General features: G+C 47.3%; 4 protein-coding genes, 2 non-coding genes and 1 pseudogene across 6 annotated transcripts; 4 read left to right on the forward strand and 3 right to left on the reverse strand.

Moving 5' to 3' along the window:
* Positions 1-8,408: 8,408 nt before the first annotated feature.
* LOC126019563 (U2 spliceosomal RNA) lies at positions 8,409-8,591 on the forward strand. The gene has a single exon (XR_007499213.1). It is a non-coding gene; the product is annotated as a U2 spliceosomal RNA (small nuclear RNA).
* Positions 8,592-24,854: 16,263 nt separating this feature from the next.
* LOC126017864 (phospholipase A and acyltransferase 3-like) lies at positions 24,855-54,145 on the forward strand. The gene is made up of 4 exons (XM_049779926.1): positions 24,855-24,923; positions 35,407-35,509; positions 43,453-43,721; positions 53,886-54,145. Exons 1-4 carry the CDS (start codon positions 24,909-24,911, stop codon positions 53,985-53,987), a joined length of 489 nt encoding a protein of 162 aa, XP_049635883.1. The 5' UTR covers positions 24,855-24,908; the 3' UTR covers positions 53,988-54,145.
* Positions 35,632-38,153, reverse strand: LOC126017544 (prohibitin-2-like). Its single transcript, XM_049779481.1, has 2 exons — positions 37,254-38,153; positions 35,632-35,652 (listed from the first exon to the last, which is right to left on the reverse strand). Exons 1-2 carry the CDS (start codon positions 38,151-38,153, stop codon positions 35,632-35,634), a joined length of 921 nt encoding a protein of 306 aa, XP_049635438.1.
* Positions 36,450-36,511, forward strand: LOC126019205 (U7 small nuclear RNA). The gene has a single exon (XR_007498949.1). It is a non-coding gene; the product is annotated as a U7 small nuclear RNA (small nuclear RNA).
* Positions 45,406-45,572, reverse strand: LOC126019581 (uncharacterized; annotated as a pseudogene).
* A 9,517-nt stretch (positions 54,146-63,662) lies between the features above and the next one.
* LOC126017904 (40S ribosomal protein S27-like) lies at positions 63,663-64,005 on the forward strand. The gene has a single exon (XM_049779967.1). It carries the CDS (start codon positions 63,676-63,678, stop codon positions 63,925-63,927), a length of 252 nt encoding a protein of 83 aa, XP_049635924.1. The 5' UTR covers positions 63,663-63,675; the 3' UTR covers positions 63,928-64,005.
* A 4,979-nt stretch (positions 64,006-68,984) lies between these two features.
* Positions 68,985-115,006, reverse strand: ATL3 (atlastin GTPase 3). Its single transcript, XM_049779987.1, has 13 exons — positions 114,832-115,006; positions 90,500-90,714; positions 90,025-90,168; positions 88,727-88,831; positions 87,202-87,252; positions 83,129-83,185; positions 81,242-81,334; positions 80,067-80,205; positions 77,397-77,524; positions 75,893-75,949; positions 73,238-73,309; positions 71,349-71,780; positions 68,985-69,730 (listed from the first exon to the last, which is right to left on the reverse strand). Exons 1-13 carry the CDS (start codon positions 114,878-114,880, stop codon positions 69,644-69,646), a joined length of 1,629 nt encoding a protein of 542 aa, XP_049635944.1. The 5' UTR covers positions 114,881-115,006; the 3' UTR covers positions 68,985-69,643.
* Positions 115,007-121,896: the final 6,890 nt, after the last annotated feature.

Below are 121,896 nucleotides of genomic sequence, written 5' to 3' on the forward strand. Positions count from 1 at the left end.
TTCTGGTGGATAAAAACAAGAGTCTGTGGAAGGCCAGGGCTTTTTTGGCTGGAACTGAAGCTGAGTCTTTGGACTTCAGTCTTGTGCACCGAATAAAGCTAATATTTCCATGAGCCTGACTGTCTGCGAGCTGTTTACCCACCATTTCACCTCAGAACCGTCGGCTAGACAGGGTAGCAGACGCGTGCTCCGAGCTGGAAGAGAAAGGCCTCATCCTCCATCCCACCATCAGTCAACCTCTTCAGGGGCTGACTTGCTACAACCTTGTATTCATACCTCAGAATCACCATGGTCAGCAGCTCCTTCTGTACCACTCCTCGAGTATCCTTAGCCAATGCAAAGTGGACCACATTTATTCCCGTGGGGACACAAGAGAAGACGCTGTAGTTAACTCTGGACTGCTCCAAAGACTCAAACTAACTCCAAGGAAGTCCTCCCATAGCCCTTCTCTCCGTGGGAAGGATGCAGCACATAAAGAACATCATCCTGCCAACCCTGGGGATTTCATGAATGAAAGGTTGGAGTCCCAGGATCTGTTTCTTCTTCTTGACTATCTTTGCTTCTGTTTGCATTAGTTTGGTTTGGAAGTTGCAATGGCGGTGCTCAGGTTTCCTCCTCACTCTCCGCTCTGTGATCACATAGTTCTTGGGACTGTGTGGGATGCCAGTGATCAAACCCATGCTTGCTGTGAGAAAGCAAATGTCCTCCCACTGTGCAATCACTCCAAACCCTTATGTTTCTTCCTTTGGTGCTGCCTGGTTCTGAGTAGAATTTGGGTTTCCCACATGGGCCAGGCCCTCCTCACTGACCTAGAGTCCCACTGACTCCTCACGCCTATGCAAAGGGCCCCTGAGGCAGATGTTGGTGGAACAGTCTAAAGAGATCATATGGCTGGGGCCCGAACAGATAGCATGGAGGTAAGGCATTTGCCTTGCATGCAGAAGGATGGCAATTCATATACTAGGATCCGATATGGTCCCCTGAGCCTGCCAGGAGTGATTTCTGAGCGGAGAGCCAGGAGTAACCTCTGAGCACTGCCAGATGTGATCCAAAAAACAAAAAAAGAAAGAAAAGATGGCATAAGGCACTGGACACAGAGTCAAAGAGACAGTCTCCAGCTCCTGGTCCTGACACATCCCCACTAGCTTGTGTCCCTGTCACTATGCTGCATCTTCCTGAGCCCCCCTGAAAAATTACATCAAGGCATTATTCTTTTTTTGTTTTTGTTTTGTTTTTTTGTTTTTTGGGGGCCACACCCGGCGTTGCTCAGGGGTTACTCCTGGCTGTCTGCTCAGAAATAGCTCCTGGCAGGCACTGGGGACCATATGGGACACCGGGATTCGAACCAACCACCTTTGGTCCTGGATCAGCTGCTTGCAAGGCAAACACCGCTGTGCTATCTCTCCGGGCCCAAGGCATTATTCTTTTGCACGATTCTATTGCAGAGCACCCTGCTCTTCTCTCTTCCTCCTTATCTCAGATCCCTTGATCTCTAAGATTGTTCCTTTTCTGCCCATTACTCTTTCCTGCTCTTTCCTTAAGCCCCCAATTCTCTCCCTCTATTTCCTCCACCAAGTAACCCAGACAGGCCTCCCCATCTTTCCCACACCTGCTACCATTAAATTGCACATGTTCCCTCATCTCAGTAGAGGGCCACCTGGCCCACCTCTAGAGAGGTCCTTGGCCACAGAAGGACCATTGAATAAAATCACCACACACCCACCTTCCTCTCCTCCCATTTATCCCAAAGAAATGTCAGCCTATGTCTCCAAAACCTAAACAACTCTGTTTAGATGGGGACTATTACTAGGGCTGACCACAGCCAATGGTGCTCAGGGCTTACTTCTGGCTCTGTGCTCAGGAATCACACCTGGTGGGGCTGTGTGCGGGGGCCAGTTAGAGTGCCGTGGATAGAATGTGTGTCTGCCACTCTGAAGGCAAGAACCCATATGCTTTGTTACCTCTTCACTCCATATACAGGCATATTTATTGTGGCTGTAATGACTGTCCAAAACAAAACAAAAAAGAACCTTATAGCTGGATAAGATGAATAGAGTCAAGTATCATCTGAGACTGACCAGCCAAGTTGGCACGTAGGAAACAGGAGTAGCACGCACATGACCCAGGCACCATCTGGTCCCCAGAATGGTGGGGTGCAGCCCTGAAGTCCATGGCAAAACCAACACCTGGGTGCAGCCCCAGGTTAATCCCAGCACCAAAGTGCTCAGGGTCCCAACAAGTGGGTTTTGGCAAGGAACAGTTTAAAGGAGACCACAGTAAGTGTCTGTCCGGGCCTCCCTCTCGCTGCACTGGGAAAAGCACCCTCCCTTCTGGGTGCCAACAGCAGCAGGCAATGCCTGGGATGGCCTTGGCAAGAGCTGAACCAACCCCTCTCCTCCAGCACCATGGCATGGGAAGAGATCCTCGATAGGGATTCCCTGGAAGGTGGGTCTGGGTCATGTGGCCTGGGGCACCCCATCATGTGACCCTGTGCGGCTGTTTTCCTATTCAGCCTCTTGTGCCTTGGCTCCCGCATCTTACAGGTCATTCTTGGGGCATGTGTGTTTAAGAAGCAGGTCTCGGGGACCTTCACCCCCCATAGATACACAGAAGGACTCCACGTGGACTGATGGTCCCATTATGAATGAACGTCCTGCTGTCAGGCTCAGCAGCCTTGGCTGCCCTCCACAGCCTTCTCTCTCCTTCCTCCCCAGGGTTATCCCTGGCCGCCTACTCTGGGTCCCCATTCCTGCAGGAGGTGAGGAGGGACAGGGGAGCTTCCAGTTTCCAGCAATTAGGATGCAAAAACCTCTTGGGGAGTCGGAAGCTTCAGCAGGCAACATGGGGACGACATGGCTCCATGCGCTTTTTGCTCTTTATGAAGCAGATTAATCCTCTTATATAGTGACAACTTTGCCCACTGGTTTTTTTTATTTGATTGTTTGTTTGCTCTTTCCCCTTTGAGACCTGTTTTATAAGCAATACTGGTAGAAGAGTATCTCTCTGTAGAATTCATGTTTGAACCAAGTTATATGATGAATGTGGAAACTGATCCCTTGGCCCCCAGATACACCAACAATATCTTGTGGCATTGTTTCTCTTTTGCATAGGCACATTAAAATGGGAAAATAATACATATGCAAATAAGTTCTTATCTGTTGCAATACTGCCCTTGATGGGGTTGACTGATGGAACTTATCATCAGAGCCCCAGGCTCCAAAATTAGGACCTGGAGAGATAGGGGTCTGGAAGGCAAACACAGAAGCAGGAAATAATTCATACAGGGTGGGATGCTTCTAAAGATAAAGATAATAGTTAATAATATCTTGCATAGGTGCAGCAAAAGTTGGAAAATATAAAAAAAAGGTTTTGCCTAAAATCAGGGTATCCCTACCCACAAAGCATTCTGCCTTAAGATCATCTACAGGGTAGAGATAGCATGGAGGTCAGGTCTTTCATGCAGAAGGTCATTGGTCATTGGGAAATGAGCTCAGGAGTGGCACTGCACACAGAAGCATTAACTGTGAAGTAGGGACCCCTTTTCCAGAAAGGTAAGGGTCTAGCAGCAGTGCAATTTGAAATGTTTTGAGATTTGTTCTCTCTAAACCGAATTTTCTGTGGGAATGAGAAAAGAGGATTGGAGCCAGAGGTGAGTACCAGCCTGCCTTTAGGCTGACAGGCACTTCTGAGGCTTTTGGGATATTTTTGGCCACACCCAGTGGTCCTCATTGCTTACCCTCAACTCTGTGCTCAGAATTACTCTTGGTAGGGTTGGGGGAGATAATCTAGGATGCTGGGATCAAATCTGGGTTGGCAGTTTGCAGGTCAAGCATTTGGCCTACTGTGTTATCTCTCTGATTGCCTGGCCCAACTGTTTTTGGGCCACACCTGGTGGTGCTCAGTGCTGACTGCTCAGGTATCACTCCTGATTATGCTTGGAGTGGGGTGGGGGGTGTCGAACTTGGCTTAGCCACATGCAGGACAAGTGTCCCCCAGCTGTGCTATCAGCCCTGCTTCTGTTTATCACTTGTATTTTTGGTTTTTTGTTTTGGGTTTTTGTTGTTGTTTTTTGGTTTTTGGTTTTTGGTTTTTGGTTTTTTTTTTTTGGTTTTTGGCGCTCGGGGGTTACTTCTGGCAGTGTCAGGGAACCCGATAGGATGCTGGGAATAGAACCCAGGTCCATCCCAGGTTGCCACATGCAAGGCACATGCCCAACCACTGTTTATCACTTGAAAGCTTCCTCTTGGTATAAACTGAGTGAGGCTTCTAAAGAAGCAGGGAACTCTGTGTGTATACCCTAGATTTGAAGAATTTTTGGGTTCAGCTATTTGGTGTAAACCCCCCTGTTCTCTGTGCAGTTGTGATGGTCCAGAGATTCCTGTCTTTTCGTACTTGGGCTCCAAGCTCCATAGTGAAGGTATTTATCAGTGAAGATCTAGATAACAAGGACATGTGTTAGGGAGAACAAAAGAGAGACAGTGGGAAACTGTGCGAAGCTGTAATGCTTTTGGAGGATGACGGGGAAAGCGTCATGGCGAAGGGACGGTTTGAGCCAAGAACTTAAGCACTGTGGGAACTTGTGGGCAAGAGTGGCAGAGGCGGGAAGACAAGATGCCAAGGCTGCAGGGTGCCCAGCAATGGGCGGCCAGGAAAGCCAGTGTGGCCAGATCGCACTGTCTGGACTGGACGGGCTTTGGGGCTGGAGCAGAGTCGGAGCTGATCCATCTCCCCTTAGTTATAACGACGGCCACCGCGAGTCTCTGGTCTCTGCTGTGCCCACATGAGTTTGCAAAGAGACCTCCAGAAACTCAGTTTGCAGGCTTCCCCCTGGAGGGGCCACAGTCTCGGTTGGCTCGTGAGCTGGATGAAGGCTGTGAGAGACAAGTCGCCAAAATTAACTTGGGGTGACGCTTGGCAGGCTTTCAGGATGGGGAAGCGTGGCTCTCTCCCCAGGAAGATTCTGCTCGAGTCAGTGAAAGTCTGCTAAAGAGTAGCTGTGGTCACTTGTCCTTTGGCCTAATGAACCAACCGTCTCTCTTCTTTTTTCAAGCTCTTCACAGAATATGGTCGACTGGCAATGGATGACATTTCCCAGCAGCCTTTCCAGGTAGAAGAAGTGAAATTCATGTTTTTATATTTTAGTTTTAAGCCATCAGTGGACTATACTGCTTGGGCCAAGTCTATTTAGCTGGCTTTTCTCCCTTCCCTCCTCACCCCTTTCCCCCTTCCTCCTCCCCGTCCCATCTCTCCTCCTTTTCCCAAACCCCCTGCTGCTCTCCCCCCCCACCCCCATATTCCCTAGCTAGCAGAGCTCAGGGGGACCATGCAATGCCAGAGATGGAACTCAGGGCCCACATATGCTCCAGCGTTTGAAACCATCTTCCTGGCTCCCTGTGGCCTGTTTTCATCTGACTAGTGACTCAGATTTTTATTTCTAAATGATTGAATCAAATAAACCAAAATACAGGCCAAGAGGTGTAATAGCTCATGATGTAAATGAGCTGAAATGATGCCCCATCGAGGGAGTTTCATGGGAAGGCAGCCCCCCACCCCCAACAGCTGCGCTGCTGCCTGTTTCAGCATTTGCTCTCTGGCCTTTTATGGAAAAAGGCTTTAGCTAACTGTCTCATGTGGATGAGAATGCACCGTAACCTTGGCAAGGGTAGAGGAAAGTAAAGTTTATTGCCATTTAATTTCTTTTTTAATGAAAGATATTTTTAGTTTGAGTTATAACCAGTAGTGGTCAGGGTTTATTCCTAGCCCCATGCTCAGGCAGAGCTTAGGGACCAGATGGGATGCTGGGGATCGAACCCTGGGAGGGTGTGTGCAAGGCAGTCCCTTGCCTCCTGCCCTTTGCTCTGACCTGTCTTTTCCTTTATAACAGTAACAGTACCTATGGTGCATGGTTCAGTGGTAAAACGCATGTCAAATGTTTTAGACCTGGTAACTGTCCCAGACACTCCAGAACCCACACCAGATCTTAGGCTACCTACAGCTATGCTGTATTGTTTTCTCCTTTTCCCTTGTCTGAAGACCTACTTTTAGGACAAAACTTTGAAGTTAACAAGTTCTCAATCTCTTTTGGTTCCCAGTAGGCCATGGAACAAAAAGAACAGATAGATAAATTGACTTTATATTGAACTTTTCTTGGAGTTGCTGTTATTTGGTGGGGGCACACCTCGTGATACTCAGAGGTTTTTCCTGGCTCTGCACTTAGTAATTACTCCTGGCAGTTCTTGGGGGAACCATATGGGGTACTGGGGATTGATCTCAGGTTAGCTGTGAGCAGGCCAGTACTCTACCCACTGGACTATTGCTCTGGCCTCATATTAGCTTATTCTTATCCTTGTTGTATTTATGAAATTTCCAAGACATTATATAATGTTTTTTGGGGGGCAAACTTGACTGTGCTCAGGGGTTACTCCTGGCTCTGCACTCAGAAATCGTTCCTGACAGGTTTGGGGGACCATATGGGATCCTGGGAATCTAACCCAGGTCCTTCCCGGGTCAGCAGCATGGAAGGTAAATGCCCTACCCGCTGTGCTATCGCGCCAGCCCCAGTATTATAGAGTAGACACATGGTTTCAGCCCACTTCCTTGTCCCCTTTCAGGGAACTGGCATTATGCAAAGTAGCACTTTAGTTATTTTGGAAAATGCATTCATGTAACTCTGTTATGTTCTCTTGTTCCCCTCAAAAGACACTGATGTTTTTGGTTCGAGATTGGAGTTTTTCCTTATGAATACAACTACGGACTACAGGGAGGGATGGCATTTTTGGAGAAATGTCTACAGGCAAGTAGGAATATGACCTGAGGAACTCCCCAAATAGAGGAATACATTTTTAAATTTATCGTTATCTGTGTAAGTGGATAATAGAAATGTAATATGTTCAATACAGTGTTATCTGTTTTCACTTTAGTATTATTCTGGGTAAGATGAAAGAATCTGAGTTCGGAGCCCGGAGAGATAGCACAGCAGTGTTTGCCTTGCAAGCAGCCTATCCAGGACCTAAGGTGGTTGGTTCGAATCCCGGTGTCCCATATGGTCCCCCGTGCCTGCCAGGAGCTATTTCTGAGCAGACAGCCAGGAGTAACCCCTGAGCATCGCTGAGTGTGGCCCAAAAATCAAAAAAACAAAACAAAACAAAACAAAAATATGTGTGGTGTGTGTGTGTGTGTGTGTGTGTGTGTGTGTGTGTGTGTGTCACACCCAGCGGCGCTCAGGAGCTACTCCTGGCTCTACTAGGCTCAGAAATTGCTCCTGGCAGGCTCGGGGACCATATGGGATGCCGGCATTCGAACCACCATCCTTCTGCATGTGAGGCAAACACCCTGCCTCCATGCTATCTCTCCAGCCCCATGAGTTCTTTTTATTTTGGCTTGTGGAACACACCAGCAGTGCTCAAGACTTAGTACTGACTGTGCTCCCAGGGATCACTCCTGGTGGGCTTGGGGGGCCAATATGCAGTGCCTGAACAGAACCGGGATTGGCCACATGCGAAGAGAACACCCTACCTGCAGTACTATCTTTTTTTTTTGGGGGGGGGGGGGGCCACACCCGGCGGTGCTCAGGGGTTACTCCTGGCTGTCTACTCAGAAATAGCTCCTGGCAGGCACGGGGGACCATATGGGACAATGGGATTCAAACCAACCACCTTAGTCCTGGATCGGCTGATTGCAAGGCAAACATCACTGAGCTATCTTCTCCAGGCCCACTCTCTTAATACTCTGTGGTGTGTGTGTGTGTGTGTGTGTGTGTGTGTGTGTGTGTGTGTGTGCGCGCGCGCGCGCGTGTGTGTGCCACATAAGGTGGTGCTCAAGGGTTATTCTAGCTCTGTGCTTAAAAATCGCTCCTGGCAGGCTTGGGGGACCATTTGGTATCCCAGGGATCACACCTGGGCCTATCCCGGTTTTTCTTGTGCAAGGCAAATGCCCTATCGCTGTGCTATTGCTTTAGCCCCAGAACTTGAATTCTTTCATTGGCTCCTAGAGAACAGCTCTGGGTAAAAGCTCAGGGTTTGATTGTCATTCCCAATCCCTATTTTAGACCAGGTTTTCTGTGTGACTCATGCATGTCCATGTTCCGAACTTCATTTCTGTGGTTCCTTATCAATATTATTTATTTTGGGCTGGAAATAAATAGACTTAGCCTGTTCTCCAAATCTGAGACAGAAGATTCCTTTGTCAGTGGCTGCTGAGCTTCTCCTTCATGCTCACACTTTCCCTTGCCCACCCAAAGACAATGCAAACCTCCAAAACTCTTTAGTGCCTGTTCCTGAACCACTGGAGGAGCCAGGTCCTGGCCAGACGGGCTTAAGCATTAACTGCTTGTCAGGTTCTGAGTTCTCTCACTAGAATTGAGGCCAAACTTAAGCCACTTATCCCTTAGCATTAGGAGGTCTTTAACTATCACTTCTCAGCCTTTTGGCTAAGATCAAGTGTAGGAGGTCTTTAACCTTTGTCCAATGTCGGTGGACGCTATTTGAGAAAACAAAAGCCCTTTGGCAACTTTCTGCTCTTCCTTCCTTGGCAGGTCAAAGAGCATCAACACCAAGAAATTCAGAGCTAGTGTTTCTCCAGTGTCACCTGCTTCCTGCTGCCACATCCAGGCCTGCAGGTGGCCACCAGCCCCGACTTCGATGGGAAGCTGAAAGGTGTGTTACAGGCGCTGTCGTTGTGGGGTTTGGGCCATTCCCAGCAGCAAGCAACCAAGGGCTCTTCATGACTGCTCAGGAGCGAACCTGGTGTTGCCACTCCAACTGGGTTGGCTGCATGTCAGGGAGTGTCTTACCCCTGTGCTCTCTCTCCAGCCCTGATGAGGTTTCTTTAGGTCTTTTTGTTCTCCCATGTAGTGCTCAAGAAAGTACTCAGAAAGGTGTGCAGGCCCCACTGCGATCCCTGGCTCATCAGTCCAGCACTTTGGCGCAAAAGCCCAAAGCGGTGGTGGTGCTCAAGCCCAGTGGTGCTCAGGGGACCCGGGCATTGGTGACCTGTAGGGTTGGATCTAGTGGCATTGGAGACCTCCAGGACTGCACCTGAGGAATGTTTAGGGTACCCCTAAGTTCTGGGAATCCCACCTGTGCTGGACGCTTGCTAGGTGTGCACCCTCCCTGCTGTACTCTGTCCCCAGGTAATTATTATAGTATAAACATGCCTTGACCTCTGCAGTTAGTGACCAGGAAATGTCAATTATAAATCCAATATATATATATTTGTTAAACCACGGTGCTCAGGGCATACTCTTAGTTCTGTGTTCAAGGCTAATTCCTGGCAGTGCTCAGGGGGCCATATGTGGTGCCAGGGATCAAACTCTGGTCTGCTGAGTGCAAGGCGCCGTACTTTCTTAGAAGGGCCCACTCTGACCATCAGAGTTAGTTTTTTCATTTGGAATGGGGCCATATCCATTAGTAATCTAAGATTAGGCCATTGGCTTTTAAGAGTTGGAAGTTTTAATGGAGCTGCAGTAATAGTACTAGCTGGGATGGCCTTTGCCTTGCACATGGCCAACCTGGGTTCAATTCCCTGCATCCCATATGGTCTTCCAAGCACCGCCAGGAATCATTTTCTAATGCAGAGTCAGGAGTAACCCCTGAGCATAGCTGGGTGGTGCTTCCCCTCCCCCCAAAATAATGAAAATGCTAAATAGAGGCTAGAGAGAGTTAAAGGGCTGGAGTAGGGACCTGACATTCACGGGGACCTGGGTTTGATTCCTGCACTGAATAACCCCTAGCCCTGTTCAGGGGTGACCTCCTGCACCATGGGCGAGTTAGAGACAAAAGTAGTGAGTAAAGGAGGATGAAGTATTGGTCAGCTACCCCCAAGCAGAAGTGCATCCAGAGGAGCTGGAGTGATAGATAAGCAGTAGAACGTTTGCCTTGCACGCTAACAACCTGGCATGAACCTGGGTTCGATTCCCAGCATCCATGTGGTCCCCTGAGCCTGCCAGGAGTGATTTCTGAGCTCAGAGCCAAGAGTAACCACTGAGTGTCACTGGGTATGACCCAACCCACCCCCCATCAAAAAATAAAGGAAAAAGAAGAGTGCCTTGAAAGGTCACACAATGGACAGCATGGCTGTTGGTTTGGTCTCATTTGCAGTTCCAGGAAAAACCAAACGCTGGGTCATGTTTTGCTGTCAGGTAGTTTCATAGTAGCTTCGATGTTTCTGGCTGATGGTAGCTTAGAGAAATCAGAGCCAACTCTCTTGGTTCCATTGTCTGATTATTGTTCCTTATTTACTGAGGCCTCGAGTCGTTTAACAGGTTCAGTCCTGGCGTCTCACAATTTACACGTGCCTAAACTACATATGTTTATTTATGAGTTTGCTGGAGATTCTCAACTTCCCAGGGAAGGGAAAACAATTGCTGCCATTCTGAGAGGCCCAGCTGTGTTTGCCACTGTCTCAAGATGCCCAGCATGCCAGCACAGTGTGCCACAGGCTGTGCAGCGTTTAAATAATGTTGGGTGGTTTCTCCCAGTTCTAGAGGCTGGAAGTTGCAAAATGTTCAGGGGAGGGAGAAGAGGTCTCTGTCCTACTCTTGAGTCATATCATGTATATCCATTTCCCCAGAGAAGCCGTGTCTGCTCCTTTGAGGATGGGGTCCCCCGTGACCTGGGATCATTCTAGCCTCCTTCCAGGGTCTAGTGTGTAGTTCAGTTAAGGAGTTAATTTTGAAAACTGCCCCTGGTTTGTTCCCCAGAACTGCATTAAGTGCGCTTTGATCACTGCCAAGAAAGGGTAGTGGGCCCTTCACAAGGCCCATGGTATCCCAGCATGAAAGCCAGTGCAAGGAGATGGTGTGTATTCGGATTCCGGACTAGAAAGATTTGCAGGAGGAAAGACATCAGTGAAGATGCTCAGGGCTGAGATCCCTGTCCTGCACCGGGAGCCCCCCTGAAGACACAGGCTGGGACCCCTCATGAGTAGATGGCACCTTGTCCTCCCTGGACTCACTGTTTTTATGTTCATTGTCTCGTGAACAGATGTTTCCAGCGACTTCAAAGAGCAATTGCAGATGCTGATACTATTCATATTGAACCCGGCCAACATCATAGAAAAGGAGATCAATGGCTCCAAAGTCACCTGCAGGGGCCTCTTAGAGTATTTCAAGGTAAATATTCTTTGCTGCTGTTGGAATCTCTGAGGTCGGAGAAAATGATCCCGGTTCTAAGTTTCACAAGCCGACATGAATGCAGCCGTGTGGAATGTGCCCCCCCAACCACTGAGAGCTACCCCAGCAACGAGCTGGATGTGGTCCTTGAACACTGCTGGTTGAAGCCCACAAATGGGCTCCAGAAGAAGAGTAGAAGTTTTAGGGGAGAGGTAAGAAGTGGTTTTTTTCTCCCCAGACTTCAATGCTCTTCCCCGAGTAGGCCAGTAGGGGGCAGTGTTGGCTCAGAACCGAAAGGCTGTTTCTTGTGTTTGTTTTTATTTGTCTTTTTTTCTATTTTGCACACTCATAGGCGTTGTTCAATGCCTAAAGAAAACTGCCTCCTGGAGGAAGATGGTGTGGACAGACAGAAAGTGGTGGACAGACAGAAAGGTGGTTAGGCAGTGCCATGAGTAGAAAGGAGCAGGCACCTAAGTGTGTTTTGGCCAACACAAGGAGTGAAACTCTTTCTGCCCAGGGGCATCTGAGGCCAGTGTGCATGGGGCTGGCGATCTAGCTGCTCGGCTTGTGCTGCTTGAGAATGTTCTAAGTTTATTAGAAAGCGCTAGCATGCACCCCTGTGTGCTGTGGTTTTGCTAATTTCCTGGGTACGGATCTAGATCAGAGCTTCCCAAATTTCTTTTATTTGACCTAACACCAACTTGTCAGAAAGAGAACAATCATTCAGTGTCGTCCACTCTCCCCAAATTTTTTTCTTGTTGTTGTTTTTTGGATTATTCCTGGCTCTGTGCTCAGAAACCACTCCTGGCAGGCGGGGGGGGGGGGGGGGGGGGGGGGGGACCATAGGGGATGCTGGGATTTGAACCACCAACTTTCTGCATGCAAGGCAAACGCCTTACTTCCTTGCTATCTCTCAGGCCCCTTTGTTTCTTCTTCTTTTTTTTTCCTCACCCTCCCCAAATTCTACCTTCTTTAGTTGAGCAAATAGTAAGTGACCCTTCCCTTTAAAAAATAAATCAAGATGGGGCTAGAGAGATAGCATGGAAGTAAGGTGTTCGCCTTTCGTGCAGAAGGACGGTGGTTCGAATCCCTACATCCCATATGGTCCTCTGAGCCTTCCAGGAGCAATTTCTGAGCGTAGATCCAGGAGTAACAACCGCTGAGCGCTGCCTGGTATGACCCAAAAAATAAATCAAGCTAATTGGTAGACTATTTTTTCAGGATAAACAGTAAGACAACTAATTAAGGTCACACTTAAAAAAAGAAATACAGAGGACTGAGAGATAGCACAGCGGTAGGGCGCTTGCCTGCAAGCAGCCGATCCAAGATGGATGGTGGTTCCAATCCCGGCATCCCATATGGTACCCCGTGCCTGCCCGGAACAGTTTCTGAGCACAGAGTCAGGAGTAACCCCTGAGCGTTGCCAGGTGTGACCCAAAAACCAAAAACAGAAAAAAGAAAAGAAAATGTAGGGGCCAGAGTGATAGTCAAGCCAGGAGGGTCGACTTGCATGTATGATCCTCTCAACCACTGCTGGTAGTTAGTAGTCCCTGCGTGCAGAGCCAGACATAAATCCTGAGCATTGCCAAGTGTGGCCCCAAAAACTAAAACCTCCAGCCACACAAGGGGCGTCCAGAGGTGAGAGGCTGGTACTCACAGTGGGAAGCGCAGATCTCAGTCTTGGGAAGTTGAAGGTTTCTAGATTTAATCTGGTGGAACAAAGCAGAGTGACATTTTTCTGTCTTTATTTAAAGGCATATATTAAAATTTTCCAAGGAGAAGACCTGCCACACCTCAAGTACCTCAAGGTAAGCAGCTCCCTGACATCCTGAGAGCTTTCCCCTGAAAGTAGAGGCCGAGCCCTTCTTGTTTCATCACGCTTCTCTAGCACCCACTTCCTTGGACCTCATCCCTGGGGTACAATTAAAAGTGTGGCCATGCCTCTCTGGGCCTGGCCCCGCTCCCCAGCATGGTGCTGGGATCCCTGTTTTTATTAGATGCACATATGACAAGCCCAGTGGTGTTAAGACACTTTCCTGTTTCCTCTTTTCTTTATTTATTTTTTAATTTGTTTTGGGGCCACACCCAACGGTGCTCAGAGCTTTCTCCTGGCTCTGCACTCACAGATAATCCCTGGCAGCGCTCAAGGGACCATATGGGATACTGGGGACCAAAATTGCTGTTAGTCATTCTTTTTTTTTTTGGGGGGGTAACACCTGGCAGCATTCAGGGGTCACTCCTCGCTCTATGCTCAGAAATCACTCCTGGCAGGCACGGAGACCATATGGGATGCCAGGATTCGAACCATGTCCTTCTGGACGCAAGGCAGACGCCTTATCTCCAGGCTATCTCTCTGGCCCTGTTAGTCATTCTTACATCTTTATATGTTGTCCCAGTGCCTTAAAAACTGCCCTAATGCCCTCTCTCAGAAAAAGATGGAGACATTTTCCAATTCAGACTAATGCATTTCTCACAGAAAATTTATATTTAATGATATTAATTTAATATTTATTTAGTGATATTAATTTAATTATATTCTCCATTTTGTGAGTAATAAGCTCCATGGAAAATCAAGACCCTTGAAAGATAATAACGTTTTCTGTCCTTTATCCTTTCAATGGGTGGCAACCTCGTCATCTAAAATCTTCCCAGAAAGCCATGGAATAGATGTGATGTACAGACCAGGGGTGCAGACCGTTAGATGCTGAGGGCGAAGTCATTTGGGCTGGAATTTGGTGGCTAACTAAGTGGGGGTGAGGACTTGTCCCTTCCACTCCCCACAATAACAAGCAGAGGTTCAACTGAAGCCTGTATGTCTCTTCCCCAAACCCCCCTAAACCACTGTGTTTTTGGTTTCTTTGTATTTTTCCTTTGTGCTATGCCAGTGAAGGAGATAAAATTGATTTCAGAGGGACTTTTTCTTGCTGTTGTGCTATATATATATATATATATATATATATATATATATATATATATATATATTGTGTGTGTATTTTGGGGGGCATACCTGGCAGTGCTCAGAGGTTACTCTTGGCTCTGTGCTCAGAAGTTGCCCCTGGCAGGCTCTGGGGACCATGTGGCATGCCGAGAATTGAATCTGGGTCTGTCCCAGGTCTTCTGCATGCAAGGCAAATGCCCTACTGCTGTGCTATCACTCCAGCCCCTATATTTTGTGTTTTGTTTTGGGGCTGCATCTGGTGATGCTCAGGGCTAACTCCTGGCTCTACATCAGGAATTAACTCTTGGTGATGCTTGTGGAGGATTCGGGGGGGGGGGGGGGTTTTAAACCCGGGTTGGCTATATACAAGCATCCTTCCCTCTGTCCCATGGTCCCTCCAGCCCCCCATCTCACTGCTGTATTTTGTGAACTGATATCTTGACTCGTGGACTCTTACAGGCCACTTCTCATATGGGCAACTCCACGCAGGCCGAAGTGAGGGAGACGCCGCCCAGGAATCGCCAGCCGATAAAAAAGCTCAGTAGCATCTCTGGACAAGAGGACCCGTCGGGAATCCTCCTTGCCCCTATTGACTCCTGGGTGTCTGCCACAGCCACAGGTCCCGGGCAGGGGAGCACAGCTCTGGGTCATCCTGGAGGAGCGGACCCCGGCTCTCATCGAGGACCCTGCCTCTCCCACTTCCTTCGGGCTTCTGGGCGTCTCTTGGAAGCTCCTTTTCCTGTGGCCCGAGCCCCGAGCATGTGTCCTTACTTACCACCGTACTATCTCAGGACAAAAATAAACATATTTTTTATCTGCTTAGTTGCCTTTTCCTTTGATTCATAATGGTGGATTATTATGGATTTTAAGACTTGCTAAAACTTGTCTACAGGTATTTATATGAATATTCAGGTATATAAACCTTAGTTACTAAACTAATTAAGAAGACAAAGTCTGGGGCTGGAGTGATAATACAGCGGTAGGGTGCTTGCCCTGCAGGTGGCCAACCCCTTGCTTCAATCCCTGGCACCCCAGATGGCACCCTGTGCACCACCAGGAGCAATTCCTGAGCACAGAACCAGGAGTAACCTCTGAAAATCGCCAGTGAGAAACCCAGCCCCTCTCCCCCTCAAGGGCAAAGTCTGGGTATCAATTTAATGGATGTAAAGTATGAATGGAACATGGGGAAAAGAAGAAGAAAGTCTTTTCTAGCACGTAATCAAGAAGTTTTCTTTTCGCTGCTTTAACACTTTACCACTTGTACTTTTATACAAGTTTTTTTTTTTTTTTTTTTTTTTTTTTTTGGTTTTTGGGTCACACCCGGCAGTGCTCAGGGGTTATTCCTGGCTCCAGGCTCAGAAATTGCTCCTGGCCAGCATGGGGGACCATATGGGGCGCCGGGATTCGAACTGATGACCTCCTGCATGAAAGGCAAACGCCTTACCTCCATGCTATCTCTCCGGCCCACTTTTATACAAGTTTAATGAATTCCAAGCTTTTGTATATCTTTCATGTGTTGATCTATTCTTGACCGAAGTTTTTTGCTCCTTCACCATTCATTTTATTCTTTAACCATTAAGTTTCAGAAATTCCAGCTTGTTGTAAAAGCCATTTATGTATAAATCATGGTTATCTTTGACTGTCAAAGATTATTAAAAGCTTGCTTCTGAAATTTGGATGTATTTTCAGGTGATCTTTCTCCCCCACATTCATCAACTTCCTTGGTAAACTTCCTTGCAGACAATGAGAATACATAGTTTTTAAATCTGTTTTTTCTAAGCACATGGATAGACTAGACTTTATAATGATTGTTCAGAATGGAGAGTCCTGCCTTGATAATGGTGATGAAAAGATGATGTGTTAAAAAAAAAAAAAAAAAACGAACATGGGCCCGGAGAGATAGCACAGCGGCGTTTGCCTTGCAAGCAGCCGATCCAGGACCAAAGGTGGTTGGTTCAAATCCCGGTGTCCCACATGGTCCCCCGTGCCTGCCAGGAGCTATTTCTGAGCAGACAGCCAGGAGTAACCCCTAAGCACCGCCGGGTGTGGCCCAAAAACAAAAAAAAAAACAAAAAAAAAACAAAAAAAAAAACGAACAAACCGGGGGCCAGAGATAGCATGGAAGTAAGGCGTTTGCCTTGCATGCAGAAGGATGGTGGTTTGAATCCCAGCATCCCATATGGTCCCCTGAGCTTGCCAGGAGCAATTTCTGAGCCTAGAGCCAGGAATAACCCCTGAGCGCTGCTGGGTGTGACCCCAAAAACCCAAAACAACATAACAAAACAAAACAAAAAAACAACCTCATCTTACTAGAAATTAGTAGATTGTTTTTTTGTTTTGGTTTTTTTTTTGTTTTGGTTTTTGGGCCACACCTGGCAGTGCTCAGGGGTTACTCCTGGCTGTCTGCTCAGAAATAGCTCCTGGCAGGCACGGGGGACCATATGGGATACCGGGATTCAAACCAACCACCTTTGGTCCTGGATCGGCTGCTTGCAAGGCAAACGCCACTGTGCTATCTCTCCGGGCCCAAATTAGTAGATTGTTAACTAATAATATGATCATGAATGACTTAATGAACTCAGGATTTTGTTTCTATTTCTCACTGTTTCTGTTTGGGTCTTATAAAGAAATAACTTGACTTTATACTGGAAGTTTTTTTTTTTTTTATTTCTTAACTTCTGTCTTTGGAAAGTGAACATTTAGATTAATTTCCTTAGGCCTTCCCCTTCATTCATGTTCAAATATGAATTCTTTTTTTTTGGGGGGGAGGGCTTTGGGCCACACCCGGTGGTGCTCAGAAATAACTCCTGGCAGGCACGGGAGACCATATGGGTCACCAAGATTCGAACCAGCCACCTTAGGTCCTGGATTGGCTACTTGCAAGGCAAACACTGCTGTGCTATTTCTCCAGGCCCCAAATATGATTTCTAACTGTTGGCCATCACTGGCTCTGGGAAAATGCCAACTTGAAAAAGAAGGTCTTTTTCCTGTAAACTTGCCTCTGCCTCATCTGTGGGTCAGAAACATGGCTTAGGTTCAGAATTAGGTGTTGACATCAATTGCTCCACCCTGCCAGCTTTTCTTCTTTGGTGCCAAGGACCGATCCCAGGGTCTTCCACCTTCCAAGACCTGTCTTTTACTACTGATACTGCCGAGTTCCTCACAAAACATCGTTCCTTCACATATCTCCCACAGTGTGTATGTGGAGCACATTCCTGTTAATGTGTAAGAGAATCTCAAGATTTTGTATTAAAACAACTCATTTCAGAAGTTAAGGAGTGTATGAGACCGGAGAGATAGCATGGAGCTAAAGCGTTTGCCTTGCATGCAGAAGGACAGTGGTTGGAATCCCGGCATCCCATATGGTCCCCCGAGCCTACCAGGAGCGATTTCTGAGCATATAGAGCCAGGAATAAGCCCTGAGCAGCACCGGGTATGACCCAAAAACCAAAAAAAAAAAAAAAAAAAAGACAACATTTGATGAGGAAATTGACTTAGTGATAAATCTCTTGTGGAACTTTATCATACACTTGTAGGTCTGAGACTGCGGCGCAGGCACACAATCAGATTTGCAGCTTTATATTCAGAGGTTGCCTCAGCTGGTCTGGATGTGGCTTGAGAGTTTCCACTTTGGGTGGGGGGGAGCCACATCCGGTGGTGCTCAGGGCTTACTCCTGGCTCTGTGCTCAAGAACTACTCTCGGCAGGCTTAGGAAACCATATGGGATGCCCGGGATCAAACCTGGTTGGCTGTATGCGAGGCACACACCCTCCCTGCAGGGGTTTTGCTCCACCTGGAGAGTTCCTACTTTATAAGCAGTTTCAGAAAGTATAATGAGAGAAACTTGCCAGATGGGAAAGTGCAGTTTAGTCTGTCTGGCGGCAGATGCCTGACGGCTTGCACTGAGCTTCCGAAGAGGGGAGGTCCTGCCAGATCAGGACGGCGTGGTGTCAATGCAGTAAGGATGCCTTTCCCTGGAAGGCCTGTTTGTTGCTGAGTTAAGAGCTTCCTAAGTGGGGATGTCACCGAACCTTCTCTGAAGAATGAATGTACTGTAACTTTGCAGAGATAATTGAAGTGAAAAACGTGGAGAGATTTTCTTATAAAAACAAAAATTCACCTTACACGCAGCTGACCCAGAACGGACAGTGGTCCTGGCATCCTGGCATCCCATATGGTCCCCCAGGCCTGCAAGGAGCAATTTCTGAGCACAGAGCCAGGAGTAACCCCTGAGCACTGCCGGGTATGATAACAACAACAACAACAACAACGAAAACAACATCGGTCCAGGCAGGACCTAAGGACATATTTTGTAAATGACATTTTTTTTTTTTTGGGTTTTTGGACCACACCCGGCGTTGCTCAGGGGTTACTCCTGGCTGTCTGCTCAGAAATAGCTCCTGGCAGGCACGGGGGACCATATGGGACACCGGGATTCGAACCAACCACCTTTGGTCCTGGATCGGCTGCTTGCAAGGCAAACGCCGTTGTGCTATCTCTCCGGGCCCGACATATTTTTTCTTTAGGAAGGAATTTCATGTGCCAGGTCCAAAGTTTTAATGTAGTGGGGTTTTTTGGGAGCAACCGTCAGTGTGGCATTTGTACACTGCCCATCTGGGTTCAATCCCAACATTTTATTTGGTTCCCGCTGCCTCACCAGGAACAATTCCTGAGTGCAGAGCCAGAAATAACCCTTGAGCACTGCTGGATGTGGCCCAAAAGCCAAAAAAGTAAATAAATTTAATGTTCTTTAAGTTAGGGTTCAAGTTGACATCCATGTTGGCACTGAGAGTCAAAGACCCACCTCTAGAATGCAAGATGCAAAAGAGAGTTTATATGGTTAACTGAGGTCCAAGGCTCTTGCAACGAGGGAGTCTTGACAAGGGCCTCGAGTCAAACCTTCAAGCAGTTTATATAGAAATCACAAGTAGGGGCCGGAGAGATAGCATGGAGGTAAGGCGTTTGCCTTGCAGGCAGAAGGGTGGTGATTCGAATCCCAGCATCCCATAAGGTCCCCTGAGCCTACCAGGAGCGATTTCTGAGCATAGAGCCAGGAGTAACCCCTGAGCGCTGCTGGGTGTGACCCAAAAAACAAAACAAACAAAAAAGACTTCAGGTTTATCTGATTCCCCAAATTTCCCTGTCTAGGTACCACTGTGGACTTAAACCTTAAAGGAATTAATATATTAACCTTGAACTTAAACAATTTTTGTTTGTTTAATTTTTAGATTTTTTTTTTTGGTGGGGGGGTCACACCCGGCGGCACTCAGGAGTTACTCCTGGCTTTCTGTTCAGAAGTCGCTCCTGGCAGACTCTGGGGACCATAAGGGATGCCAGGATTTGAACTGGGATTGGTCCTGTGTTGGCCGCGTGCAAGGCAAAACGCCTTACCACTGTGCTATTGCTCCAGCCCCTGATTTTTAGATTTCTTTAAAAACTGACTAAAGACACTTCCTTAGAATCTCCTTTTTGACTTCAAAATTTAATATGCATTTTTTTGGGGGGGGTTGGGTCACACCCAGCAGCACTCAGGGGTTACTCCTGGCTCCATGCTCAGAAATCGCTCCTGGCAGGCTCGGGGGACCATATGGAATGCTGGGATTCAAACCACTGTCCTTCTGCATGCAAGGCAAATGCCCTACCTCCAATGTATCTCTCTGGCTCCAATTTTTTTTTTTAGATTTCTTTTTTTTTTTTTTTTTTTTGGTTTTTGGGCCACACCCTGTGACGCTCAGGGGTTACTCCTGGCCATAGCGCTCAGAAGTTGCTCCTGGCTTCTTAGGGGACCATATGGGACGCCGGGGGATCGAACCTCGGTCCATCCTAGGCTAGCGCAGGCAAGGCAGGCACCTTACCTCCAGCGCCACCGCCCGGCCCTAGATTTCTTTAATAACTGACTAAAGGCACTTTCTCAGAATCTCCTCTTTGATTTCAAATATTAATATGCTTTTTTCCCCTCTGCTTTCCCCCACCCAACAGAATTAGTCCTTTAGTAACAGTGTCCTGCGGACCAGGCAGTGAGCTGGAATCACCAATTTCTCTGTTGTCACCTGCACTAGTGAGGTCCTTGGGTTGGTCATACTGTTGGTCACACCTTTGGCTACCCTCTCTGGAGCCCACTAGTAGAGTGATTTTTCAGGGGGAGGTTAGCAAGCTTATTGAAAGCTTTTCCCTATGTTGAATGAGGGTGATCTAGAGGCAATAGGAGGTAGCATTGATCAAAACATTGACCTAATATATAAATAAATATTATATATATATATGGTTTTGGGGCCACACCCACTGGCACTCAGGGGTGCTCAATGGCAGGCTTGGGAAGACCACATGGGATGCCATGGATCGAACCCAGATCTGTCACCAGTTGGATGCATGCAAGGCAAATAAATGCCTTACCACTATGCTATCACCCCGGCTCCCCAAAAAGATATTTTTTTATTATAATACCGTGATTTACCAAGTTGTTCATGATAGTTGTTTCAGGTATTAAATATTTCAACACCATTCTCATTACCAGGGTGGCATTTGAACCACACCCAGAGGTGACCTAAATCTTTCTTATTTTGTGAGGGATCATACCTAACAATGTTCAGGGTTTATTCCTGGCTCTGCACTCAGGAATTAGTCCTGGTGGTGCTCAGGGGACTATATGATATGCTGGAACCCAGGTCAGCTGAGTGCAAGATAAGCGCCCTACCCTCTGTGCTATCTCTCCCCCCTGGCATGTCCTTTGAAAGGGAGCTAAAAGTGGCTCTGCTTCCTTGAAGCAGTGGAAGTTCTTCAGGGCCTCCCCGGAGAGATTTATTTCTTCTTGCCTGCTGAAAAGTTATACTCACCTTCCCTTTTCAAAACTGTTTTTTCTGGACAGAGCAAACTCAAAAGTGGAGAAGGTTGAGGCCAGAGAGATAGCAGGGAGGTAGGGTGTTTGTCTTGCATGCAGAAGGACGGTGCTTTGAATCCTAGCATCCCATATGGTCCCCTGAGCCTGCCAGGAGCAATTTCTGAGCATAGAGCCAGGAGTAACCCCTTAGCGCTGCTGGGTGTGACCCAAAAACCAAAGAAAAAAAGAGTCAAGCACTGAGGCTGTGGAGTCAGGCGCGGGTGGAGCCTGGCACGATGCCACCAAGCAGTGGTCATCTTAGTGTGTAGTCTGCAGGCTGGCTCCTCAGCCCCGAGGGTGACTGTGCAGAGCAGGGCAAAAGGTAAAGATAAGATAATCAGGGCCGCAGAGCTAGCACAGCGCAGGCAGGGCATTTGCTTTGCACACAGCTGATCCAGGACAGACGGTAGTTCGAATTCTGGCATCCCATATGGTCCCCGGCGCCTGCCAGGAGCGATTTCTGAGCGCAGAGCCAGGGGTAACCCCTGAGCACAGCCGGGTGTGACCCACAAACCAAAAAAAAAAAAAGTAATAATCACATCCCAGTGCTCTGGAGTTTCATGTGTTGCTGTTCCTGGCACAGCAAGGGGAAAAAAGAAAGCATTAAGAGAAGTCCCATATTCTGGAAAAGCAGCTGTCAATCTCATTTCTTCCATACTGGTCCTTTCCTGGGGGTTGGACAGCTGGACAGACAGACAGATAGGCAGGGCCTCCCCCAGACACAAGCAGTGGCTGGGTGAGTCATCCTGCACCTCAGCTTTGTTATTTATACTTGCCCTGGCTCCCCAATGGAGAGCTGGGAAAATAACCGGTTTTACTGAACAACGAACAACATGGTGTTAATCACCAAGGCAGGGCCTAGTGGGGACCTGTCACATGCTGGACATGGGACTCAGCAGCAAGAATGGAAGCATCGTTCTTTACTCCCTCTCTTGCTCTGGGAGAGGCAGTTTGATGTCGTGTCTGATAAATTGACAGTGTCGTCACTGCTCCATTTCACAGGCGCACACACCGAGGCTCGGCTGTCCTGAGTTATCCGGTTTTGGCCAATGTCAAGGTCAGAATCCCGCCAAGTGTCCTGCGTGCAAAATTCAGGGGTGTTTGGGCGGTGGCAGGTATATCAGGAATCAGGAGCTCAGAGCCCAAGTACAGCGAGGAGGGTGCCTGCCTTGCTTGTGGCTGACCTGGGTTCAAGCCCCAGCATCCGAGACAGTCCCGAATCCCCAGGAGTGATCCCTGAGCCCAGAGTTCTGAGAACTGCCAGGTGTGGCACACACGCACACACACACACATTTGGAACAGAAACTACAGTGGGTAGGGCATTCACCTTGCACATGGCTGGCTGACCTGGATTCAATCCCTGGCATTTTATTTGATTTCTGAGTGCAGAGCCAGGAGTAACCCCTGAGTGTTGCTGGGTGTGGCCTAAAAGAACAGTCCAGGAAAAAAATCAGGAGCTGGTTCTACTCCTGTGAATTCATTCATTCATTCATTCATTCATTCATGGGATGTCTACTTGTGCCAATTTTAAGCTAATAGCTTAAGCCCCCCTCCTCATAGTTTTGCTATTTGGTGGCACTCAGCTTTTGCTCTTGGCTCTGCTCTCAGATATCACTCCTGGCAGGGCTCAGGGGACCACATAAGCCGGGGTGCCTGGGTACTCAAGGCAAACACCCTCTTCCCTATCCCAGCGTTTTTCAACCACCGTGCATCGGCACACTAGTGTGCTGGGAGATATTATCTGGTGTGCCGTGCGAAAAATTCCAATTTCATCTGTAATATGCAGCTTCAGCTCACAAATAGACCAACCACTACATTATTTCATAACAAATTATAGAATAACTTATTTGTGTTTATTTAATTCCTATTCAAGAGAATTACTTTATATATATAGTCAATATAGGCAGAGTTTTGTTGTTTGTTTGTTTTTTGGTTTTTTTTTTTTTTGGTTTTTGGGTCACACCTGGCAGTGCTCAGGGGTCACTCCTGGCTCTATGCTCAGAAATCACTCCTGGCAGGTTCAGGGGACCATATGGGATGTCAGGATTTGAACCACTGACCATCTGCATAAGAGGCAAATGCCTTACTCCATGCTATCTCTCCAGCCCCTAAATTATTATTTTTTTTTTAACATTTTCTAATGGTGGTATGCTGCAGACGCCAGCGCCTCTAAGCTTCTTCTTCCTGGAATCCGGGAAACCTTTCACGGGGAAAGAGTGGAAACACGGAACAATATTGTAGAAATAAATTACCACACACGATATATGGGGACTTGCGTCTGGAAAAGACGAAGACAAATTTATTTTTTGAGCTGGGTGACTTTTAAGGGGTGAGCTCTGGAATGCGGGGTGTAATTTATGGGGAACAAAGAAAGTGGGAGATGGTCAGGGAAGCATAATGGAAGGCCATAGCTAAAATCTGCATATTAAAGAACCGATGCTGAGGGTAAAAAGAAGTTCTGTTGTGGGTTAGCTTTTGTTTTTGGGTAAGCAGGAGAAACCAGGTAATTTTCGGGGAAGTGGGAAGAGAGAGAAATGTTTTAGAGTTTTGGGGAAAACTGAAAATTGCTTTCATCATGAGCTAAGTTTTGGAAAAAAACATGATCTTGGCGCCAAGGTAGCAGAGATCACAGAGAACTGGTCAGTGGGAAACTTTTGGCGGGATTTGATAGTGTGTTCCTTTGTTAGAAAAAATACTGAGGCCTGGGCCCGGAGAGATAGCACAGAGGTGTTTGCCTTGCAAGCAGCCAATCCAGGACCAAAGGTGGTTGGTTCAAATCCCGGTGTCCCATATGGTCCCCTGTGTCTGCCAGGAGCTATTTCTTTTTTTTTTCTTTTTTTTTTTTTTTTTTAGGAGCTATTTCTGAGCAGACAGCCAGGAGTAACCCCTGAGCATCGCCGGGTGTGGGCCCCCCCCCCCAAAAAAAAATACTGAGGCCTGATTTCTAATAATGGTCAAAAATAAAGAGAGAGATAGTCACAGCCACGTTTAGAATTATAGCCAAACAATCCACGCAAAAGGGTCAACTGATTTGACTACTCTAAGCGGGCCTTTTTGGCAAATAATTCTTTTTCAGAAGTGCACTACACCCAAGAAAGCTAAGAAGCACTTCTGGTGTGTGCCCTTCCTGAGTGGGGTGTAACAGTGCTATGCCTCGTGATTTTTTTTTTTTTTTCATGAAAAAAGTGTGCCTTTGCACAAAATGGTTAAAAAAAAAAAAAAAAAAAACTGCATACTATCTCTCTTTCCTTCTTAAGTGCTCTTAGTTCAAAACCCCTTTCTTTTTGCTATTCCCTTTTCTTCCAATAGCTTTAGAAGGGTTTTTAAACCTCCCCCAAAATGGGTTTTAAGCGTCCGCAGCACCAAGGGCATACAGGGACCAAGTACACCCTAAGTTTTCCAGCACTGTTGGTTAGTGGCAGGACTTAGAGGAGGCGCAGTCGCCACATCCAGGGCGAGTGGGAGGCATCGGGACGGTGTGACCGGGAGGGAGGGAGAGAGGGAGGCCGGAGCGGCCTGTGCCCAGCCAAGTCTTCATTAGCTAGGCAAGCTTGGGGAGGGGCCAGCGGTGACCTCACCCGCCCGGGACTCTGCAGCTATTAAGCCGGTCGCTTCCCTGTGCTCAGGCAGTGCTGCTCCCCGAATCCTTGACTCCTAGAGGTGGGTGGAAAGGTTCTTTACTGGGGAGCAAGGAGGTTTGGGGAGCCTGTGGGGGTGATCTGGAGGAGAAAACAAGTTGGGACAGGCTGGACAAGGACGAAAGTAGCCATTGCCTGCCTCCAGGCTGGGGACCCGGGTGCTCCCTTAGGCTGACTTTTAGGGCGAATCGGGGGTTCTCGCCAGGATGGAGTCTCTGCCATCTCCTCCTGGGGTCTTGGGGTTACTTTTTCTTTGTCGTGAATGACCCTGAATTCTGTCCTTTCCATCCTGCAGCAGGCATTGTCGTCCTCGCAGCTGACCCTGAGGGTCCCCAAGGAGAGAAGATGCGAGCGCTCTTTGTAAGTGGGGTGTGCTGGGTGTTCTTGTAAGTGGGGTGTGCTGGGTATTCGGGGGGTTCTGGAGAGAAGGTCCTGAAGGATGCAGGGGCCCCCACTGGGCAGCAGGTGTCCTAAGGGGTCACCCAGCAGCCACTTGTTGCAGCTGCCCCGGGGTTTGCAACAGGGCATGCTGGGCCCGGCTGGAGGTTCCCAGGGAAGGCTTGTCTTGGGTGGCAGCCAATGGGCGGTCTGGACACCAGACTGGACACCAGACTGTGTGTAGGTGGATCTTTGGCCCTGTCCTGACCCTGGCCGTGGCTTGATCTCAGCTGACTCACCCTGTCATCTGCCTGGAAGTTCTCTTTTGTTAACCTGTGATGGGTTTCCAGGGAGCCTTTGTCCGGGGGTGGGGGGACCAGAGAGAGAGTGCAGTGGGCTTAGCTTGCACAGCCAAGAGTGTCCCCCATTACAGAGCCAGGAGTAAGCCTGGTTTATCTCGGGTGTGGCCCTTAACAAACAAACAAAAAAATCATACAAAGGGGGCCAGAGCGGTGGCACAAGCAGCTGACCCAGGATGGACGTGGTTCAATCCCCCAGCATCCCATATGGTTCCCCAAGCCACAAGCGATTCTGAGCGCATAGCCAGGAATAACCCCTGAGCCTCACTGGGTGAGGCCCCAAAACCAAAACAAAACAAAACAAAACAAAACAAAACAAAGATCATACAAGGGTTTAGCAAGAGCTTCCTTCAGCTCCGGTTTTGGACACAGACCCATCCTGCTGAAAATGTGGGTCCGAATTCCGCTCTGCTCCTAGAGTTCACAAGTGTATGCAGTGGCCCAACAAGTGGCTTCCTGTTTCTATCTGGGGTTCCAGGAACTCACTGTTATTGTTATTAATTCACAAGGAAGGTTCTTGGGGATCAAGGGGACAAATCTGGCACCTAAAATGCCTCTCTCAGTAGCTGAACAGATAGCACAAGTGGGGTGCTTGCTTTGCACAGAGTCCACCTGAGTTCCATCCTATTTGGTCCCCTCTCCAAGCACCATGTTAGAGAGCACCCCTCCCTAACATGCCCCCTAACATTTTTCTCTGTCTGCATCCTTGTTTTCAGAAACAATCCTGAAATGACAGTTCTAGTGTCCAGGAAAGAAACTTTTTACTTTGTCGACCATTGTCTGTGAAATCAGTCAAAATAATAACAATAAAAGTGAGACAGTGATGAGCCAATCTTTTTGTTTGTTTTTGTTTTGGGGCCATGCACAGCAGCACTCAGGGGTTATTCCTGGCTCTGCCCTCAGAAGTCACTCCTTGCAGGCCCATGGGACCATATGGGATGCCAGGGATTGAACCTGAGTCAGTCACCGTTAGGCCGAGTGCAAGGCAAACTCCCTACCACTGTGCTGCTGTGATATTGCTCCAGTCCAGTCCTATTTTTTGTTTGTTTGTTTGTTTTTGGTTTTGGTTTTTTGAGCCAGCAGTGCTCAGGGATTACTCCTGGCTCTGTGCTCAGAAGTCACTCCTGGCAGCCTGACGAGACCATATGGGATACCGAGGATAGAACTTGGATTAAGTGAAAGGAAAACTCCCTATCCACTATGTTATGGTTCTGGACCTGAAATGATAATTTTGCGGGGAGGGAGTTTGGGCCATACCTAGTGGTGCTCAGGGGTTACTCCTGGCTCTATGCTTAGAAATTGCTCCTGGCAGGCACAGGGGGAGGGGGGTCATATGGGATGCCAGGATTTGAACCATAATCGGGTCGGCAGCTTGCAAGGCAAAAATACCCTTCCTCTGTATTATCTCTTCAGCCCCTGAACTGATAATATTTTTTTTCCTTGGTTTTTGAATCACACCTGGTGATGCTCAGGGGTTACTCCTGGCTATGTGCTCAAAAATCACTCCTGGCCTGGGGGACCATATGGGACGCTGAGGATGGAACCAAGGTCCATCCTGGGTCGGCCATGTGCAAGGCAAATGCCCTACTGCTGTACTATCGCTCCAGCGATCATATTTTTGTTTGGGGGGGGGGGGGTCCGGCCACACCCGTTTGATGCTCAGGGGTTACTCCTGGCTAAGCACTCAGAAATTGCCCCTGGCTTGGGGGGACCATATGGGACGCCGGGGGATTGAACTGCCATCGCGATCTTTCCTTGGCTAGCGCTTGCAAAGCAGACACCTTACCTCTTGCGCCACCACGCCGGCCCCTCCAGAGATCATATTTAATACTACTTTTAATCATATTAGTTTAGGAAAAAAGGAAAAACAAGGGCACTAGATAGCATAGAGTTTAGTTAAGCCCTCAAAGCCCTGCCAGGAGGGATCCCTGAGCACAGAGCCTGGAGAAAGCTCTGAGCTCTGTGGGAAGGGGTGTGGTCCAGTGCACCCCTCTCCCCCAAATAAGGCAGCTGAACATCCTTATGCATAGGTTGGTCAGTAATGAATATTAATAACCCTCCAGCTTCTCTTGACTTCTGAATGCCTGACAGAGCTTTGTCAAGACTGAGCTGTGCATAATCATGTCCAGGATTTCATCCAACTCCGTTTAGTCTTTGCTCACAGTTGAGTGAAGAACACTTAAGCTTGTTTTGTTTGCTTGTTTTTGGACCACACCCAGTCATGCTCAGGGTTACTCCTTGCTCTGTGCTCACGAACCAGTCCTGGCAGCCTCGGGGGACCCTAGGGGATAAAACTTGGGTTGACTGTGTGCAAGTCAAAGGCCCTGCCCACTATGCTATTGCTCTGGTCCTAAAGTACTTAAACTTTTAAATTGCAAAAGTTTTGTTCATCTATAACAAATACAGAACAACAGATACACAAATGCAAAAAGCTTTAAATATTGGATAATTGGTTAATAATTAAAAAATAAAGACCTCCTTTCATAGTAAGCTGCAGAAAAATAAGTCTATAAGTCTTTCAAAAACTAATTTTTTGGAGCCACATTCAGCAGTGCTCAAGGGTTCCTCCAGGCTCTGCATTAAGAAATTATTTCTGATGGGCTTGGATACAATATGTGTTGCCGGGGATGAAACTTGAGTGAGCTGTGTGCAAGGCAAATGTTCTATCCCCTGAGTTATCGCTCTGGCTCCCCAAAAGCTACTTTTTTTGGTGTTAGGAACCAAGCCCCGGATCTTATACATGTCTAGGATATACTATTACTGGTTCATACCATCTCTTTTTTCTTTTTGTTTTGTTTTGTTTTGTTTTGTTTTGTTTTCAGGCCACACCTGTTTGATGCTCAGGGGTTACTCCTGGCTAAGTGCTCAGAAATCGCCCCTGGCTTGGGGGGACCATATGGGATGCCGGGGGATCGAACCACTGTCTTTCCTTGGTTAGCGCTTGCAAGGCAGACACCTTACCTCTAGCGCCACCTTGCTGGCCCCTCGTTTTTCTTAAAAGAAAAAAAATAGGGGGCCCAGAGAGATAGCACAGCAGATCCAGGACCAAAGGTGGTTGGTTCGAATCCCGGTGTCCCATATGGTCCCCCGTGCCTGCCAGGAGCTATTTCTGAGCAGACAGCCAGGAGTCACCCCTGAGCACTGCCGAGTGTGGCCCAAAAACCAAAAAAAGAAAAAAATACCAAGCAGGAATGTAGCACTATGGGAGAGCGCATACATTCTACATGTGGACTCTGGGCTTCATGCCTGACTCCACATAGATACTGAGAAATAAAATCCTGGCAATGTTTCTTTGGGGGATGGAGCTGTGGTGCTCAGAGCTTACTTTTTTTTTTTTTTTTTTTTTTGCTTTTTGGGTCACACCCTGCGCCACTCAGGGCTTACTCCTGGCTCTACGCTCAGAAATCACTCCTGGCAGGCTCTGGGGACCATATGGGATGCCAGGATTCGAACCACCATCCTTCTGCATGCAAGGCAAACGCCTCACCTTCATGCTATCTCTCCGGTCCCCCAGAGCTTACTCTTGGCTCAACTGAGAGATCAGGCCTGACGCAATTCAGGAAATCAGATGAAGTGCTGGGGATTGAACCCCAATTGGCTACAGGCAAGACAAACACCCTGCCCACTGTACTATTTCTCCAGACTCAGAAATCTTAGCAGCTTATGGTGCTCAGGGCTTCCTCTTGACCTGGTGCTCAGGGATCATTTCTGGTGGGGATTGAGGAACCAAATGGGGTGCTGGGGATTGAACACAGGTCAACCACGTACAAGCCAAGCGCCCTCCCCGCTGTGCTATTTCTTCAACCCCACTCCCTTCTTCTTTATTTGTTTTATTATTTTGTTTCTGTTCTTGTGCCATACCTGGCAGTGCTCAGAGGTTCCTTCTGGCTCTGCTTAGGGATCACTCCTGATAGGCTCCGGGGACCACGTGGGGTGCTGGGGATTGAACCAGGGTCCACTTCGTGGAAGACAAATGCCCTCCCCGCTGAGCTATCTCTGAATCCCCAAGTTCCTTGTTAAACACAGGAAAATGTTGGCCCTGAGGCCAGGCCACACCACCACACCCATGCCACTTGGCACCTTCAGAACTGCTGGCTGAATGCCACAAGTGGCTGAGTGAGTGTCTGTGCCAAGGCTGACTAGCCAGGCCAGGCCTTGTTGGTGGATTAAACTTCCATGCAGACCTAGCTGAAGGAAGTAGAAAGACTGGTGTTGAATTAAAAAATGAAAAACCAGGGGCCGGAGAGATAGCAAGGAGGTAAGGCGTTTGCCTTTCATGCAGAAGGTCATCATCAATTCAAATCCCGGCGTCACATATGGTTCCCCGTGCCTGCCAGGAGCAATTTCTGAGCATGAAGCCAGGAGTAACCCCTGAACATTGCCGGGTGTGACCCAAAAACCACACACAAAAAAAGAAAGAAAGAAAGAAAGAAAGAAAGAAAGAAAGAAAGAAAGAAAGAAAGAAAGAAAGAAAGAAAGAAAGAAAGAAAGAAAGAAAGAAAGAAAGAAAGAAAGAAAGAAAGAAAGAAAGAAAGAAAGAAAGAAAGAAAGAAAGAAAGAAAGAAAGAAAGAAAGAAAGAAAGAAAGAAAGAAAGAAAGAAAGAAAGAAAGAAAGAAAGAAAAACCAGGGGCCTGAGCGATAGCATGGAGGTAGGGCATTTGTCTTGCATGCAGAAGGACGGTGGTTCAAATCTCAGAATCCCATACGGTCCCCCAAGCCTGCCAGGAGCGATTTCTGAGCGCAGATCCAGGAGTAACCCCTGAGTGCTGCTGGGTGTGACCCCCCCAAAAAAGAAATAAAAATAAAAACAAAAAGCCACTAATTAGAAACGCCCTGCTTTGAGACTTCCCTGTAAGTCATGAAGCCTCAGTATTCAACTGGGACTGGAGCCCTCAGACCCAGTAGGACTTAGTGTAAGAGCAGCTTTGAGTCACAAATGGGATTGAAATGTTTGTGCGTGTCATGTGGGCATCCTTCTATGTGGGGAAGAGCATGTATGTATGTGGCCAGCCTTATCTCTATGTCTATGTGCCTGTGTGGGCATATCTGTCTATGTATATGGGCATGTTGTATGTCCATGCATGCCATGTGGGCACACCTCTATGTGTATATATATATACATATATGTATATATATATATATATAGGCATGTCCCTTTGTGTGTGTGTAACCTGTAAGCTGGAGGACAATGTCTCCCAGTGGGCAGTACTTCCCTCACAGTTGCAACTGTGGTTTGCTTAAGACAGCAGAATTCCAAGGAGGCGCTGAGTGACCTTGTTTCTGGAAAAGGGAGGTCAGGTCAACTAGATGTGGACCTGTCTGATATGAGGGGGTGAGGTGCCCTTGGGCTTTAGACAGAGCCATGGGGAACCCCTGACCTGGGTTTTTGTTCCTGCTGTGACTCTCAGAGGTGCGGGTGGTTCCCAGGGGGAGTCAAGAGGTCCAGCAGTCCTCTTTCCAGGATACGGGGATCCCCTGGGAGTCAGGCAGTCCTGACTGACACATGCAGGACTTTCTTGGGAGTTGAGTAGTCCAGCTCCATAGGGGTGGGGGGGTGCCCTGGACAATCCTGTTTGGGGGGATGTGGAGTCCCCTGGGCTGGACTGAAGTGAGCTTTCAGCTTCTTCAGGGACACTCATGACCTTTGTGTTGCCTGGCGGCCTTTCATGGGTGTTGCCTGTCCCAGCTGGCAAGAACGAGGTGGTGTGAGCCCCACCGCCCTCTGGGCAGACCCAGCACCCCCTGTCCCCACGCCTGGGCTTGGCTCTGGCCCCTGTGGGCACCACTGATGCCTGTAGTACCTGGCTGTGCCTTTGGGACCCCCTAGCACCCACCTTTAGCAGGAGGGACAGAGTAGCCACATCTGGTCATGCTTCCCCCATGCCTTCTGGCACTGGGGTACCCCACTTTCTGCTGCCCTTGAGTTTCTCACCCCTAGCTTCCAGGCATTTCCCCAGGGCACCTGGTGGAGGACCTGAGGTTAGGGATTTTCAGGTGAGTTTCAGGGAGCAGAGGGGACCAAGTTTCCTACCCCATCACCTCTGCGCTGGACCCATCCCCACCCCAACAAACTCCAATAAGAAAGAGTACCCCCAAGAGCTTAGCAGCCAGCCAGTTTCTGGGGCACCCAGCTGAACCTTGAACAGAGGGAACCCTCGGGGAGAACCCCTAAATCAGGAACTAGAATGATCTGGTTTCCCTGCTCAGGAGGTAGAGTCAAGGGACTAAGGCTACACAGTAAGGTTGAAGACCCTGGATTTGAGGTCTGGTTCTAGGGTTGGGGTTCCCCTCAGGGTGTCATAAATGTATTTTTTTCACAAAACAAAATCCCTCTAAATTTTTTGTTGTTGTTGTTGTTGTTGTTGTTTTGTTTTTGCGTCACACCTGGTGGCTCTCAGGGGTTACTCCTGGCTCTTCATTCAGAATTTGCTCCTGGCAGGCTTGGGGGTGGGGGAACATGACCATATGGGATGCCAGGAATCGAATCACCATCAATCCTGGGTCGGCCACATGTAAGGCAAACGTCCTACCGCTGTGCTATCTCTCTGGCCCCAAATCCCTCTGGATTTAGTGGGGGGGGGGCAGTAGTATATTATGGGTGCTTGCCTTGCATGCTCTAGACAGGGGCTTCATCTCAGGTACCCCACATGGTCCTCCCAACCCTGCCAGGAGTGATCCCTGAAAGCAGAACTAAGAGAAAAGCCTGAACTCCATGGCATGGCCCTCAGGAAAAAAAAAATCAAGAGAAAATAATCCCTCTGAATTGAAAGTCAAAGCAACCCTTTTGTCTATATTTCTCTTCCTCTTGGAAAAAGTCCCAGCCCCACCCACCACGACCAGGGGGTGTCTGTGTTTAGGAAGACTTGAGTCAAAGAGAACATTTAACGTGGTTGCAGCCCAGGCATGGGAAATGCTCTGATTAGAGTCTCCTTGTCCTGGGGGCCAATGAGGTAGAGTGGCAGGTCTGCACGTGGGTCCGAAAATGTGGGTGCAGGAAATGTGTTCAGGGCCGTGCTATCTCCCCCTTCTTCTTGGTATGAGGGATGGTCTGAGGCTTCAACTGTCATCTCAGCCATTTTCAGGATGATCTTGGGCAGGTAACTCCATCTCCAGCAGGCAGCCTCAGTTTCCCACCTGCAAAAGAAGATGTGACCATCTGGCTCAGCCTGACTTTTTTGTTTGCTTTTGGGCCACCTTTAGTGAAGGTCAGAAATGACCCCTGGCAGGTTTGGGGGACCATCTGGGATGCTGGGAATTGAACCCTGGTCGGCTGCATGCAAGGCGAATGCTCTCCCTGCTGTACTACCAGTCCAGCCCCTCATTCTAAGCTTTCTATCTCCTCCACTCCCCTCTTCTGACTGTACTGCGTGGTAGAATCATTTGAAAACTTTTGTTGTTGTTGTTTTTGTTTTACTACAATGCTCAGGATTTACTCCTGGCTCTGTGCTCAAAACTCACTCCTGGCAGGGACCATATAGGATGGCAGGGATTGAAGGAGGGTTGGCACCATGCAAGGCAAATGCTCTCCCCAAATGAATAAGTATTTTTGAGAACTAGAAAATAATTAAAAAGAAAATTACCTTGGATTCTTTTTTTTTTTTTCTGGCTTTTGGGTTACACCCAGCGATGCTCAGGGGTTACTTCTGGCTCTACACTCAGAAGCTATTCCTGACAGATTCAGGGGACTAAATGGGATGCCAGAGATCGAACCTGGGTCAGCCATGTGCAAGGCAAATGCTCTACCTACAGTGTTATTACTTTGGCCCTAGATCCTACTACTTATCAATAAACAGTACTTTCCTAGTTTTTCTCCCACCCACCCCCATAGTTTGAAAAATATGCTATTTGCACAGTTTTCACAAAGAACTGTTATCAACAATTTTTTACTTTTAAGTATTGTTTTTATCTTACTTATTGTTTGTTTTGGAGCCACATTCAGTGGTGTTCAGGGCTTATTGCTGGCTCTACACTCAGGAATCATTCCTGGTGAGCTTGGGGAACCTGATAGGTTGCTGGGGATTGAATCTAGGTCTATTGCAGGCAAGACAAATGCCTACCTGCTGTACTAACTCTCCGGTTCAGGTAAACGGGTCTTTAGGATCTCTCTTCATTATGAGTTTGTTTTGTTTTTTGCCTTTTGAGTCACACCCACTCCTGGCTTGGGGAACCATATGGGAAGGTGGGGGATCAAACTGTGGTCCATTCTAGGTTAGCACATGCAAAGCAAACGCCCTACCACTTGTGTAACTGCTCTGGCCCCTTCATTATGAGTTTTTTAAGTTTTATCTCCTATTTCTAAAAGGCTACTTTCCTGGGTTTTTTAGTTCAGATTTTTTTGGGGGGGATGGGTAGAACTGAATAAATTCTACTGCACTTATCACAGGAAAATCATTTTTTCTTTTTTGTTTTTGAGTCACACCTGACAGTGCTCAGGGGATACTCCTGGCTTTATGATCAGAAATCGCTCCTGGCAGGCTCAGGAAACCATGTGGGATGCCGGGATTCGAACCACCAATCTTCTGCATGCAAGGCAAATGCTTTACCTCCATGCTTTCTCTCCGGGCCCCAGGAAAATCTTAAGACATTTGCCTGAAGAAAGGTCCTTCCTCTTTTCCAAACCTGGTTGGTCTGAGCTTAGCAGCCTGACCTTCTAGCCAGCAGGATTCTTGGGGTTTTATTTTGGGTGGGGAGGGTGACTTTGAGCCTCCTTTGGCAGTGCTCAAAGACTACACCCCGACTTGTGCTCAGGAGTGACTTCTGGCAGTGTCCTGGAGGCCACAGAGTGCTGGGAATCAAACCAGGTTAGTCAGAGTGCAAGACAAGTGCCTTAATCCTATACTAGCTCTCCAGCCTGTCATTCAGATTAATTTAAGTGCTATTTTGTGCTTTTCTTTCTTTTTTTTTTTTTTTGGTTTTGGTTTTTGGGCCACACCCGGCAGTGCTCAGGGGTTACTCCTGGCCCTATGAGGATGTGGCTTTGGTTGGACTCACTTACTGTGCTCCTGACTAGCGGTTGTTTATTATTTTCCCAGGGTGACTGTTAGAGGCAGAAATTCCTCCGTGATCTGCTGGCTCAGGAGAACGACCATTACTGGTCCTTTGTATATTGGCCTTTGTGCAGGAATAGAGACGTTTTGTTCAAAAGCCCCGTGGTGCAGACTCAGCTGGGCCTTTGTTATCACGTGGGGTGTCATGTGCGGGTGTGTTTTGGTCACTGTGCCAGCTGGGGTCCCTCCCGCATGCATGCACTCTCTTGGAGAGAGAGTTCTCTTGAACAGCTCTCCTGCTGACCCATCCGGGTCTTAAGCATGGTACCATGGGGTCCACTTGGACCCCTGGGACAGAGCAAGGAGGTTCTCTACCGGCCAATGTGACCTTTTGCAAAGGGGCCAGAGAGCAGCTGGGTCTCAGGCTTTTGTGGGTCATGTGGTGCCATTCCAAAGAGCCAACTATGCTCTTGTTTTGAGAAGGCACCAGGCCCAAAAGGCAGAGGTATGTTTGCAAGGAAAACTTGACGGCCACGCAAGTTCCTGCAATTCCCTGACCCAGAGCTCAGGAGACCATATGGAATGCCAGGGATTGAATCCAGGTCCATCCTGGATTGGCCACATGCCAGGCAAACATCCTATCTCTTCTGCCCCATAAAAACATTAAAAAAATTTGGGGGGGGGGCCACACTCAGTCGGTAGGATGTTTGCCTAGCATTATGCCGACCTGGGACGGACCCAAATTCAATCTCCGGCAACCCATATGATCCCCCGAGTCTTCCAGGAGGGATTTCTGAGTGCAGAGCCAGGAGTAACCCCCGAGTGCCTCCGGCTGTGACCCCAAAACCAAGAAAAACAAAAATTAATTTTAAAAAAGGAAAATTACTCCTGGCAGGCTCAGGGGACTATATAGGATGCCAGGGATCAAACCTGGTTGACTGCAGGCAAACGCTCTCCCTGCTGTGCCATCATTCTGATCTTGTGAAGTTGGACTGGCCGAGGATGGCAAGAGAGTGACGTGGGTCCTGAGCTGGGGACTGAGGTATCTGCTCTGTGCTTGCTGAGCCTGAGCTTGTTTCCGGGGCTCCCCACCCCTAAGTCTTTTCTTATGTTTGCAGCCAGAGCCCGAGCCTGGGGACCTGATCGAGATCTTCCGCCCTTTCTACAGACACTGGGCTGTCTACGTGGGTGACGGCTATGTGGTCCACCTGGCCCCCCCAAGTAAGGCTTCCGCTGTGCAGGCTGGGAGGTAAAGGAGATGGGGTGGGGACCCCGACAATGTCTTTACTTCCCAGCTGGCAGGTGCCTTGGTGTCACAGAAAGGCAAGTTGGGGAGGGGGGTGTCAATGTTTCAGAATCTGCTCCTGGGAACCCCAGAGGTGTCTATAGAGGGGGTCAGATGGGCTCCCAAGAGGTTGTTGTTTTGGTTTGGTTTTTCGGGCAACACCCGTTTGATGCTCAGGGGTTACTCCTGGCTAAGCGCTCAGAAATTGCCCCTGACTTGGGGGGACCATATGGGACACGGGGGGATGGAACCGCCGCGGTCTTTCCTTGGCTAGCACTTGCAAGGCAGACACCTTACCTCTAGCGCCACCTTGCCGGCCCCATCAAGGGGTTGTTTTTATTGGGCTTTTCTACCCTGTCTCTTGGTTTGAAGGCCACACTTGGCGGTGCTCAGGGGGATTGAACACAACCCAGCTGCTTGCAAAGAAAGTGCCTTCCCCGCTGTCCTATCTCTCCTGCCTGTATGAATTTGTGGGAGTTCAGTTTAAGTAATAAAAACATGTTATTGGGCCCGGAGAGATAGCACAGCGATGTTTGGCTTGCAAGCAGCTGATCCAGGACCAAAGGCGGTTGGTTCGAATCCCGGTGTCCCATATGGTCCCCCGTGCCTGCCAGGAGCTATTTCTTTTTTTTTTTTTTTTTTTGGTTTTTGGGCCACACCCAGCAGTGCTCAGGGGTTACTCCTGGCTGTCTGCTCAGAAATAGCTCCTGGCAGGCACGGGGGACCATATGGGACACCGGGATTCGAACCAACCACCTTTGGTCCTGGATCGGCTGCTTGCAAGGCAAACTAGGCCTGGGCATGCAAGGCAAACGTCCTACCACTGTCCTATTGCTCCAACTCCTCTTAAAATTATACTTATTAAAAATTGATTTTTAGTGTTACAGCTCTTTTAGAATTTGTCCAGCAGGCTTTCTGGTCTCCACCGGAAGGCCCCAAAAATATAAATAAATAAATAAATAAAATAAATAAAAATTGATTTTTAAAATTAAGGCTTTCCAAGGAAACGATGGGGCATTTGCCTTGCATGCAGCTGACCTGGAACTTAATCAGGTTTGATCCCCTGCATCCCATATAGTCCCCGAGTCTACCAGGAGTGATTTCTGAGCACAGAGCCAGAAGTAACTCCTGAGCACAACTGGATGTACCCCCTTACGAATTTCTGGGAATAAAAAAGAAAATTGACCCGGGTTGATCCCCCACACTCCCCTTCGGGAGTGGTTCTTGAATATGCCCCCCCCCCAAAAAAAAAAAGACAATAATAAGGGTTTGGAGAGATAGCATGGAAGCAGGGGGTTTGCTTTGCATACAGAAGGATGATGGTTTGAATTCCTGTATCCCATATGGTCCCTCGAGCCTGCCAGGAACTATATCTGAGCATAGAGCCAGGAGTAACCCCTGAGTGCTGCTGGGTGTGATCAAAAAACAAAACAACTCCCCCCAAAGAAAAATAAAAAGAATTCCTGGCAATGGTTTGGGCCGGCCAACTTGAGGGAGACTCCCAACACGTTAGGGCCTCCCCAGCCCTGGCCTGGTCACACAGGGACAGTGAAGCTGTTCCCAAGAGAACCAAGTTGGTTCAACTTTGTGGGGAGCACTGCACGATTCTGGTGGTGAGGCCGGATCCTGAGAATCCAGGAGAGAAGTGGGCCCTTGAGGATGGACTGCCCGGACACCAACCTCGTCCTGACCTTTGACAAGAGAATCACAGGCCCGGCTGAAGCCTTCATCCTGCAGATTCAGCAACAAGTTGTGGGAGGCCAGATAGAGCCGATTCTGGGAGGCGGCCATGGTCTTGGCAATGTTCTGGGCGGCCCAGATGCGGCGCAGCTGCAGGTAGCCGGGATGTTTGCTCAGGGCCGCTCCCAACATCTGGGCAGCCTGGGCCTCGCCCTGGGCCTGCACAATCTTCTGCCGCTGGTCTTGCTTGGCTTTTTCCACCAAGAACTGGGCTCGCTGGGCCTCCTGTTGGGCCACTTGCTTGGCCTCCACGGCTGCCCGGTACTCGTGGCTGAAACTCAGCTCGGTGATGGCCACATCGTCCAGGATGAGGTGGAAGTCCAGGGCTCGCTCTGTCAGCTCTCGCCGGACCCCGAGGGACACCTGGGCCCATTGGGTGATGAGCTGCGAGGCGGTGAACTTGGCCACCACGCTCTTGAGCACCTCGTTGACGATGGATGGCAGTACCCGCTCCTCGTAGTCCAGCCCCAGCTGCTGGTACATGCGGGGCAGCTCCAGCGCCTTGGGCCTGGACAGCAGCCGCAGCGAGATGTTCACCGTCTGCAGATCCTTGGAGCCCGTCAGGGAAGACAGCTGTCGGGGCCTGGCCCGGACGTCAAAAATGATGGGGTACTGGAACCAGGGGATCCTGAAGTGGAGGCCCTCGGCCAGCACGGTGTCCTGCTGTACCCCACCGATGCGGTTAAAGAAAATGGCCCTGTGGCCGCCTTCCACGGTGAATGTGGATTCGTGGATGCTGTAGGCCATGGCTCCGGCACCCAGTAGCAGTTTTAGAGCCGTGCCTATACCTCCTGGCCCTGAGGACAGTCGGCCCAGCAAATCCTTCAAGTTTTGGGCCATGGGGATCACACAGTGGCTGTCTGCTGGGATGTAAGGCCTAAGCTTCTGCTGCTGTCCAGCTTAGGGCTCACACTTTTTACACACACACAGGCAGTAGGGTCCCTGCTTTGGTTCTGGTCATACAAAGTTATTTCCTATCCCGCAGTTTTGTTCAGAGCACAGTTCTGGCTCCCATGGTCAGACTCCTGCAAAAATCACAGATGTTTGAGTTGCTTATGCGGTGGGGATGGGGTTTCTCGTCTGGCCCTGCCTTCCTTTATCTGTGTGTGGAACCCAGGAGACTTGGCTTCAAGCGTCCTCCAGCTCTTCTAGTTTTAACTTAAGTCACGTAAGGCAGAAAAAGCGCAGATTTGAGACACTGAATCCCTCCAGAGGCTGGTTACCAGGCCCAAATCTAGGACATTTCTCTGCCCCCCCCCCCCCCCAAGGATCCCACAAGCCTTGTCAACACCTTCCTAGCCCTTCCCTAGATGCGTCCCTGGCTGAGGATTGTCTGGTCTGTTCTAGAACTGAGTGTCTTCAGAACAAAGGCATGTCCCTTTGATTCTGGCTTCTATCCTGAGGTTGCTGACGGTCCGGAGAGTGAGTCCTGGAGCCATGGAGCCCTGAGATTTTTTTTTTTTTTTTTTTATGGCTCTTTTTCCTTGAGACTAACATGTTCCTCCCACAGATACACTGAGGATTGCTTCCTGGCTGGGGCTACTGCAAATGTATCTGTTTAATGGACACACTGACACTGGTGTTTTGTCCAATTCTTCAATTCTTTTCTTTCTTTATTTTTATTTTTTTTTATTTTAAATTTTTTTCTTTCAATGCATAAACTTTTTTTTATGGTGTGTTTTGGGTTTTGAACCACACCCAGCATTGCTCAGGGCTCTGAGAGCCAAATGGGATGCTTCGGATTGAACCTGGGTCAGCGGTGTGTACTCCAGCCCTGTAAATAAACTTTGTAACTAACAATATCACTTGGACCTTGTACAGAAGCGGGAAGATATAGTAATACATGTGTCTTTTTTTTTTTTACCTCGCATGATTCCAAGTGTTCATATCTCTACCCACTTAGTCTCCCTTTTTTTTTATGTTAAAATATTTTTGTTTTGGCCACACCCTACAGAGCTCTGGGCTGGTTATTCTTTTTTTTTTGTTTGTTTTTGGTTTTTGGTTTTTGGGTCACACCCGGCAGTGCTCAGGGGTTACTCCTGGCTGTCTGCTCAAAAATAGCTCCTGGCAGGCACAGGGGACCATATGGGACACCGGGATTCGAACCAACCACCTTAGGTCCTGGATCGGCTGCTTGCAAGGCAAACACCGCTGTGCTATCTCTCCGGGCCCCTACTCTTTTTTTTGTTTTGTTTTGGTTTGGTTTTTGGGTCACATTCAGCGGTGTGTAGGGGTTACTCCTGGCTCTGTGCTCAGAAGTCGCTCCTGGCAGGCTCAGAGGACCATATGGGATGCCGGGATTTGATCCACCGTCTGTCCTGGATCGGCTGCATGCAAGGCAAACATCCTTCCAGTGTACTATCTCTCCAGCCCCTTCTGTTAAAATATTTGATTCCTTGGGCCCGGAGAGATAGCACACAGCGGTGTTTGCCTTGCAAGCAGCCGATCCAGGACCAAAGGTGGTTGGTTCGAATCCCGGTGTCCCATATGGTCCCCGTGCCTGCCAGGAGCTATTTCTGAGCAGACAGCCAGGAGTAACCCTTGAGCACCGCCGGGTGTGGCCTAAAAACCAAAAAAAAAAAAAAAAAAAAAAAAATTTGATTCCCTGGCCAGACCAATAGCATAGGGGGGTAGGATGTTTGTGTGGCACATGGCAACTTGGGTTCCATTGATGACATCCCATATGGTCCCCTGAACCTGCCAGGAGTGATTCCTGAGTGCAGAGCTAGGAGTAACTCCTGAACATTGCTGGGTGTGGCTGAAAGGAAAGAAAGAAAAGAAAAGGAAAGGGAAAAAAAGAAAAGAGAGAGAAAAGAAAGAAAGAAAGAAAGAAAGAAAGAAAGAAAGAAAGAAAGAAAGAAAGAAAGAAAGAAAGAAAGAAAGAAAGAAAGAAAGAAAGAAAGAAAGAAAGAAAGAAAGAAAGAAAGAAAGAAAGAAAGAAAGAAAGAAAGAAAGAAAGAAAGAGAAATCAAGAAAAAAAGAAGGAAAGAAGGAAGAAGGAAACACACTGGTACTGTCAACTGACCTCCTTTCATTCCCCCATTGCTGTCCTCAGGAGGGCTGTCACCAGAGTGGGTTACCATTAACCCTCACAGTTTTTTTTTTGTTTTTTTTTTGGTTTTTGGGCCACACCTGGCGGTGCTCAGGGGTTACTCCTGGCTGTCTGCTCAGAAATAGCTCCTGGCAGGCACGGGGGACCATATGGGACACCGGGATTCGAACCAACCACCTTTGGTCCTGGATCGGCTGCTTGCAAGGCAAACGCCGCTGTGCTATCTCTCCGGGCCCAACCCTCACAGTTCTAACTGAACTGAAGCATCCCTATATCTCTTTCTCCTGCCCACTGATGGCCCCTCAGTGGGTGGGAGGCAGCTGACTTGCAAGATCTAAGCAGTAAAACATCCTGTCAGTCCTCAAACAAGACGCTTGGTGGCAAACATGTAGATTCTCTTGGCCTGTGAGACTGAAACCCAGGTACAGTTCTAAACCAATGCTGCTTAAGAAAAAAAAAATATCTGGGGTCAGTGACATTGCTGGCCTATGGCCAACGCAGCTTTAATTCCTGGTATCACCATATGGTCCCTGAGCCCTGCCAGGAGCGATTCCTGAGTGTAGAGCCAGGAGTAACCCCTGAGCACTGCCAGGTGTGGCCCAAGATAATTCACTCTTCTGTGATGATCACATAGCTTCAAAGGAAAAAAAGAAAAAGAAAGAAAAAAAAGAAAATCACAGATATAAAAAAATTTCACTTACCATTTCCCTGACACGTGGAATGAGGTCAGTTGTGGCCTATGGAGCTGGAGGGGGTGTGTGTCTTGCTGTTCCTGCCTCTTTCCCCTCCACTTCCTCTTCCTTGTGACTCTCCACTTCCGCCTCCCCCTCTCCTTCCCGAGGCCTTTGTCCTTATTTTTCGTTCTCTCATGATCTTCCTCCCTACTATGCCAGCAGCTGTTTCCTGTCCATCATCCAAGTCTCCACCCAAATGCTCCTCTAGCCTTCCTTTCTCTCCCTCGTGGCTTCACTTAATTTGTTCCTGGGAAAAGTACCTATTTTCATGTACAGGTGTCCACCCTCTGTGTCTTTTTTTTTTTTTCCCTAGCATTTCACTGACTTTTGGGAGCTGGAGAGATAGCACAGCGGTTAGCGTTTGCCTTGCAAGCAGATGACCCAGGACAGTTCTAGGTTCAATCCTGGGCATCCCATATGTTCCCCCAAGCCTTCCAGGAGTGATTTCTTCCTTTCTTTTAATTTTTTTTATTTGGTTTTTGGGTCACACCCGGCAGCCCACAGGGATCACTCCTGGCTCAAGGCTCAGAAATTGCTCCTGGAAGGCTCAGGGGACCTTATGGGATGCTGGGATTCGAACCACCATCCTTCTGTTTGCAAGGCAAACTCCTTACCTCCATGCTATCTTTCCGGCCCCTGCCAGGAGTGATTTCTGAGTGCAGAGCCAGGAGTAACTCCTGAAGCAGCCATTGTGGCCCCAAAACAAAAACAGATATAAAAAGAATTTTACTGACTTTTGTGGCAATGGTGAGGGTATTAGACCACACCCACTGGTTCTCAGGGTCTCTTCCTGCCTCTGTGCTCAGGAGTGACCCTTAGCAGCTCTCTAGGCACATGTGTGATGCCAGGGGTTCAAATCAGGGTAGTGACTAAAGGTGCCATATGCAAGGCAAGTGTGTACCTTACCTCCAGTAATATCTCTCCAGCCCTAGATTGGGAGCTACTTGAGGGAGTCTTACTTCTGGTTTGGGACCCTATTTTCAGCACCTCAGACAAGGCCCTGCCTACAGTAAGGCCCCCCCAAAACACATAGAGGGAGGACACAGGGTTAAAGGCACTTGCACTCGGCACAACCATCTTCATCCCCCTACCACATAGGGTCTCCTGAACACTGCCAGGAGTAGTCCCTGAGCACTGAGCAGGGAGTCAGCCCTGAGCACTGAGCAGGGAGTCAGCCCTGAGCCCTGCCAGGAATGATTCCTGAGCAAGGAGTAAGCCTTCAGCACAGCATAGCCAACTAAATAAATCAAAAAGGGAAAGTGTTCCTTTGATGGAATCATAAAAGTTAGGGCTGGGGCCAAAGCGATAGCACAGTGGGAGGGGGTTTGCCTTGCACACATTCAACCCAAGTTTAATCCCCAGCATCCCATATTGTCCCATGAGCCTGCCTGGAGTATTTTCTTTTTTCTTTTTTTCTGGCCACACCTGGTGACGCGCAGGGGTTACTCCTGGCTATATGCTCAGAAATCACTCCTGACTTGGGGGACCATATGGGACACCAGATATCGAACCGAGGTCAGTCCTGAATCAACTGCCTGCAAGGCAACTGCCTTACTGCTGTGCTATCACTCTGGCCCTGTCAGGAGTATTTCTGAGGGCGGAGCCAGGAGTAACCCCGGATTGCCACCAGGTGTGGCCCAATCCCCCCACTAAAGTTAGGGTTGAGGATATGGTGCGTGTGTGTTTCCCTGAGTTTCATCTCCAGCACCGAGAGAGAAATAAAGAGAGAGAGGAGAGGACAGAGAAAAAGAGGAGAGGAGAGAGAAGAGAAAAAGGAGACAGGAAAAAGGAGAGAGAATAAGGGGAGAGAGAGGAGAGGAAAGAGAGAAGTAGAGAGAGAAAAAGAGGAGATAGAGAAGAGAGAAAGAGAGGAGAGAGAAAAAGGAGAGAATGAGACGAGGGAGAGAGAGACAGAACGAGGTAAATGGGTGTATTCTCATCACCAAAGTTCCCATCATCAAAGCTACTGAAAAGAGTGTACCAGGCCAGCAAGGCCCAAAACTTCCTACTCCCTATGTCTGAGAACAAAACCAGGGCCCAGAGTCCTCCTTAGGCCTCACCAAAGCCACATAGCTTGTGTCTGGCCCTGCTCAACTGACCCGGCTGGCCCTGTGCAGTGGATACCCAGGATGGGTGAGGGCGGGTGGCCCAGGACCAAACCCTACCCCTGGAACAAACCCAGCTCTTGGGGCCAGAGAGATAGCACAGCAGAAGGGTGTTTGCCTTGTACATAGCTGACTCAGGAGGGACCTGGGTTTGACCCCCGGGGTCCCATATGGTCCAGTAATCCCTGAGTGTCATCGGGTGTGGCCCAAAAACCCAAAACCAACCCAGCTCCTTTCTCTTGGCACAGGTGAAATAGCAGGTGCGGGTGCAGCCAGTATCATGTCTGCGCTGGCCGACAAGGCAGTGGTGAAGAAGGAGCTGCTGTGCGACGTGGCAGGCCGGGACACTTACCGCGTCCACAACAAGCACGACGGTCGCTACCAGCCCCTGCCTCGCAGCAAGATCGTGCAGCGCGCCGAGGAGCTGGTGGGCCAGGAGGTGCTGTACAAGCTCACCTCTGAAAACTGCGAGCACTTCGTCAACGAGCTGCGCTATGGGGTGGCCCGCAGCGACCAGGTGCGTTCCCTGTACCCAGCTGTGGCAGTCTGGGCGGCTGGAGGAGTTGGACACACAGCCAGGCGGGGAAGGATGACTTTGCACCCCAGTGTGGAGAGGGGCTGTTGGTCCTGAGCCAGAGTCAAACCCTGTTCATGCTGTCACCCCTGATCCTGAGCATGCCCTATAGTGCACTACCCCTCGCCATAGATCAGGGGTCTTCAAACTTTTTAAAGTGGGGGCCGGATTATGGTCCCTTAGAGAGTTGGAGGGCCGGACTATATGAGCTACTAATTCCTACTCACACTGCACATATCTTATATAAAATAAAATGAAAACCATTTATAAATAAACAGATCACGCACCAGTATTTCAATGGGAACTGTGGGCCTGCTTTTGGCTAATGAGATGGTCAATGTCCGGTTCCATATTTGTCACTGCCAGCCGTAACAAGTGATGCAAGTGGGCATCAGTTAATCTTGATCTGGTTGGAGATTTCAGATGTTTCATTCTTGAAAAAGTCTGTTCACAGGGCATAAGTGTTAGCAAAGATGGTTACCATTTTGAGTGCATGGTTCCTGATATTTGGATATACACTGAGTTTATATGCTGGCAGGTATCTTGGCAACCAAACAGTGCTCACTACTGGTGGGCCGGATCAGACTCCTCTGCGGGCCACATGTGGCCCGCGGGCCATAGTTTGAAGACCCCTGCCATAGATAGTCCAAGAGGCAGATGTTGTCACCCCTTGTTACAAATGGAGAAACTGAAGCTCGCTGGGCTTCGAGTCATGTGTCATTGGTTTCATCAAACAAATCTGGGGTCACCATGCCTGGCGGTGCTCAGGGGTTCCTCCTGGTTCTGTGCTCAAAAATTATTCCTGGGGCCAGGCGGTGGCGCTAGAGGTAAGGTGTCTGCCTTGCTAGCGCTAGCCTAGGACGGACCGCGGTTCGATCCCCCGGTGTCCCATATGGTCCCCCAAGCCAGGAGCGACTTCTGAGCGCATAGCCAGAAGTAACCCCTGAGCATCACCGGGTGTGGCCCAAAAACCAAAAAAAAAAAAAAAAAAGAAATTATTCCTGGAACCAGAGCTATAGCACAGCAGTAGGGCGTTGACCTTGCATGCAGCCAACCCAGGGTATACCCGGTTCCATTCCCAGCATCTCATATGGACCCCCGAACCTGCCAAGAGCGATTTCTGAGTGCAGAGCCAAGAGTAACCCCTGAGCACCCTTGGGTATGACCCCCCAAAAAAAAATTTAAAAAAATAAGAAACTGTGCTTGGCAAGCTCAGGGGACCATATGGGAGGGATGCTGAAGATCAAATCTGGTCCAGCAGCATGCAATATCTCTCTCTGCCCCCCCCCCCTGAGCTCTATTATTTTTTTCTGGACATCCCCCTGCATGTGTGCTGATAAGCAGCAGTTGTGGGAGATTTGGAGCCCAGACTTGGCTTCTACGGACTTAGAAAATGCAGCTCCCAAGTCCTCCCAACCCTGGCTGTCCCATGGTCTCCCTGCTAAAAATCTAAGGCTTGGCTTGGCTCTGTCCCCTCTTTCTCCTTTCCTCCTAATAACCAACTTTCTGTACTTGCTAGTTTCTCTCTCTGGACCTCTGACATGATTTATTTCCTTCCTTCCTTCCTTCCTTCCTTCCTTCCTTCCTTCTTCTTTCCATATTTTTTTCTTTTTTTTTCTTTTTCTTTACCACTCAGACTGCATCCTCTCCCCCCACCCTTTTCGGAGAAAAGGGAGAACGATCATCAATGGCAAGAGGCACTCTGGCTCTGCCTCATGGCTTCGGGTGCTCTACAAGATCAGAGAAACTTCTCTAGTCACATACTATAGAAATGATCCCTGAAAGTATAGTCTTTTCTTTCCATATTTTTGTTTGTTTGGGGGCCACACCTGGTGGAACTCAGGGGTTACTCCTGGCTCTGAGCTCAGAAATCACTCCTGTCTCAGGGACCATATGGGATGCTGGGGATCAAACCCAGGCCCGTCCTGGGTCAGCCACATGCAAGGGAAATGCCCTACTGCTGTACTAGCACTCAGGCCCCTCTTCCTTCCATATTAAAGCTAATTTATAGGGGCTGGAGCGATAGCACACACAACTGTAGGGCATTTGCCTCGCACGCAGATGACCTGGGACAGACCTGGGTTCAATCCCTGGCATCCCAAATGGTCCCCCGAGCCTGCCAGGAGCAATTTCTGAACGCAGAGCCAGGAGTAACTCCTAAGCAGCACCAGGTGTGGCCCCCCACCCCCCAAAAAAAAGCTGATTTATAAGGGCCAGATAATATAGAAGCTCTGAGCATCACCAGGGATGGCCAACCCAACAAAAGAAAGAAATGTAATTTATAACTAGTTTTCACTTTTGCATTTCCATCCTCCCATCTCTTTCCCCGGTGCCAGTACATGCCACTGCTGCTGGCTCATACTTGAATGTGGCTTAATTAACCCAAATTGTGCCACCAGAGTCCACGTACTTAACAAACACCCCAGGGAAATTCCATTTGGGCCAAGACCTGGTTTGTGTCCCCTCCTTTGCAAACCTGAGACCTCCAATATAGGTCATTCTCATTTTTTTTATTTATTTATTTATTTGCTTTTTGGGCCACACCCGGCGTTGCTCAGGGGTTACTCCTGGCTGTCTGCTCAGAAATAGCTCTTGGCAGGCACGGGGGACCATATGGGACACCGGGATTCGAACCAACCACCTTTGGTCCTGGATTGGCTGCTTGCAAGGCAAGCGCTGCTGTGCTATCTCTCCGGGCCCAGGTCATTCTCATTTTTATATCATTATCCCACTTAACACTCTGTCAATGAGGCTGCCATTGGGGCCGAAGAAATAGCACAGCAGTTGGGTATTTGCCTTGCATGCAGCCAACCCAGGAGGGACCTGGTTTGATTCCAGGCATCCCATATTAGCCCCCAGACTGCCAGGAGCGATTTTTGAGTGTAGAGCCAGGAGTAACCCCTGAGCGCTACCAGTGTGACCCAAAAACCAACCAAACAACCAATCAATCAATCAATTATGTTTGGAAGCTGGAGAGATGGCATGGAGGTAGGGCGTTTGTCTTGCATGCAGAAGGATGGTGGTTCAAATCCCAGCATCCCATATTGTCCCCCCCCACAACCTGCCAGGAGCGATTTCTGAGCACAGAGCCAGGAGTAACTTTTGAGTGCTGCAAGGTATGGACCCCACACGCACACACACACACACACAACACAAAAAAACAAAACAAAACAAAACAAAAAAAAACAAAAAAACGAGGCAGCCAGAAGGTGAGAAGCACCCATTGCAGTGTTGATACCAACATACAACTTGGGGTCTGGGGCATGAAGCATGACTAGGGACCAACCATTAAGATGGGAGAGGCACAGAAGGCAGTAGGGTCAGATTAGGTCCATGGTTGGGAAAAGGTCGAGCAACACTATATGCATGTGTGTATGTCCAATGACCCATCTCTGGAGCAAACCACAGTATCAGAATGGCCATCAGTTGCTCTATGATATCTCCGTCTGTCTGGGGTCATATTAGTTAGCATGAGGCAGTCATGAATAATTATAGTAACACTTTTCTTCTGGCTCTTTATGAGGCGCTTTATTTAGGTCTTTATTTATTTTGGCTCTGCACTACCTTGTAGCCTCCGACAATACCAGACAGCCTCAGTCAACATTTTCTCGCAGAAACCAAAGTTTTTTGTTAGGGTTCGAGTTAACCACCTGAGTTGGCACTGAGAGTAAGAGACCACCTCTGGGAATGCAAGATGCAAAAGGGAGTTTATTCAAGTAGTTGAGATACAAGTCTCATCCAACCAAGGAGTCTTTTTTTTGTTTTGTTTTCTTTCGATTGTTTGTTTGTTTTTTTGAGTCATACCCAGCAGCACTCAGGGGCTACTCCTGACTCTACACTCAGAAATCGCTCCTGGCAGGCTCGGGGAACCACATGGGATGCCGGGATTTGAGCCACGGCTCTTCTGCATGCAAGGCAAATGCCCTACCTCCATGCTATTTCTCTGACCCAACCAAGGGAGTTTTGACAAGGACCCCAAAGCAAAATCTTAGCCAGTTTATATAGACATCACAAGAATTAACAGCATAAGCCTTTCATTGGTTAATACAAACAATTCAACCCTTACAGCATACATGATTGGCCTTTAAGTTTTTTTGGGGGGGTCACACCCATCAACGGCAGCATACTCAGGGGTTACTCCTGGCTCTGTGCTCGGGGAACCATATGGGTTGCCAGGAATCAAACTGAGGTCCATTGGGGTTGGCTGCGTGCAAGGCAAATGTCCTACTGCTGTGTTATCACTTCGGCTCTGATTGGCCTATAACTTTCATCACATATATGATTGGTTTATATCAATTTGCACACAAAACACATCATTTCTTAGTGTTGATATTTCACCTTATTCATCTGACTCAGTTTTGGTTGTCAAGGGGACCTTATCAGGTGGAACATTCCAGACCCACCTAGTTCCTAGTTCCTCTATCCTAGCAGAAAGGGAGGGTTCAACATTCTGGCATTCCTTCTATGGTTTTATTTCTAAGTTAACTCTTTCCATCTTTTTTTTTTTTTTTTTTTTTGGTTTTTGGTTTTTTTGGGCCACACCCGGCGGTGCTCAGGGGTTACTCCTGGCTGTCTGCTCAGAAATAGCTCCTGGCAGGCACGGGGGACCATATGGGACACCGGAATTCGAACCAACCACCTTTGGTCCTGGATCGGCTGCTTGCAAGGCAAATGCCGCTGTGCTATCTCTCCGGGCCCAACTCCTTCCATCTTGACTCAGAGTGGAAGCTTTAGCTAACAATAGAAAAGTACTAAACCTTTTAGCCTGTCTGAAGAACTGTTTTTAACCTGTCTCAGGAAAAAAAAATGCTTTTAACTAAGATTTGGGCTCGTCTTAGTCTATGGACCCAGGGAGATCTAAGTTAGTGGGTATAATCAACTTTGGGTTTAGGTTCCCGGGACTTTCAAGACTTGCCTTCCTTTCTTTTGCCTTGGGTTCTTTCTGGAGAATTTTTATACTTTCCTTTTCCAAAGTAGCATGCACCCATAACTGGAAAAGACAATCGGAACTCTAAGACAGCACCTGGGCTCTCGGTCTTTCCTCTCTCTGTCACCCCCATTGGCAGCCACTTTTTAAAGTTCTGTTTTGTTTTGGTGTTATACCCTGCAATGCTCAAGGCTTCCTCCTGGCTCTGCACCCAGGAGTTACTCCTGGCGGTGCTCAGGGAACCCTATGGGAGGCCGAGGAACAAATCAGGATTGGCCACATGCAAGGCAAACTCCGTACCTGCTGTGCTATCACTCTGCCCCTCTTTCTTTGGCATTCTTCTATTTCTGAATCTTGGAACAACTGATTTGTCTTTAGAAATCTTTGGCTAGGCTCCTCTGACTTCCTGTTGTGCTTAGTCGAGATTAAATTTCTGAGTGCCCCCTTTTCTCTAGGAAGAGTCTCATATTCCACGCTTTTAGGCTGTGCCTGCTTTATGCTGATGGCTTGACTCATGGTAAGCCATGGTGATGTACTTTTTCCTATTTTTTAGGGGAAAAGAGGTTAGGTGTTCCTTTTGGTTATGTCCTCTCATGAATTAGTTTTTTGGTATCGAATGTCAGTCGTTCATTCCCACACTGTCCGGTTAACGCTCAGTTTTGTTTCCCAGAAAGGAACTCAGGCCAGTAGCTGCATTGGTTCTAGCATGTTCTCCTTGAACCCATTCTTGGTGCTGGCTGCCGAGTTGTGGCTCCAGGGCTGACCACCTAGGTTTTTCTTTGCTCTTGACCTTGGGTCTTCCTTGGTTAATGTGTTGGGTTGATGTCCAGATCCAGATGTCTTAATTTGTTGTTGTTGTTGTTGTTGTTGTTGTTGTGTTTTGGGCCACACCCAATGGTGCTCAGCTGTTACTCCTGGCTCTGAGCTCAGAAATTGCTCCTGGCAGGCTCGGGGGACCATATGGGATGCCAGGAATCGAACCCGGGTTCATCCCAGGTCAGCTGCATGCAAGGCAAATGCCCTACCACTATGCTATTGCTCTGGCCCCTGGATTTCTTTGTTCTTTTTGTGGACCACAGGAGCTGTGTTATATGGGAAGAGAGTGCATAGGAGAGAGAGTGGTGACTACAATTGGCCCAAGCTTTCTGGCTCTGGGGTCAGACTTTTCCCATCCAAATTGGTTATTGGATTTTCCAACTACTGCTGAAATGAATTATCATATATTTAGTGAGGGCATTTGCCTTGCACGCAGTCTACCCAGGTTTGACCTTCAGCATCCCCTATGATTCCCTGAGCCTGCCAGAAGTGATTTCTTTTTTTTTTTTTTTTTTTTTTTTGGTTTTTGGTTTTTGGGCCACACCCGGTAACGCTCAGGGGTTACTCCTGGCTATGCGCTCAGAAGTTGCTCCTGGCTTGGGGGACCATATGGGACACCGGGGGATCGAACCGCGGTCCGTCCAAGGCTGGCGCAGGCAAGGAAGGCGCACCTTACCTTTAGCGCCACCGCCCGGCCCCCAGAAGTGATTTCTGAGCATAGAACCAGGAATAACCCTTGAGCACTCCTGGGTGTGGCCCCTAAGCAACAAAAAAAAACAAACAAACAAAAATTAGTAGCATACGCGCTGGAGAGAGAGTGCAGGGGCTAAAACATTTGCTGTGCAATGGAACTGACTCCAGTTCAATCCTTTGTACCACAAGGTCTTCCCTTAAGCAGTGCCAGGTCTCACTCTGGAGCACAGAGCCAGAAATAAAGAGTCCCTGAGCTACATAGAGAATGACCCTCTCCACCCCCCATTTAGTGGCTCAAAACAAAATGTATTTGTTGTCTGACAGTGTTAGAGATCCAAAGGTTGTAATGAAGCTGCAGCAAGGCTGAGATCTTTCCTGGAGGCCCAGAAAGAATCCGTTTGCTGGTCCTGCCTAGTTGGGCATGGTCACCTGTGTTTTGAGCCTATCAGCCCCTTTCAAAGCCTGAACTGTGTGGTTGAGTCTCCTTTGCATCACTACTGCATTGATCCTTCTGTCTCCTTTTTTTTTTTTTTTTTTTTTTTTTGGTTTTTGGTTTTTGGGCTACACTCGGTGACGCTCAGGGGTTACTCCTGTCTATGCATTCAGAAATCGCTCCTGGCACTCCAAGGTCCCAAGCCCTACCACTGTATTATTGCTCCAGCCCCTCCTTTTTCAGTTTTTGAAGAATTTAGTGGGCTGGCTCGACAGCTCGAATGGTAGAATGCATGTTTAGCTCCTAGTTCTGTTCCAGTGACCATCAGCGCCCCCTGGATCTATTTTTGAAAAAAATAAATAAATAAATAACTTTGGATTTCATTGGAATGATGTCTTGGAATGATGATTTGTTTCTGAATCTTCAGCATTTTGTTATCTTTTGGACTGGTCCAAATTTCCTGCCTAAAGTTCTAAGGTTCCACGAGAAATGCGCCTCTGCCTACCCACTGCCCTTTCTCTCTGGGAATCCCCAGAATTTTCACCCAGTCTAGAAATTAATTTTGTTGTCTTTTGGTTCGTTTTAGTTTTCATATTTCACAGGAGTAAAATTCTATCATTGATGTTCCCTTTCTAATTTCCTTCAAGAGCAGAATTACCTCAAGTTTCTCTGTTCTGTTCTCAAGCTTCATTTCATCGTTTTTGTTTTGTTTTGTTTTGTTTTGTTCGGGTCACACTCGAAGGTGCTCGGGGGTTACTCCTGACTCTGAGCTCAGAAATCGCTCCTGGCAGGCTCAGGGGACCATATGGGATGCCAGAATTTAAACCACCATCTTTCTTTCTTTTTTTTTTTTTTTTTTTTGGTTTTTCAGGTCACACTCGGCTGCACTCAGGGGTTACTCCTGGCTCTATGCTCAGAAATCGCTCCTGGCAGGCTCAGGGGACCATATGAGATGCCGGAATTCGAACCAATGACCTTCTGCATGAAAGGCAAACAACTTACCTCCATGCTATCTCTCAGGCCCCGAACCACCATCTTTTTTTTTTCTTTTTTAAACCACCATCTTTCTGCATGCAAGGCAAACACCTCACCTCCATGCTATCTCTCTGGCCTCCATCATTTTATTTATGGCAAAATAGTCAATAAACCACTGCTTACTCTTACTTTGGCAATATTACAAGCAATACAAGCCAGTTTTCCTGAAGAATTAAAATGCATCATGAGTATTTATGGTTATTTATTTAAGAACATAGGAATATGGGGCCCGAGTGGTAGCACAGCAGGGAGGGTCTTTGTTTTGCACGTGGCTGACCTGGGTTTGATCCCTGGCATCTGTTATGGTCCCCTGAACCTGCCAGGAATGATTTTGGAGCACACAGCCAGGAGTAATCTGAGCGTCACTGGGTGTGGCCCCTCACAAAAGATAACCAGCAGCACTCCAGTGCTTGGTATGACTAGGCAGGACCTGGCACTTGAGCGAGACCATAGAGCAAACCTGCATTGAGTAGATATTTAACAGAACCTCCTTGGACTTCAGGCTTGATTCCAGGCTGACTCCCCATTATCTCTCTGATAATGCAAGATGCAAAAGGGAGTTTATTTGGCTAGCCAAGGTCCTACCTCATCCAACTAAGGGATTCTTGGCCAGGGTCTCAAGTCAAATCTTCAAACAGTTTATATAGAAATCACAAGCAGTAACAGTACAATCATTTCATTGTAGAGATGTCTTAATTAATCACTGATTTTTCTGGCTCAGTTTTGGTTGTCCAGGGATACTCTGATTCAAGCCTTGGTTGTCTAGGAATACTCTGATTCAAACTTTGTTTTTATTTGGGTTTTTTGTTGTTGTTGTTGTTGTTTTGGTTTTTGGGTCACACCCAGCAGCGCTCAGGGGTTACTCCTTGCTCTGCGCTCAGAAATCGCACGTAGCAGGCTCGGAGGAACATCTGGGATGCCGGGATTCGAACCACCGTCCTTCTGCATTCAAGACAAACGTCTTACCTCCATGCTATTTCTCTGGCCCCTCAAACTTTGTTCTTTAAGGAAATCTTTACAGATAGAACATTCCAAGCTCACTCAACCCCCAGTTCCTAATTCCTGTAGGGCGGGGGGGGGGGGGGGGCCACAAACAAGTGTGACACAAAGAACCAAAATTTTAAACTGTGAGAAGTCAGAGAGCCACACCACGCAGTGACCTGCCAAAACAGACAAGCACTCACACAAAAGCATATAATTTTAACAATAATATATTAAACATATTGCATTTTGCCATTTTGAGTGAGGGTCAAAATCCTGCAGTGATGGTGAGGGTGTGCTGCGTCCTCCACACTAAGAACTAACGGCCAGATGTGACCCAACATGTGACACACGGGTCCCCCGCTCGCTGGCCCGTGCAGTCGTTTCCGAGGGATGGGAGATGGGACTACGCGCTCGGAGATCTCTCCTCAGAGTTCCCTCCTCAGAAGCAGCAGAACAAAATCCAAACTCGGCAAAGAGCCACAGTATATAAAAGAATGATAAGAGGCAAAGAGCCACATTCATTTTGGCCGGGAGTTGCATGCAGCTTGAGAGCTGCATGTTTGCCACCCCTGCTGTAGGGCACCAACTTTGGCTTTTTTTTTTTCCTTTGGTTTTTGGGCCACACCTGGCGGTGCTCAGGGGATACTCCTGGCAGGCATAGGGGACCATATGGGACGCCGGGATTCGAACCAACCACCTTAGGTCCTGGGTTGGCTGCTTGCAAGGCAAACGCCGCTGTGCCCTCTCTCTGGTCCCAACTTTGGCTTTTTCTGAGTTAAGTCTTTCTCTGCCTTCAGCCAGGTGTGAAAAAAGTACCCTTTACTAGGGTGTGGGCTTGTCTTAGTTTCTTAGTTTCTTATCATGGACTTGGGGGTGGGGAGAATTTTGGTCCTCACACTTCCAGGCTCCCAAGCAGGCTGCCCTTCTCCCTCTCTCCTTTCCACAGCCCTGCTGGAGATTAAGTGCTTGAAATAGCCACAAGGCCAACTGCCTTTTCTATTTTCAAGCTCAGAGTTTCAGGCCAACTGGCTCTGTCTCTGCTGCTTTCCCCATCCAGTTTTCTCCCATTTCCCAGCCCACATATGTTGGTTGACCTCTTGAGTTTTTCTAGGCCAAGGGGCATGTGAGCCTTCCTAATCCTGTGGAAAGCACAGCCTGTACTGGGATCACACCTACACTCTGAGTCTAATCCATTCTTCTTCTTCTCTCTCTCTCCCAGGTCACAGATGCCATCATGACCGTTGGCATCGCAGGAGTAGGCTTGGCAGCCTTGGGTCTCATTGGAGTCATGCTCTCAAGAAACAAGCGGCAAAAGCAATAAGATGCAGGGGATGGCCTTGTCCGCTCGGACTTGACCCATGCAAGTGGAATTTGATTTGCTTCCAGGTCAACAGTTTTCTTTGTGGCTGTGGTTCTATTTTATAATTAAGGCTTATTTTCACAGAATACAATAAATACTCGACTGGGGAATAGCAGCAAGACCCGCCTGGTGTGCAGTTTGTGGAGGGCAAAGCCAGGCTCTGTTCTTGGCCCTTCCAGGAGTCAGCATGCTCATTGTGGCAGGAAAAAGGGGTCTGAGTCCGGTATTCTCAAATAGGGGTGTTTCTGACAATGTGGCTTAACACACAGGTTGCAAGAGAGGCAGGTGTGAATGACACACCAGAGCAGGCAGCCAGAACCTGTGCTGGAAAATGAGTCCCTAGGTGAGCGAGTTGGATGGCGATCAAACCAACCCAAACCTTGGCCCAAAAGTCACTGCACCTACTCTTGCTGATTTATGAAAACCTCCCTCACCTCTTCTCAGTTTCCCTTTGCCTTATCACTTCCACTCCCCTCCAGCACACTTGCTACTTACCCACCCAGACTTGCCACCACCCCTGCAACCTCAACTCTGCCTCCAAGTCTCCAATGACTCATCCTCTCCTGTGGACTCAGCCTGACCACCATGATCCCCAATGGGGAATCTGATTGGCTCAATCACACATCACATGATTCTACAGAACAATTGGCTCTGTGCACTGGATCACATGATCCAAGGCTTCTGCTAACCGTTTGTGGTTGGACTTGTGGCTGGTCCTGCCATTGATGTCTCTGCCTCCTCAACCCTCATGGCAGCCAGGGGTTGGGCAAACAAAACAGGATTGAGTTTGTTTCTTGAGTTTCTTGAGGTCTGTGGTAGCTGCAGCTGTGCTTGGCTTGGCAGCCATTCCCAAGGAAATACTCTCCTGGAGCCAATGTCTTTCCCTCCACTGGGCAATGCTTCTCCTCCATCTGGTTGGGAACGTTTTCTCCCCCAACCCTTGTTGTCTGGGACCATCTGTTTTGTTGGAATCCTGGATGAGACTGGGCACGTGACTCCATTGCCAGCTTCCTCCTGCTTGGCTAAACCTGGTACCCACCCACGCTCCAGTGGCTCTAAGATTAGTTTCCTCCCTGGACACTGCCCTTTGGTTTTTCCTTTGCCCCAGTTCTACTGAGAACATCCCAGGCCAGTTCTCAGTTGCTCAAACGCAGAGAGCGGGTGTCTCATTCTCAAGATGGCATAAAGTGAGGGCTCCCTTGAAGTAGATGCCTTCTCGCTAATGATGGTGGAAAGGAGAGTTAAAAAAAAAATATACGGGGCCGGGCGGTGGCGCTAGAGGTAAGGTGCCTGCCTTGCCTGCGCTAGCCTAGGACGGACAGCGGTTCGATCCCCCGGCGTCCCATATGGTCCCCCAAGCCAGGAGCGACTTCTGAGCGCATAGCCAGGAGTAACCCCTGAGCGTTACCGGGTGTGGCCCAAAAACCAAAAAAAAAAAAAAAAAAAAATATACCAAGTGCAAGAGAGCAAGACAAAAACTACCTGTTATTAAAAAAAAAAAAAAAAAAAGAAGAAGAAGAAGAAGAAAAAGAAGGGGCCGGGCGGTGGCGCTAGAGGTAAGGTGCCTGCCTTGCCTGCGCTAGCCTTGGATGGACCGCAGTTCGATCCCCCGGCGTCCCATATGGTCCCCCAAGCCAGGAGTGACTTCTGAGCGCATAGCCAGGAGTAACCCCTGAGCGTCACCGGGTGTGACCCAAAAACCAAAAAAAAAAAAAAAAAAAAGAAGAAGAAAAAGAAATTGGGGCCAGATAAACAGGAGTTTGTCCTGTTGAAATCCTTGAGCACTAAGAGTTATTGTAGAAAAAAAATGAGTCACAAAAAAAAATTATTTTTTTGGTTTTTGGGTCAGACCCGGCAGCACTCAGGGGTTCCTCCTGGCTCTACACTCAGAAATCAACCCTGGCAGGCTCGGGGAACCATATGAGATGCTGGGATTTGAACCACCGTCCTTCTGCATGCAAGGCAAATGCTATCTCTCCGGCCCCGAGTCACAAAAATTTTGCCACTAGTTATTTTTTATCTTCATTTATTATTATTATTTCTTTTATTTACCTATCTACTTTTTGTCGAGATAGCACAGTGGCGTTTGCCTTGCAAGCAGCCGATCCAGGACCTAAGGTGGTTGGTTTGAATCCCGGTGTCCCATATGGTCCCCCATGCCTGCCAGGAGCTATTTCTGAGCAGACAGCCAGGAGTAACCCCTGAGCACTGCCGGGTGTGGCCCAAAAACCAAAAAAAAAAAAAAGAAATAGAAGGCAGGGGCCAGAGCAGTGGCACAAGCAATAGGGCCTTTGCCTTGCATGCGCTAACCTAGGACAGACCACGGTTCGATCTCCCAACGTCCATATGGTCCCCCAAGCTAGGAGCAATTTCTGGGCTCATAGCCTGAAGTAACCCCTGAGCGTTACCGGGTGTGCCTCCCCAAAAGCCCCTCAAAAAAATAGAAAGCAAATGGGACCAAAGAGAAAACATAATGGGTAGGACATTTGCCTTCACTCCTGGCATGCGCGGGGGACCATATGGGATGCCGGGATTCGAACCACCAACCTTCTGCATGCAAGGCAAAGCCTTACCTCCATGCTATCTCTCCGGCCCCCAGAAATAATTCATGAACTCCGCTGGGTGTGGCCCCAAAACAAAACAAAAGAAAATAGAAGGTAAGGACAGAGTGATAGCACAACAGTAGGGTGTTTGCTTTGCACGCTGCGGCAGCTGACCTAGTACAGGTTCTATTCCCAGCATCCCATATGGTTCCTCGAGCCTGACAGGAGTGATTTCTGAGTGCAGAGCCAGGAGTAACCCCTGAGCACAGCTGGGTGTGGCCCAAAACCAGAAAAAGAAATAGAAAGCAAAAATGACATAGAGGATACAAATGTATCATAATGATAACATAATGATATCATAAATGATATTATCATAAATAATATCTGGTCTTTGCCCCTGGTTCCTGGCACAGCAGTGCTAAGTCCTTAAAGAATTTCCTGGGATATAGGAGTTTTGGGATCCACAGTAAATTTCTTGGGCCTGATTACCCGATAAGTGTTTGGAGGGTTAGGTTGTTCAGGCCAAGCCCCAGGAATGGGAGTAGGCTGCGACTCTGCTCTAGGAAAAGTCTAGATTAGAAGGAGACTTGATTAGCTGCTGGGTTGGGGGAAACATGGAGGTCCTGAGAGAGGAGCAAACCTTTCTCACCCACATGGCCCTTCAGCTCTTGCATTTGGTGGTTCCCGGGTTTGTACTCATGACCTTCAACTACCAGTGAACTCAGGGCTCTGTGAGCTACTTGAGCAAATCATTGAAGCATTGGAGGGGTTTCGAGAACCATCATTGAGACTCAAATTGGATGTGGGAAGGGGCAGTCCTGTGAGACTGGGATCTTACCCATGGGTTCTAATTTTGGGCAATTAGGGTCAGAACTGACTTTCTGAACACTCAGAGTTCAGAGCATCAGAGACCCAGTGACCCATGTTGGAAAATGCTCAGATAAGTTTTTGGTTTTTTTTTTTTGGTTTTTGGGCCACACCCAGCGGTGCTCAGGGGTTACTCCTGGCTGTCTGCTCAGAAATAGCTCCTGGCAGGCACGGGGGACCATATGGGACACCGGGATTGGAACCAACCACCTTTGGTCCTGGATCGGCTGCTTGCAAGGCAAACGCCGCTGTGCTATCTCTCCAGGCCCAAGTTAAATTTTCTTAATGCTTATTTACCAAGCACTATCCTGGAACTTCCTTGTTCCTATTCTTTTTAATGCTATTTAACCAAGCTTTTTTTTTTTTCTGTAACTTTGTTACTATTAACCTTTCCCTAAACACAGTACAAGAACATTTATACAGAACATACATTTTGAAAACAGGTTATGACATTAAAATACACAGTAAAACATTATGAAAAAAAAATTTTTTTTTTTTGGTTTTTGGGCCACACCCAGCGGTGCTCAGGGGTTACTCCTGGCTGTCTGCTCAGAAATAGCTCCTGGCAGGCACGGGGGACCATATGGGACACCGGGATTGGAACCAACCACCTTTGGTCCTGGATTGGCTGCTTTCAAGGCAAACGCCGCTGTGCTATCTCTCCGGGCCCTCAGATAAGTTTTTGGTCAAAGAAGCAATAAATAGCCCAGCAGGGAGGGCACTTGCCTTGCACATGGCTGACAGGCTCAATCTCCAACACCCCATATGGTCCTCCAAGTCCACCAGGAGTAACCCTGAGCACTGATGAGTGTGGCCCTGACAGGCTCAATCTCCGACACCCCATATGGTCCCCCAAGACCACCAGGAGTAACCCTGATCACTGCTGAGTGTGGCCCCAAAACAAAACAAAAAAAAGTAAGTTTCTGGTAAAAGATTAATTCATGATGAAAATTTTATTCTATTTCATTTACTTTTAAATTTTTTATTTTTTAATAATATCTTTATTTAAGCACCATGATTACAAACATAATTATAGTTGGGTTTCAGTCATAAAAAGAACACCCCCCCTTCACAAGTGCAACATTCTCACCACCGATGTCCCCCATTTCCCTCCTTCCCTACCCCCTGCCTATGTTCAAGACAGGCATTCTACTTTTCTCACTCATTAACATTTATTCTACATTTACATTAAATAAAAGTCTCAAAAATAATAAAATAATAATATATACATAAAATAATAATAATAAAAAATAAGGGGGCCGGAGAGATAGCATGGAGGTAAAGCATTTGCCTTTCATGCAGGAGGTCATTGGTTCGAATCCCGGCGTCCCATATGGTCCCCCGTGCCTGCCAGGAGCAATTTCTGAGCCTGGAGCCAGGAATAACCCCTGAGCACTGCCGGGTGTGACCCAAAAACAAACAAAAAAATAATAATAAAAATAAAAAAAATAAAAAATAAAAGTCCTGGAATATAGCTCAAGTGGTAGTACACAACTTTTGCAGATGTGAAATGCTGGGTTTCAACCCCAACACTGCATGGTCCCCCTGAAGCATCACCAGGTGTAAACTTGAAAGCCCCCAGAAATTAACTAACTAACCTGATTAACTAAAAATTTAAAACCAAGATATAACTGGAAAAATTCTTTAAGAAAAATTAAAACACACTTAGATAAAATTTGAACCCAAAACTTCAAATAGTAAAAAGTTAGATGAAGAGGGCTGGAGCTATAGCACAGAGGAGAGGGCATTTGCCTTGCACATGGCCAACCTGGGTTCGATCTCTGGCGTCCCATATGGTCCCCCGAGCCTGCCAGGACTGATTTCTGAGCACAGCCAGGAGGAACCCCTGAGCACTGCTGGGTATGGCCCCCAAACTAAAACACAATAAATAAATTAGATATTGGAATAAAGTTATAACCAAAATATTAGCTCTCGCCATGCAAGTAAAAGAAGAAAAGGAGAAATGATGGCAGGATGGAGGGGGCATGCCGCCTCCATGTCTCCCCCCTAATGCCACAAGTAATGGATAACCAGTAAATAGGAATGTATAGGCTCATCACCCACAGGATGAGGAGAGAATCCACACAACTGCAGATAGGATGGAAGGTGGGTGTGGTAAAGGTGTGCAATTAAATCCTTTGTTGGATGATTGTGAGTCCACAAGTAGTTCCCAGAATGAGAAATTTATTCCCACCCCCTTGTCCCCTTTTGGGGGAGATCTTGGTAATATTTATCCGCAGCAAATAATCCACACAGACAGGAGGGTTAAGGGGTTAAAGGTTGGGCAAAGAGAGTCCTCTGTCAGCCTGCTGCTAACTTCAAAACACCTGGAGCCAGCCAGCCAACTCTGGCAAAAGACCCCCAACGCCAGGAACCTAAGCTCTCAACAGCCCCCTCAAGGTGGGACAACAGGCAAAGGATAATGTTATGGAAATATTTTCATATACAACAGGTGGGCACAGGTGGCAGATAGCAGGGGTGGAAGTGATGGAGATGGCAAGACTGATAGTCAACCTTGGGGTTGGCATATCTGCATTGCCCCCTCCAGCCCAGAGAGGAGGAGCCTGGAGCAAGCACTTTTTTGGGGGGGTTTGGTTTTGGGTCACATCTGGTAGAGCTCAGGGGGTTACTCCTGGCTCTGCAGTCAGAAATCACTCCTGGCAGGCTCTGGGGACCATATGCTATTTAGCTCTGGCCCTGAGCAAACACTTCTAACTACAGGATCTTCCCTGCCTGTCTGTTGGCACCCACAGTCCACATCAGCATTGGCAAATCCAAGTGGAATGACAATGGACAGCTGAGCCTGAGACTTGGGACCCCAAAGATGAATAACAGTGAGGCAGCCCACGTAAGCCAGGGGTTCCCCAGTGTAACTCCACCCTGGATTTAGGTGTAGCTACCTGAGACCCACCCATTCCTGGGAGGGGTCTTGGAAAAGGTAGATAAGCCTTTGAGCTAGGGGATTAGGGGCTTCTGCCCTGCTGGGCTCTGGCTTTTGGGTCTCTGCTCTTTTGGTCTTTGACCAGCATGGAGGTCAAAGGAAGATGGCTGAAAGGAGTTAAGATGCAGGGCCAAGAATAACTAGAGCTTGAAAGGTTATGAGTAGGCCACACACATGTGGTGAATAGGGCATGAATAAAGTTGATGCTTCCTGATGCCTGTTTCTGGATGAGTCTGATTCCGCCATTCACCTATACCTGGGACCCGCCAGCTGGATGGGGATTGCGGAGCCACGTGGCCTGGGGTGGCAGAGAAAGATCTCACCATCCATCCACCTCCATCCAGCTCAATCATTAATTATTTGATACTACAATTATTTGATACTACACCCCAGCACATCCCGCCAGAGGCCCGACCCCTGTACACTCCCCTAAGCGTCCGCAGAACAAGCTGTGAGATGACAAGCACCTAGCGAGTCACCCGCCCGGTTTACAGCCAGAAAATGACTCCACCGTGCCACCTCCTGGAAAGGAAAGCTCAGAGCAGCTGATCACTCAATTGCTTTCTAGATCTTATTTATTTAACACAATTATTTATTTATTCGGGTCACACACAGCAGTACTTGGGGGACATTCCTGGCCAGGCCAGGAATACAGAGCTGGGGATCTGACCTGGGTCTTCCACAAGCCAAGCTTGAGTCCAGCCAGTGTGAGTTGTCTCCCTGACCCTTGTCTAGATTTAAATAAACAAACAGAAGCACAAAATAAAGATGTTGCACTGGTGATGGGGGGTGTTCTTTACATGACTGAAACCCAAACACAATCATGTATGTAATCAAGGTGTTTAAATAAAAAAATATATATATGTTGATTTAAAAAAAAAAAGGGCCGAAGAGATAGCACAGCGGTAGGGCGTTTGCCTTGCAATAGGCCAACCCAGGACAGATGGTGGTTAGATTCCTGGTTTCCCATATGGTCCCGAGCCTGCCAGGAGCAATTTCTAAGTGCAGAGCCAGGAGTAACTCCTGAGCACAGCTGGGTGTGACCCCAAAACAAAAATAAAACAAATCAAAACAAACAAAAGGGGCCGGAGAGATAGCATGGAGGTAAGGTGTTTGCCTTTCATGCAGGTCATCGGTTCGAATCCCTGCGCCCCATATGGTCCCCTGTGCCTGCCAGGAGCAATTTCTGAGCCTGGAGCCAGGAATAACCCCGGAGCACTGCTGGGTGTGACCCAAAAAAAAAAAAAAAAAAAAGAAAAAGCAAATAAATGCACAGACAAAATAATATGCCAACAAGACTTTTTCTTTTTCTTTTTTTGGCTTTTGGGTCACACCCAGAAGCACTCAGGGGTTAATCCTGGCTCTACGCTCAGAAATCACTCCTGGCAGGCTCAGGGGACCATATGGGATGCCGGGATTTGAACCACAGATCTTCTGCATGAAAGGCAAACGCTTACCTCCATGCTATCTCTCCGGTCCCATTTCTTGACTCTTCTATGCCCCTAACTGCACAGCTCCCTTCTTCCTCTGACAGGAGAGTCCAGGCAGAGGCAGGAGTGGGTCATTCATTTTATTTATTTGGTTGGCTTTTAAGCCACACCCAGGTATATTCAGGGTTTACTCCTGGCTCTGCACTCAGGAATTCCTCCTGGAGGTGGTCGGGGACCTTATGGGATGCCGGGGACTGAACCAGGGTCAGCTTCGTGCAAGGCAAACAACCTCCCCGCTGTGCAATCTGCTTCTCAAGAGCCCTGTCCGTCTGTCTTGATGAGTCTCTGGGAGACTGAGTAAGGGGGTAAGGGGAGGCACAAGAAGCCTGGGGTGAGGGTTTCTGAGAAACAAGGCTGGGATGAGAGAAGGAAGGGGGAGAGGGTGGGCAGGCAGGTGGCGGGGCAGGGGGGCTGGTGGCAGGCCAGGGGGGCTGTTCGAGAGGCCTCCTCACACCCATTGAGGAATCCTCCAAGCATGTCAGCCAGCCACACTGACCCTCGGGAGAGGCCACCAGCAGACTGGTGCAGATGGTGTTCTTTCGGGGGGGACCCAGTGTTCAGGTACCAAAAGGCCACTCCCAACCAGGCTTTGTAAATTGGTCCTGGTGGCCTAAACATAGCTGCTTAGACCTGCGCTGTTAGGGTAATTGGGAGGCCTCCAGGACCAGACTCAGAGGAGCTCAGGGGCATCCGGGGCTACCTAAGAAGAGTCGGGCCATGTAACAGGGTCCTAAGAAGGCAAAGAAGAGGCTCTGCCGACCCAACACCCAACACCCCGTGCCATCTCCACAACTCTTGCCTTCTCCACTTTTTTTTTCCCCAACAGAGGAACTTTTGATTTCAGCCCACCGAGTGGTCCGAAGGACACTGCTATTAAAGGACTAGTTCTTGACTGTCCTGTCAGATGGCGGGAAACAGCGGGTCTCACAGCTCATTGAACCCAGTTCTCCAGTGCCTCAGAGACATACACCCCCCCCTCATTTGGTCACACCCCAATCTATTCCACAGACCCTCCCAGAGTCAAGAGGAAAAAACACAAGGTCAACTATGTCACTGTGATCTTTACTCTTGCAAATAAGAGAAACATGTTTTTATGATAGTCTTGGCATAAATTCATTCCATGGCACTTTAAAAAAGCATATTAAATTTTGAAGTCGGGCCCGGAGAGATAGCACAGCAGAGTTTGCCTTGCAAGCAGCTGACCCAGGACCTAAGGTGTGGTTGGTTCAAATCCCTGGTGTCCCATATGGTCCCCCGTGCCTGCCAGGAGCCATTTCTGAGCAGACAGCCAGGAGTAACCCCTGAGCACTGCTGGGTGTGGCCCAAAAACCAAAAAAAAAAATTTTTTTTGAAGTCAAAGAGGAGATTCTGAGAAAATGCCTTTACTCAGTTTTTAAAGAAATCTAAAAATCAGGGGCTGAAGCGATAGCACAGTGGTAAGGCGTTTTGCCTTGCAATGCAGCCAACACAGGACTGACCCTGTTTCGGATTCTGGCATCCCATATGGTCCCCTCAGCCTGCCAGGAGTCACTTCTTGGCGCTGCCGGGTATGACCCAAAAAACAAACAAACAAATCTAAAAATCAAACAAACAAAAACTGTTTAAGTCTAAGGTTAATATGTTAACTCATTTAAAGTTTAAGTCCACAGGAAAATTTGGATAATCAGGTAAACCCACTGAGTCTTTTTTTTTTGGGGGGGGGGGGGATTTGGGGCCACACCCGGCGTTGTTCAGGGGTTACTCCTGGCTGTCTGCTCAGAAATAGCTCCTGGCGCTTTTCCCGAGGTGACGGCCTCCCCCTTGAAAAGATGCCTCTTGCCAAGGATTTCCTTCAGCCCTCTCCGGAGGAGGAGAAGCGGAAGCACAAGAAGCGGCTGGAGCAGAGCCCCAACTCCTACTTCATGGACATCAAGTGCCCAGGATGCTATAAGATCACCACCGTCTTCTGCCATGCACAGACGGTAGTTTTGTGTGTGGGCTGCTCCACTGTCCTCTGCCAGCCTAAAGGAGGAAAAGCAAGGCTTACAGAAGGGTGCTCCTTCAGACGGAAGCAGCACTAAAAACTCCCTGAATCAAGATGAATGGGAAACCATCCCAATAAACACATTTTGGATAAAAAAAAAAAAAAAAGAAAGAAATAGCTCCTGGCAGGCACAGAAAAATCAGTGGTTAATTAACACATCTATATAATGAAATGTGATTGTACTGTTGTTGTGATTTTTGTTTTGTTTTGTTTTGTTTTTGGGTCACACCCTAATCCTGGCTCTACACTCAGAAATCGCTCCTGGAGGGCCGGGCGGTGGCGCTAGAGGTAAGGTGCCTGCCTTGCCTGCACTAGCCTAGGACGGACTGTGGTTCGATCCCCCGGTGTCCCATATGGTCCCCCAAGCCAGGAGCGACTTCTGAGCGCATAGCCAGGAGTAACCCCTGAGCGTCACCGGGTGTGGCCCAAAAAACAAACAAAAAAAAAAAGAAATCGCTCCTGGCAGGCTCGGGGGACCCTATGGGATGCCAGGATTCGAACCACCATCCTTTTGCATGCAAGGCAAATGCCCTACATCCATGCTATCTCTCCAGATCCCAAAGATATTTTTTGTTTTGTTTTGTTTTGGGTCAACACCCAGCAGCACTCAGGAGTTACTCCTGGCTCTATGCTCAGAAATCTCAGGGGACAATATGGGATGCCGGGATTCGAACCACTGTCCTTTTGCATGCAAGGCAAATGCCCTACCTCCATGCTATCTCTCCGGCCACTGCTTGTGATTTCTATATAAACTACTTGAAGATTTGACTCGAGGCCCTTGTCAAGACTCCCTCGTTGCATGAGCCTTGAACCTGTTAACTGAAGAAACTCCCTTTTGCATCTTGCATTATAGAGGTGGTCTTTGACTCTCAGTGCCAACATGGATGTCAATTTGAACCCTAACCCTTATATAAAGAACATCATATTTGTTTACTTTTTTGGCTTTTGGGCCACATCCAGCCATGCTCAAGGGTCATTTCTGGCTCTGCACTCAGAAATTATTCCTGGTGAGGCAGCTGAGACCGTATGGACTGTCAGGATTGAACCCAGATGGGCAGTGTGCAAACACCCACTGACAGATGCTCAAAAAATCACATTAAAATATTGGACCTGGCACATGAAATTCCTTCCTAAAGAAAAAATATTTCTTTTACAATCTACCTGGTACCTATCTTAATTGATTTGTTTTCATTAGGCTCTGGCCTGTTGGGGCCCGAGAGATAGCACAGCACATCGGTCAGGCATTTTACCTTGCACTCAGTGGATCCAGGACAGACGGTGTTCAAATCTCAGCACCCCATATGGTCCCCCAAGCCTGCCAAGAGCGATTTCTGAGTGCACAGCCAGAAGGAACCCCTGAGTGCAACTGAGTGTGACCCAAAAACCAAAAAAAAAAAAATCACATTTCCCTAGGGCCATTTTTCATAAGAAGAACACTGGGTACGGCCAGTTAAAGGAGTGCAACTAGCAAAATAAGGCTGTTTGTTTGCCTAAACACTTGACTTCATATAAAAGAGAACAAGAAAAAAAGAGTACCCAGAGGCAATTTTATTAAGTATAAAAGGTGTTAAAAAATTAAGAGGTGTTAATACATGCTCCCCAATGGAACAGATTCCACGGTGTATTGTGAAAATAAGGCAAAACTCTCAGAATATAGTCACCATACATGATAGTTCACCCTCATTTTGTCTACCAACCAATCTGGAAATATTTCTCAGTGAAACAAAAGGAATTCATTTGGAGAGTGGGGGTGAGAGGGTTTGGCACTACTGTCCACTTATACTCAGGGGTTACCCCTGGCTCTGCACTCTGGGACTTGGGGGACCATATGGGATTCTGGGACTCTAACGTGGGTCAGCTGCATGCAAGGCAAGCGCCTTACCCACTATACTACTATTGCTCCAGCCTGTTTCTAATATATTAGCTGTGAGTAAAAGTGCTTGCACTGCACCTTGCAAAGCCAGAGTCATTCCTGAGCAGAGCCAGAAATAGATTAAGAGCCAAACTCTCCCCCAAAACCAAATGTAGGTGAACACGCTCTCCCCCAAAACACCAAACCAACCAGGAAACAAGCTGAGGAGAGAGGGAGCCAGAAAAGTAGGTCGGTGGTCGAACTTATCTGTACTTGGTTCTGGTTCAACCTCCAGCCAAGTGTCTGTCTCCAAGTACTGCCGAATGTGGACCTCTCAACACCAAAAATAAGAGCCAATGAGTTATTAAAAAAAAAAAAAAAAAGTAGCACTGCTTAACTTCTGAATTGAGTTGTTTTAATACAAAATCTTGAGATCCTATTACACATTAACAGGAATGTGCCCCACATACACACTGTGGGAAGTATGTGAAAAACGATGCTTTGTGAGAGAACTCGGGCAGTATCAGTACTAAAGGACAGGTCTTGGAAGGTTCGGTCCTTGGCACCAAAGGAAAAAAGCTGGCAGGGTAGAGCAATGGATGCCAACACCTAATTCCGAAATCCTAAGCCATGTCTCTGACCCACAGATGAGGCAGAGGCAAGTTTACAGGAAAAAGACCTGCTTTTCAAGTTGGTTATGCATTTTCCCAGAGCCAGTGAAATCAGTTAGAAATCAGTTAGAAATCATATTTGAACATGAATGAACGGGTAGGCCTAGGGAAATTCAACCAAATGTTCACTTTCCAAAGACAGAAGTTAAAAAATAAAAAATCTTTCCAGTATACTTAAGTCAAGTTATTTCTTTCTAAGACCCAAACAGAAACGATGAGAAACAGAAACAAAATCCTGAGTTCATTAAGTCATTCACAATCATATTAGTTAACAATCTACTACTTTACTGGTAAGATGAGGTTGTTTTTTTGTTTTGTTTTGTTGTTTTGCTTGAGTCACATCCGGCAGCGCTCAAGGGCTACTCCTGGTTCTATGCTCAGAAATCGCTCCTGACAGGCTGAGGGGACCATACGGGATGCTTGGATTAGAACCATCGTCCTTCTGCATGCAAGGCAAACACCTTACTTCCATGTTATCGCTACCTCTCTGGCCCCCTGTTGGTATTTTGTTTTGTTTTGTTTTGGGGAGGGAGGGAGGGAGGGAGGGAGGGAGGGAGGGAGGGAGGGAGGGAGGGAGGGAGGGAGGGAGGGAGGGAGGAGGAAGGAAGGAAGGAAGGAAGGAAGGAAGGAAGGAAGGAAGGAAGGAAGGAAGGAAGGAAGGAAGGAAGGAAGGAAGGAAGGAAGGAAGGAAGGAAGGAAGGAAGGAAGGAAGGAAGGAATTCTGTTTGTTTGTATTTTTTTTTAGCACATCATCTTTTCATCACCACTATCAAGGCAGGACTCTCCACTCTAAAAATCATTGTAAAGTCTCCATGTGCTTAGGAAAAACATTTAAAAAACTATGTATTCTCAATGTCTGCAAGGAAGTTTACCAAGAAAGTTGATGAATGTGGAGGAGAAAGATCACCTGAAAATACATCCAAATTTCAGAAGCAAGCTTTTAATAATCTTTGACAGTCAAAGATAACCATGTTTATACATAAATGGCTTTTACAACAAGCTGGAATTTCTGAAACTTAATGGTTAAAGAATAAAATAAATGGTGAAGGAGCAAAAGGCTTCAGTCAAGAATAGATGAAAATATATATATAAAAAAAAAACAAGAGGGGCCGGAGAGATAGCATGGAGGTAAGGCGTTTGCCTCTCATGCAGGAGGTCATCGGTTCGAATCCCGGCGTCCCATATATGGTCCTCCCGTGCCTGCCAGGAGCAATTTCTGAGCCTGGAGCCAGGAATAACCCCTGAGCACTGCCGGGTGTGACCCAAAAACCACAAAAAAAAAAAACAAAAAAAAAAACAAGAATAGATGAAAATATGAAAGATATACAAAAGCTTGAAATTCATTTAGTACTTATAAAAATGCACAAGCAGTAAAGTTTTAAAGCATGGAAAAGAAAATTCCTTGATTACATGCTAGAAAAGACTTTCTATTTTTTCTTGTTCCATTCATAGTAAACATCCATTGAATTGATACCCAGACTTTGCCCTTTGGGGAGAGAGGAGCTGGGTTACTCACTGGCGATTTTCAGAGGTTACTCCTGGTTCTGTGCTCAGGAATCGCTCCTGGTGGTGCACAGGGGGCCATCTGGGTTGCCGGGGATTGAAGCAAGGGGTTGGCCACCTTCGGGGCAAGCACCCTACCGCTGTATTATCACTCCAGGGCCAGACTTTGTCTTCTTAATTAGCTTAGTAACTAAGGTTTATATACCTGAATATTCATATAAACACTTGTAGACAAGTTTTAGCAGGTCTTAAAATCCATAATAATCCACCATTATGAATCAAAGGAAAAGGCAACTGAGCAGATAAAAAATGTTTTTATCTTGGTCCCGAAATAGTACTGTGGAAAGGGCACATGCCTTCCGTATAGGGGTGACCTTGGTTCTATCCCAACATTGCACAGGGTCCCCTAAGGCCTACCAGAAATGATCCCTGAGCACTACCGACTGTGGACCCCCCAAAAAAAACTCATATAATCAAAAAAAAATTCTAGATATTGTCCCTATTTGGATGGAACTTTGGCCCTTACTAAATCAGGATTTTAAAAGTATCAGATGAGTCAAGTGAACTTAAACAAAGGGAAATTCACTAAACAAACGGACAGTTTTAGCTTCATTACTTTAAAAAATAATAAATTAGCACAAAAGAGTGGAAACGAATGTTTCAGAGAAAGACCCAATTTACCACAAATCAACATAAAACAGGGCATGGTTACAGGCCCCATCGATATTTGGTGATGTCTTGTCCACTACTGTCTAAGAAACTTCCCTTCAGAAGTCTCCAAAACCAAACTTCTAAAAGGACAACTGGGTGAGCTGTTATTCTATGGAAATAGAGGGTATTTCCACAGAACAGATACAAGTATGGAAACCAGCAAAGAGCGGGTCGAACCAAGGCACAAGTTCAGGTGGCTCTGCAGACAGAGCTCACCTGGGTCACTTCAGCTCGAGCAAAAATTTCTCTCGAGCCTCAAGCTCATTCCTTTCGTCGTAAGCCACTCTGGGCTTCTCAAGGCACGGTGGCCTCTTTCCTAGAAAGAAGCTGTGGAAACAGGCAGGAAAAGAAGAAAAAAAAGTATGTGGCAATAAAATCAACGAGCATGTCAGTCAAAGACCTGAAACTTCAGGGACTAAGATGGAGTTAAATAGGACATGACTTTCCCATGTTACATGGCAAGCAGCTGTCAGATTGTTAATGTGTAATGGCATCATTTTCAGTCTTTTGTTCTAAGTTTTTATAAGGCTTGTTCCCCCTCCAAAACAAAGGGTTTCTTCTCAAAAGAGAAAGGTATAAAATAAAAATATAGGGAGAAACTGCACCCCCAAAAAAGTTGGGGTATGCTTGAGTGTGGCTCTCCATCTCCCCATCATGTGTGCAAAACACCTGAATTCAACCTTCCAAGGCACCAAGTGGCGGGTAAAGGACTGAAAACTGCTCATTTCCCGTTCTCTCCTTTTGCTTTCGCTTTCCCCCTCATAAAGTGCATAAAGCAGAGCAATAAGAAGAAAGACACAAGCTCGAGGTTCAAGCCACAAGAAAAAGGAGCTTCCAGGAGACGCCCAGAAGCCCAAAGGACACGGGAGAGTCATGGTCCTTAATGAGAGCCAGGTTCTGCTCTCCAGGATGGCCCCAGAGCTGTGCTCCCCTGCCCCGGACCTGTGGCTCTGGCAGACACCCAGGAATCAATAGGGGCAAGGATGGTTCCGGACTGGTCCTCTTGTCCAGAGATGCTACTGAGCTTTTTTATCGGCTGGCGGATTCCTGGGCGGTGTCTCCCTCACTGCGGCCTGCGTGGAGTTACCAATATGAGAAGCGGCCTGCAAAAGTCCACAGAGTCAAGACATCAGTTCACAAAATACAGCGGGGGGGCTGGAGGGACGATGGCAGAGGGAAGGATGCTTGTGGGCCGACCTGGGCTTGATTCCCCCCACATCTTCCACAAGCATCGCCAAGAGTTAATTCCTGATGTAGAACCAGGAGTTAGCCCTGAGCATGACTGGGTGCAGCCCAAAAACAAAACACAAAATATAGGGGCCAGAGTGATAGCACAGCAGTAGGGTATTTGCCTTGCATGCAGAAGACTTGGAACAGACCCAGATTCAATTCTCGGCATCCCTTTCAGTCCTCAGAGCCTGCCAGGGCCAATTTCTGAGCACAGAGCCAAGAGTAACCTCTAAGCACTGCCAAGTGTAACACGCGCATACACACACACACACACACACACACACACACACGCACACGCACACGCACGCACGCACACACACGCACACAAAATATAGCACAACAGAAGGATTTGGGGAAGAGACATATAGGCTTCAGTTGAACCTCTGCTCGTTATTGGGGGGAGTAACCCCGCTTAGGTTAGCCACCAAATTCCAGCCCAAATGACCTAACTCTCAGCATTTAATGGTCTGCACCCCTGGTCTGTACACTAGGTCAGTGCATGGGAAGATTTTAGATAACGAGGTTGCCACCCATTAAAAGCATAAAGGACAGGGGGCCAGAGATATAGCACAGCGGCGTTTGCCTTGCAAGCAGGCGATCCAGGACCTAAGGTGGTTGGTTCAAATCCCAGTGTCCCATATGATCCCCGAGCCTGCCAGGAGCTATTTCTGAGCAGACAGCCAGGAGTAACCCCTGAGCACTGCCGGGTGTGGCCCAAAAACCAAAAACAAAACAAAAAAAAAAAAGCATAAAGGACAGAAAACGTTTAAGTTATTGTCTTTCAAGGGTCTTGATTTTCCATTTTACTCACAGAATGGAGAATATAATTAAATCAATATCATTAAATATAAATTTCCTGTGAGAAATGCATTAGTCTGAATGGGAAAATGTCCCCATCTCTTTCTGAGAGAGGGCATTAGGGCAGTTTTCAAGGCACTGGAACAACATATGAAGGTATAAGAATGACTATCAGTGGGGCCGGAGAGATAGCATGGAGGTAAGGTGTTTGCCTTTCACGCAGAAGGTTATTGGTTGGAATCCTGGCATCCCATATGGTCCCCCAAGTCTGCCAGTAGCAATTTCAAAATGTGGAGCCAGGAATAACCCCTGAGCACTGCCGAATATGATCCAAAAAAAAAAAAAAAAAAAAAAAGAATGACTACCAGTAAACATGAGAAGCTCAGGGGGCCTGAGCAATGGTACAGAGAGGAAGGCGTTTGCCTTGCACTCAACAATCTGGGTTCAAATGTGGGCCCCCGCCCCATGATTTCCTGAATCTGCCAGGAATGATTTTCTGAGCACAGAGCCAGGAACAAGGCCTGAGCATTGCCGGGTATTGCCCAGAAACAAACAAAAAAAAAATTTAAGGTGGCTCAAGGAAGTTTTCCAATCATCCCTCTGACACTCTCTCACACAGATCTTTGATGACAGAAGCACAAATGTGGGAATATTCTAAGGCATGCATGAATACATCCACCCCAGACCACTCACCTGCTCTAAAACGTAGTTGGCTCCGGAGTCAATGGCACCACCCAGCTCCCGGTACTGGCCAGAGTAGCGCACGTAGCCCCAGGTGAGCAGCGCGATCAGCAGCAAACCCACCAGGCAGTTGAAGAGCTGTGCCAGGACCTCCAGCCCAACGAAGCCGGTGACCCCTGAAGCGATGTACAGGGCCACGATGCCCGAGAAGAGCACAGCTGGGGTGCGGAAGGTGCTGAAGACGTTCTTGCTGCTGTTGTGCTTGCAGAAGTTCTCGTAGAGTTCCCGGATCTCCTGCTCCAGCTCCTCCTGGTACCGGAGGCTGAAATCCTTCCCTCCCATCTTCTTGGTCTTCTTAAAATGCTCCAGAGCAAGCTGCCGGGATTCTGAGTGTTTCCCCTCCAGAATATCTGGGGATAGGTAAGGCTTCTCTCCCCCGCAAACCTGTAAGTGAGAGACACCAATTAGTCTGAAGCTCCTGCTCCTTTTTACTTAAAAGCAAGCACCAAATAAAAGACTAGCATATTTTAAAATACTAGAGCAGGTGCCAGAGTGATAGCACAGCAAAGGGCATTTGCCTTGCACAGCCAACTTTGGACAGACCCAGGTTCGATTCCGGTATCCTATATGGTCCTCCAAGCCTGCCAGGAGTAATTTCTGAGCTCAGAGCCAGGAGTAACCCCTGAGTGTTGACAGGTATGGCCCCAAACAAACAAAAATTAACATTCCTTTAAAATACTAGAGCTGGGGCTGGAGCGATAACAATGCGGAGAGGGTGTTTGCCTTACTTGCAGCCAATCCGGGTTTGATCCCCAGCATCCTATAGGGTCCCCAGAGCCTGCCAAGAATGACCCCTGAGCGCCACCAGGAGTGGGAATAAACCAAAAAATTAGGGGCCAAAGTGGTGACACAAGAAGTAAGGCATTTGCCTTGCCCGCGCTAGCGTAGGACAGACTGTGGTTCAATAACCTTGCATCCCATATGATCCCACAGGAGAGATTTCTGAGTGCATAACCAGGAGTAACCCCTGAGCGTCACTGGGTGTGGCCCAAAAACAAAAACAAACAAAAAAAACCCTCCAAAAAATTAAAAATAAACCCGGAACGTTGTTGGGTATGACCCAAAAACACACACAAAAAAAATAAAAAAATAAAAAATAAAAAAATGGGGGCTGGAGATAGCCAATGGGTTATACCACATGCCTGGCAATGCTCATGGCCCCCAAGTTCAATCCCCAGCACCACACGGTCCCTTAAACACAGATGTGGCTTTGGTGGTCCCCAACTGCCCCCCCCCAACCTGAGCAACCTCACATCCTGGCTCCGGCACTAAACCAATAGGCCTGAACCGCCCACCAGGCAGGGGTCGCTGGCCCCAACCCCATGTAGTCCTGCTGACATGATAAAAGTCTGAAATTTGGAATTGGGCAACAATGTAACATATTAATAACAATATATTAACACAGAAGCAATAAAAATTCTGTGCTCAATAATATATTCTCATATGTGTGTTCATATATTCTGTGTACAATAATATATGAGCACAGAAGCTCCAGCACCACCTGGTGTGGCCCCAAGCAAACCAAAAATGAGGAGAGAGGTACCAGAGAAACGATAATTGAAGGTACCTCCTTGGCATGCAGCTGCAGGAGCTGCCCAGGTTCAAATCCTGACACTCAGATGGTCCCCTGAGCTCCACCAAATAGGATGCTTGGGGCTGGAGCGAAAGGACAGCTGACAAACAGTGTACCAGACTTGCATACGGCAGACTCAGGTTTGATCCCCGGCACCCTAGGTGTTCCCGAGACCCGCCAGGAGGAACCAGAGTGAGCAGTCAGGAGTCAGCCCTGAGCATTGCGGGGTGGCTCCTCCTCTCCCCCAAAAAGAAAATGGTCCCAGTACCTCCTCCATATTCCTGTAGTAGACATCCTTGGCAGACGCAGCAGCTGCTAAGTTGTTGGCTTCCGCTGTGGCCTTTGAAGGAAGAAAAGCACCAACTGTGAGTCCCACCTCCTTGAACACTGGCCTAAAATAGCAGTGAACTTTTCCTCACTCTGGAGCTAGAGAGATAGTTCAGTGGGTCAGGCACTAGCCTTGCACTCGACCAACCCCAGGTTCAATCCCAGGCATCCCATTTGGTACCCTGAGCCACACCAAGAGTAACCCAAATATCACCAGGTGTGACTCCAAAACCAAAAATAACCACTTTTTCTCAGCCTGGATCTGTCCTCTTCTTTTATTATCCTTCTGTGTTTCAGGTTTCTACATATATTTCAATTGACAAGAAATTAACTTTTCTTTTTTTTGGGGGGGGGGGCCCCACACCCGTTTGATGCTCAGGAATTACTCCTGGCTAAGTGCTCAGAAATCGCCCGTTTTGGGGGACCATATGGGATGCCGGGAGATCGAACCTCGGTCTGTCCTACGCTAGCACTTGCAAGGCAGACACCTTACCTCGAGCGCCACCTCACCGGCCCCAAGAAATTAACTTTTCTACCAAATTTTGTGCCATTAATGTTCTTAGACAAAAGGACAGCATGAACTAAACCTTCAACAATAGTTTTTGTTTCCACCTTAAATGTAGAAATATAATAAATTTTCCAAACAGAAAAGGGGAACACAACATACTATCTTTACAACATAAATCCCCAGCTCTAGCTTTCTCTGTGAAAATATTTTCCTATTAAAGAAATAAACATTTGGATGGGGCAGGAAAGATAGCACAGTGGCGTTTGCCTTGCAAGCAGCCGATCCAGGACCTAAGGTGGTTGGTTCGAATCCCAGCGTCCCATATGTCCCCCGTGCCTGCCAGGAGCTATTTCTGAGCAGATAGCCAAGAGTAACCCCTTAGCGCCACCGGGTGTGGCCCAAAACCCAAAAAAAAAAAAGAAAAAGAAAAAGAAAAAGAAAAAGAAAAGAAATAAACATCTGGAACTAAAAATGGACTTAGGTTCAGCAAACTTAAGTCAGAAGAAAAAAAAAATTTTTTTTTTGGTTTTTTTTTTTTTGGCCACACCCAGTGACGCTCAGGGGTTACTCCTGGCTATGCGCTCAGAAATCGCTCCTGGCTGGGGAGACCATATGGGACGCTAGGAGATCTAGCTGAGGTCCGTCCTAGGCTAGTGCTTGCATGGCAGACACCTTACCTCTAGTGCCACCGCTCCAGCCCCAGAAATTATGTCTTAACAAATGATGTGGAAAATATCAAAACTGCTAGAGCAGCAAGGAGGGAAATCTGGGAAATTGGTGGTGGGAATGTTGCACTGGTGAAGGGGGGTGTTCTTTACATGACTGTAATCATACAACTATAATCATATTTGTAATCACAGTGTTTAAATAAAGATAATTATTTAAAAAAAAAAGATTTAGGGACAGATAATTTAAAAAAAGTAAAGAAAATATCAAAACTGTTAAAGCAACAATCCAGTGGGTAGGGTGCTTGCCTTGCACATAGTCAACCCAATTTTGGTCCCCAGTATCCCGTATGGTCCCTTGAGTGCTGTCAGGAGTTATCTATGAATGCAGGGCCAGGAGTAAGCTCTGAGCACTGTGGGATGTGGCCCCAAAACAAATTTTAAAAAATAAAAAAGAGGGCCCGGAGAGATAGCACAGCGGTGTTTGCCTTGCAAGCAGCCAATCCAGGACCAAAGGTGGTTGGTTCGAATCCCAGTGTCCCATATGGTCCCCCGTGCCTGCCAGGAGCTATTTCTCTATTTCTGAGCAGACAGCCAGGAGTAATCCCTGAGAATCGCCGGGTGTGGCCCAAAAACCAAAAAAGAAAAAAGAAAATAAAGGCCTGGAGAGAGAGCACAGTGGTAGGATGTTTGCCTTGCATGTGGCCAATCCAGGACAGACAACTGGTTCAATTCCCAGCATCCCATAGAGTCCCCTACAAAAACCAAAAAAAAAAAACAAAAAAAAAAACCAAAACCCTAAGGGGCCCGGAGAGATAGCACAGGGGCATTTGCCTTGCAAGCAGCCGATCCAGGACCAAAGGTGGTTGGTTCGAATCCTGGTGTCCCATATGGTCCCCCGTGCCTGCCAGGAGCTATTTCTGAGCAGACAGCCAGGAGTAAGCCCTGAGCACCGCCGGGTGTGACCCAAAAACAAAAACAAAACAAACAAACAAACAAAAAAAAAACCATAGAGACCCCTGAGCTTGCCAGGAGCCATTTCTGCCAGGAGTAACTCCTGAATACACTGGGTAAGACCCTAAAACCAAAACAAAACAAAACTTCCAAATGGAAGAGTTGGAAATACAAGAGGCTCATCAGAGATTAGCAAATGTGTGACGAACCACGATCTTCACTAAAGCTGACAAAAAGAAAAAGGAAACAGAAAAATGCCTTAACACCACTGGGCTTGTTTTATCTGCATCTAATAAAAACAGGGATTCCTGCACCATGCTGGGGAGTGGGGTCAGGCATGGCCATACTTTTAATCGTACCCCAGGAATGAGGTCCAAGGAAGTGGGTGCTAGGGAAGTGTGCTGAAACAAGAAGGGCTCGGCCTCTAATGCCAGTGGAAAAGCAGTCAGAATGTCAGGGAGCTGCTTACCTGAAGCATGGACTTGGGGTGCGGCAGGTCTTCTCCTTGGTAAATTTTAATATATGCCTTTAAATAAAGAGAAAAATGTCAACTCTACTTTGTTCCACCAGATTAAATCTAGAAACCTTCAACTTCCCAAGACTGAGATCTGCGCTTCCCACTGTGAGTACCAGCCTCTCACCTCTGGACGCCCCTTGTGTGGCTGGAGGTTTTAGTTTTGAGGGCCACACCCAGCGATGCTCTGGATTTATTTCTGTCTCTGCACTCAGGAACTACTACAAGCAGTGGTTGTGAGATCATATGGATGGACCATATGCAAGGCAAGTACCTTCCTGGCTCAACTATCACTCTGGCCCCTGAATTTTCTTTCTTTTTTTTTTCGGAGGGGGGGTGGTTTTTGGGTCACCCCCGGCAGTGCTCAGGGGTTGTTACTCCTAGCTCTACACTCATAAATCGCTACCGGCAGGGCCGGAACCACCGTCCATCCTGAATCGGCTGCTTGCAAGGCAAAAGCCCTACCACTATGCTATCTCTCCGGCCATTGAATTTCTTTTTTTTTTTTTAAGTGTAAGTTGTACTACTGTTTATTTTATTTTTAAGTAATTGTACTACTGGTTATCCTGCAAAATTAGTCCCAATTACCTTGATTTTTTTTTTTTAGAGGAAGGGGTGCTTAATGTTTGTTCAACAATAGAAAGTAGAGTTTGGGGAGGGTGGACGACACTAAGTGATTGCTCTTTTTCTGAAAAGTTGATGTTAGGTCAAATAAAAGAAATTTGGGAACCTCTGATCTAGATCAGTACCCAGGAAATTAGCAAAACCACAGCACACCAGGGGTGCATGCTAGCGTTCTCTAATAAACTTAGAACATAAGCCGAGCAGCTAGATTGCCAGCCCCATGCACACTGGCCTCATTTGCCTGAGGGCAGACGGAGCTTTCTCCTTGCGGTGGCCAAACACACCTAGGTGCCCGCTCCTTTCTACTCACGGCACTGCCTAACCACTTTCTGTCTGTCTGTCCACACCATCTTCCTCAAGGAGGCATTTTTCTTTAGGCATTGAACAACTACTCTGAGAGAGTGCAAAATATAAAAAAATAAAAAATAAAAAAGACAAATACAAACAAAAACAACACAAGAACAGCCTTTCGGTTCTGAGTCAACACTGCCACCTAGTGGCCCACTCGGAGAAGAGCACTGAAGTCTGGGGGAGAAAAAAAATCTCTTCTATCTCACCCCTAAAACTTCTAAGCCTCTTCCACAGCCCTTTTGTGGGCTTCACACAGCAGTGCTCAAGGACCACACCCAGCTTGTTGCTGGGGTAGCTCTCAGTGGTTGTTGGGGGTGCGGCTCCCACGGCAAGTCCACACTGCTCCCTCCATTCGGACGCAGGCAGTGGATTCATGTCAGTTTGTGAAACTCAGGTCCACTTAGAACTGGGATCAGTTTCCCCAACCTCAAAGATTCCAATAGCAGCAAAGAATATTTACCTTGAAAAAAAGATATATATTTACCTTGAAATACTCTAAGAGGCCCCTGCAGGTGACTTTGGACCCGTTGATCTCCTTTTCCATGATGTTGGCCGGGTTCAATATGAATGGTATCAGTGTCTGCAACTGCTCTTTGAAGTCACTGGAAACATCTGTTCACGGGACCATGAACATAGAAACGGTGAGTCCAGGGAGGACAAGGTGCCATCTGCTCATGAGGGGCCTCAGCCTGAGTCTTCAGGGACTCTCGGCCCAGGACAGGGATCTCACCCTGAGCAGCCTCACTGATTTCTTTCCTCCTACAAATCTGAGCCCTTTCTAGTCCGGAATCCGAATGCGCACCATCTCCTTGCACTGGCTTTCATGCTGGGATGTACTATGGGCCTTGTGAAGGGCCCACTACCCTTTCTTGGCAGTGATCAGGGTGAACTCAATGCAGTTCTGGGGAACAAAGCAGGGTCAGCATGCAAAATTAACTCCTTAACTGAACTACACACTAGACTCTAGAAAGGAGGCTAGAATGATCCCAGGTCAGGAGGACCCTGTCTGCAAAGGAGCAGACACAAGGTTTCTCTGGGGAAATGGATATAACCAATTAAATGGATAGGGCCCAAGAGTAGCACAGAGACCAGGAGATTAGAAATAAATAGGGAGGAAGAATGAAGACATGTAAATTAAAATGAGAGGATGTACACTGCCTAATCAGAAGTCCCAGGAGAGGAAGGGAATTCAAGGCAATTAGAAGAGATATGGCTAAGAATTACTTAGAATAGAGGAAATATGGGGCTGGAGAGATAGCATGGAGGTAAGGCATTTGCCTTTCATGCAGAAGGACAGTGGTACAAATCCCGGCATCCCATATGGTCCCCCGATTCTCCCGGGGGTGATTTCTGAGCATAGAGCCAGGAGTAGCCCTTGAGTACTGCTGGGTGTGACCCAAAAACCAAAAAAAAAAAAAAAAGAATAGAGGAAATTCCTCTAAGCTACCATCAGACAGAAACATCGAAGCTGCTATCAAAACTTCCTGACAGCAGAACATGACCCACCATTTGACTTTTTGCTGAAACTGCAAATGAGACCAAACCAAGAGTCATGCTGTCCGTTGTGTGATCTTTCAAGGTGCACTTCTTTTTCTCTTTTTTTTTTTTTTTTTTTGATGGGAGGATTTGAGTCACACCCAGTGACACTCAGTAGTTACTCCTGACTCTGAGCTCAGAAATCACTCCTGGCAGGCTCAGGGGACCACATGGGATGCCAGGAATCAAACCCGGGTTCGTCCCTGGTTGTTAGCGTGCAAGGCTAATGTTCTACTGCTTATCTATCACTCCAGCCCCTCTGGATGCACTTCTGCTTGGGGGTAGCTGACCAATACTTCATCCTCCTTTACTCAGTACTTTTGTCTGTAACTCGCCATGATGCTGGAGGTCACCTTGGCCAGGGCTAGGATTATTAAGTGCAAGAATCAAACCCTGGTCCCGTGAATGTCAGGCCCCTACTGCAGCCCTTTATGACTGTCTCTAGCCTCTATTTAGCACTTTCACCACCCAGCAATGCTCAGGCGTTAATCCTGCCTCTGCCATTAGGAAATTATTCTTGGCGGTGCCAGGTTGGCCATGTGCAAGGCAAAGGCCATCCCAGCTGTGCTATTACTGTAGCCCCATTAGCACTTCCAACTCTTAGAAGCCAATAACCTAATCTTAGATGACTGGATGGATATGGATATGGCCCCATCCCAAATGAAAACACTAATTCTGATGGTCAGAGTGGACCCTTCTAAGAAAGTACTGTGCCTTGCACTCAGCAGAACAGTTTTGTCCCCGGCACTACATATGGCCCCCTGAACACTGCCAGGAATTAGCCCTGAGCGCAGAACTAGCCCTGAGCACTGTGGTTTAAAAAACAAACAAATAGGGGCCGGGTAGGTGGCGCTGGAGGTAAGGTGTCTGCCTTGCAAGCGCTAGCCAAGGAAGGACCTCGGTTTGATCCCCCGGCGTCCCATATGGTCCACCCAAGCCAGGGGCGATTTCTGAGCACATAGCCAGGAGTAACCCCTGAGCGTCAAACGGGTGTGGCCCAAAAACCAAAAAAAAAAAAAAAAAAAAAAAAAAACAAACAAATAAAAAATACTAGATTTATTATTGACATTTTCTGGTCACTAACTAAAGAGGTCAAGGCATATGTTTATACTACAATAATCACCTGGGGGCAGGACAGAGTACAGCAGTGAGGGTGCACACCTAGCAACTGTCCAGCACAGATGGGATTCCCAGAACTTAGGAGTCCCCTAAGCATTCCCCTGGAAAGCATTCCCCTAGTGCAGCCCTGGAGACTCCAACACCACTAGGTCCAACCCTACAGGTCACCACTGCCTGGGTCCCCCAAGCACCACTGGGCTTGAGCAGCACCACAGCTTTGGGCCCTTGTGCCAAAGTGCTGGACTGATGGGCCAAGAAACGCCGTGGGGGCCGGCACCCCTTTCTTGAGCACTTTCTTGAGCACTACATGGGAGACCAAAATGGCCTAAAGAAACCTCATCAGGGCTGGAGAGAGAGCACAGGGGGTAAGAAAATCCCTGACATGCAGGCAACCCCAGTTGGAGTGGCAGCACCAGGCTCACTCCTAAGCAGTCACGAAGAGCCCTCAGGTGATGCTGGGAATAGCCCAAACCCCACAACCACAGCACCAGTAACACACCTTTCAGCTTCCCATCGAAGTCGGGGCTGGTGGCCACCTGCAGGCCCGGATGTGGCAGCAGGAAGCAGGTGACACTGGAAAAACACGAGTGAATGTGATTGCGGACACTCTGGATTTCTTGGTGTTGATGCTCTTTGACCTGCCAAGGAAGGAAGCGCAGAAAGTTGCTAAAGGGCCTTTGTTTTCTCGATAGTTAAAGAGCTCCTAATGCTAAGGGATAAGTGGCTTAAGTCTGGCCTAAATTCTAGTGAGAAAACTCAGAACCTGACAAGTAGTTAAGGCATAATCCTGTCTGGCCAGGACCTGGCTTCTCCAGTGGTCCAGGAACAGGCACTAAGGAGTTTCAGAGGTTTGCACAATCTTTGGGTGGGCAAGGGAAAGTGTGAGCATGAAGGAGAAGCTCAGCAGTCATGACAGAGGAATCCTCTGTCTCGGATCTGGAGAACAGGCTGGGCCTGTTTATTTCCAGCCCAAAATAAATAATATTGATAATGAACTACAGAAATGAAGTTCTGAAGACTGACATGCATGAGTCACACAGAGAACCTGGTCTAAAATAAGGAATGGGAATGACAGTCAAACTCTGAGCTTTTACCCAGATCTGTTCTCTAGGAGCCAATGAAAGAATTCAAGTTCTAGGGCCGAATCAACAGCACACTGATAGGGCATTTGCCTTGCACAAGGAAAACCGGGACAGGCCCAGGTTAGATCCTCGGCATCCAAAATGGTCCCCCAAGCCTGCCAGGAGCGATTTTTAAACACAGAGCTAGAATAACCCCTGAGCACCACCTCATGTGGCGCGCGCACGCATACACACACAAAGTATTAAGGTTCTTTTGGGACTGGAGCAATAGTACTGTAGGTAGGGTATTCTCTTTGCATGTGGCCAATCCCAGTTAATTCCTGGCACCGCATAATGGCCCCCAAGCCCACCAGTAGTGATCCATGGGAGCACAGCCTGTACTAAGTCGTGACCACTACTGGTGTGGTCCACAAACCAAAATAGAAAGAAATCAGATTCTTTCATCTTACCCAGAATAATAATAATATGTGAAACAGGTAATACTGTAAGTATTTAATATATTACATTTTCATTATCCACTTAAATAGATAATGATGAATTTAAAAATGTATTCCTCTATTTGGGGAGTTGCTCAGGTTATATTCCTACTTGCCTGTAGACGTTTCTCCAAAAATGCCATCCCTCCCTGTAGTCCATAGTTGTATTCATAAGGAAAACTCCAATCTCGAACCAAAAACATCAGTGTCTTTTAAGGGGAACAAGAGAACATAACACAGTTACATGAATGCATTTTCCAAAATAACTAAAATACTACTTTGCATAATGCCAGCTTTCTAAAAGGGGACAAGGAAATGGACTTAAACCAGGTGTCTATATAATACTGGGGCTGGAGCGATAGTACAGCGGGTAGGGCATTTACCTTCCATGCTGCTGACCCGGGAAGGGCCTGGGTTAAATCCCCAGGATCCCATATGGTCCCCCAAGCCTGCCAGGAACGATTTCTGAGTGCAGCGCCAGGAATTACCCCTGACCACAGCCAGGTTTGCCCCCAAAAAAACATATTATACAATGTCTTGGAAATTTCATAAATACAACAGAGATAAATAAGCTAATGAGGCCAGAGCAATAGTGCAGTGGGTAGAGTACGGGCCTGCACACAGCTAACCTGAGATCAATCCCCAGGACCCCATATGGTCCCCCAAGAACTGCCATGAGTAATTACTAAGTGCAGAGCCAGGAAAAACCCCTGAGCATCAAGAGGAGTGTCCCCTCCAAATAACAGCAACACCCCCAAAAAATTCCATATCAGGTCAATTTATCTATCTGTTCTTTTTGTTCCTCAGCTTACTGGGAACCAAAAGAGATTGAGAACTTGTTAACTTCAAAGTTTTGTCCTAAAAGTAGGTCTTCAGACAAGGGAAAAGGAGAAAACAATACAGCATAGCTGTAGGTAGCCAAAGATCTGGTGTGGGTTCTGGAGTGTCTGGGACAGTTACCAGGTCTAAAACATTTGACATGCGTTTTACCACTGAACCATGCACCATAGGTACTGTTACTGTTATAAAGAAAAAGAGAGGGGCCGGAGAGATAGCATGGAGGTAAGGCATTTGCCTTTCATGCAGGAGGTCATCGGTTCGAATCCCGGCGTCCCATATGGTCCCCCATGCCTGCCAGGAGCAATTTCTGAGCCTGGAGCCAGGAATAACCCCTGAGCACTGCCGGGTGTGACCCAAAAACCAAAAACCAAAAAAAAAAAGAAAAAGAAAAAGAGAGGTCAGAGCAAAGGGCAGGAGGCAAGGGACTGCCTTGCACACACCCTCCCAGGGTTCGATCCCCAGCATCCCATCTGGTCCCTAAGCTCTGCCTGAGCATGGGGCCAGGAGTAAACAAACCCTGACCACTACTGGTTATAACTCAAACTAAAAATATCTTTCATTAAAAAAGAAAGTAAATGGCAATAAACTTTAAGTTCCTCTACCCTTGCCAAGATTACTGCGCATTCTCGTCCACGTGAGACAGTTAGCTAAAGCCTTTTTCCATAAAAGGCCAGAGAGCAAATGCTGAAACAGGCAGCAGCCGCAGCTGTTGGGGGTGGGGGGGTGCCTTCCCATAAAACTCCCTCGATGGGACATCATTTCAGCGAATTTACATCATGAGCCATTACTCCTCTTGGCCTGTATTGTTTTATTTTATTCAACCATTTAGAAATATAAAAAAAACATCTGAGTCACTAGTCAGATGAAAACAGGTCACAGGGAACCAGAAAGATGGTTTCAAATGCTGGAGCATATGTGGGCCCTGAGTTCAATCTCTGGCATTGCATGGTCCCCTGAGCTCTGCTAGCTAGGGAGTATAGGGGTGGGAGAGAGAGTAGCAGGGAGTTTGGGAAAGGGGGAAGAGATGCGGAGAGGAGGGAGAGAGGAGGGAAAGGGGAGGGGAAGGAAGGGAGAACAGGCAGCTGACCAAATTTGATCCAAGCGGCACAGTCCACTTATGGCTTAAAACTAAAATATAAAAACATGAATTTCTCTTATTCTACCTGGAACGGCTTCTGGAAAATTTCATCCATTGCCAGTCGACCATATTCTGTGAAGAGCTTGAAAAAAGAAGAGAGACGGTTGGTTCATTAGGCCAAAGGACAAGTGACCGCAGCTACTCTTTAGCAGACTTTCACTGAACCGAGCAGAATCTTTCTGGCGAGAGAGCCAAGCTTCCCCATCCCGAAAGCCCGCCAAGCGTCACCCCAAGTTAGTCTTGGCGACTTGTCCCTCCCAGCCTTCATCCAGCCCATGAGCCGACCGAAACTGTGGCCCATCCAGGGGGAAGCCTGCACAGCGGAGTCTAGAGACTCGCAGTGGCCATCGTTATAACTAAGAGGAGTTAAATCAGCTCCCGGCTCTGCTCCAGCCCTAAAGCCCGTCCAGACAGTGCGATCCGGCCACACTGGCTTTCCTGGTCGCTGCATGCTGGGCACCCTGCAGCCTTGGCACCTGTGCCAGCTCGTCTTCCTGCCTTTGCCACTCTTGCCCACAAGCTTCCACAGTGCTTAAGGTCTTGGTTCAAATAGTCCCTTCGCCATGACACTTTCCCTTTCATCCTCCAAAAACATTTCAACTTCGCAGTTTCCCGCTGTCTCTCTTTTGTCCTCCTTAACACATGTCATCATCATCTAGATCTTCAGTGATAATACCTTCACTACAGAACCCGCATACAGAAAAGGCAGGAATATTTATTTGTTTTGTGCACCTCTGGACCATCACAACTGCATGGGAAAATGGGGGGGTATACATCAAATAGCTGAACACACAAATTCTTCAAATCTAGGGTTTACACTCAGAGTTCCCTGCTTCTTCAGAAGCCTTGCTCAGTTTATACCAAGAGGAAGCTTTAAAGTGATAAATGGGCCAGAGCAATATCACAGTGATAAAATATTTGCCTTGCACGTGGCAACCCAGGATGGACCCGAGTTCGATTTCCAGCATCCCATCAACTTCCCGAGCCTAGGAGTAACCCCTGAGCGCCAAAAACCAAAAACCAAAAAAAAAAAAACCAAAAAAAAAAAAAAAAGAAAAGAAAAGTGCTAAATAGAAGCAGGGCTGATATCGTAGCTGAGAGGGCACTTGTCTTGCACGTGGCTAAGCCAAGTTCAAACCACACACACACACACACACACACACGCACACACGCACGCACGCACGCACGCACACACACACAAACACCATCAGGAGTGATTCCTCAGCAGAGTCAAGAGTCAGCCCTGAGCATCACCCGGTGTGGCCCAAAAACAGCAGGGCCAGGCAACCAGAGAGAGAACACAGTTTGGCCTGCAAACTGCTGACCCAGATTCGACTCCAGCATCCTATAGGATCCCCCGACCCTGCCAGGAGCAATTTTTGATCAGAACTGAGAATAAGCACTGAGGACCACTGGGTATGGCCAAAAAAAAGCCCCAAAAGCCTCAGAAGTGCCTGTCAGCCTAAAGGCAGGCTGGGGCTCACCTCTGGCTCCAATACTCTTTTCTCACTCCCACAGAAAACTCGATTTAGAGAGAACAAATCTCAAAACAAATCAAACTGCACTGCCGCTAGGCCCCGACCTTTCTGGAAAAGGGCGTCCCTACTTCACAGTTAATGCTTCTGTGCACAGTGCCACTCCTGAGCTCTCTCTGCAGGGCCACGTTGGCCAATTCTCTGGAAAACTCCAGCCCAAGAACAATCAGCTGCAAGTCCACAGTTAGGGCTGGCAGCAGAAGAGCTAACTTCACCTTTTCACCTCAGTGTGGTCTGAACCAGTGTTAAACCCTTTGACACTGCAGGCCAGCAACTGAAGGCCTCGTAAGCAGGCCCACAGGCCCATGTCAAGGGATTCTACCTTGAAATGCTTGCACCAGAGCTTGCCAGGCAGCCTTCCTTGCACCTAACTATTTTTGCTCCCTCCCCTCCCACCCGCCCTTTCTTCCTTCCTTCCCTCACTCTTCTTTCCTTAATTCCTTACCTCCTTCCTTTCATCTTTATGCTCTCCCATCTTCTTCCTTCTTCCCTTTCATCCTCTCTCCCGTCTTTTCCTTCTCTCTCCCTCCCTTACAAAAGTTTTAGGGGCCAGAGACAGCACAGCATATAAGGCGCTTGCCTTACATACAGTTGACCACGGTTCAATCCCCAGCATCCCATTCGGTCTCCCAGAGTCCTGCCAGGAAGGATTCCTGAGCAAAGAGACAGGAGTAACCTTGATCATGGCCAATGTAGGCCAAAACAAAGAAAAGTCTATGAAAAAGAATAAAGCTGGAGTTGAAGGGAAACATTCGGTGGACCATCTTGGCAATGTAAGAAAGAACCGACCATTAGAAAGCACAAGTGCTAGGCACAACATTAAAAGCCAAAGCTGGGGCCAGAGCAATATCAAAGCAGGGAGGGAATTTAATTTGCATGTGGCCGACCCGGGATAAACCCAGGTTCGTTCATCAGCATCCCATATGGTCCCCCGAGCCTGCCAGGAAAGATTCCCAAGCACAGAGCCAGGAGTAACCCCTGAGCACCACCAGATGTGGCCCAAAACCAAAAATTAAATAGATAAATAAGTAAATAAAAGCCAAAGCTGTGGCTGGAGCAATGGCACAGCATGGGGAAGGCACTTGCCTTGAGTGTAACCAACCCAGGTTCAATCCCCAGTAACCCTTATGGTCCCCAGAGCACCTCTAGGAGTGACTCCTGAGTGCAGAGAGCCAGGAGTAACTCCTGAGAACTGCCAAGAATGACCCCACCCCATCAAAACAGTAATAAAATAAAAGCCAAAACTTAAGTTGTTTTTCCATCACAGGAAAAGCCAAAGAACAATACAAACCAAAACACTAGCCAGGCAGGGCCCGGAGAGATAGCACAGCGGCGTTTGCCTTGCAAGCAGCCAATCCAGGACCTAAGGTGGTTGGTTCAAATCCCAGTGTCCCATATGATCCCCCGTGCCTGCCAGGAGCTATTTCTGAGCAGACAGCCAGGAGTAACCCCTGAGCACCGCCGGGTGTGACCCAAAAACAAAAAGAAAAAAACTAGCCAGGCAATTCTAGTAATAAAGGGCCCAACCTGGCAATCTGATATATTCTGACACACTTCTTCGAGTGTCAGTGGGAAAAGTGGAATGAGAAGTGTGCCAGGACTGTTCGACTCTGGAAGAGTGTTTTACAGAAACAAGTGATAACTGCTGCCAAGGAGGCAGAACACAAAGACTAGGAGCAGTATTGGCAGCTATGAAGAAGCACAAAATGTGATTTTTTTTTTTTAGGGTACAAAATGTGATGCTACTTTATACATTAGATTTCGCCTAAATGATTGCGACCGTTTCAGAACCAATCAATCGGGGCTGCAGGGATGGCAAAGTGAGGAGGGTGTTTGCCTTATAGCAGCCAATCCAGGTTCAATCCTCAGCATCCCAGATGGTCCTCCAAGCACCACCAGAAATGATTCCTTAGTGTAGAGCCAGGAATAAAGCCTGAGCAACACTGGGTGTGTCCCCCAAACCACAAAACCAAAACAATCTTTGCAAGAAAGCTGCTGCCCAAAATATCTCCTCTCTTGTGCCTAACACCATTGCTCTGTGTGGAACCCAGCTCCCTCTCACCCAATGTGAAAGCCTGGCTCCCCACAGCAGTACAGCCTCCCCAGGCACATGACCTCTGACCTCTATGACAACATCACACACTTCCTCCTGCCACATTCTCCAATTGCTTGGGCCTCAAACCTACCTAGCACCCCTAGGTCTATTTTGGGGTGGCTTCCTCCCCTCACTCATCCCCTAGGATAAGTCTGCAGGACTCACTCACCCCCCTTCTCCATTTCCCTAACCTCCTACTCCAATCCAAGAGCAGACAAAGTGTGGGGTGAGGATAAACAGAAAATATCCCTCCACATTTCAGTTTTTTGTAAAACTCCTAGGTTGTTACATATGTATATATATATATATATATATATATATATATATATATATATATACACACATATATATATTTTGTTGTTGTTGTTATTGTAAAATATATATATAAATATATATATATATATAAAGTCTGAAAACTTTTCAACAATATATTGTGGCAGTCAAAAATTTTTATGAAGAATAATATACCTGCAGCTGTTGAAGATCATCTTCCTGAATGTTCTGTGATAAATTATAAATCTAGAAAACAAACATCCAGATTAATACCTTTAGCTTTCTTCAAACAAATCTCATGTAAGCTTAAAGCACTGAATAAGGCTTTCTCTATACAATTAGAAGTTTGCATTTAAGGATATGACAAGGGCTGGAGTGATACCACAGCAGTAGGGCATTTGCCTTAAACATAGCCAACCTGGGACAGGTCCAGGTTCAATCCCCGGCACCCCATATGGTCCCCGAGCCTGCCAGGAGCTATTTCTGAGAGCAGAGCCAGGAGTAACCTGAATGCTGTCAGGTATGCCCCCACCACCACCAAAAAAAAGAATGCGATGAATGCGATGAGGGATAGCACAGCAGGGAGAGCATTTGCCTTGCATGTGGCCAACCCAGGTTTGATTCCCAGAATCCCATATGGTCCCTCAACCCTGCCAGAAGTAATTTCTGAGCACAGAAACAGTAGTAACTGTTGAGCACCACCGAGTGTGGCCCCCAAAAAAGAAAAAAACAAAACAAAACAAACAAAAAAAAAAAAAAAAAAAAAAGGATATGAATAATGTTCAAACAGTAACATGTCTTTTTGGAAAACAACACTCTTAAGGTTAAAATTAAAATCAACGGAGTTTTTCCTTGACAGCTTAAGATACATTCTTCCTGGGCCTGAGGGTGGCACAAGAGGTTAAAGTGTCTGCCTTGCAAGCACTAGCCTAGGATGGACTGTGATTCGATCACCCGGCATCACATATGTTCCCCCCAACCAGGAGCGATTTATGAGCGCATAGGCAGGAGTAACCCCTGAGTGTCAACTGGTGTGGCCCCAAAACAGAAACAAAACAAAAAACAAAGATACATTCAAATACAGTGTGAGTCATGTAACTTCAATTTCCACTTCTCAAACCTTTCTTGGATCATATATATATATAATCAAATTAAATCAAAAGAGAAAATCAAGTTGCGCTCCTTCTTAAAGCTTTTAGGAATTTTTTTTTTTTTTTTTTTTTTTTTTTTTTGGTTTTTGGGTCACACCAGGCAGTGCTCAGGGGTTATTCCTGGCTCCAGGCTCAGAAATTGCTCCTGGCAGGCACGGGGGACCATATGGGACGCCGGGATTCGAACCGATGACCTCCTGCATGAAAGGCAAACGCTTTACCTCCATGCTATCTCTCCGGCCCTGCTTTTAGGAATTTAATGTATGCTGATTCTAAAATTTTGTTTGGGGGAGGTCACACCCGGCAGCGCTCAGGGGTTACTCCAGGCTCTATGCTCAGAAATCGTTCCTGACAGGCTCAGGGGACCATCTGGGATGCCGGAATTCAAACCATCATCCTTCTGCATGCAAGGCAAACACCCTACCTCCATGCTATCTCTACAGCCCCTGATTCTAAAATCAAAAATAATCTATCACCATTGGCATGAAGAAAATTTTAACTAAAACCGAATGTCTCTCCCTTTACATTCTCCCCTCTAAATATTTTCTTTCTCAGTCAAGTTGCTTTACCTGAACAGAACTAGTCATGGTGCTGAGAGCAAAGATGGTGGCACAGTCCTTCACAGTGGACTGGCTGTCAAACGCCCCCTGGGTATCCATGAGAACAACGGCAACCTAAGACAAAATAAAAAATACACAATATTATAGTAAGAGGGGGAAATGAAAAATGAAATGGAAAAATGCAAGCAATATTTAAATGAGGTTAAACAGCTGTTTAGAAGTTTTACAAAATTAAAATCATTTTCAGGATGAAGAAATAGCACAGCAGGTAGGGTGTTTGCTTTTCTTTTCTTTTTTGCTTTTTGGGCCATACCCGATGCCACTCAGGGGTTACTCATGGGTCTATGCTCAGAAATCGTCCTGGTAGGCATGGGGGACCATATGGGACACCAGAGAATCAAACTTTGATCCATGCTAGGTTAGCCCATGCAAGGCAAACGCCCTTGCTCTGGCCCCCAGAGAAGGCTTTGAATCAGTCCACACATTTGGTAAAGGTAAACTAAATAGTCAAGATTAATCATGGTGAACTGGAAACACAGTTCTCACCAAAATATGATCTGACCCATGGTACTGTGTGGTCCCCCATCGCTGCGTTGTTCCCCCCTCATTGCCATGGTCCCCCTCACTGCCAGGGGCCACCAGTACCACTAATTTTATATGTTCCTATGTGAAAAGCTATTTGTTTGGTAGATGGACTCTTGGAGAAGGAGACACACCCGGCAGCAGTGCTGAAGGGATCACAAATGCTGGGAATGTCCTCCAGCCCCCAAGGTTTTCAAAAGGTTTTCTTCCCAACCTCTCAAGTATGATTTTGGGTTGTGTTTTTTTTTAATTGTTGTTTTTGTTTTGGTGACGTACATAGGAGTGTGCAGGGTACTCCAAGCTCTGTGCTCTGGAATTACTTCTGGAAATGCTCAAGGGAGCACATAAAAGGCTGGGGAGTAAACCTGGGTGTGCCTTGTGCAAGCTTGCTTACCTGCTATACAATACCATCATCTAGTCTCTTAAGTCTGATTTTTTGTTGTTTAATGGGCCACACCCAGCGGCACTCAGGATTATTCCTGGCTCTTCACTCAGAAATTACTCCTAGCAGGGTCAGGGACTATATGAGTTGCTGGGATTAAACCTGGGTCGATTGCGTGCAAGGTAAATGCCCTACCCGCTCTCTCTCCAGCCCCACGAAGTCTGATTTTTAAACAATGCACTTGTATTCTTAGATTAAAATTCTTTCCCATCTTATCTCAGTACCAGTCAGCTCATGTGTTCTGGCCTTTTGGTTGTTAACCTGTAGGTCTTTTTTTCCTTACCTTCTTCCCACCTGGCTTCTCGACGATGAAAACTTCACTCCAGATCTGAATCCCAGTGGTCTCTGGGTCAGAGCCGCCACGCCAGGAAAAGCCCGTTAGTGGTTCCTCGGGGTCACCCAGCCAATTGGAGCTGCCACCTTCCTTCTGTGGAGGTGATGAGAGAAGTGTCACTTTTCAAACTGAAACATCAAGTCATTTTATTCAGCCAGGTTAACCCAGGAGTTCACCACTGTATCTCTGAACAAAAAAAAATTTGCTTTTTATTTTGTTTGTTAGGGGGCCATAACCGTTGGTGCTCAGGGGTTACTCCTGGCTCTGTGCTCAGAAATGACTCCTGATAGGCTTGGGGGACCCTCTAGAACTCCAGGGATCAAACCTGGGTCAGAATCATACAAGAATAATCCCTTACCCGTTGTGTTATCACTCTGGCCCCCAAAAGTCTGTTTCTAATTAGAAAGAAATCGATCTGCCTCACCTGGCAATATAAATATCGCAGCATGAAGTCTAGGAAGAAGGATTTGCCCTTCCGGAAGGCTCCGGCCACCGACAACACGACCACATCTAGGTCCCGGACGTGGTCCTGCAGGAGGACACTGGCCAGCGCCTTCTCCTCAAGTTCAAATGAATGCTGGTCCTTGTGGACAGCGACAATTTGCACGGGTCCGGGCTTCCCACTCTCCATGGTTTCACCTAGGGACAGGAGAGAAGACATTCTCAAACTGTGCAGGTGTGAACATGGGGAGAGCAGGAACTTCTTAGGACACAAGAGCACAAAGCATACAAGTCAGGCAATGAACTGGAACGTCATTAAAATGACTAACTTTTTTTTTTTTTTTTTTTTTGGTTTTTGGGCCACACCTGTTTGACGCTCAGGGGTTACTCCTGGCTATGTGCTCAGAAATTGCCCCTGGCTTGGGGGGACCATATGGGACGCCGGGGGATCGAACCGCGGTCCGTTCCTTGGCTAGCGCTTGTAAGGCAGACACCTTACCTCTAGCGCCACCTTCCCGGCCCCTAAAATGACTAACTTTTAACCAGTGACAGACAGCAGAGCAGGAAGTGCATACTGCCAGGTAGGAGGAAATATTCAAATGATCACTCAGGACAAGAGCTGGGTGCTGCAAGGAGAGAAAATGATAGGCATGGTACCCCTTAGGAAAAATATTGCAAATCAGTATCAAAAGAGAAGAAAGATGTGTGTGTGTGTGTGTGTGTGTGTGTGTGTGTGTGTGTGTGTGTGTGTGTGTGTGTGTGTGTAGGCATGGTACTCCTCAGGAAAAATATTGCAAATCAGTGTAAAAACGGAAGAAAGAGGTGTGTGTTTGTGAAGAGAGAGGGAGAGGGGAAGGGAGGGAGAGAAGGGGGAGAGAGAGAGAGAGAGACAGAGGGAGGGAGGGAGGGAGAGGGAGAGAGAGACAGAGACAGAGAGAGGGAGAGGGAGAGAGAGACAGAGAGAGAGAGAGAGAGAGAGACAGACAGACAGAGAGAGACAGACAGAGAGAGAGAGAGAGAGAGAGAGAGAGAGAGAGAGAGAGAGAGAGAGAGAAATGTCTGCCCCAAGAAGGGAATCGGATACATTGATGGTGGCAAACATGCACAGGTGAAGGGTGTTGGGCACATTGTATGCTGTTGTTACTGTGAGAAAAAAAAAAAACAACTGTATTATGAACAATTTTGGAATCACAGTTTCAATAAAATAGTTTTTAAAATTAAAAAAACATTATGTGGGCCCGGAGAGATAGCACAGAGGCGTTTGCCTTGCAAGCAGCCGATCCAGGACCAAAGGTAGTTGGTTCGAATCCCGGTGTCCCATATGGTCCCCCGTGCCTGCCAGGAGCTATTTCTGAGCAGACAGCCAGGAGTAACCCCTGAGCACCGCCGGGTGTGTCCCAAAAACAAAAAAAAAAACAAAAAAAAAAAAAAAAAAAAAAAAAAAAAAAAACATTATGTGCGGGCCAGAGAAATAGCATAGCGGTAGGGTATTTGCCTTGCATGTGGACAACACAGGACAGACCCTAGTTCAATTGCTGGCATCCCATATGGTCCCCTGCCAGGAGCGATTTCTGAACACAGAGCCAGAAGTAACCCCCTGAGCACCACCAGGTGTGATCTAAAATAAAAGAAAAAAAAAACTAAATAGATAAGGAGGGAGCAATGCACAACTTGCCTTGGACACAGCCAACCTAGTTTTGATCCCTGACATCCCAGATGGTCTCCCAGGAGTGACCCCTGAGCAGAGAGCCAGAAGCAAGCCCTGACCACAGCTGAGTGGCCAAATAAAAAAAAAAAAAAGGCAAGTCCTATATTTATAAATATACTCATCCAAATGGCCAAAAATTTTATATAAAAATATTTCCATATTACTATCAAAGAAATATAGGCTGAAATTATGATACTATAATGGCTGCAAACTGGGAAAATCACCTACTGGAAAAGCTATGTTGCAACTAGAACTCCCACACATTCTGATACAAGTACAGCTATGCTGTTGGAAACCTGTGAGGCAGTAGCTGCTAAAATTGTTTAAACAGACTGAGTTCACACCGAGGCCTCCACTCCTAGGTACGTAATCAGGGAAATAAAAGTGATTTCCACCCCAAAATACAGGAATATCCAAAAAACTTAAGATTCCAAAACGTGGGGCCAGAGCAATAGTAAAGCATGTGGAGCCTTTGCCTCGCCTGCAGCTCTCCCGGGTTGGGTCCAGCCCCAGCATCTCAGGTGCCAAAAGTACTGTATTTTCCGGCGTATAAGACGACCCCCTAATTTTGCAGTTAAAACATACGTATATTTGCTGTATCAGACAGAACGTTCCTGTGCTACAACTAGATGGACCACAGTGAGCCAATCACAACAAGCAAAGGTTCAAAGGTTATACTGTCATAGACTTCCTCTCTGACTCTGGTCAATCTGAGCAGGCTTTTGACAGTGTAGATTCGGGTCCAGAATATTGTCTAATTGGCACGCATAAAAAGCCTGCTTGAATTGGCTGAGTTAGAGAGGCGGTCCGAGCAGCCTTGCAGTGATTGGCCCCTTATCATAGGCACCTTTTCTGGCAATTCCCTGGTGGTTAATCAGTTAATCTCCCCCACTACATGAGCCAAACAACACCCCATCCTCAGACCCTAGCACTGAACCACCAACATGATTAACTGGGTTTTGCCAGAAGTGGCCCCCAGATGTCCTGAGTACTGTTTGGGAGCCCCCAAGAAAGAGATTTGGAAACTCTGTGGCCTGATTTTTATTTTTTTGTTTCGTTTAGAGGCATATTGAAACATTTTTCAGGATATACTTGGCGTATAAGACAAGTCCCGATTTTCGGTTGACTATTTTTTTTTTGTTTCAAAAGTCGTCTTATACGGAAAATACGGTAATTCCTGAGTGCAGAGTCCGAAATATTCACTGCCAGGTGTCGGCCCCCCCCCAAAATTCCAACACCAGAAATAACCCATACACAGAATCAAAAGCTAAGCCTTTTACATACATAAGTCCATTTAATCCTTAAAATATGCCTGAGGTACATAATAGTACTCCCATTCCAATAAGGAAATGAAATGCTCAGGCTTAAAAAAAAAAAAAAAAGTCAAGCAACTTGCAAAACAGGTCCTTGGGAGATGCTTGGAAAAGCTCTTTCACAGGCCAAACCAAACCAAACAAACCCCTGAATTCTGAATAATATAGCACTGTGGTGGCGGAGAGGCCTCAGGGAAGTTTCGAGAATTTGGAAACAGTTCAATGCACTGTGGTGGAGGTTACTGGGTGGGGGGTGAGGGTAGGAAGAACACACACACAGCTAAAGGGGCGTGAATCTGAGCCCCTAACACACACAGTCTTGGTTTCTTAGCTTGGGTGCCACACCCTGTGGTTCTCAGAACTTACTTTTGGCTCTGCTCTCAGGGAACATTCCTGGCAGGGCTTTGGGGGACCATCTGCAGTGCCAGGGGTCAAATCCAGGTCAGCCACTGGCAAGGCAAGCACCTTACCTGCTGTACTATCTCTCCCATCCCATATGCAGTCCAACTTCAGTCCCAATATGCAGTCAACTTCACCTCAAAAAAAGTTCGGGGCCGGAGAAATAACATGGAGGTAAAGCATTTGCCTTGCAATCAGAAGGCTGGTGGTTCGAATCCCAGCAGCCCATATGGTCCCCTGAGCCTGCCAGGAGTGATTTCTGAACATAGAGCCAGGAGTAACCCCTGAGCGCTGCTGGATGTGACCCAAAAACAAAAAAAATTAAATTAAACAGCAGCAGCCCCCCATCACAGTCCAAAGTCCATTACCAATTCTTTAAAATCCAGTAGCTATAGATTTATGAAGTTTCTCCAAAACAATCATTAAGCCTAGGAAATGCGACAAAAGCACTTTTTCTCTAAGTATGCAAACTTACACCACTAAAATAAGAGTCCTTTCTTGTTTTTATAATAATGCTTTTATTTTTTGTTTTAGGCCCACACCCAGTGGCGCTCAGGGGTACCTCCTGGTTCTGCGCTCAGAAATCACTCCTGACAGGCTTTGGGGGACCATATGGGACGCCAGGAACCAAACCCAGTTCAGCTACATGCAAGGCAAACGCCCTCCCACTGTGCCACTCAGGCCCCTAAAAGGAAACATTTCTGAGGCTGGAACAACAACAGTACAGTGGGCAAAAAGCTTGCCTTGCCTTGCCTTGCCTTGCCTTGCCTTGCCTTGCCTTGCCTTGCCAGCAGCTGATCCAGGTTCAATTCCAAGTACCTCCACGCCAGTCCCTGAGCTCAGAGCCAGAAGTAAAGAAGTATACACCCTGAGTATAGCTGGGTATAACCCAAAAAATAAAAACAAAAAAGAAAAAGGAACATTTCTGTGCATTATGTCCTAAAGTTCTTCCTTCTACAAAACAGAAATATGGGACCTACAAATATTCAATTTGGGTCTTTTTTTTTTAATCAAGGCAGCATGATTTAAAAGTCATTCATGACTGAGTTTCAGACATACAATGTTCTAACACCCATCCCTTCACCAGTGCTTATTTCCCACCACCCATGTCCCCAGTTTTCCTCCACCCTCCAGTTGCCTCTCTGACAGGCCCATTTTTATTATTAAGACTTTTGTTATTTTGGGCACTGTGGTTACAGTACAACACTGATGGGAATGATTAGACTGCTCTAGGGCATGCCCCTTCCCCTTCCTGCTCCCTGGCTCACAGAATGGGGGTGAGTCACCCTGGACCCAGAACTCAGGCCCAACACCACCATGGGACTCTGGTGCAAGAGAGGTAGTGCCTGGAGCTTCCTGGAGCAGAACTGTTGTGCAAGAAAAATAAAAAGTGGAGGCTGACGGCTGGAGAGATAGCATGGAGGTAGGGCATTTGCCCTGCATGCAGAAGGACAGTGGTTCAAATCCCGGCATCCCATATGGTCCCCCACGCCTGCCAGGAGCCTGCCAGGAGCGATTTCTGAGCGTAGAGCCAGGAGTAACCCCTGAGTGCTGCTGGGTGTGACCCAAAAACCAAAACAAAAAAAAAAAAAAAAAAGTGGAGGTTGGAGTGATAGGACAGTGGGTGGGATGTTTGCTTTGTACACAGCCAATCCAGGTTCCATATCCAGTATTCCATATTCCTGAGCATGCCAGAAGTGATTTCTGAGCATAGAACCAGGAGTAACTCAAACACCACTGAGTGTGGCCCCTAAACAAAAAAGTAACAAAAATAAAATAAAAAGCAACTCCTTCAGCAAATCACTTCTTTGAAAGCTTTTCAGCTCCTGCTGAGCCTAAAAACCCCACTCTTTGCCTAAAAGACTTAATACCAGAAGCTCTTCCGATTTTACTTAATATCTCTATTTAAATTTACCGAAAGAGCATAGGGGAACAGTAGAGAGAGCACGGTCCAGACCTAACACACAGTCAACCCTTGGTTCAACCTTTGGCACCACATGTATAATCTCCTAAACCAGGAATAACCCAAGCCCAGAGCCAGGAGAAGCCCCCACCCCCAGCTCCCAGCATCCTAAGGGAGATCTAACTTCTTAATAATAAAAATACATGGGCCAGGGCCGGGCGGTGGCGCTAAAGGTAAGGTGCCTGCCTTGCCTGTGCTAGCCTTGGACGGACCGCGGTTCGATCCCCCGGTGTCCCATATGGTCCCCCAAGCCAGGAGCAACTTCTGAGCACATAGCCAGGAGTAACCCCTGAGCATTACTGGGTGTGGCCCAAAAATCAAAAAAAAAAAAAAATACATGGGCCAGAGAGATAGCATGGAGGTAAGGCGTTTGCCTTGCATGCAGAAGGATGGAGGCTCGAATCCCAGCATCCCGTATTGTCCCCCCAAGCCTGCCAGGAGTGATTTCTGAGTGCAGAGCCCTGAGTGGCACCGGGTGTAACCCAAAAACCAAAAAAAAAAAAAAAAGAAAGAGCTGCCAGGGGTACACAAGTCGGGTGCTTGCTTGCCTTGCACACCACTGACCTGGGTTTGATCCCCAGTACCCATATGGTCTCCTGATTCCTGTGTGCAGAGCCAGGAGTGACCCCTAAGCAGCACCGGGTTGGCCCAAAATTAAACAGAGAAAGAAAAAAAACCTACTTAGAAAAACATTTGCGGGGCCGGGCGGTGGCGCTAAAGGTAAGGTGCCTGCCTTACCTGCGCTAGCCTAGGACGGACCGCGGTTCGATCCCCCGGCGTCCCATATGGTCCCCCAAGCCAGGAGCAACTTCTGAGCGCATAGCCAGGAGTAACCCCTGAGCGTCACCAGGTGTGGCCCAAAAACCAAAAAAAAAAAAAAAATTTTTTAAAAATTTAAGAAAAACATTTGCAAGCCTATGTTCATTGCAGTGTTAAGTCACAAAAGCCAAAGTCTGGAAATAAGTGTCCAAGAACAGAAACTGGAACATGTACACAATGGGGTCCTACTCGGCTGTAAGACAAATTCCAGCCATTTGCAGCCATGTGGAAGGATCTAAAGAGTTCGGAGTTCTGGATCTGGAAGGATCTGGAGAGTTCAGACAGTCACGAGAAAAGGGAGAGACACAGAATGATTTCTCTCTCAGATCTGGGATCTAAGAAAACAAGAACTGAAAGGCCACAGAATCCTTTTGAGTTTGCATGCCACTGGAGCAAAGTGTGAGGACACTGGGACAGTGGTGGAGGCCGTGGTATAGGTTCCGTATTTGCCGGTGTATAAGATGACTGGTCGTATAAGACGACCCCCTACTTTTGCAGTTAAAACATAGGTTTAGGCCTATATTCGCTGTATCAGACAGAATGTTCCTGTGCTGCAACTGTATGTACACAGTGAGCCAATCACAACAAGCACAGGTTCAAAGGTTGTACTGTCAGAGACTTCCTCTCTGACTCTGGTCAATCTGAGCAGGCTTTTGACACTGTAGATTCGGGTCAAGAACATTGTCTAATTTGCATGCATCAAAAGCCTGCTTGGATTGGCCGAGTTAGAGAGGCGGTTAGCAGCCAGTGATTGGTGCAGGATCGAGTTGGAAAATTCATTTTGTGGCAATATTCAGACAATTTTCGTTTAGCGGCATATTGAAACATTTTTCGGGATATACTCACGGTATAAGACGACCCCCCGATTTTCGGTTGACTTTTTTTTTGGTTTTTGTTTTTTGTTTTTTTCCAAAAGTTGTCTTATACACCGGCAAATATGGTATGTTTTGTGCAGGAAACCCAGCAGCCATTATCAATATTCTAAGTCACGGTGCCTAAAAGTTAAGTAACGAACAAAGCCATCTTGTTCTGGGGCTACAGAGAGTGCTCAGGAATTGGGGGCACTCACTCGCTTTGCACGTTAGCAATCCCCGTTTGAATTCCCAGCATCGCAACTGGCCTCCAAGCACTGGCAGGGATCACTCTGGAGCACAGAGCTAGGTAATGCCCTCTCCCCCTTTAGAAAACATCCTGTTCTGAGAGTGGGAGGTGGGAGACACTGAAATAATGGAAGATGGAAGTCAACATTCCGGGAGGGGGTGCAGTGGTGGGACATTTATAGGTCTGAACCCCTATCATTAATAGCCTCATAAATCCTGAGGCTTTGAATTAAAAGGATCTTGCTCTTCTCGTTTGAAGACTCACCACCAGTGACTCAACAGAGCCCTTCACTTTTCTCCATCCACACCATCCTACCCTGACTTCCTAAGTAAGAGATTCAGACTCATCACTTGGCCATCCTAGTAAAAAGTTTACTTCTACTCACCTCTTTCCAGATACCCTCATTATTGAGTTTCCTCGCTGAATTTCTGAAAGAATTGTGTGAGTTGTTTTCTGGAGAGTGGGTTGTTTTAGGTGAGTTTTATGATTTGGGTTGTTGGGTTTTTTGTTTTTTTGGAGGCTGCACTCAGCTGTGCTCAGGGATTACTTCTGACTCAGCACTCAGGAATTACTCATGGTGGAAGCCAAGGATTAAACGCAGATCAGCAAATAATGTGTACAAGGCAAATAAATGCCCTATCCACAGTATTGTTACTCCAGCCTGTCTTTTGCTGATATTCTTCATCTCTCTATGTCTCTTTGTCTCTGGCTGAGTAGAGTCCAGGTCACTTGGTACTCGGAGGGCTATTCTTGCCAGTGCTCAGGATGGCTGTCCTGGGAATCAAACCAGCATCTTATCCACTTCATTTCCATGTAAGGCAAGTGCTTAGCGCCATCACTATCTTTCCAGTCCCTTCGACCTCCTACACTCCCCAATCCTATAGGTCCCCAATCAAAACCTTGGGATTCTCTCCTTTCAGTTATGCCATCTTTCCAACTTCCTAGCCTGTGAGGATAATCAAATCACCAACCTCATGTGTTTCTTTGATGTCACCTCCTCTCTTTGCCTTCACTCCATCATAAAACATAAATAAATATATTATACAACTATATAAAAAGCCATCAAGAATATTTTATGTGAGGCCAGAGTGATATAGCACAACAGTAAGGCATTTGCCTTTCATGAAGCCGATCTGGGACGGACCTGGGTTCAATCCCCGGCATCCTATATGGTCCCCCTGACAGGAGCAATTTCTGAGCACAGAGCCAGGAGTAACACCCCTGAGCACCACCAGGTGTGACCCAAAAACAAAACAAAACAAAAAAAATGTCTCTTCTGTAAAATGCCCCATAACTAAAGATGTCAGGATAGTGCCTGAACATAGCGGGCACCCAACGAGTATTTGTGAAGTCAACAAATAAACTCTATGACTAAGTCACAATGTGACTCTAGATCTATTTCTTTTTGGGCGGCAGGAGTGGCCACATCTGGCCATACTCAGGACTTGCTACTGGCTTTGCATTCAGGAATCTATATGGAATGTCAGAGATCAAACCTGAATTGGCTGCATGCAAGGCAAAATTCCTACCCATTGTACTTTCTGGCCCCCACTTTTTTGTTGTTGTTGTTGTTGTTGTTGTTTTGTTTTGTTTTTGGGTCACACCTGGCAGCGCTCAGGGGTTACATACTGGCTTCACACTCAGAAATCGCTCCTAGCAGGCTTGGGGGACCATATGGTATGCCGGGATTTGAACAATGACCTTGTGCATGAAAGGCAAATGCCTTACCTCCATGCTATCTCTCCGGCCTCCTTTTTTTTAAGTGTGTGTAGTGGAAGCTATGTCAAAGGGCTGAGTACGTTTTGCATGCAGAAACTCGGATTCAATCTGTTACCACATGGTCGCCAATGCCATTGGGAGCAGCCCCCCCAGCAGGAAGTGGGAACCTAACCTGGAAAACCTCAGATAAGCAGCAGAAGGCCCAACACAGATGTTGGACTCAGCAAGGTGAAGGGGCTTCCTGCTTCCCATGAGTCCTCATCAAGACCAGGAGTCACTTCACTGTAAAATCACCCCATGCCGTATCTCCAGCCCCAGGTGATGAGTCTAAAGCAGGATTAAGTATGAAATAATCCAGACCAGGCTGAGAATAAAACAGTGTAGTCTGTCAACCTTCTTCCTTGTACCAAGAGCAAGCTGCCTTGCCGAAACTGTTTTTATTGAGTACAAAGCCCAATGGACAAAGTAAGGGCAGTCTATATAGCTCATGCTATCCTGAGCCAGTCACGCCCAGGTTTACATATAAGACAAACTTTTGGGGCCGGAGAGATAGCACAGCAGTAGGGCGTTTGCCTTGCATGCAGCACATTTGGTGGTTCGAATCCTGGCATCCCACATGGTCCCAAAGCCTGCCAGGGGCGATTTCTGAGCACAGATCCAGGTTGTTGGAGTTTTTTGTTTGTTTGTTTGTTTGTTTGTTTTTGCCACACCCAGCAGTGCTCGGGGTTTACTACTGGCTCTACGCTCAGAAATCACTCCTGGCAGGCTCGGGGGACCAAATGGGATGCCGGGATTCGAACCACCGTCCTTCTGCATGCAAGGCAAATGCCCTACCTCCATGCTACCTCTCCAGCCCCACAGATCCAGGTTTAACCCCTGAGCGTTGTCGGGTGTAACTCAAAACCAAAAAAAAAAAAAAAAAAAAAAAGAAAAACATTGTTTTCAGTGAAACCAAGTTGTAAACAGATACAAAGGAACCAGGGATATTTGTTTTGGGTGAAACCAAGTTGTGAGCGAACAGATACAAAGAAACCAGGGATGATTTTCATGTTGGATAAAACAAGGTATTATCTAATATATCACTATTCTCATCTCCAGATGAAGACTCACCTCCCAGACCAGTCGATCCTAGAGCGAGGAAACGCATTCAGCCAAGGGCAGAAAGGACCCAACAAACAGCACAGAGGGCTCATACAGGCTCTTGCATGTAGGAGACCCAAGTTTGATTCCTGGAACAGCCTGGTTCCCACATAACGCTAGAAGCAATCCCTGAGCCAAAAGCCAGGAGAAGCCCCAACACAGTCCCAGGTGTGACCCCTAAACCAAAATCTTAGTAATAAGGGTCCAAGCAATAGTACAGCAGGCTCTGTACATTTGCTCTGCATTCAGACGACTTGGATTCAATCCCCAGCACCCCATAGAGCATTGCCAGGAGTGATTCCTGAGTATAGAGCCAGGAGTAACACCTGAGTGCCGCCAGGTGTCACCAAAAAAAATAAAATAAAATAAAATAAAAAAAGAAGAGCAATAAGAGTTTCTAGTATTATAAACACCAAACCCAGAAGTACATATAAAATAACCCCAAGAGGGGCCAAAGCAATAGCACTGAGGTAGAGCATTTGCTTGAATGCGCCCAACCCTGGACGGACTCCGGTTTGATTCCCAGCATCCCATATGGTCCCCCATGCCTGCCAGGAGCAATTTCTGAGCATAGAGCCAGGAGTAACCCCTAAGCGCTGCCAGGTATGAACCCCCCCAAGTCCCTCCCTCCCAAAAATAAATTAATTAAATAACCCCAAGAAAATCAAGTTTCTTGAGCCACCAGAGAGACGAAAGAGGTTAAGGTACTTGCCTTGCATGTGGTTGTGGCCACATTTGATTTCAAGTTCTCCCTCCTCCCTCACAGTCTATCCTTTTCACATCAAACTCCCATTCCCATATTAACTGGTCATCTCAGTCTCAAATTTTTGAAAAGTTCTCTTGGACAAAGTGCCCTCTCCAGCCCTAGTAGCGGCAACTTTCTTCTCACCCAGAGCTGTCAAGGCCAGTAACACAACAAGAGCGTCACCCAGCTTGGAAGAAGCTTAGTACTCAATCTGAGAGCGCCTAGTTCGTCTTCTCCTTTTCCCCTCTTAGCTCGCACACTCCTGCCTTCCCTCCGGCTCTCCCTCCAGGAACTCTTGAGGTTTCTCATTTCCCTCTGCCCTCCATTCAGTGATGCAACTTTATTAAGCCAACCTGCGAAGTTCAGGAGCAAATGTGAAAGTGCCTTCGGCACAGGTTCGTCAGGCTAGCCCAGCTTCATTTCACTTACTGGGAGAGTCTGGGGAAATCTCTGGGGCCTAACAAAAGGCAAGTCCCAATTCCAGTTCTACCACTAACCACCCCTGCTCTCCTGGGCATGTCTCACCCGAGGTTCAACGGTAAAAATGAGTCGAGTATTTCATGTCAGTAGACGTTCTTCCAATACCAATGTCTGACAAGTCTACATGTAGAACCGCCAGAATGAGTTCTCTTCAAGTACATCTGTTCTGGCTTCGTTTTTGAGAGTGAGGCCTTTTACTCAACTTCCCTCCAATCACCCATCAGCCTCCTATCTTCCTAGGCACAGTGTACCCACAAATTCCATTATTTCCATTATTTCTTCCCTCCGCAATTTAAGCTCTGGTTTAAGCTTGAAGCCAAGACTGTTACTCTAGCGAGGCGGTGTGTGCAGTCAGGGGGAAAAAAAAAATCGGGCCCAGAGAGATAGCACAACGGTGTTTGCCTTGCAAGCAGCCAATCCAGGACCAAAGGTGGTTGGTTGGAATCCCGGTGTCCCATATGGTCCCCTGTGCCTGCCAGGAGCTATTTCTGAGCAGACAGTCAGGAGTAACCCCTGAGCACTGCCGGATGTGACCCAAAAACCAAAAAAAAAAAAAAAAAAAACGGACTTTTCTCCCAGCCACATATTATTAGCTACAGCCTAACTTATTATATTTTCTCAAGTTCCTCTACAGTCAGGCAATGTTCTAGCTATAAAAATATGTTCGCGGGGCCGGGCGGTGGCGCTAAAGGTAAGGTGCCTGCCTTCCCTGCGCTAGCCTTGGACGGACCGCGGTTCGATCCCCCGGTGTCCCATATGGTCCCCCAAGCCAGGAGCAACTTCTGAGCGCATAGCCAGGAGTAACCCCTGAGCGTTACTGGGTGTGGCCCAAAAACCAAAAACCAAAAAAAAAAAAAAAAAAAATATGTTCGCTCTTGTACCACTGGAAATTCCTTACATAGTGTATATTGGTAAAATCTACTAGGTTACTCTATTCATCACCTGACTTAATGTATTATTTTAATTACTTTATTTAAACACCGTGGTTACAAAGTTGTTTGTAATACAGCTGGGTTATATTTTCCAGTTACAAAGTTGTTCGTGATTAAGTTTCAGCCATATAATGTACAACACTCTTCATCAGTGCTTGTTTCCCACCACCAATGTTTCATCTTTCTGTCTGTCTGCCTGTCTCTGCCTATCTTTCCCTCTCCCTCTCCTCCTTTCCTCTGTCTGTCTCTCTCTCTGTCTCTCTTTGTCTCTCTCTCTGACACACACGTTCACAACATTGTTCCTAAAGGAGATTGTGGCTAGCAAGCAGTTTTTACAAATTTTCACTTTAGTTCCTTTCAGCGCCCAGTTCTTGTCCCGAGTAATCATTTCCAACTATCATTGACTTAATTTAAGTTATATGGTCCCATCTAAAGAACAGATGCAGGCCAGAGCAATAGTACAGTATGCAGGGCACTTGCCTTGCATATGACCCACAAGGGTTCTATCCCTGGTCTCCCCTAAGGTCCCCTGATGTAAGTGCTGAGCCAGGAGTAAGCCATTAGCACAACCGAGTGCAGCCCCAAAAACAAAAACAAACCAAAAAAGAGCTGGCCAAAATCTATGATTGAAAAAGAGTCTGGAGATAGCAGCAGAGCTATCACAAGATAACACAGATAACAAGATAACACAGTGGTAGGGCATTTGGTTTGCCTTGCATGCAGCTGAACCAGGACAAACCTAGATTCAGCCCCCCCACCCAGCGTCCCATATGGTCCCCCCAGCCAGGAGCAATTTCTGAGCACATAGCCAGGAGTAACTCCTAAGCGTCACAGAGTGTGCCCCCCCCCAAAAAAAAAGTCTAGAGATAAAGAGTACCAGCCTTGCACTCGACTTACCCTAGTTTAATCCTTGACACCTCATATGGTTCCCCAGAGCACTGCCAGGAGTGATCCCTAAACACTGAGCCAGGAAGTTAAGTCCTGAACATTGGTGGATGTGGTAAAAAAAAAAAAAAGAAAAGAAAATGTAAAAAACTGAGGGGTCAGGGCCAGAATGAGAGTATAGCAGGTCGGGCATTTGCCTTGCATGCAGCCAATGCAGTTTGATTCCTGACACCCTTTATAACCCCTCAAGTTTGCCAGGAGTAATTCCTGAGTGCAGAGTCAGGGGTAACCTCTGAGCGGCACAGATGTACCACCCAAAAGATTATTTGGGGGTGTAGTAGGTTTTCTTAACGTTCATGAAATTACTCCCACTTTTCAAGATCCTTTAAACTTCGAACTTCTAGTCTAGTCTCCAGGAGTGATTTTCAGGGCTACAGCCATAGTTTTAACAAGCTCTGCACATGTTTTGCATGAGGGCAAGTCTGGAGTCCATGACCAGCACCAGATGGTCCCCCAAACATCACTGGGTGTGACCCAAATACAAAACAAAATCTTGGGCCAGAGCTATGTAGGGTGTCTGCTTTGCCTGTGGCCGGCCTACATTTTCAGTCCCAAAAACAAACAAACAAACAAGCAAAATAAATCTTTAGGGACTGGAGACATAGTACAGAGGGTAGGGTATTTGCTTTGCACAAGGTTGACCCAGGCTTGATCCCCAGCATCCCATATGGTCCCCCCAAGCCTTACCAAAAGAGATTCCCTGTGTGCAAAGTCAGAAGTAAGCTCTGAACACCACCCGATGTGGCCCCCAAACAAACAAAAAAACTTCCAGTGACAATCTTATATGCCTTCTCCCTTTAGCCAAGTAAATTCTTGTTTTGGGATCACGCCTGGCAGTGCTCGTAGCTAGCTCTGGCATCTGTGCTCAGAGATCACTCTTGGCAGGGTCTATAAACCAGACGGAATGCTGGGGGGTGAACCCAGATCATGTGCAAGCAAGGCAAGTGCCCCGCCAGCTATACTACCACTCCAGCCCAAAGTAATAATTTTCCAAGGTCTCTAAATGCATTTTGAAGCAGTTAATGCCCACTTATCTGAATGCTTAATGCTATATTATGTATTTGTTATACTTTCAGTACAACTAACCTTATTCTAGACCAACCAATAGTCTACATATGCCTGCTTCAATAATCACTGCAATAATTACGTTCAATAGACTAGAGTTTAGCACTAAAGTCTACCTGCCTTCTCATTCTATTTTTTATTAATTTGGGATATAGGGGGCCATATCCAGCAGTGCTCAGGGATTATTCCTGGCTCTGCGTTCATCAATCACTCCTGGCAGGCTCAGGGGACCCTATGAAATGCCGGAGATTGAACCCAGGTCAGCTATGTGCAAGGCAAACATGCCCTACCCACTGTGCTATCGCTCCAGCCCCTGCCTTCTCATTCTTTTTTGTTTTGGGGCCAAAACCAGCGATGCTCAGGGGTTACTCCTGGCTGTCTGCTCAGAAATAGCTCCTGGCAGGCACGGGGGACCATATGGGACACCGGGATTTGAACCAACCACCTTTGGTCCTGGATCGGCTGCTTGCAAGGCAAACACCGCTGTGCTATCTCTCCGGGCCCCAAAGTGTTTCTTAACCTTGGCACTACAACTGTTATTCAATAGCTCCATCCCTTCCCTACAGAAAAGTCAAAAATGTTTTTTTAAAACACTGCTAAGGGACCAGAGCAATAATACAGCAGGTAGGATACTAGCTAGCCTTGCACACAACCGACCAGGGTTCAATTCCTGGCATCCCAGATGGTCCTCAGAGCCCATCTGGAATAATTCCTGAGTGCAGAGCAAGGAATGTGTGACCTAAAAAGATAGATAAATAAATAAGTAAATAAGTAAACAAATGAATAAATAAAAATACGGGGCCGGCGAGGTGGCGCTAGAGGTAAGGTGTCTGCCTTGCAAGCGCTAGCCAAGGAAGGACCATGGTTTGATCCCCCGGCGTCCCATATGGTTCCCCCCCACAGCCAGGGGCAATTTCTGTGTGCTTAGCAAGGAGTAATCCCTGAGCATCAAACAGGTGGCCCGAAAAACCAAATGAATGAATGAATGAATGAATGAATGAATGAATGAATGAATGAATGAATGAATGAATAGAAACACTACTAAATATCCCAAGGAGGCAAAATTGTTCTGGGTTAAGAAGCCATGGACTGAGGGCCGGAGAGATAGCATGGAGGTAGGATATTTGCCTTGTGTACAGAAGGACGGTGATTCAAATCCCGGCATCCCATATGGTCCCCCGTGCTTGCCAGGAACGGTTTCTGAGTGTAGAGCCAGGAGGAACCCCTGAGTGCTGCCAGGTGTGACCCAAAAACAAAAAAAAAAAAACAAAAAAAAAAGAAGCCCTGGAGTAGAGCTTGGCTCAATGCTCCTTACTGTTCTGCAGAGCAAATGAAAAGTTATGGGAACATTTCACTCAGTAGAGTCAATGAGTCAGAGTGAAGTTATGACCTGTGTTTTCCACTCTTTTAAAGCACGTTCTCTCCACAGCAGGGGCAACACGCCCAGAACCGGAAGCATGCCATTCTCATGGGTTGTTCTGCTGCCAGTCATAAAGTCCCAGATTCACAAAGCCAGAGAAAACACATCATTATTTTTATATATAAATGCCAGGCAAAGTAGGCAAGCCCTTAAGACAACTCTGGAAATTGTTGGGTGTGGTACCTTTTAGGTGATGGTGGGAGAATGCTTTTATTTTACTTATTTCTTTTCTTTTTTTTTTTTTTTTTTTTTTTTTTTTGGTTTTTGGGCCATACCTGGCAGTGCTCAGGGGTTACTCCTGGCTGTCTGCTCAGAAATAGCTCAAAAATAGCTCCTGGCAGGCACAGGGGACCATATGGGACACTGGGATTCGAACCAACCACCTTAGGTCCTAGCTCGACTGCTTGCAAGGCAAACGCCGCTGTGCTATCTCTCCAGGCTCTTATTTTACTTATTTCAATTTTAAGGCCACACTCAAAGATACTCAAGGCTTATGCCTAGGTCTGCACTCAGGGAACATTCCTGGAAAGACTCAGGGGACCATACTGGGGTTGGGGGCTGGGGAATTGAATAGGTCAACCAGATGCAAGGCAAGCCCCCACCACTATACTATCTCTCCAGCATCAAGAATGCTTTTATGGGCCGGGAGTGTGCCTTAAATCAGTAAGTATGCTGGTAGGCACACATGATTTTAAGTTTGTTTCCATGAAAAATGTCACCTAAATCTAGTTGAACTAAATATTAGGGAAATGTCACATGTTAAATAATGGAGGGAGTTGGGCCAGGAAAAAGATTCAGTGGCAAAACACTTGCCTGTGAAACTCTGGACCTGAAACCTAGCATCACAAAAATATAAAGAGGGCTAGGAAATTTCTCATTTTAATGAATCTTTGTACTTTAACACAGAATGCCGAATAAAAGCATATTTTATTGATCAATTAAGAATTTGGAAGAAAAAAAAAAGAATTTGGAGGGCCAGAGAGATGGTACGGAGGTAGGGTGTTTGCCTTGCATGCAGGACGGTGTTTCGAATCCTGGCATCCCATAGAGTCCCCTGAGCCTGCCAGGAGCAATTTCTGAGAATATACAAAATAAAAAAAATAAAAAAGAATTTGGTGCCTAGGGATAAAGAGATATCATGGAGGTAGGGCATTTGCCTTGCATGCAGAATGATGGTGGTTTGAATCCCAGCATCCCATATGATCCCCGAGTCTGCCAGGAGTGATTTCTGAGCGCATAGCATGATTAACTCCTGAGCATCACCGGGTGTGGCCCAAAAACCAAAAAAAAAAAAAAAAAAAGAATCTGGGGTGGGGGGCAAGGACCGAAGCAATTGTACAGTGGGTATCATGAGGCCAAACCAAGTTTGATCCCTGGCATCACATACGGTCCCCCAAGCACTACTAGGAGTAATTCCTAAATGCAGAGCCAGAAGAAACCTGGGCATTGCTGGGTTCACCCTGAAAATAACAAGAATTTGAGAAGGACCAGAGCAATAAGAAGGACCATTGTGATAGTACTTATAGAGGGTAAGGCATTTGCCTTGTACATGCTGACCTGAGTTCAATCCCCAGCATCCCATTTGGTTCCCCAGCCTACCGAGGGTAGTTCCTGAGTGCAAAGCCAGGAGTAACCAATCCCTGAGCACCACTGGGTGTAGCCCCAAAACAAAAACAAAAAAATTGGGGGAGTAACTAGATGACTAGTACAGCAGGTAGGGTAGGGTACTTGTCTTGTACCTACTGGGGAATTGATCCATGACAGCACATATGGTTCCCCGCACCCACCAGGTGTGATCCCTAAGAGCAAAGAGACAGGAGTAAGTCCTGTGCACAGCCTCATGTGGTTCCAAAGCAAAACAAAGAATTTTGGAGCCAGAGACAGTCTAGAGGTCAAAAGTATTAGATGCGGGGCCGGAGAGATAGCATGGAGGTAAGGCGTTTGCCTTTCATGCAGAAGGTCATCGGTTCGAATCCCGGAGTCCCGGTGCCTGCCAGGAGCAATTTCTGAGCATGGAGCCAGGAATAACCCCTGAGCACTGCCGGGTGTGACCCAAAAACCACAAAAAAAAAAAGTATTAGATGCGTTCAACCTGGGTTTGAACCCTGAGAACAAAGCCAAGAGTAAACTCTGAGCACCTTTGGGCATAGCCCCAAAACAAACAAAAAAATTCTGTTGGGTTTTCTGGAGATTGTTTAGAAGCAAATAGTATTGAAGACTCAAATGCAGTGACCAGGCACCATCTGAAAATGCCAGCCCAATCCAGAGCAAGAGGGCAGCAGGAGGGGCCCTTGTCTTGCTTAAGGCCTAACTGGATGTGACCCCAGCACCCTATATGATCCCCTGAGCTTACAAGAGGTAAGCTGAGCACCATGGGATACGGCAAAAAGGGGGAAAAGCCAACTGCACACAAGAGGGAAAAATGAATTGTGACAGAATTAGTTCAATATTCATCTTATTTTACACTAGAAATCACCATCCAAATCAACCTGCTTACCTGGATGTTTTTGCTATGTGCTTTAGATAAATAAGGCTTTCTTTTTATTTCTTTTTTTAAATAAGGCTTTCTTGGGGCCTGGAGAGATAGCACAGTGGCGTTTGCCTTGCAAGCAGCCGATCCAGGACCAAAGGTGGTTGGTTCGAATCCCGGTGTCCCATATGGTCCCCTGGGCACTGCCGGGTGTGGCCCAAAAACAAAAACAACAACAACAACAATAAATAAGGCTTTCTTAATAAGCAATATCTGAGGGGCCAGAGCGATGACACAGCAGTAGGGCATTTGTTTTGCATGCTACCAACCCGGGACAGACCCAAGTTCAATCCCCAGTACCTCATATGGTCCTCCAAGCCTGCCAGAAGTGATTTCTGAACATACAGCCAGGAGTAACCCCTGAGTGCTGCCGGGTGTGACCCAAAAACCAAAAAAATAAATAAATAAATATTTTCCATAGGGGCCGGAGAGATAGTATGGAGGCAAGGCGTTTGCCTTGCATGCACAAGGACAGTGGTTCGAATCCTGGCATCCCACATGGTCCCCTGAGCCTGCCAGGAGCGATTTTTGAGCGCAGAGCCAAGAGGAACCCCTGAGCGATGCCGGGTGTGACCCAAAACACAAAAAACAAAAAACTTTCCATGAAATAACAAATCCATTCAAATACTCAAATGTGGAACCAGATCCAGATAACAATGGATAGGGTTTGCCTAGTACACAGTCAACCCATGTTTAACTCGAGGCATCCCATATGGTTTCCCAGAACCTCACCAGGCATGATCCCTGGGTGCAGAGCCAGTAATAACCCCTAAGCACCACTGGGTGCAAACCCCCCCCAAGAAAAACCTCAGATGTAAGCAAACATTCATAAGGTGATTTGACTGTTCATTCGCATGCTTTTTAACTGTGGGTGGGTCCTTGAATGAGTTAAATCAGAATCTAGGAGTGAGAACAAAGTCTAAAAGGTTTTAACAAAAAGAATTTAAAAAAATAAAATAAAATAAAATAAATAAACAAAAAAGGGGGTGAAGCAGTGGCTCAAGGGCTGACCTAGGACTGACCGCGGTTAGATCCCCTGATGTCCCATGTGGTCCCCCAAACTAGGAGCGATTTCTGAGCCAGGAATAACCCCTGAGCGTCACCAGGTGTGACCCAAAAACCAAAAACCCCCAAAAAAGGTGGGGGGATGAGTCCAGAAAGAGTACAGAAGAGTAGGAATTTGGAAGCAGCTGATCCAAGTTTGATCCCTGGAATCCTATTAAGTCTCCTCAAGACCATCAGGAATGAGCCCTGAGAATCAAATCCCTGAGTGTGACCCAAAAACCAAACAAACACACAAACACTGCCCCAGGTTATTCTAAAAGTTTACAGAAAACTGTTTACAGTTTTACAGAACAGAAGTTTCACAGAAAGATGTAAACTACTCTTGTAAAGAGACTAATTTTCTTTTAAAAAAAAAAAAAAGTTCCCATCCTGTGTCTGTCCTCCCCATGTCATTTTTTTAGTAAGTTTTAGATTAGCAAAGAAACTAGTTATTTTGGGAAAGTTTGAGGAAACTTTAAAATGAAACTATTTGTGGGGCCCAAGCAGGTTAAGGCAGTTTCCTTGTACACAGCCAACTCAGGTTTCATGCTGCCACCCAGGTTTCATCCACAGCAACCCATATGACCCCCTCAAAGCCCCAGCAGGAGTGATCCCGAGTAGAGAACCAGGTGTAAGTCCTGACCATGCATGGCTGGTGTAACTCAAAAAAAAAGTAAGGGGCCGAAGAATAGCTCAGCGGTAGGGCGTTTACTTTGCATGCCAGGCAACCCGGGAGGGACCCTGTTCAAGTCCCAGCATCCCACATGGTCTCCCAGCCTGCCAGGGGTAATTTCTGAGTGCAGAGCCAGGAGTAACCCTTGAGCACAGCTGGGTGTGGTCCAACAACCAATCAATAAATAAATAAAGTTTGGGGCTGGAAAGATAGCATGGAGATGGGGCATTTGCCTTGCATGCAGAAGGACAGTGGTTCGAATTCTAGCATCCTATATGGTTCCCCGAGCCTGCCAGGAGCCATTTCTGAGCATAGAGCCAGGAGTAACCCCTGAGCGCCGATGGGTGTGACCCAAAAACCAAAAAATTAAATTAAATTAAAAAATAAAAGTAGGGCCCGGAGAGATAGCACAGCGGTGTTTGCCTTGCAAGCAGCCGATCCAGGACCAAAGGTCGTTGGTTCGAATCCCGGTGTCCCATATGGTCCCCCGTGCCCACCAGGAGCTATTTCTGAGCAGACAGCCAGGAGTAACCCCTGAGCACCGCTGGTATGGCCCAAAAAACAAACAAACAAACAAACAAATAAATAAATAAATAAATAAATAAATAAATAAATAAATAAATAAATAAATAAATAAATAAAAGTTAAATGTAACTTTTTGGGGGGTTTGGGCCACACACAGTGGTGGCAACGGTGGCTCAAGGTTACTTCTGGCTCTGTGTTCCAAAATCTCTCCTGGCAGGCTCAGGGGAATAAATGGGATGCTAAGAATCAAACCCCCCCCCCCACCAGGTTGGCCCCATGCAAGGCAAACATCCTACCCACTGCGCTATCACTCCAGCCCCCAAAATATAACTATTTGCATCTTTTTTTTTCCCCCTTTGGTTTTGTGGTCACATCTGGGATGCTCAGGGGTTACTCCTGGCTCTACACTTAGGAATCACTCCTGATGGTGCTCAGAGAACCACAGGAGATGCCAAAATTCGGCAGCTTACAAAGCAAACACTCTACACGCTGTCCTAACGCTCTGGCCCTATGTATGCACCATTTTTCAATGGTTTTCTAAGAAAGTCATAAAAACTATGTTTGTTTATTTTGGGGCCACATCCAGAAGTGCTCAGGCTATGAGCACACTCCTGGCTCTGCTCTTGGGAGTCATTCCTGGCGGTGCTCAGGGAACAAAATGGGATGCCAGGGATCAAACATGGGTCAGCCATGTGCAAGAAGCCTTATCCGCTATGCTATTACTGCTCTGGACCCCTCCATAAAAATGTTTAAAAGCACCAAGACCTAGTCTTTCAGGTAAATTCTAAATCAGTTCTCAAACAAGCACACACAACCTAACTTGATGGCAAGAAGGTGACAAAAGTGTTAACTGCTACATGGGGAACCTTGCTCCTTACCTGTCTCCAATATCTGTATTTAACAAGTGTCTCCTTTAAATATACTCAAAACAAGCTCTAGTTAGTGAAAACTAAGAAAATTAGCCAGAAAAATGTGCCCGGAGAGATAGCACAGCGGTGTTTGCCTTGCAAGCAGCCGATCCAGGACCAAAGGTGGTTGGTTCGAATCCCGGTGTCCCATATGGTCCCCCGTGCCTGCCAGGATCTATCTCTGAGCAGACAGCCAGGAATAACCCCTGAGCACTGCTGGGTGTGACCCAAAAACCAAAAAAAAAAAAAAAAAAAAAAAAAAAGAAAATTAGCCAGAAAATTGACATCACATTTGTCCTGTTGTTTTTTTCTTAGTTTTGAAGCCACACTGGGCTGTTTACTCCAGACTCGGGGAATCATCACTGGCAGGACTCGGGGAACTGAGGAAAGTGCCTACCACCAGCTGTACTATGGCTAGGGCCCTGTCCTCTCCATAGTTACTCCACTTAATTTCACCATTTCTCCAGTGACACTTTAAACCCTGGCTCATAAAACGACAGCATTCTGGGGTTGGAGCGATGGGTAGCACATTTGCCTTGCATGCAGGAGACTCAGGTTCAATCCTTGGCATCCCATAGGTCCTCTTGAGCACCGCCAGGAGTGATACCTGAGTGCAGAGCCAGGAGTCACCCCTGAGAACTGCTGGGTGTGGCCCCCAAACAAAGTAAAACTAAAAAAAAAAAAATCACACTCTAAAGGTGTAATTGCTTCGTCATGCATGCTAGCTTTCATCTACGTTTCCTTTACCAGCCTGAAAGCTGAATTTGCTGATAACCAAATAGCCTTGGTGGAGATTAAAATACATCCTGGGACTGGCTTTAGCTCAGTGGTTACTTCGGCAAACTTGGCTTTAAAATACAACCTGATAGGGAGTTTTCAGTACATTGCAACGCCAGCCACAACTGCTCCAAATCGAATACAGACTCTTAAGTTGGGGACCAGGAAACTTCCATGACACATCCGATCCATGCACCCCAGCACTGCAAATTGCCACAGCATACATAAACTTTATGGGGAGCTCAGCCCACCAGGTGTATCCTCAGATTTTTTTGTTTGTTTGTTTGTTTTGGTTTTTGGGCCACACCCGGCAGCACTCAGGGGTTACTCCTGGCTCTACACTCAAAAATCGCTCCTGGCAGGCTCGGGGGACCCTATGGGACGCCAGGATTCAAACCACGACCTTCTGCATGAAAGGCAAACGCCCTACCTCCATGCTATCTCTCCGGCCCTGTATCCACAGATTTTCCTGGTGGGGAGAACTGAAATAACCCCCACAGGGCCCGCTGTGGATGCCTTTTTCCCCTGCATGGATAGTTGAGGAATTTCCAAAGAGATGTTGGCATTACATTTTCGGTCATTATTTGGCTATCTCTCCTTTGTAAATCTCAGTCAAAATCATGAACTATCAAATAATTTGGCTCAGAAATTCCGGCACCAAAGATTACTATGAGAACCCCTTTTCTAAATATTTATCCCTAAAAGAAAAGACAATGTTTTTTCTCTTTATGTCCTTGCAGCTGCAGTTTCTGGTAATCAAGGGCAAAGCCAGAAAGCAGACCCTGGGCTATTGACTCTCCTTAGAAAAAGGGAACCACACCTAACAACACCTAAGGGAATCTGGGTCCTTTCTTTACTTGACCTCTAAAACTATAGAACCCAGTTCAGCATAGACCATGTTCCTAGATATTTTCTATTTCCTAATAATCCCTAATTTTGTATTTGAAGTAAGCTTGCAAAGAGCTGCCTTGTGATAGCCTTCTCCTCTGTTACTCAGAATCCTTATATCTCACACCCATAGCTTAAGTATGTTTACTGTTAAACTTTGCTTTGCGGTTGTAATTATTCTTCTCTATACCTATGGCTGGTTTTACCCTTATAAGTCCCCTTGCCTAATCCTGCCAGAAGATGTGTTGACCCCACATACTCTGTGTGTGGCATCATTATTATTTGGCCGCTCATATTACCCTTTTTCCTCTCGTAAAGAATTTGCTCCCCACTAGAGATGCTGAGACGCAAGACGCCTGCAGCAAATTCTGACACAGACTTATCCAATGACCCTTTCAAACCGGGCTCTTTTTTATGGGGGGGAAGAGAGCGTGCAAGGTGGAGGCTGGACCACACCCTGTGCACAGTGCTCATCAGGGCTGTGAACTCAGGGACCAACCCTGATGCAGAGGCAGGGGGAATCCCAACCTGAGCAGCCAACCAAAAAAGCACCTTCCTCCTTCGCTGCCACTCGGTTCTCCAGTCCCAACAATGCTCAATGCTCTTTTCTTTCCTACCTGGGCATTTCGCAAGCCAAATCAAATGCACTCACTCCTCAAGAATCAGGGAGGGAGGCGAGGGATGACAGACGAGGCCCAGGAATGTCAGGGAAGCGTGCAAGCAAGTTTTTCCTGAGTACTTCGTGATCCGAAGGGAAGGGGAAAAAAATTTGGGGGGGGGGGGGGGACTGACAACATGTGCCTTAAAAAATTGCAAAATAATAAATAAATTGCAAATAAATGAATAAATAAAATGCAATCGAGCAATTGAGGCCACATCTTAGCTCCCTTCCGGAGAGGAACAGGGGGTGGGGGGGAACCCTAACTTTACTCGCACTCATAGCTGTCAAGGCCTTGCAGGACGAGGCTTCTTTTAGTAGCTAGGAGTTGGGGTGGGGAGATCAGCCAGATGGTCCGTTAGATGGGGGACCCCCGAAACCGGGCAGGCAGCCCCCCAAGAGATCATCTGCAACCTCCCCAAGAGGGGGCCCCCCAAGGAGCAAGGCGATGGCCCGGGCGGGTTCGAGCCGGGAGGGCGAGAGGGCTGCGCCACCCGCAGCGCCCCGGGATGTTGTGGGGGGGGACCCCGAAACGGGCATAGGGATGGGACTGGACGCCTCACCTGCTGCTCCCGAAGCAGCCGCCGCCGCCGCTCGCTGAGGGGCCAACATGGAGCCTGGGGAGGCTGATCAGGGCAGCCAGGGGCGCAGAGGCTGGGGCGGGCTCGCACCAGGGCCTCGGAGGCGGGAAACGGGAGGAGCCGAGGCGGGACGGGGCGGAGGAGCCCGGGCTTGCAGGCGGGCGGCCCCCTTAGGGGCGCGGTGAGCCCGGCCCGGGAAGGCGCGGGAGTGCGCATGCGGCAGCGGAAGTCCCGCCCACCAGAGCCCGATGTACGCGTGTGCGTCGCCGCCTACTCCTACCTGGGGCCCTGCATTGGCGCGCACGGTCTTTCGGGAGTTGTAGTCCCACGCTCTCGGGACTCCCCGAGCGCCGGCTGCGTCTCAGCAAATTCATCCGGAACAGGGTGGGACCGGGGCTAGGACTACAACTCCCAGCAGCACTTCGCGCAAGGGCGGTTCAGCCCCGGCCTGGGTAGCCCGCAAGTCCAGCTTGGCTCATTTAGCTTGGAGACCCTCGTTGGGCTGTAGCGGGTCAACGCGTTGCTAGCCGGGTTTTGAGATGGCTTCGGGGTTGAGCGCCTCCTGGGGCCATTGATGATGTTCACTCGGGCCCCAGGGATCCAAGGGAGACCCTCCAGCCCAGATGACATGAACGTCACTAGTATTTCTTTTTGAATGATTTTGACTTCACAAGGAGTGGAGGCTGTGACTTCATGACCACTAGCTACAGCTTCCCCCCAATATTCCCAGACCCTGGGACAATCACCCCTTGAGAGCTGAAGAATTTCTTTCCAGTTGAAACCCTTTGCCAATTCTTGGCCCAGCCTAGCCTATATTTTGTAAACCTCTGGTTTGGGGGGGCTTGTTTTATGGCTGCTTTTACAAGCACTGAGCTCTTAACTCTATGGCAGATCAATACAAAAATAAGCTTGGTGGTTTCATTTTTATTTTTTTTGGGGGGGGGTTAAGGGACACGGTTGATTTGTATTTGCCTTCCAGTGAGTGCTTCTGGGGTGCAGGGGGGATGGGCAGCGCTCTTGCCTTTGAATCCAGGCCACCTGCTTGCAAAAGCATGCCCTCAGCTCTTTGATGTCTCTCTCCTGACAACTGTCATTCTTAACCTTAACGTGCTTGAGAAAAATGTCAGTTGCCACAACTGAAGAACTTGGGTTTGCGTTTTGTTATCTGTTGGTAGATTTGGGACGATTGTTTTGGGGGTTAAGTAATTAATGGAGGGCCCGGAGAGATAGCACAGCGGTGTTTGCCTTGCAAGCAGCCGATCCAGGACCAAAGGTGGTTGGTTCGAATCCCGGTGTCCCATATGTTCCCCCGTGCCTGCCAGGAGCTATTTCTGAGCAGACAGCCAGGAGTAACCCCTGAGCATTGCTGGGTGTGGCCCAAAAACCAAAAAAAAAAAAAAAAAAAATGTAATTAATGGAGCTTGTGAGAGACTAAAATATCGCCTTCACCACCATTACTACCTCCTGATATCACTATTACTTCAGTCGTGGATCAAGGAACCATAAAGGATACCAGACATTAAACCCTGGTCCACAAGGCAGACTCCCGACACACTGTGCTATAGCTCCGGCCCCGGCATCGTTCCATTTTCTTGTTCCTTTAATATTAACCAAGATTTACTTTTGGAAAAAGAGAACTAAGGAGATAGTACAACAGGTATGAAAGGAGCTTACATTGCAGAAGCCTAGCCAGGTTTGATTTCTAGCACCTCTATATGATCTTCCTAGGCCAATCAGAAGTGATCCTTGAGTACAGAATCAGGAGGTTCTGCTAGGTATTGTCCCAAAACAAAAATAGTTATTTTATGTCGAAGCAATAGTACAGTGGGTAGGGAACTTGCCTTGCACACAGTGATCCTGGGCTCTATTCTCAGCACCCCAGATGGTCTTCCCCTAATCCACCAGGAGTGATCCCTGGTCATAGAACCAGGAGTAAGCCCTGACCACTAGCCGTTAGGGCCACAAAGCAAAAAAAAAAACTGTTACTTACCCAAAATATCTTTCACCACTAGCCCTTGAGATGTTTTTTACTTTCAGAATGAGTAGGCTAGAGATCACAAAAAAGATAATTCTATTTAATCCTACCTAAAAATGCCCAGTTCTAATTTCTGATTTCTTCCTCCTCTTCTTATTCTCCCCCAAATTTTCAAGATAACTTAAAAATCCTTCTTTAGACTTTCAATCTAAGAATTTATTTTATTTTATTTTTTGTTTTTTGGGGCCACACCCATTTGATGATCAGGGCTTACTCCTGGCTAAGCGCTCAGAAACTGCCCCTGGCTTGGGGGAACCATATGGGATGCCGGGATCGAACCGCGGTCCTTCCTTGGCTAGCGCTTGCAAGGCAGACACCTAACCTCTAGCGCCACCTCACCAGCCCCCAATCTAAGAATTTAAAACTGAGTATAACATTTAAACCAGCTGGAACCAGTGAGAAACTAGAGGTGGCCACACAGCCAAGTGGTTACTGAGGTTTCACACTGGCTGTGCAGAAGGAGAGCAAACACTCCTCTGTGTGTGACACAATCCAGAATTTGCTGTGGCATGCTCAGAGAGTCCAAAAGCCAGTAACTTCTCTCCATTGCAACATACAACGTAAGAATTTTAAATTGCATAAACAGCCTAGCATTTTCTTTTTCTTTCTTTTTTTTTAATTTTTTTTGGGGGGTCACACCTGGCAGCACTCAGGGGTTACTCCTGGCTCCACGCTCAGAAATCACTCCTGGAAGTCTTGGGGGACCATATGGGATACTGGGATTTGAACCAATGACCTTCTGCATGAAAGACAAACGCCTTACCTCCATGCTATCTCTCCAGCCCCAGCCTAGCATTTTCTATCCCCTTTCTATACATTGATTTCCCCTATAAGACTTCTTACCTTCTAACTTGTGTTCTACTTTTTTTTTTAATTTATAAATCTTTATTTAAGCACCATGATTACAAACATATTTGTAGTTGGGTTTTTGGGTTTCAGTCATAAAAAGAATAACCCACTTCACCATTCCCACCACCAATGCCCCTCACCATCACTTTTCTGTCTCTTCCCACTGGAATGTAAATGCCGAATGGACAGGAATTTTTAGTCTGTTTTTGTTCAGTGCTATATTCCTAGTGCCTTAATCAGAACCAAGCAGGTAGCAGCAACCTTTTCTTTTTTCAATGAATGGAATAAAGACACAAATATCACAACTTACATAACTCACTCAATTCTCAATTCTTGTTCTTTTTGTTTGTTTTGGTTTTGGTTTATTGGGTCACACCTGGTGGTAGAGGCAGCGGCAGTGCTCAGGGGTTACTTTTGACTCTGTGCTCAGAAATCACGCCTGTCAGGCTTGGGAGACCAGATGGGATGCCAGAAATCGAACTGGAGTCTATCCGGGTTTAGCCATGTGCAAAGCAAACACCCTACCACTATGCTATTGCTTCTGCCCCAATTCTTGTTCATAAATTTTTTCGTTTTTGGATCATACCCAGCGGTGCTCAAGTGTTACTCCTGACTGCGCTCAGAAATCACTCCTGGCAGGCTCAGGGAACCATATGGGATACCAGAAATCAAACTGGGGTCCATCTTGGGTTGGCCACGTGCCAGGCAACTACCCTACCACTGTGCTATCGCTCTGCCCCCATATTCTTTTTTTTTAAGTCATCGCAACAGAGATCTACTGAAATCCAACCTATCAGAAATCAACCCACAAATAACAATATTACATCTGTCTGATATAAAGTCATCAAGGTCAATGTTAGCACATCCACCTTCCCCATACCTGGCAGAAGTATTTGGCATTTGGAACAACAGTATAAATTATAGGTGGGCTTTAGGACTGTTTTCACCTTAGAAAACAGTTTTGGGGGCCGGGCGGTGGCGCTGGAGGTAAGGTGCCTGCCTTGCCTGCGCTAGCCTAGGACGGACCACGGTTCGATCCCCCGGCGTCCCATATGGTCCCCCAAGAAGCCAGGAGCAACTTCTGAGCGCATAGCCAGGAGTAACCCCTGAGCGTCACAGGGTGTGGCCCAAAAACCAAAAAAAAAAAAAAAAAAAAAAAGAAAACAGTTTTGGGGCCAGAGCAATAGCAAAACTATAGGCCTTTGCCTTGCACAAGGCTGACCGGGGATGGACCCGTGTTCAATCCTCGGTATCCCATATGGTCCCCCGAGCCTGACAGGAGTGATTTTTGAGTGTAGAGCCAGAAGTAACCCCTGAGTGCCACCAGGGGTGTCCCAAAAACAAAAACAAAAACAAAACAAAAAAAAAGAAAATAATTCTGACACTGGCATGATAGTACAGCAGATAGGGCATTAGCCTTGTACAGAGCCAACCCAGGTTCAATTCCTGGTATCCCATATGTTTTACTAAGCACCACCAGGAGTAATTCCTGAGTACAGAGGCAGGAGTAACCCCTGAGCATCACTGGGTGTGGCCCCAAAACCAAAAAATTTAAAAATCCTGGTTAACAAAAAACATGGGTAGTTGTTATAATTGTTTCCTTTTCAAACATCTTGTGACATCAAAACAATGGATATTCACATTGCTAAATATTAATGATACTCAATTAGAGCTGCATCCAGTCATTGCTCTCAATTGAGTCATATGGTATGGCCAGAGGTTGACCTTTGTTTGGACTTTTACAGATGTTGACATGTGCAGGCCACTGGCTTTGGGAGCAAGTTGATTTGACTCCAGCTGAGCTTGGTTAGGTTTGGTTTGATTTTGGAGCCATTTCAAGCTCCATCCTCGAGAGTCAATCCTGGTGATGCATAAACAACCCTGTGTTTCCAGGGATCAAGTCTGTTAGTCCTCTCATAAGCAAAGAATACGCTCCAATCCTTTGAATTATCTCCTAGCCCAAACAGACCCGTCTTTGAATTCTGGCACTAATGCCCTCTAGCTGGGTAAGTTGAGTTAAGTTAACCTCTTTGGTTTTGTACTATATTGTGTTTAGGAGGGGAGCACAGCCTGTAATACTTAGGGCCTACTTGTTTCTCTGTGTTCAAGATTCATTCCTGGTGAAACTCAGGGGAGCTTATGGAGTTCTGTATTCAAACCCTGGATCAGCCACATGTTAAGCAAGTACCCAATTCATTGGACTATCACTCCAGTGCCTACTTAACCCCTTTGAACCTGTTTCATCCGCTGCCACAAATTATTTGAATAGTCAAGTCACAGTTGTTAAGTTAAATGAGGTATAAATGCTTGACCATAAAATGACTGATGCATGCTTAGGACTCAAAAATCAGTAATCATCCTATGTGTTGTCTGGTATTTGTGGGTTTTTTTTGGTTTTGGTTTTGGGGCTATACATGGCAATGCTGAGGGCTCTGCACTCTGTAATTATTTCTGGTGGTTCTCTAGGGACCATATGGACATCAGGGATCAAACCCAGGTAGGCTGTGTACAAAGCTAGTGCCCTACCAGACTATTGCTCCAGCTCCTACGAATTCTAGAGAAGCAAAATCAAGTCATAACTAATGATACTCAAGCATTTTTTGAAACATAAAAATAGCAAAATTTGGGCCAGTGAGGTGGCGCTAGAGGTAAAGGTGTCTGTCTTGCAAGTGCCACCCAAGGAAGGATCACGGTTCGATCCCCCGGCATCCCATATGGTCCCCCCCCAAACCAGGGGCGATTTCTGAGTGCTTAGCCAGGAGTAACCCCTGAGCATCAAACGGGTGTGGACCAAAAAACCAAAAAAAAAGAAAAAAAAAGGCAAAATTTGGGCTGGAGTGATAGCATAGTGAGTAAGGCATTTGCCTTGCACACAGCCAACCTGGATTCAATTCCTGGCATCACATTAAGGTACCCCAACCCCCACCAGGAATGACTCCTGAGCACAGAGCCAGGAGTAACCTCTGAGCACTGCCAGGTATAGTCCAACAATCAAAAACAAACCAAAAAAAAGTAAAATTATTTCCCAGTGACTCAGGTTCCAGAGCTTTCTAAAAATAGTGTGCTTGATATGTGCCAGGCACAGTGTGAAGCAGTGAGGCTACAACAATATTTAGGCACATTCCTCGTCTCTGAAGACTCACAGTCTTATGGGATAAAAAGCCCAGAAAATAATCACTCATGGCTGTCATGTGCCTCAGACAAAGTTCAACCTTCTCTCTTATTACTGACTTGCAGAAAACAGCAGTCTGGGCACCAGGAAGAGAAAGACTAGAATGAATACTGGCATCCTGACAGCATTTAAATGTCTATATCTTTGTGGCCAGAAGAATAGCACAGAAGTAGGGCTTTTGCCTTGCATGAAACGGACCTGGGTTCAATTCCTGACATCCCATATGGTCCCCCTGAGCTTGCCAAGGGCAATTTCTTTTTTTTTGGGGGGGGGCCACACCCGTCGGTGCTCAGGGGTTACTCCTGGCTGTCTGCTCAGAAATAGCTCCTGGCAGGCACGGGGGACCATATGGGACACTGGGACTCGAACCAACCACCTTAGGTTCTGGATCCGCGGCTTGCAAGGCAAGCACCGCTGTGCTATCTCTCCAGGCCCAAGGGCAATTTCTGAGTGCAGAACCAGGAGTAACCCCTGAGTACCACGATTATGCCTCTCCACTAAAAATGACAAGTACCTTATCCATTTGATTCCTGCCCTTAGAGGCAGTGTTTCTAAGCCCCCATCTTGCTTGCTAAGAGTTTCTTTAGTTGGAAGAGAAACAATAAATATTGGCTGGTGAGATGATTCAAAGGGCTGAAGCACATGATTTACATGTGGGAGCCACAGTTCAATCCTTAGCCCTGTGTGGGTTCTCTGAGCACAGCCAGGAATGGCCCCTGAGCAATCACTGGGTATAACCTTTTCCCTCCCAAGCCAAAAAAAAAAAAGGGGGGGGGGAATAATTAATGATTGAAACACAAAGCATAAAAAATGCCTATACCTTTATTCTGTTGGGGCTGGAGCGGTGGTGCAAACAGTAGGACATTTGCCTTTCACGCACTAACCTAGGACGGACAGCAGTTCGATTCCCCTGGCATCCGATGTGGTCCCCCAAGCCAGGAGTGATTTCTGAGTAACCCCAGAGCATCAATGGGGGTGGCCCCGCCAAAAC

The sequence above is a fragment of the Suncus etruscus genome, chromosome 9 (genome assembly GCF_024139225.1).
Source record: "Suncus etruscus isolate mSunEtr1 chromosome 9, mSunEtr1.pri.cur, whole genome shotgun sequence".
Classification (NCBI taxonomy): domain Eukaryota; kingdom Metazoa; phylum Chordata; class Mammalia; order Eulipotyphla; family Soricidae; genus Suncus; species Suncus etruscus.

Bases quoted from the DNA above. Each gene is read 5' to 3' on its own strand.
- LOC126017864 (XM_049779926.1), top strand. The intron at 35,510-43,452 runs GTAAGGCTTCCG...CTCTTGGCACAG, and splicing joins GGTCCACCTGGCCCCCCCAA to GTGAAATAGCAGGTGCGGGT. The intron at 43,722-53,885 runs GTGCGTTCCCTG...TCTCTCTCCCAG, and splicing joins GGGTGGCCCGCAGCGACCAG to GTCACAGATGCCATCATGAC.
- LOC126017544 (XM_049779481.1), bottom strand. From the start codon at position 38,153: ATGGCCCAAAACTTGAAGGATTTGCTGGGCCGACTGTCCTCAGGGCCA. The intron at 35,653-37,253 runs GTTGGTGTCCGG...TGGGGTTCCCAG, and splicing joins TTGTCAAAGGTCAGGACGAG to GAGCAGATTCTGAAACATTG.
- LOC126017904 (XM_049779967.1), top strand. From the start codon at position 63,676: ATGCCTCTTGCCAAGGATTTCCTTCAGCCCTCTCCGGAGGAGGAGAAG.
- ATL3 (XM_049779987.1), bottom strand. From the start codon at position 114,880: ATGTTGGCCCCTCAGCGAGCGGCGGCGGCGGCTGCTTCGGGAGCAGCA. The intron at 87,253-88,726 runs GTAAAGCAACTT...TTTGTTTTCTAG, and splicing joins CCATGACTAGTTCTGTTCAG to ATTTATAATTTATCACAGAA. The intron at 83,186-87,201 runs GTATATTATTCT...TCTTTTTTCAAG, and splicing joins ATGATCTTCAACAGCTGCAG to CTCTTCACAGAATATGGTCG.